This window comes from Leuresthes tenuis, unplaced genomic scaffold (assembly GCF_036924035.1).
Source record: "Leuresthes tenuis unplaced genomic scaffold, fLeuTen1.0.hap1 SCAF_1, whole genome shotgun sequence".
Taxonomy (NCBI): domain Eukaryota; kingdom Metazoa; phylum Chordata; class Actinopteri; order Atheriniformes; family Atherinopsidae; genus Leuresthes; species Leuresthes tenuis.
The window spans coordinates 4073844-4204451 of record NW_027325355.1 but is presented as its reverse complement, the minus strand read 5'-3'; the positions used below and the strand labels follow the sequence as shown (position 1 = coordinate 4204451).

At 43.7% G+C, this 130608-nt stretch overlaps 3 protein-coding genes, 1 long non-coding RNA gene, 51 other non-coding genes and 85 pseudogenes across 55 annotated transcripts in view; 4 read left to right on the top strand and 136 right to left on the bottom strand.

Moving 5' to 3' along the window:
• The window catches only part of LOC140313857 (uncharacterized), a 75522-nt gene extending 60853 nt beyond the window's left edge, over positions 1-14669 (top strand). The window contains exon 3 of the mRNA XM_072392212.1: positions 13249-14669. Coding sequence (XP_072248313.1) covers positions 13249-14502 — 1254 coding nt within the window. The 3' untranslated portion in view covers positions 14503-14669. The remainder of the gene's footprint in view (positions 1-13248) is intronic.
• A 10900-nt stretch (positions 14670-25569) lies between these two features.
• Positions 25570-25641, top strand: trnaq-uug (transfer RNA glutamine (anticodon UUG)). Its single transcript has one exon. It is a non-coding gene; the product is annotated as a tRNA-Gln (tRNA).
• A 4125-nt stretch (positions 25642-29766) lies between these two features.
• On the bottom strand, positions 29767-29885 carry LOC140299326 (5S ribosomal RNA). Its single transcript, XR_011914721.1, has one exon. It is a non-coding gene; the product is annotated as a 5S ribosomal RNA (ribosomal RNA).
• Positions 29886-30616: 731 nt separating this feature from the next.
• LOC140300884 (5S ribosomal RNA) lies at positions 30617-30735 on the top strand (annotated as a pseudogene).
• A 3347-nt stretch (positions 30736-34082) lies between these two features.
• Positions 34083-34201, bottom strand: LOC140294874 (5S ribosomal RNA). The gene has a single exon (XR_011912816.1). It is a non-coding gene; the product is annotated as a 5S ribosomal RNA (ribosomal RNA).
• A 269-nt stretch (positions 34202-34470) lies between these two features.
• On the bottom strand, positions 34471-34589 carry LOC140301143 (5S ribosomal RNA). The gene has a single exon (XR_011914902.1). It is a non-coding gene; the product is annotated as a 5S ribosomal RNA (ribosomal RNA).
• Positions 34590-34858: 269 nt separating this feature from the next.
• On the bottom strand, positions 34859-34977 carry LOC140299703 (5S ribosomal RNA; annotated as a pseudogene).
• Positions 34978-35246: 269 nt separating this feature from the next.
• On the bottom strand, positions 35247-35355 carry LOC140299779 (5S ribosomal RNA; annotated as a pseudogene).
• Positions 35356-35624: 269 nt separating this feature from the next.
• Positions 35625-35743, bottom strand: LOC140296228 (5S ribosomal RNA; annotated as a pseudogene).
• Positions 35744-36012: 269 nt separating this feature from the next.
• On the bottom strand, positions 36013-36131 carry LOC140296412 (5S ribosomal RNA; annotated as a pseudogene).
• Positions 36132-36400: 269 nt separating this feature from the next.
• LOC140302979 (5S ribosomal RNA) lies at positions 36401-36519 on the bottom strand (annotated as a pseudogene).
• A 269-nt stretch (positions 36520-36788) lies between these two features.
• Positions 36789-36908, bottom strand: LOC140281546 (5S ribosomal RNA; annotated as a pseudogene).
• A 269-nt stretch (positions 36909-37177) lies between these two features.
• LOC140295802 (5S ribosomal RNA) lies at positions 37178-37296 on the bottom strand (annotated as a pseudogene).
• A 269-nt stretch (positions 37297-37565) lies between these two features.
• LOC140295545 (5S ribosomal RNA) lies at positions 37566-37684 on the bottom strand (annotated as a pseudogene).
• Positions 37685-37953: 269 nt separating this feature from the next.
• On the bottom strand, positions 37954-38072 carry LOC140271354 (5S ribosomal RNA; annotated as a pseudogene).
• Positions 38073-38341: 269 nt separating this feature from the next.
• LOC140299520 (5S ribosomal RNA) lies at positions 38342-38460 on the bottom strand (annotated as a pseudogene).
• A 269-nt stretch (positions 38461-38729) lies between these two features.
• Positions 38730-38848, bottom strand: LOC140298720 (5S ribosomal RNA). The gene has a single exon (XR_011914341.1). It is a non-coding gene; the product is annotated as a 5S ribosomal RNA (ribosomal RNA).
• A 269-nt stretch (positions 38849-39117) lies between these two features.
• Positions 39118-39236, bottom strand: LOC140290037 (5S ribosomal RNA). Its single transcript, XR_011912314.1, has one exon. It is a non-coding gene; the product is annotated as a 5S ribosomal RNA (ribosomal RNA).
• Positions 39237-39505: 269 nt separating this feature from the next.
• LOC140309769 (5S ribosomal RNA) lies at positions 39506-39624 on the bottom strand. The gene has a single exon (XR_011916399.1). It is a non-coding gene; the product is annotated as a 5S ribosomal RNA (ribosomal RNA).
• Positions 39625-39893: 269 nt separating this feature from the next.
• On the bottom strand, positions 39894-40012 carry LOC140298332 (5S ribosomal RNA). The gene has a single exon (XR_011913990.1). It is a non-coding gene; the product is annotated as a 5S ribosomal RNA (ribosomal RNA).
• A 269-nt stretch (positions 40013-40281) lies between these two features.
• On the bottom strand, positions 40282-40401 carry LOC140303221 (5S ribosomal RNA; annotated as a pseudogene).
• A 272-nt stretch (positions 40402-40673) lies between these two features.
• LOC140299518 (5S ribosomal RNA) lies at positions 40674-40792 on the bottom strand (annotated as a pseudogene).
• Positions 40793-41061: 269 nt separating this feature from the next.
• Positions 41062-41180, bottom strand: LOC140286718 (5S ribosomal RNA; annotated as a pseudogene).
• Positions 41181-41449: 269 nt separating this feature from the next.
• Positions 41450-41568, bottom strand: LOC140291055 (5S ribosomal RNA; annotated as a pseudogene).
• A 269-nt stretch (positions 41569-41837) lies between these two features.
• LOC140279651 (5S ribosomal RNA) lies at positions 41838-41955 on the bottom strand (annotated as a pseudogene).
• A 269-nt stretch (positions 41956-42224) lies between these two features.
• On the bottom strand, positions 42225-42343 carry LOC140293477 (5S ribosomal RNA). The gene has a single exon (XR_011912675.1). It is a non-coding gene; the product is annotated as a 5S ribosomal RNA (ribosomal RNA).
• A 269-nt stretch (positions 42344-42612) lies between these two features.
• Positions 42613-42731, bottom strand: LOC140271366 (5S ribosomal RNA). Its single transcript, XR_011907845.1, has one exon. It is a non-coding gene; the product is annotated as a 5S ribosomal RNA (ribosomal RNA).
• Positions 42732-43000: 269 nt separating this feature from the next.
• Positions 43001-43119, bottom strand: LOC140300739 (5S ribosomal RNA). The gene has a single exon (XR_011914861.1). It is a non-coding gene; the product is annotated as a 5S ribosomal RNA (ribosomal RNA).
• A 269-nt stretch (positions 43120-43388) lies between these two features.
• On the bottom strand, positions 43389-43507 carry LOC140301191 (5S ribosomal RNA). Its single transcript, XR_011914907.1, has one exon. It is a non-coding gene; the product is annotated as a 5S ribosomal RNA (ribosomal RNA).
• Positions 43508-43776: 269 nt separating this feature from the next.
• LOC140298165 (5S ribosomal RNA) lies at positions 43777-43895 on the bottom strand. Its single transcript, XR_011913837.1, has one exon. It is a non-coding gene; the product is annotated as a 5S ribosomal RNA (ribosomal RNA).
• A 269-nt stretch (positions 43896-44164) lies between these two features.
• On the bottom strand, positions 44165-44283 carry LOC140297608 (5S ribosomal RNA). Its single transcript, XR_011913328.1, has one exon. It is a non-coding gene; the product is annotated as a 5S ribosomal RNA (ribosomal RNA).
• A 269-nt stretch (positions 44284-44552) lies between these two features.
• Positions 44553-44671, bottom strand: LOC140314779 (5S ribosomal RNA; annotated as a pseudogene).
• A 269-nt stretch (positions 44672-44940) lies between these two features.
• On the bottom strand, positions 44941-45059 carry LOC140288991 (5S ribosomal RNA; annotated as a pseudogene).
• A 269-nt stretch (positions 45060-45328) lies between these two features.
• On the bottom strand, positions 45329-45447 carry LOC140290635 (5S ribosomal RNA; annotated as a pseudogene).
• Positions 45448-45716: 269 nt separating this feature from the next.
• Positions 45717-45835, bottom strand: LOC140300435 (5S ribosomal RNA; annotated as a pseudogene).
• Positions 45836-46104: 269 nt separating this feature from the next.
• On the bottom strand, positions 46105-46223 carry LOC140269102 (5S ribosomal RNA; annotated as a pseudogene).
• Positions 46224-46492: 269 nt separating this feature from the next.
• Positions 46493-46611, bottom strand: LOC140298729 (5S ribosomal RNA). The gene has a single exon (XR_011914349.1). It is a non-coding gene; the product is annotated as a 5S ribosomal RNA (ribosomal RNA).
• A 269-nt stretch (positions 46612-46880) lies between these two features.
• On the bottom strand, positions 46881-46999 carry LOC140297183 (5S ribosomal RNA; annotated as a pseudogene).
• A 269-nt stretch (positions 47000-47268) lies between these two features.
• LOC140294035 (5S ribosomal RNA) lies at positions 47269-47387 on the bottom strand. Its single transcript, XR_011912736.1, has one exon. It is a non-coding gene; the product is annotated as a 5S ribosomal RNA (ribosomal RNA).
• A 269-nt stretch (positions 47388-47656) lies between these two features.
• On the bottom strand, positions 47657-47775 carry LOC140297351 (5S ribosomal RNA; annotated as a pseudogene).
• A 269-nt stretch (positions 47776-48044) lies between these two features.
• LOC140299562 (5S ribosomal RNA) lies at positions 48045-48163 on the bottom strand (annotated as a pseudogene).
• Positions 48164-48432: 269 nt separating this feature from the next.
• Positions 48433-48551, bottom strand: LOC140278575 (5S ribosomal RNA). The gene has a single exon (XR_011909206.1). It is a non-coding gene; the product is annotated as a 5S ribosomal RNA (ribosomal RNA).
• Positions 48552-48820: 269 nt separating this feature from the next.
• Positions 48821-48939, bottom strand: LOC140293621 (5S ribosomal RNA; annotated as a pseudogene).
• A 269-nt stretch (positions 48940-49208) lies between these two features.
• On the bottom strand, positions 49209-49327 carry LOC140298248 (5S ribosomal RNA). Its single transcript, XR_011913912.1, has one exon. It is a non-coding gene; the product is annotated as a 5S ribosomal RNA (ribosomal RNA).
• Positions 49328-49596: 269 nt separating this feature from the next.
• Positions 49597-49715, bottom strand: LOC140300883 (5S ribosomal RNA; annotated as a pseudogene).
• A 269-nt stretch (positions 49716-49984) lies between these two features.
• Positions 49985-50103, bottom strand: LOC140317127 (5S ribosomal RNA; annotated as a pseudogene).
• Positions 50104-50372: 269 nt separating this feature from the next.
• Positions 50373-50491, bottom strand: LOC140294452 (5S ribosomal RNA; annotated as a pseudogene).
• Positions 50492-50760: 269 nt separating this feature from the next.
• On the bottom strand, positions 50761-50879 carry LOC140305732 (5S ribosomal RNA; annotated as a pseudogene).
• A 269-nt stretch (positions 50880-51148) lies between these two features.
• On the bottom strand, positions 51149-51267 carry LOC140314255 (5S ribosomal RNA). The gene has a single exon (XR_011917131.1). It is a non-coding gene; the product is annotated as a 5S ribosomal RNA (ribosomal RNA).
• A 269-nt stretch (positions 51268-51536) lies between these two features.
• On the bottom strand, positions 51537-51655 carry LOC140300807 (5S ribosomal RNA; annotated as a pseudogene).
• Positions 51656-51924: 269 nt separating this feature from the next.
• LOC140285190 (5S ribosomal RNA) lies at positions 51925-52043 on the bottom strand (annotated as a pseudogene).
• A 269-nt stretch (positions 52044-52312) lies between these two features.
• LOC140296230 (5S ribosomal RNA) lies at positions 52313-52431 on the bottom strand (annotated as a pseudogene).
• A 269-nt stretch (positions 52432-52700) lies between these two features.
• Positions 52701-52819, bottom strand: LOC140304333 (5S ribosomal RNA; annotated as a pseudogene).
• Positions 52820-53088: 269 nt separating this feature from the next.
• Positions 53089-53207, bottom strand: LOC140297287 (5S ribosomal RNA). The gene has a single exon (XR_011913048.1). It is a non-coding gene; the product is annotated as a 5S ribosomal RNA (ribosomal RNA).
• A 269-nt stretch (positions 53208-53476) lies between these two features.
• LOC140294451 (5S ribosomal RNA) lies at positions 53477-53595 on the bottom strand (annotated as a pseudogene).
• A 269-nt stretch (positions 53596-53864) lies between these two features.
• On the bottom strand, positions 53865-53983 carry LOC140305726 (5S ribosomal RNA; annotated as a pseudogene).
• A 269-nt stretch (positions 53984-54252) lies between these two features.
• LOC140314195 (5S ribosomal RNA) lies at positions 54253-54371 on the bottom strand. The gene has a single exon (XR_011917125.1). It is a non-coding gene; the product is annotated as a 5S ribosomal RNA (ribosomal RNA).
• Positions 54372-54640: 269 nt separating this feature from the next.
• LOC140300806 (5S ribosomal RNA) lies at positions 54641-54759 on the bottom strand (annotated as a pseudogene).
• A 269-nt stretch (positions 54760-55028) lies between these two features.
• LOC140300805 (5S ribosomal RNA) lies at positions 55029-55147 on the bottom strand (annotated as a pseudogene).
• Positions 55148-55416: 269 nt separating this feature from the next.
• On the bottom strand, positions 55417-55535 carry LOC140294450 (5S ribosomal RNA; annotated as a pseudogene).
• A 269-nt stretch (positions 55536-55804) lies between these two features.
• Positions 55805-55923, bottom strand: LOC140270027 (5S ribosomal RNA; annotated as a pseudogene).
• Positions 55924-56192: 269 nt separating this feature from the next.
• On the bottom strand, positions 56193-56311 carry LOC140314143 (5S ribosomal RNA). Its single transcript, XR_011917120.1, has one exon. It is a non-coding gene; the product is annotated as a 5S ribosomal RNA (ribosomal RNA).
• Positions 56312-56580: 269 nt separating this feature from the next.
• LOC140300795 (5S ribosomal RNA) lies at positions 56581-56699 on the bottom strand (annotated as a pseudogene).
• A 269-nt stretch (positions 56700-56968) lies between these two features.
• Positions 56969-57087, bottom strand: LOC140300398 (5S ribosomal RNA; annotated as a pseudogene).
• A 269-nt stretch (positions 57088-57356) lies between these two features.
• On the bottom strand, positions 57357-57475 carry LOC140294120 (5S ribosomal RNA; annotated as a pseudogene).
• A 269-nt stretch (positions 57476-57744) lies between these two features.
• Positions 57745-57863, bottom strand: LOC140269860 (5S ribosomal RNA; annotated as a pseudogene).
• Positions 57864-58132: 269 nt separating this feature from the next.
• Positions 58133-58251, bottom strand: LOC140280297 (5S ribosomal RNA; annotated as a pseudogene).
• Positions 58252-58520: 269 nt separating this feature from the next.
• On the bottom strand, positions 58521-58639 carry LOC140314127 (5S ribosomal RNA; annotated as a pseudogene).
• A 269-nt stretch (positions 58640-58908) lies between these two features.
• LOC140297275 (5S ribosomal RNA) lies at positions 58909-59027 on the bottom strand. Its single transcript, XR_011913046.1, has one exon. It is a non-coding gene; the product is annotated as a 5S ribosomal RNA (ribosomal RNA).
• Positions 59028-59296: 269 nt separating this feature from the next.
• On the bottom strand, positions 59297-59415 carry LOC140294448 (5S ribosomal RNA; annotated as a pseudogene).
• Positions 59416-59684: 269 nt separating this feature from the next.
• Positions 59685-59803, bottom strand: LOC140269892 (5S ribosomal RNA; annotated as a pseudogene).
• Positions 59804-60072: 269 nt separating this feature from the next.
• On the bottom strand, positions 60073-60191 carry LOC140314082 (5S ribosomal RNA). Its single transcript, XR_011917113.1, has one exon. It is a non-coding gene; the product is annotated as a 5S ribosomal RNA (ribosomal RNA).
• A 269-nt stretch (positions 60192-60460) lies between these two features.
• Positions 60461-60579, bottom strand: LOC140312223 (5S ribosomal RNA; annotated as a pseudogene).
• A 269-nt stretch (positions 60580-60848) lies between these two features.
• On the bottom strand, positions 60849-60967 carry LOC140300804 (5S ribosomal RNA; annotated as a pseudogene).
• Positions 60968-61236: 269 nt separating this feature from the next.
• LOC140294810 (5S ribosomal RNA) lies at positions 61237-61355 on the bottom strand (annotated as a pseudogene).
• A 269-nt stretch (positions 61356-61624) lies between these two features.
• Positions 61625-61743, bottom strand: LOC140304322 (5S ribosomal RNA; annotated as a pseudogene).
• Positions 61744-62012: 269 nt separating this feature from the next.
• Positions 62013-62131, bottom strand: LOC140296111 (5S ribosomal RNA; annotated as a pseudogene).
• Positions 62132-62400: 269 nt separating this feature from the next.
• Positions 62401-62519, bottom strand: LOC140297940 (5S ribosomal RNA). Its single transcript, XR_011913630.1, has one exon. It is a non-coding gene; the product is annotated as a 5S ribosomal RNA (ribosomal RNA).
• A 269-nt stretch (positions 62520-62788) lies between these two features.
• Positions 62789-62907, bottom strand: LOC140280291 (5S ribosomal RNA; annotated as a pseudogene).
• Positions 62908-63177: 270 nt separating this feature from the next.
• On the bottom strand, positions 63178-63296 carry LOC140270459 (5S ribosomal RNA; annotated as a pseudogene).
• Positions 63297-63565: 269 nt separating this feature from the next.
• Positions 63566-63684, bottom strand: LOC140299325 (5S ribosomal RNA; annotated as a pseudogene).
• Positions 63685-63953: 269 nt separating this feature from the next.
• On the bottom strand, positions 63954-64072 carry LOC140298454 (5S ribosomal RNA). The gene has a single exon (XR_011914100.1). It is a non-coding gene; the product is annotated as a 5S ribosomal RNA (ribosomal RNA).
• A 269-nt stretch (positions 64073-64341) lies between these two features.
• LOC140294507 (5S ribosomal RNA) lies at positions 64342-64460 on the bottom strand (annotated as a pseudogene).
• Positions 64461-64729: 269 nt separating this feature from the next.
• Positions 64730-64848, bottom strand: LOC140272896 (5S ribosomal RNA; annotated as a pseudogene).
• Positions 64849-65117: 269 nt separating this feature from the next.
• On the bottom strand, positions 65118-65236 carry LOC140293822 (5S ribosomal RNA). Its single transcript, XR_011912713.1, has one exon. It is a non-coding gene; the product is annotated as a 5S ribosomal RNA (ribosomal RNA).
• Positions 65237-65505: 269 nt separating this feature from the next.
• On the bottom strand, positions 65506-65624 carry LOC140298438 (5S ribosomal RNA). Its single transcript, XR_011914085.1, has one exon. It is a non-coding gene; the product is annotated as a 5S ribosomal RNA (ribosomal RNA).
• Positions 65625-65893: 269 nt separating this feature from the next.
• LOC140280284 (5S ribosomal RNA) lies at positions 65894-66012 on the bottom strand (annotated as a pseudogene).
• Positions 66013-66282: 270 nt separating this feature from the next.
• LOC140270457 (5S ribosomal RNA) lies at positions 66283-66401 on the bottom strand (annotated as a pseudogene).
• Positions 66402-66670: 269 nt separating this feature from the next.
• On the bottom strand, positions 66671-66789 carry LOC140297829 (5S ribosomal RNA). Its single transcript, XR_011913529.1, has one exon. It is a non-coding gene; the product is annotated as a 5S ribosomal RNA (ribosomal RNA).
• A 269-nt stretch (positions 66790-67058) lies between these two features.
• LOC140297585 (5S ribosomal RNA) lies at positions 67059-67177 on the bottom strand. Its single transcript, XR_011913307.1, has one exon. It is a non-coding gene; the product is annotated as a 5S ribosomal RNA (ribosomal RNA).
• Positions 67178-67446: 269 nt separating this feature from the next.
• LOC140294505 (5S ribosomal RNA) lies at positions 67447-67565 on the bottom strand (annotated as a pseudogene).
• Positions 67566-67834: 269 nt separating this feature from the next.
• On the bottom strand, positions 67835-67953 carry LOC140292694 (5S ribosomal RNA; annotated as a pseudogene).
• A 269-nt stretch (positions 67954-68222) lies between these two features.
• LOC140273131 (5S ribosomal RNA) lies at positions 68223-68341 on the bottom strand (annotated as a pseudogene).
• A 269-nt stretch (positions 68342-68610) lies between these two features.
• Positions 68611-68729, bottom strand: LOC140295622 (5S ribosomal RNA; annotated as a pseudogene).
• A 269-nt stretch (positions 68730-68998) lies between these two features.
• On the bottom strand, positions 68999-69117 carry LOC140289081 (5S ribosomal RNA; annotated as a pseudogene).
• A 269-nt stretch (positions 69118-69386) lies between these two features.
• Positions 69387-69505, bottom strand: LOC140299532 (5S ribosomal RNA; annotated as a pseudogene).
• Positions 69506-69774: 269 nt separating this feature from the next.
• On the bottom strand, positions 69775-69893 carry LOC140297231 (5S ribosomal RNA; annotated as a pseudogene).
• Positions 69894-70162: 269 nt separating this feature from the next.
• LOC140297775 (5S ribosomal RNA) lies at positions 70163-70281 on the bottom strand. The gene has a single exon (XR_011913480.1). It is a non-coding gene; the product is annotated as a 5S ribosomal RNA (ribosomal RNA).
• Positions 70282-70547: 266 nt separating this feature from the next.
• Positions 70548-70666, bottom strand: LOC140306852 (5S ribosomal RNA). The gene has a single exon (XR_011915788.1). It is a non-coding gene; the product is annotated as a 5S ribosomal RNA (ribosomal RNA).
• A 269-nt stretch (positions 70667-70935) lies between these two features.
• Positions 70936-71054, bottom strand: LOC140298903 (5S ribosomal RNA). The gene has a single exon (XR_011914500.1). It is a non-coding gene; the product is annotated as a 5S ribosomal RNA (ribosomal RNA).
• A 224-nt stretch (positions 71055-71278) lies between these two features.
• Positions 71279-71397, bottom strand: LOC140296339 (5S ribosomal RNA). The gene has a single exon (XR_011912954.1). It is a non-coding gene; the product is annotated as a 5S ribosomal RNA (ribosomal RNA).
• A 269-nt stretch (positions 71398-71666) lies between these two features.
• On the bottom strand, positions 71667-71785 carry LOC140297230 (5S ribosomal RNA; annotated as a pseudogene).
• Positions 71786-72054: 269 nt separating this feature from the next.
• LOC140297774 (5S ribosomal RNA) lies at positions 72055-72173 on the bottom strand. Its single transcript, XR_011913479.1, has one exon. It is a non-coding gene; the product is annotated as a 5S ribosomal RNA (ribosomal RNA).
• A 266-nt stretch (positions 72174-72439) lies between these two features.
• LOC140306787 (5S ribosomal RNA) lies at positions 72440-72558 on the bottom strand. Its single transcript, XR_011915787.1, has one exon. It is a non-coding gene; the product is annotated as a 5S ribosomal RNA (ribosomal RNA).
• Positions 72559-72827: 269 nt separating this feature from the next.
• LOC140296770 (5S ribosomal RNA) lies at positions 72828-72946 on the bottom strand. The gene has a single exon (XR_011912996.1). It is a non-coding gene; the product is annotated as a 5S ribosomal RNA (ribosomal RNA).
• Positions 72947-73215: 269 nt separating this feature from the next.
• Positions 73216-73334, bottom strand: LOC140292342 (5S ribosomal RNA). The gene has a single exon (XR_011912538.1). It is a non-coding gene; the product is annotated as a 5S ribosomal RNA (ribosomal RNA).
• A 269-nt stretch (positions 73335-73603) lies between these two features.
• Positions 73604-73722, bottom strand: LOC140290026 (5S ribosomal RNA). Its single transcript, XR_011912313.1, has one exon. It is a non-coding gene; the product is annotated as a 5S ribosomal RNA (ribosomal RNA).
• A 269-nt stretch (positions 73723-73991) lies between these two features.
• On the bottom strand, positions 73992-74110 carry LOC140291883 (5S ribosomal RNA; annotated as a pseudogene).
• Positions 74111-74379: 269 nt separating this feature from the next.
• On the bottom strand, positions 74380-74498 carry LOC140292325 (5S ribosomal RNA). Its single transcript, XR_011912536.1, has one exon. It is a non-coding gene; the product is annotated as a 5S ribosomal RNA (ribosomal RNA).
• A 269-nt stretch (positions 74499-74767) lies between these two features.
• Positions 74768-74886, bottom strand: LOC140300654 (5S ribosomal RNA). The gene has a single exon (XR_011914854.1). It is a non-coding gene; the product is annotated as a 5S ribosomal RNA (ribosomal RNA).
• A 269-nt stretch (positions 74887-75155) lies between these two features.
• On the bottom strand, positions 75156-75274 carry LOC140300826 (5S ribosomal RNA; annotated as a pseudogene).
• Positions 75275-75543: 269 nt separating this feature from the next.
• LOC140303753 (5S ribosomal RNA) lies at positions 75544-75662 on the bottom strand (annotated as a pseudogene).
• Positions 75663-75931: 269 nt separating this feature from the next.
• LOC140299441 (5S ribosomal RNA) lies at positions 75932-76050 on the bottom strand (annotated as a pseudogene).
• A 269-nt stretch (positions 76051-76319) lies between these two features.
• LOC140279483 (5S ribosomal RNA) lies at positions 76320-76438 on the bottom strand (annotated as a pseudogene).
• A 269-nt stretch (positions 76439-76707) lies between these two features.
• LOC140270450 (5S ribosomal RNA) lies at positions 76708-76826 on the bottom strand (annotated as a pseudogene).
• A 269-nt stretch (positions 76827-77095) lies between these two features.
• LOC140301546 (5S ribosomal RNA) lies at positions 77096-77214 on the bottom strand (annotated as a pseudogene).
• Positions 77215-77483: 269 nt separating this feature from the next.
• LOC140270443 (5S ribosomal RNA) lies at positions 77484-77602 on the bottom strand (annotated as a pseudogene).
• Positions 77603-77871: 269 nt separating this feature from the next.
• On the bottom strand, positions 77872-77990 carry LOC140297737 (5S ribosomal RNA). Its single transcript, XR_011913447.1, has one exon. It is a non-coding gene; the product is annotated as a 5S ribosomal RNA (ribosomal RNA).
• Positions 77991-78260: 270 nt separating this feature from the next.
• Positions 78261-78379, bottom strand: LOC140296952 (5S ribosomal RNA; annotated as a pseudogene).
• Positions 78380-78648: 269 nt separating this feature from the next.
• LOC140297736 (5S ribosomal RNA) lies at positions 78649-78767 on the bottom strand. Its single transcript, XR_011913446.1, has one exon. It is a non-coding gene; the product is annotated as a 5S ribosomal RNA (ribosomal RNA).
• A 269-nt stretch (positions 78768-79036) lies between these two features.
• On the bottom strand, positions 79037-79155 carry LOC140300773 (5S ribosomal RNA; annotated as a pseudogene).
• A 269-nt stretch (positions 79156-79424) lies between these two features.
• Positions 79425-79543, bottom strand: LOC140299897 (5S ribosomal RNA; annotated as a pseudogene).
• Positions 79544-79812: 269 nt separating this feature from the next.
• LOC140292494 (5S ribosomal RNA) lies at positions 79813-79931 on the bottom strand. Its single transcript, XR_011912553.1, has one exon. It is a non-coding gene; the product is annotated as a 5S ribosomal RNA (ribosomal RNA).
• A 269-nt stretch (positions 79932-80200) lies between these two features.
• On the bottom strand, positions 80201-80319 carry LOC140297978 (5S ribosomal RNA). The gene has a single exon (XR_011913666.1). It is a non-coding gene; the product is annotated as a 5S ribosomal RNA (ribosomal RNA).
• A 269-nt stretch (positions 80320-80588) lies between these two features.
• Positions 80589-80707, bottom strand: LOC140288908 (5S ribosomal RNA). The gene has a single exon (XR_011912204.1). It is a non-coding gene; the product is annotated as a 5S ribosomal RNA (ribosomal RNA).
• Positions 80708-80976: 269 nt separating this feature from the next.
• On the bottom strand, positions 80977-81095 carry LOC140269274 (5S ribosomal RNA; annotated as a pseudogene).
• Positions 81096-81364: 269 nt separating this feature from the next.
• Positions 81365-81483, bottom strand: LOC140282546 (5S ribosomal RNA; annotated as a pseudogene).
• A 269-nt stretch (positions 81484-81752) lies between these two features.
• Positions 81753-81871, bottom strand: LOC140298104 (5S ribosomal RNA). The gene has a single exon (XR_011913781.1). It is a non-coding gene; the product is annotated as a 5S ribosomal RNA (ribosomal RNA).
• Positions 81872-82432: 561 nt separating this feature from the next.
• On the bottom strand, positions 82433-82551 carry LOC140270436 (5S ribosomal RNA; annotated as a pseudogene).
• A 269-nt stretch (positions 82552-82820) lies between these two features.
• LOC140297735 (5S ribosomal RNA) lies at positions 82821-82939 on the bottom strand. The gene has a single exon (XR_011913445.1). It is a non-coding gene; the product is annotated as a 5S ribosomal RNA (ribosomal RNA).
• A 269-nt stretch (positions 82940-83208) lies between these two features.
• On the bottom strand, positions 83209-83327 carry LOC140293241 (5S ribosomal RNA). Its single transcript, XR_011912653.1, has one exon. It is a non-coding gene; the product is annotated as a 5S ribosomal RNA (ribosomal RNA).
• Positions 83328-83596: 269 nt separating this feature from the next.
• Positions 83597-83715, bottom strand: LOC140299895 (5S ribosomal RNA; annotated as a pseudogene).
• Positions 83716-83984: 269 nt separating this feature from the next.
• On the bottom strand, positions 83985-84103 carry LOC140298784 (5S ribosomal RNA). Its single transcript, XR_011914393.1, has one exon. It is a non-coding gene; the product is annotated as a 5S ribosomal RNA (ribosomal RNA).
• A 269-nt stretch (positions 84104-84372) lies between these two features.
• LOC140298220 (5S ribosomal RNA) lies at positions 84373-84491 on the bottom strand. The gene has a single exon (XR_011913887.1). It is a non-coding gene; the product is annotated as a 5S ribosomal RNA (ribosomal RNA).
• A 269-nt stretch (positions 84492-84760) lies between these two features.
• LOC140269042 (5S ribosomal RNA) lies at positions 84761-84879 on the bottom strand (annotated as a pseudogene).
• A 269-nt stretch (positions 84880-85148) lies between these two features.
• LOC140314229 (5S ribosomal RNA) lies at positions 85149-85267 on the bottom strand (annotated as a pseudogene).
• A 604-nt stretch (positions 85268-85871) lies between these two features.
• On the top strand, positions 85872-85990 carry LOC140299539 (5S ribosomal RNA; annotated as a pseudogene).
• A 13860-nt stretch (positions 85991-99850) lies between these two features.
• On the bottom strand, positions 99851-105802 carry LOC140294497 (uncharacterized). The gene is made up of 2 exons (XM_072379593.1): positions 105725-105802; positions 99851-101401 (listed from the first exon to the last, which is right to left on the bottom strand). The coding sequence occupies exons 1-2, from the start codon at positions 105800-105802 to the stop codon at positions 99851-99853; spliced, it is 1629 nt and encodes a 542-aa protein (XP_072235694.1).
• Positions 105803-107928: 2126 nt separating this feature from the next.
• Positions 107929-123494, bottom strand: LOC140294481 (NLR family CARD domain-containing protein 3-like; the record flags this gene model as incomplete). The annotated part of the gene is made up of 6 exons (XM_072379592.1): positions 107929-109091; positions 110129-110175; positions 113713-113874; positions 118773-118946; positions 121621-121996; positions 122105-123494. Coding segments are annotated over 6 exons (2691 nt in total), but the record flags the coding sequence as incomplete, so codon positions are not given.
• A 2497-nt stretch (positions 123495-125991) lies between these two features.
• LOC140319134 (uncharacterized) lies at positions 125992-126459 on the bottom strand. The gene is made up of 3 exons (XR_011917956.1): positions 126350-126459; positions 126173-126265; positions 125992-126091 (listed from the first exon to the last, which is right to left on the bottom strand). It is a non-coding gene; the product is annotated as an uncharacterized lncRNA (long non-coding RNA).
• Positions 126460-130608: the final 4149 nt, after the last annotated feature.

Sequence of the window (130608 nt, the reverse complement as noted above, 5' to 3'; positions counted from 1 at the left end):
ACATGAAACATGAGCTCTCATACGGCTGTTGGACTTCAGAAGAGGTAAAAACCTGCAGAGTTGAGCTGCCTGAAAACTAAAGCTGACCCCTAACCTGCAAGCTTTCTGTACTCCTGTCTGGCTGGAACAGAGTCCAGAGAAGAGTCCAATATTAGCTCTTAACTCACATGTAGATATTACCGATTAAAGGTTTCTTAAGACTGCATCAGACATGTTTGATCATAATCTATCTATCGAGCTCTGTATGCTGACTGGTGTCTTCAGGCTGAGCCTGATAGAAACCCTCTTTGCCTCTTTGTCTCTGTGTAGAAAAGAAGCTGCATCTTAAGATGGAGTTCCTGTGGTGTTTTGTCCACTCTTGTCCACACTGAAAACACAAACAGCATAAAACAGCAGAATGACTTCTTTTTCAGCCTTTTTCAGTTGGCAGGAAACAACAAAATGCTTCACAGCAAACATCTGTTCAGAAGTGAGAAAACCCAGCTGAGCAGATTAGTGTGATCAGAGATTTCTGTGTTGCTCAGATAACACTTCATGTACTTTATGTTTCTGCGTCACGTCGACAGTATTGGGTGTGACGCCGTCATTGAGCATTCAAAGTTGTGCATTGAGGGACCGTGTTTCTCTGCAATTCACCATGCTGTGTGTGGCTGTGTTTGTGTGGTTTCAGGGGTTATAGCCGAATCCTTGCTTTTTCTTCCGGTCACAGTTAACAACAGTAAACTACGGCAATAGAGGTGGAGCAGCTGTATTTGTAGTTGGAGCTCATCAATACTGAATAACAAATGCTTGTATCGCAAATGTTGAAGCGCAGGCGACAGAAAAGACGTTTGCGGAGGTGGTCTGTACGACCACTAAACTGGTCAAGGCTGGGAACGAGTGAATTTACAACACTGGTTCACCCACTGAGGGACCTGAACAAGTGCACTTTTGATACTTTCGAATATCAACGGGCCGATTTGACGAGCTTCTTCGCCGTGTACGAAGATCCCCTCCCCTCTGCAAAAATTGTGTAATCCTCTCAAGGTGCTAACTGTCTCCATTGTATTGTGATTAGCCACTCCACCCCCACTGAGGTTGCTGTGAGGTTAATGACAAAGGCCAAACTGCTGTTTGAATGAACTCTGATCAGCCCAACATACGGTGTGTTGAGTTATGTCTGTTGTACACAGACTGTACAAAGACAGACCCTTTTTCATATTTATATTTAATTTAGCCAACTAACAGATGTTCACATTCACCTTATTTTGTGAGATGATTTCTATTTGTCATAACACTTGTTTTAATAATGGTCTGTTATTTTAGGAAGGGACATACTAAATCATTCATGAACGGTAATTTGGTTGTAGGTAAACCTCAATTTCAATGACAATTTACTCTGCCAAGCTCACAATGTGAGAGGACAGAGGACTGGAATTAGTGCCCCAAAAAACACAATTTCAGCTTGGAAAAACTACAAACAGACTATATAACTTCAGGAAGAATAAATGTTTATTTCACACTAAGAAAAGTAGGCTCACTACATATGAAGGCTATACAAAGCACAGAAATGTAGCATACAGTTGTCCCATCTAGCAGTTTCCACATTCCCATGGTGAGTCTTTCCTACATTTGCCACAGGTGTATCTGCGGCAGCGTACACAAAGTTCGGTGCTTCTGTTATTATTGCAGAGTATGTGCACCTGGCACTGTGTCTTTTTCTTCTGAGAAACTCCCATCTCGCGAAGCTGCTGTTTGTGTTCTTCCCCTTGTGCCTTTTCCTGCAAAAGCCTGTTTTGAAGTTCCTCTGCAAGCTCCAGCATGAACAGTTGGCGACTTTCTTTGGATCCTGTACATGCTGTGTACAAGACCTGTGCATTTGTGACAGCCATGTCAAGCAGATTGTAAAACACAGCCATGGGCCATCTCTGTGTTCCTGCACGCACAGAGTGGTTGCGTGATTTCTGGCCCATGATATCAACGCCTTTGAAATGGGTGTAATCAACAAAAGTGTTTGTTTTTTGTTTTTGGGTGTCCACAATTTCCACTTTCTGATGCATGGTGCTCAAAAGACAAACAGATTTTTTGTTGCAAACACCGTCAGCAAAGCACTTCCAGATGTGAACACCTGTGTGGAGTACAACTGGCGCCCCAAGGTTTCCTTTGCAGTTGCTGGTAACTCCCAACGATTTTTGTTGATGGTGCCAAGCAGAGTTGTTTTTCGTTGAAGAAGCCTGTTAGCCAAAGACAGAGAGGTAAAGAAATTGTCCATAGTTACAGTCCTTCCCTGGTCCATAAATGGTTCCATCAATTTCAAAACAACATTCTCTGACAGCCTCTCTCCCGTCGGACGAGTGGGATCTTTCCCTAAGTAAGGGATGGCATTACACATGTATTTTGTGTCCAGATCTATTACAATCCAAAACTTGAATCCAAACTTGTCAGGCTTTGATGCAGTGTACTGCAGAAAGGGACAACGAACCTTTGAAGGAAATAACTGCTCATCCACGGTAACATGCTGCCCTGGACCGTAGGACGACACACATTTCTGAACAAACCGCTGCCAGATGTCTGAAATTGCTGCAAATTTGTCCGTTTGTATGCACTCCTTGCGGGTGTCCTTGTTGTCGAAGCGAAGGTACCGCTTTCTTGAAATAAAGCGGTTACGGGGCATTATGGCTTTGACATCTGGGTTTCTGAATCTACTGGACCACATGAGTCGCATGGCACCAATGTAGCCCTTGGCAGCCCTGTGAAAAAGGATTGCGAGGAACGCCATCAGCTCGAAGACACTCATCTGCCAGCTGGGATTTGTTCTACGGCCCTCCTGGATTGTGCAGTCTCTGATGGTCAACAACATGCTGATATCCAACAAACACAGGAAGCTTTGAAGGCGACTCGTGATTTTGTTTGTTGCAAACTCTGTTGGCCCTCCAGATCCATCAAATTCCATCTGTGAAGTTTCATGAGCAGAAAAGTCTCCAACTTTGCGGTGGAACCACATAGTGCCATCTTTCGCCTTTTCTGTGGATCCAGGTGTTATGCCCACATCTGCAACTTTTTGTTTTTTATTACAAGGGGGATTTACATGCCACGTGTCTTCCTCCTCATCTGACATGGCCTCTGTGTCTGGACTGTCCTGCTCAATCACATAATTGATCACCCGTCTCCTGGTGTGTCTTTGGAGGGGAGGATTTATTGGTGCAAGAGAAGTCGCATCCTCATCACTTGACGAATCTGTGACAACGTTTTCATTCTGAAATGCAAAGTCCACATCTCCACCATTAGATTCACAGTCCGACGTGCTCTGTAGAATTGCTAAAGCCTGCTGAGCACTGATCCCTCTTGGTTGCCTTGGTTGTGACATCATGAAGTCTGGGTCTGTGTGCCAGGCATTCCCTATTTATGATTGTTTCTCGCCCACAACATTCACACCTTTTACGACACTCCCTTCCTCTCCCTTCCTTCATCGAATCTAAATTGTATGAAGCCCATTGAGTCTTACAAAAGGGCACATCAACTATAATCAAACCCACATAGTCAACTTGAAAGAGGCTATTTCTCAGATAACACAATTTGTCTTATGCCTTTGTCAAATGCCAGCACAGATTTTGTTACAAATGTTATTGTGGAAAAATAGCAAATGTGCCTTTTATGGCCAGTGATTCTTACAGAAGGGCACATCAGAGTTGCTGGCCTGCAGAATTTCCTTTGTGTGGGGGTGGGGTGCTGGCAGGGACACAGCTCAAAAATTAGGCTTCTTTACACAACAATGGGAGGCAGATAGTGGTATGTTAGACTTTTTTTGGGGGGATTCATACTTTGGGTACACTTTTGTAAACTTAAGAATGTTCAAGTTTAGTCTGAAGAAGTATTGAGTCAGTATACTTTCTAGTTCACTACAAGTACATGGTCCATAGTATACTTGCTATACTTATACTAATAACATACTTAATTAAATAAACTTCAGCTATACTACATTTTGCAAAGGGATGTCTTTAAGGTACATAAATGTAATGCAATTGAGCACACATATAATTTACTGTAAACTTTTAAACTCCAGTGCTATATGATTAGTATTCTGCTAAATTAAAAGTAAGCATGAGCGAATGACTTGACATTATTCCATACTTGGATCAAGATAAACTAACTATTAGTACTTTGTGGCAGAAAGAAGTAGAATGTATGCTAAGATACAAGTGTAAGCTTTAGTATTAAAATAGAAGTGTAAGTCTTAGTATTAATGTAATGACCATGTTAATACCTTCGTTTTCCTATAGTTGCAAGTATCATTTACTCATAAAATGCACTTAGTAAGGAAAAGTGTGAAATTAAACAAAAGAATGGAAGAGGAAACAAGGAAACCACAGCTGCTCTTGAAAGTGATGAAAAAGAGGTAAGCTGAATGTTATGCAACAGTTGTTCTAAGTGCCTGATTGTTTCAGCTCTCATATGAATAGGCTATTTCATTCCTCATTCATGTGGTCGGTAGTTCCAGACGACCAACAGGATGGTCTATGTGTCAGTGATACAACTGGGACAATGACTGTTATAATATCTACAGTATGAATGTTAAAAACAACAGCTTCTAAGCCTTGAACGCCCCACGTGTGGATTTAGCATTTGAACAGCTCATTCAGAAGAAAGCTGAAATATCTTCCAAAAGCAAGTTGTCAATTACTTTCTATTCAAGCACCCAAGATTGCAATGACTGAGGACGGAATACACCGTAACCGGGTACAATGAGTGTTCACACAAAGACAGTAAAGTATCTCATCTCATGAAAAACAACAGCACATCGTCAGGATGCCGGCTTCATGTAACTTGTCTTTCTGTGAAAAGCAAAAAATATTGGAACTCATGAAGTAGATAGTTGCTTATGCATCACTGCAGTTTTATCCATGGATGTATATATGGAGCCACATGTGAAGAAATGTACACTTAAGTTGTTTGCAAAGGGTATTTAATTAAAAGTTTGATCTACTTTAAAATTGCGATTATCATTGTCAGACATCACTTTAGGATCCATTCAGTCGTGTTATGTTTGTGGTTTTACAATCTTTTTAAAAATGTAGAGATGGATGTGGATGTGACACTGATGTTTTCCAGTCAGGGAAAGTGGAATAATGTTTAATGTCCTGTATTTGTGTCACTTACAGGATAGTGATGAGTCAGTCTATGGGGATGACAAAGTATTTATTAGTGGTCACATGTAAAGTATATTGCAGCGCTGGACTCGGAGTGACAGAGCTCTCGCAGGAAATCCATCAGGCCGAGCCCCGATATCAAGAAGCATTCCATATTTATATTCAGCTTTATCTCACAGAGGTTGTACTGTCCTCCTCGTGTTCTTTGGATGTGATAAATAATGTGTCTTAGTGCTGTTTTAGGCGTGTATCTAATGTACCAGACCTATCTACTCCAATAGAGATGTTTTGTCTGACCGAGTTGTTTCGTCTTGCTATGTCATCCTAAGGTCTTGGACTATCTAAGGTCATCGATTGTGTAGTATGAGCAGAGTGTAAAAGTACCAGCTAGGAACATAGGTTATTTAGTAAAATACAGAATATGAATACATAATGTCTAAGAACAAAGGCAATTATAACAATATCCAATACTAGGATTTGCTATAGATGTGTACATAGAGGGTATCCTAGGATATGTTACAGATTAGATCTTCCCGTATATCCCCGGAAACATTTTGGATATGTGGCAGATGTGTAAACTTGTATACTGTTGGATCTCACTGGATATTAGATGTTTAAGAGCAGAGTTAAGTAACAGGCAGTCACATGTTTTACCCTTAACTCTCTCGAGGCAAAAGCAATACAATACACTACTTTCAACTGCTGTGTGGTTCCTATCAATTAAATACCACTGAAGGTAATCATTCATAACTGAATGCTTTTCCTCCATTGACCCAACACGTTTAAAACACCCTGCAGTCTGCAGCATGGTGCTGCTGTGTACGGTCAGGTCCTGCAGGCTCTCCAATGACAAAGCATTCTCAATCTAAAAATGGGATCTGTTACTCATTTCAAGTAGAAAAAGGAATTATAAATAGAAATGGTATCAGAAAACTGTCATGACAGAAAGTTTGAAGTGGACCAAATTGCTGGCTTTCCCAACCTTTCACATTTTCAGAGGGGTTTTATTATTTTGGAAGTGGCATTGCCGCTCCTTCTCTTTTAAACTCCCAAAGTTGTGTAATGACTCCACTGCACATCTTACTGTGCCTCCTGAATCAAAGTATAATCAGATTTCGTCAGTCAGTAGATCAATGATGTTATAACTGGCTTTATTCTTAGACATTATGTATTCATATTCTGTATTTTTCTAAATAAGCCATGTTCCCATTTTGTACTTTTCCACTCTGCTCATACTACGTAATGTATGTCCTTGAAAAGGCCAAGACTTTAAGAGTGCATAACGGAACTAAATAACTGGGTCAGACAAAGCTTCTCTATCGTGTCAGATAGGTCTGGTACATTAGATAAATGCCTAGAAAATACACTCACACACACACACGTTGTTTATATCATCCAAAGAACATGACAAAGATGGTGGTTGGCCTGCTCATGTCACCAATAACTGGCCAATTTTACTTGGTCGCGTGTAAATCAAACCTCTGTGAGATAAATGTGAAGAAGATAAATATGAAATATTTCTGGATATCGCGGCTCAGGATTTCCTGCGAGCGCTCTGTCACTCTGAGTCCAGCGCTGCTATACTTTACCTGTGATCACTAACAATTTAAGATTTCTCCAGCTTGTTCTTGGGCTTCTAATGAAAGAATCAGGCTAACACTGTGAATGACCACACACACAAATCGTGGCACCTAATTTAGGTCACTCTGTTATATCACTTTCCAGCAGTGCTCTGCTCACAATGACATCATCAGTCGGAATTCTTCTGGATAACAAACACACAAATATTATTCTCTCACATTAGTCTGCAGACTGTCAGCAGATCTTCCTGCAGTCTCCAGATTCATCTGATCTTCTTCTTTCACTGCTGATGTTCAAGGTGCTGACCGTGGATCTGTATGGCAAGCCATTTTAACGTTTAACAGGCAGACTGAATATGTGCTAAGGGAGACTGAGAGTCCATTTTATTTCTTGTTTTATTGAGGATATTTAAACGTTCTTAAAAATTACAATGGTGTAAAACACAGAAATAAAAGTTTATTTTAATTTAAACTGTGTGCATTATTATGATATACAGTATATGTTGACAATAATATCGTTTAATCGGTAATAATTTGTGGGACAATATATCGTCAAGCAAAACTTGTTATGTCCCAGGCATATCCAAAACTACATTTATTTTTAGGACAAAGGTCACTTTTGCCATTCATGTGTATGGGGTTTGTCATTACAGATATCTACGATTCAGTTGCAGATATCCGCTATGTGAACTACGGATATCTGTAAGTGAATTAGGACAAGTCATAATTCCAGTTACAGATATCTTCCAGTTTCTACAAAGATAGCTCATATACACAGTTCTGTGGAATGTTTCTGTACAGTCATCATGGACATTAATGTCATTTCCATTTAGTCATTTAGCAGATGCTTTGATCCAAAGTGACTCACAGGTGAGGAAACAACATCCCAGTGCAGTCAGGCATACCTCTCATTTCCCTGTATTTGTGTCCATCCTCCAGACTCCTGTGGATCCTTTTTACCTCACGCTAAAAAAGCCAATATCACAGACGGAGAAAAGTTAGATCATGAGAGAGAAAAAAACTCTTGAAACTTTCTGTGAACAAAGCAAGGAGGTCAATAAATAAGTCTACACCTCATTACAGTGGTTAATATTTCTGTCTGAATACGTTTCTGTTTGCATCTGTGTGGTTGTGGACATATTTGATCGAAGGGAACTTCAGATTGAAACCTCGCCAATGAAGAACTGAATGTAGCACAACGTGTTGGTGTAAAAGACCACTCTAATGCTTAGAAGTCCATACTCCCACCAACTAGTTTAAAGCTGAATAATCCTTTCAGATGAGAGATGAAACGTCTTCAAGAACCAAGAAGAAGAAGAAGTTGCCCTTATTCAGGCTCTTACCCACAAAGTGTCACCGTGAGGAGCCCCCTTTCCAATCAGCAAACCTTCTTCTAAAAAAGTAGCCCTGAACAGCTGCCTCCAGCTCCTCTGAGGGACACACCTGCTGAACTGGTCATTGACATTAAAATAAAAAAGGCTGCAGACAGAGCAAAACTCCTGCTTTGGAGATGAACCCTCTGTGTAATGCTTCTCACAGTTCATGAAAGAATATTATAAAATAAGAATGATTTTAACCATCTGTAATTATACTGGGGCAGCTGCTTATCTGAAGTGTTGCATATGTCACTGTGATCTGTGTTATTAATGTCCAAACACATGTGAGCTGTGTTTAGATTTAGCCAAAAGCTGAAGTGGAGAAGAAGATCTTAGAATAAAGAAAGAGGAAAGGATGATGCACAGTTTTTACAGTAATGAATGACACACAGTGGTTCCAATGGTGCCCTGGAGCTGTTCACATCTGGTCTTAACGTGATCAGAAAAGTGAACTAAGTACATCTGTGAACACGTTCAACAACGATTCAGCTGCTCCTTTCTCCACCTCTCAGCCAAACTCGATAGTTCTTGTGATGAGAGATTTCAACTCATGTAACCTCTCCCAGGAACTGACGAGCTCCAAACAGCTGGTGACATGCGCCATGCAGGACAGCAACACACTGGACCACTTCTACTCCACCATAAAACCCTCATACCGCTCCATCCCCCACGCTGCCCTTGGACACTCCGACCACTGCATCATACAGATGGTCCCCACATACAGGCAGCAACTGAGAAGGGCCAAACCATCCAGGACTACAGTAAGGAGGTGGACTCCAGAGGCAAGGGACAGGCTTCAGGACTGCATGGAGTCTACTGACTGGGAGTCACTGAGGGGCCCTGAGGATGACAACGGCAGCTTTTCTGACACTGTATGTTCCTGCATCAGCTTCTGTGAGCAGGTCTGCCTCCCAACCAAAACCATCACAAGGTACAATAACCAAAAGCCCTGGTTCTCCAAGCAGCTCAGAGAGCTCAGGCGCCGGAAAGAGCAGGCGTACAGAGAGGGTGACATGGACACATTCAGACTGGCCAGACAGGACCTCAAGAAGGCCATCAAAAATGCTAAAGAGGACTATAGAGCCAGACTGGAGAGTGATTCAGGCACCAACGACCCTGGTTGGTAGAAGCCCTGTGGTCGCCCCCTCCCCCAGACTAGCTGACGATCTCAACACCTTCTACACCAGGTTTGAGAGACCCCCTGCTGCTCCATTGTCTCCAATCCCCCCCCTCTCTCGCTCACAGGCACTGAGAGCTCACCGCCACCCACTTCTCATCCCCTTATCACATATGTGTATGATGAAATAGTTTTTAACGTATTCTGTGTGTAAATTCTCCCAGAAAGGTAGCATCATATGATATGGCAGGTTGTGTGTGTTTTTCTTTCACTTTACTCAAAGAAAGTTAATGCCTTAGCATGCAGGAGGTGTTGTTATTGTACCCCAACTCCTTGGAACACAGTAAACACCTCACCTATGAATACATTAAGAAACAGTGAAAATATAGTTCTTGATCAGCAAACCTAATGCATCTGATATATGTTAGATTAAGCTTTACTTTAATAGCACATATCAAATCAAACACGGGGGAAATCTTCCTCTTCCTAAGTGGCTCCATCCTCTTACCTATCCTTCTCTCCTCACTCTCCCTAATCTCAAAACTATCTCTCTCTCACTTAACTCCCCAAACTATCTCCAAATTACATTAACGCTATCCAAACTCGAGTATCCTGAACCTGAACTGACCGCAACTCTCCATAAAAAAACACATCTTAAATGGAGACTGAGGGGTTTATATGCTTGTCAATACTCGGGCATATAAATCTGACAAAATCTGAAGCCCTTCCGGAAGCAGTCACGTGGTTGGGACAGGTAGTGAGATTGCGGACGTCATAATTTATGGCTCCTCCCCTAAATGAAGTAAACCGTCTCCTCCATTACTCGAAACACGCTTCGAAGACTCAGCACATTTCGGAACATCACTACAGGAAGCTGCATGCAGGTGAGTCCAGAAAAGAATAAATGTGGCGGTCAAACATTTGCAGAAATGTCTTCAAAGTGCTTTGTGTCATGGGTTTGATTCCTGCACCTGGACACGGGCAGTCAGAACATGTACTAAAGAGTAAAAAAGTTCAAATAACCTGGCTGCTCTTCACAGTTAGCATGTCCTGCTAATGCTAATGCTCTGCTAACCGTTGTACTCAAAGCAGAAAGCAGAAACACAACATCAACTATAGATTGCAATAAGCCGGCCAGATGGACAAATAAAATGGAGCTTTATCCTTCTACCTGTGTGTTAAACATACTTCTGGACCCTTTTCTTCCGATTTTCTCACTTTGTTGGACAGTTTTTGACCATCTTGTCACATTTTCCACTAAAGCTGCAGTTTTCTAAACTTCTTTCTGTAGTTTTGCTTAAATCCTTTGTCATTTAAAACTTGATGATCAATGTAAAATTTAGAATAGTTATTTCCAGGCTTATCTGGGTATCATTTGGCTTTTTGATAAAAATGTGGAGCAAAAACATGTGATATGATGTGTTTAATGTACACACTATGCCATATTTCATGATTAGATCTTAAAATGGGACTTAATTATGGTCAATATAAATTCTTCAATTACATTAAGAGTTTATGTTGTTTGAAGAGGAATCATAGCATTATAATATAGATTTGCCAGTGATCCAGGAAAGTATCACAGGAGCAGTAGAAATATACAGTTCAGCATCAGTGTCTGAATTCTCAGATTTACACTCAGAAGCCCATTAAAAGACAGTCTGACTGTCCTCTTCAGAAGTGTCTCATGAAAGCTTCATTTTTCAGTTTCCTTTACATATCCAATATTTTCTTTTATCCACGTATCAAAAAGGACTGACCGCATGATAAAAAGGTTGTACATGTCTTTACTCATAAAGTCCACCTGCCAACATCTGGAGTTAAAATGAAGCTAAAATGATCTTTATTAGGAGGATCTGTGCAACTTTTAGGAGCTGATACTCTGATCTGACCACAACACAAGATCACTTTTTACTCTTTAACTGGACACATATGTTTACCAGGTAAGATCATTTTATAATCAAATAAAGGAGACTGTAGGTTATTTGGGTTGAAAAACATTTCAGAGTTTCCTTCATGTCAAACTTTAGGTTTCACTAAAGTAGCTTTCTGGAATGAATCGCTGGACGAGCACTTCTGATGCCAGAAAAACACTCTTTTATATTTAAATGACAGCCTCAGAATGGTCCACTTCATGTTGTTCTTCAGACTGTCTCAGATCAGTCAGACAGCTCCTGCCGACGTGCTGTTAGCCACAAAAAACTAGATCATTCCCCCACTGAAACATCACATCTTCTCACTTTCAAGCCTCAGTCCAGACTGAAGCTCCCTGAGTGCTGAACCGTGGGCTTCAGAGTTTAACCTGTGACAAATCTGAGATTACTCTGTTACTTTTCTGGATCCCTGACAGCTTCTGGAAATGAGAACAAATTTAGAAATAGAGAATATCTGAAGTTCAGGCTTTGGGATGATATTGGAACCCTTTCCTCAAACAGTATCATTGTTTTAATGTAGTAAAATGATTTAAGTTGATCATGTTACACTGACTGAGATTCATGGGCTATTGCACACAGTGGGTGTCATTCTACAGAGTATATTATTAAATTTTGTCTGAATTTGATCAAAAAGCTCCAAATATTTTGAACTGTGACCTTAGTGGGTCTTTTAAGAACCATTTTAAAGTTCTCAGGAATTTAGATAAAAACCACAGTAATAAGTTTAATGAAATGTGACTAGATGGTTAGAAACTGTCCAGAAAGGTTATCAAGAGAAGAAGAAAAGTGGGTGTGCTTTAACATGCTGCATGCCACAGCTGGATCTTATTGTTTGTACTGACATTTGCAGACAGAGTCCATCAGTCGGACGACCAGGACCAGAATGGAGCAGCAGAACCAGGATCCAAACCCGTCCTCCAAGAACAGAGCCGGCTCATCCTCTGGTTCCACCGGGCTACAGGTCAGTGTGGAGGACATTAAAGACATGAGGACGAGTGTTGAGGCTCCGCGTATCGTCCGCTTGTTCTGCTTTTACTTCAAATGTGGAAAAAGTGTTTCCTGGTTGCATCTCCTCTCACTGATACAAATGTGCTTAGACCAGGGGTGGGAAATTCATTTTTACAAGGGGCCACATGAGAAATTGTGTCAGAGGGCCACACCAACAATAACTTGAAATTGATTCTGCTCAACTTTCTCCCACTGTAAAATGTGCAAAATTATATTATTTGAATAGCTAGTACCACTTCAAATGTGGAAATAGTGTTTCTTGGTTTCATCTCCTCTCTCTGATACAGATGTGCTTAGACTGAAAATGTGCTGCAGGCTGAATGATCTGCTGGAAGAAACTCAGTGGCCAGATTGTTGTGGTGGGACATTTTTTTGGCTCGCAGTCTTCAGATTTGAGAGGTTCAGGAGCTAATCTTCATTATTTGTGTTTAAAGTCTCTGGATTACATGAATTAAACCTGGTGGTGGTAATACTTCTGGGTCTTTAATGGTTAGATGACAGGTTTGTAGATCTCTCTACCTCAGGGTAAAGAGTTTTAGAGAGAAACAAAGGTTGAGTTAAAACTGTTTCCCTGATAGCTGTTGAGCTCAATGGCTGCAGACCTCTGGGTTGTAAGCTGGAACAAAGGGTTAGTGTCAAGAATGTCATGTATTACCACCACTGTTACTTTTATTCATTTAAACCAGTGGTCAACCTTTTTCAGTCCAACCTCTACAAGTTGTTTAATTGAACAACTTGGACAAGACTGTGCTTCCTTCTATCATTTATAAATATTGTAGCACAAGTTCCTTTTCAGAATTTCATCATGGCAAAAAATAATTAGTGAAAGATCAAAAAGCAAGAGTTTACTACTCAAAAACCTGAACGTGTGCAGAACACATCAGAGCACAGTGCTGACAGCTGAGGGCACTTCTAAACACACTCTCAGCATTCATGTTTGATCTGAGATATTGAGACCTGTGGCTCGGTCGATACACGTCCAGTTAGAATATGTTGGTTAGCTTAGAGAAATCTTTTGTGTGAACTTCAGAAGGATCTAATCCTTCTTCCTCTCTGTCATTGCAGAAACATATAGCCCAAGAGGGCTCCAGATGTCACTTCTGTAAACACTGTGGGAAAGTTTTCAAAAGATCATCACATCTAAGGTATCATCAGAGGCTTCACACTGGAAAGAAACCATATAGCTGTGGTCAGTGTGGGGCAGCTTTCACTACATCTTCCAATCTTAAGACACACCAACGTATTCACACAGGACAGAAACCTTACAGCTGTAGTCAGTGTGGAGCAGCATTCACAACATCTTCCTCTCTTAAGATACACCAACGTATTCACACAGGAGAGAAACCATACAGCTGTGGTCAGTGTGGAGCAGCTTTCACTACATCTTCCAATCTTAAGATACACCAACATATTCACACAGGAGAGAAACCATACAGCTGTGGTCAGTGTGGAGCAGCTTTCACTCAATTATCTGGTCTAAAGGCACACCAACTTATTCACACAGGAGAGAAACCATACAGCTGTAGTCAGTGTGGAGCAGCTTTCACTACATATTTCGAGCTTAAGTCACACCAACGTATTCACACAGGAGAGAAACTATACAGCTGTAGTCAGTGTGGAGCAGCATTCACAACATCTTCCTATCTTAAGATACACCAACATATTGACACAGGAGAGAAACCTTACAGCTGTGGTCAGTGTGGAGCAGGTTTTGCTCGATTATCCAGTCTAAAGACACACCAACGTATTCACACAGGAGAGAAACCTTACAGCTGTGGTCAGTGTGGAGCAGCATTCACAACATCTTCCTCTCTTAAGACACACCAACGTATTCACACAGGAGAGAAACCTTACAGCTGTGGTCAGTGTGGAGCAGCTTTCACTACTTCTTCCGATCTTAAGACACACCAACGTATTCACACAGGAGAGAAACCATACAGCTGTGGTCAGTGTGGAGCAGCTTTCACTACATCTTCCAATTTTAAGAAACACCAACGTATTCATACAGGAGAGAAACCTTACAGCTGTGGTCAGTGTGGAGCAGGTTTTGCTCGATTATCCAGTCTAAAGATACACCAACGTATTCATACAGGAGAGAAACCTTACAGCTGTGGTCAGTGTGGAGCAGGTTTTGCTCGATTATCCAGTCTAAAGACACACCAATGTATTCACACAGGAGAGAAACCTTACAACTGTGGTCAGTGTGGAGCAGCATTCACTGAATTATCTAATCTTAAGAAACACCAACGTATTCACACAGTAGAGAAACCTTACAGCTGTGGTCAGTGTGGGGCAGCTTTCACTGAATTATCTCACCTAAAGACTCACCAGCGTTTTCACACTGCAGATAAATTATTGGTTTAAATCAACAATATATTTTACGGCAGATAAGAAAACATTCACCTGGGAGCAGCAACAGGAACTACCAATCAGAAGAATTTCCCTTGTTCAGATTAAAAATCTTCTTTGTGGATTACCACCTTCTCTTGTCAGGACTTTTGTTCTGAATGTTCTGTGGGTAGCACATGTTTGAAGAATCATTGAATATGCTTTATAATTTGTTGGGATAGTTGGGAACTATGGACAGATCTCCCACCGTTCAAGATAAATATAGCATCAGTTCTGAGTTGATAGACGGAACAATATCAGTGCCTTGAGATGACATTGTTTTAATTTGGCGCTATATGAATAAAACTGAATTGAATTGAAAATGCAATCTTTTTGAAAGTAGATACACGTTTTATTGTATTATACTGAACATATATGTTTTGTTTAAAGTTAAAATTCACAAAGTAGCTGTGCACCAGCTGTGGGTATGTTTGTAAACATACAACATCTTTAGAAGCAATATATCATTTCAGTTTGATGTAAAGTCTAGCTTTACACTTGTTTGTATTTCATTGTTCTGCATTTTATTAAAGGTTAGATGTCAACATTTCTCATGCGTTTCATCTTCTTGCTACAGAGATATTTAAAAAAAAATGTGTTTGGTTCTAATCTTTGTGCTAATCTTTCCCAAAGAATTTTTAACGCAGTCTGAAAAAGGTTTGGAGTTGTTCCCTGTACTTTCCAGACAGCTGTTTGATTGTCATGACTAAAGCTGAAAGTTAAGGCTGTTCCAACACTAAAAGGGCACGAGGCTCAACTTCAAGCTGTGAAACTATGTCAAATGTTTGTTGTGTTGGTGTCAAGAAAATTCTCTTAAAATGAGGCTCAGAGTCGCTGGAGACAATTAATACCAAACATTTATTCTCACAGCAAGGAGTCTGCATGACATATCAAGAAGCTGACACAGATTTGTCTGAGTTTAAAAAAAAACAAACAATGATGCTATCGCTATTTAGTTTCCACTTTGTTTATTCTGTACATTTCTGTATATAACAGTGCTGAGCCTGAGTGAGATGGAGATTTCAATTTCCCAGAGGCAACCTCCCAAAGGGATTAATAAAGTCATCCATCCATCCTATGAGATCACTGGCCACACAAGGTTATGCGACATTCAGTCAAACAAGGATTAGACAGAAGTTGAAATAAGATAGATAAGAGGACTCTCAGTACACAGTGTCTCTTGACCCTGCAGCATCTCACACGTGGTACTTCCTTTTTGTCATAATATAACTTCATGATTTTTTTTTAACATATCTCTCCTGTTTATAATAGAATAGAAGGTGTAAATTCACAGTAGAGTCATATATACACATGCATTTTTTTGTATATCTTTTACGTCATTGTCATTGTTAAACAGTTTGTTATGTTGACCTCTGTTTGTTCTTGGCTCTCAGTCTCCATGTTGCTGATCCTGGATCTGCTGAGATGTCCCAGGTCATTGTTGGCTTTGATCCTCATACATTTATCTTTGTCCTGAGAAAGAAGAAATTCCAAAAAGTGAAACAGGGACTGCTTTTGGATTTGACATAGCCTATATCATGTCAGCGTTCATTTGGGTCTGCCGTTTTTCATTAAGTTTCAGACTTGTTATTGGATTCAAATGTTGATGAGTTTCTGTGTCAGATAGGCTCCAGTCCCCCTGAAACCATGTAAAGCAAATGGAAGGATGGATAGTTTGTGGCACCTTTATTCATTCATTCCACTTCGGTATTGAAATATTTTTGTTCCATTCATTGTAAAGTTATCCTGAAGATAACAGGCAGGATTTGAACCAGCTGTTGCACCACTGGCAAGTTATCGTTCACCTTGAGACTCTCTCTCTAAAACCTTATAATCAGGTTAGAAATATAGGGGTAATATTGAACTCAGACCTGAACTTTAACAGCCACATTAAATCAATAACATCAGCAGCTTTTTACCATCTAAAAAACATCACCAGAATCAAAGGAATAGTGTCTAAACCAGACTTAGAAAGACTAATCCATGCATTTGTCTCCAGCAGGCTGGACTACTGTAACAGCCTGCTCACTGGGCCCTAAACAGGCTGTAAGACAGCTGCAGTACATCCAGAACGCTGCTGCTCGAGTCCTGACTAGAACCAGGAAATACAACCATATTAGTCCGGTTCTCAGGTCTCTGCACTGGCTTCCTGTCGCTCAGAGAATAGACTTTAAAACTGCTCTGCTCGTGTACATCTCTGACATGTTAGAGCCATATGAACCAACTTGAACTCTGAGAACCTCAGGGAGGGGTTTCCTGCTGGTGCCCAGAATCAGGACTAAACAAGGTGAGGCTTCGTTTTAGTTTTATGCTCCTAAAATCTGGAACAGTCTTCCAGAAGATGTGAGACAGGTCTCAACTCTGACTATGTTTAAATCCAGGCTGAAAACAGTTCTATTTAGCTGTGTATATGACTCTCTTCACTTTTCATTCAATTGATTAATGATTATTTTTTGTTTTATGGAATTATTTTATTTGCCTTCTTGTGATTTTATGTAGCTGTAAAGCACTTTAAATTGCCTTGTGTACAAATTGTGCTCTACAAATAAACTTGCCTTGCCACATGAAACACAATCGATGTCATTTATTCACTTGCTACTGTACTGTTTGCTACCAACAATCAATAAAGTATAATTAATTTGATTTAAAGCATATTTGTGAGAGTGATCTTTTTTTTCAATGCCATTTATGCTTTTTACAGAACAATTGATATATTTAAGGATGGTTGAAGGCTGGTTAAAAGTAGTTAAATATTTCTGAAGCCGATTCTTATCTGTTTACATGTGCAAAATTATGTAATATTGTTTTACATGCGCTTAGTTGGAGAAAGTTGGAGAGCAAACTCCAACAAAACAACATGAGGGAGGTGTGGAGTGGTCTGAGAACCATCGGTGGCCATGAAAAAAAGAGTGGCCTGGGAATGGAAGGAGGCCACTGAGTTAAACTTGTTCTTTAACCCCTCTAACTCCTGATCCCTTACCATCTACCTCAACCTTATCTTACCTTATGTCTGCATCTGTGTTCCAAGTCTTCAACAATCACAAAAACATTGAATGATATTACAGAACTCATGCTTCATGCTTATAGCAGCAGTTTTATTGAACAAAGTGCATGAAATTGGGAACTTTAAAATAAACTACAGGGTAATACAAAGTGTCATTAAACCTGGCTAAGAATGAAAATTCAAACGTTTTATTATACTAAGCTGCTGACATCAAAGCACTACAATTTAAAACTTGATTTAAATCTTTGTGTATAAAATTCAAAAACGATTTCAATCAATTGAAGTGAACCACAACACAGCAGTAAGTCAAATAGGATATTTTACACAGCAACATGAAAAAAACCACGTTTATAAAAATATAAAACTATTTACAATTACTATGTACATATAATTTCTATATGTACAGTGAGTTATTACAGAATATTTACAGATTGTTAAGGCATATTTACATCTAAGTCCTCCAACTTGTCTACAGCAGAGGTGAAGTCTTCATAGCATAAACTCTGTTGTTCAGACCTTTTGATGAGGACATCATCTTTACGGGGCAGAATGTCTTTCTCTTGTATCTTCTGTGTCCCTGTGTTGGTTGGGCACAGAGTGTACAGACTGGAATATTTTGCACCCTTGACAATTTGGCTCCAACTTCTAATGGATGCCCCTGGTGTTTGCGCTTGTAGTGCGTAGCTCTCGCCCAGGCTAAATGAGCGCTAGTGCTGGGCAACGTGCCGGTGGTGTGTGTAGCAGGCGGTGTGGACGCAGTTGGAGGAGCTGTTGCAGGCGTATCGGCCGGCTTAGGGATCACCTGACGGGCAGGCATTGTGGTCTGTGTGGAGGGGCCTGCAATCGCAGAGGGAGCTGCTGATACAGAAGGGCAGGGCAAAGGGCTGGTGATAGCACAGGTGATGGGAAGGACTGATGTAGAGGGACCAGCTATCACAGGGGTCACCAGAATGGCAGGTGATATGGGTCGTAAAGAGCGTCCTGCAGTCTTAAGGGCTGCTGTAGATGCAGACAGGAACGGTACAGGCCTGGTGATGGTCGAGGTGGCGGGGGTTTTTCTTATTAGCTGTGGCACTTTTAGGTGCGGCCGGGAGACTGGCATCGTTATGTCCGACCTTCCCTTCAAAACCTTTGTCCCGGCAGTGCTTGGTGTGGGCACATATTTCATCAGCTGGTAGTCTGGTGGAGGGAGGACTGTAGGCTGATGAGGGGCAGGAGGAAGGTCTGTTGATGAGATGGAGGTGATCTTTGTGATGGTGGATGGTTGTATTGTTGCCTTCATGTTAACAAGCCGCTCTTGGTGTTGGATGAAGTCCCGCACGGTCTTGACGTTTATTTTAGGTAGGGGAATGCCAGCTTTGCAGAGAACAGGGTCATCCACTAAAATCCGGTGCTGGACCCGCTCGTATGCCTCCAGGATGGTCGTCTTCTCCGGACTGGTGCGTGACCCATGAGGACAATGCAGCCACAAAAGTTTCACCAGTGTGTACATTAGCCTGTTGTGCTGAGCACTTATGTTTTGTTGTGCTGGTGCGTAGCGTTTGGCCATCTTTACTTTCTGTATCACAGCAGCATCAACAAGGTCGTCTCTTTTAGTGCGGCAGTACAGAGTGTTGCCCCAGTGCGTCCTGTACAGTTGATTGAACTGCTGAGGCTGCTTGTGGTGCTCCTCCACGGCATTCCAGGCTTCCAGGATATTGTTCCTCTGCTCGGTGGTGAGTGACAGCTTGTCCTCTGTCAGGCCAATGTCCAACAGAAGAGAGCAGAACTTTTCCAGCTGCTGAAAGCCAGGAAGAGGAGTTGGACTGCAGACATCCTCCTGTGCAAACAGTGACACACAAATGTTATGCCTGTTGCAGGTGTGATTTATCTAGCCTTATTTGCTTTTCATCTGCTTCTGTCTCTTGTGACTGCAAGTTTTTTAGATTTTGTAACGTTATGTTGACTTTGCACACTACCACATTCACTTGTTAAGCTTTTTCCTTAAGATTATTTCCTTCTTCTACACAAGCTTTAAATACTTTGCTACTGTTTAACTGTTGTTTTAATGTCTAATTTAACTCCTGGCAAAGTGGCAACATTTGAAAACTCGTCTAACACTGGCTCATACGTAGCAGTTGAACGGCTTTAACTCCTGGAATAAAATGTACATCCACATCAACAAACAAACAGCTACTCACAAAGACTGGAAGGTGAGCACTAGCAATTTCATTGCTGGAGAGCCGGATGTGGGGCAGCTCAGCACTCAGCGCATTGTTACGGGTCTCCACGTCACTCTCGTAAGCCTCATCTGGCTCATCTGGATCATGCTGCCCAGGCTGAAGCACCTCCTCCTCTGGATCCGGCCCATCGTTCACGATGTCTGCGAGAGAAAAAGGGCCCGATTCTCCTGTACTCTGACTAAACAGGTATTCCAACCTGAGCAGCTCATTAGAGAGGACATCAGCGGGAGCCTGGAAGTTTTCCTCCACAGTCTCTCCGAACAGCTGCAGACAGCGGGTGTTGAGGCGGTCGATAAGCGGTGCAGAGTAGATTCTGTGGTGCCGTCCTTTTCCCCCCAAACACTGCATCAGAGCGGCGGTCAGAATTCCACCGTGCAATGCCACTTATCAGATAGACCTGATAGGGCCGGGCTGCGCAGTGGGGACCTGAACATCCCAATAAAACACATGAGATGACTCACAGTGACACGTGTGACATTTTATAAATATCCACACTACACCTGTGCACCTGGGAGCATGTTGGGCAAAGTTTTGTGGAATCCTTCCAGGCTGTTGTTGCCACGCAGACATTTGTAGTAGGGCACATCCACTTTGTTGATGGTCGTTGTACGCGCCACCCTATACATGTAGATGTTTGGAGGATCCTGGATGCACTCCAGGTGTCGCCGCTGCGCCGCCCACATCTCATCAATGGCCGCTGCAAATACAAATGACGTACAGACACACAAACCGATTGTTGTGTACACTTTTTTATGCCACACAACTAGTATTAATGTTGTAACTTTTAGTGTCAGGTCTTTATACCAGGTGTCTTGAAGAGGCTGACTCCACTCTCATCCAGCCCCGCGGGACCTTTCAGTTCCTCAATGGCCAGGTTGATGAGCCTAAACGTGTCCTGCGCCCCTTGTGTGACCCGTCGCACGTCATGTTTCAGCTGCTCCCTGGAAATAAAAAGGCGAATGACGTCCTCATCTGTCACAGCCTTCAGAGCTGTCGGGTCCTTGGCTCTGACAGCCTTGATGAGGAGCTCCATGTCTGCTCGGTTGTACGCCAGCACCGCCCCAGCAAGTGCAGACTTGAACACTGCGTACTTGGAGTGAGACTCTGTGCGGACGGCTGCATCGAAACGGTGAATCCAGTGAAAGATGTGCAGACGCACAACCATTCCACTGTCCACCCAAGACTGGAACAAAGTCTCCACAGCTGTTGGGCCCTGTGCACGGCAACACCCACGGTCCACATTCAGGATGCTGGGGACAGGTTGGTTGGCCAGTCGAAACCTCTCCATTACTCCATGGCACATAGGTCCCAGCTTCTCTGTGGACTCCTCACAGGTCAGCACAAAAGTCACTATCTGGGAGTATTCATTTCCAATGCTGGTGAACCTGAGCCGTGACCCTCACCAGACAGCTTCTTCACTACCTAAAAAACATTTGGAGTTTGCATCCCAACTTAGTTGCTTGTTCTTCTATAATTTAACAGTGCATGACAATATGTTTATAATAGGAAACATGTTCTGTATGCCACAATCTATGATTGCGTTTTGATTTACATACTTTCTTGGTGGAATCCATCTTTAGCACAGTGCCAAAAGGGGAAAGGATCTGGCTCCTGTAGTCCTGCACGTTGTCGGCCTCTGCCAGCAGGAAGGCGTGGCGCAGGAGCCGTGCAGACGGGAGATTTCTTGGAGGAGGCGGAGCCTGAAATGTGTGACCTACTGCAGAAACAATCCCTCCAGGTTTCACTAAGCTCATAAGGAGTGTGGTGTACAGGTCTTTGCACTGAAGGTGCTTCTCCGTGTGGTTTTCCTGTATCTGACGCCACACCTGGACCATAGTGTTCCCTTCGGTTCGGTCCCTCAGAAGACACACAACATTCTTGTCCACACCACGCCTGTTAGTGGAGGAAAAATTGGTAACTTTAGGTCGGTTCGAATAACTTCTTTAAAGACTGACACGTGCACACACGATGCTGAGTGAACTCAGGCAGGGAACACAGCTTGATGTGCCTCGATCAGTTGTGTTATAATAACGGGATCCCATGCAAGACACCGACCTGTTGTGCCACCTTCTCCACCCCTGGCTCTTTGTGCAAGGCTCACAGCACAGGACCTCCGTCAGCATCGTGTACCAGTTGGATACGTCACAAATGTGACGTACCTGGAGTACAGATCAGCGAACAAAATTGTTGGTACCCCTCAGTTAAAGAAGGAAAAACCCACAATTCTCACTGAAAGCACTTGAAACCTACAAAAGTAACAATAAATAAAAATTCATTGAAAATTGAATAATCAAAATCAGCCATTACTTTTGAAATGTTGATTAACATAATTATTTAAAAAAACAAACTAATGAAATAGGGCTGGACAAAAATGATGGTACCTCTATAAAAGATTGAAAACTATTTGACCAGAGTGACATGATTAACTCAGGTGTGTCCTTTAATTGACATCACAGGTGTTTCCAAACTCATAATCAGTCAGTCTGCCTATTTAAAGGGAGACAAGTAGTCACTCTGCTGTTTGGTGAAAAGGTGTGTACCACACTGAACATGGACAACAGAAAGCGGAGGAGAGAATTGTCCCAGGACATCCGAAAAAAAATGATAGACAAACATCTTAAAGGTGCAGGCTATAAGACCATCTCTAAACAGCTTGAAGTTCCTGTGACAACAGTGGCTCATATTATTCAGAAGTTCAAGACCCACGGGACAGTAGCCAACCTCCCTGGACGTGGCCGCAAGAGGAAAATTGATGACAGATTGAAGAGACAGATCGTTCGAATTGTATCCAAAGAGCCCAGGACCACCTCCAAAGAAATTAAAGGTGAACTCCAAGGCCAAGGTACATCAGTGTCAGATCGCACCATTCGACGTTGTTTGAACCAAAGTGGACTTCATGGGAGACGACCAAGGAGGACACCACTGCTGAAAAAAATCATAAAAAAGCGAGACTGGAATTTGCAAAAATGCATGTTGACAAGCCACAAAGCTTCTGGGATGAATGTCCTTTGGACAGATGAGACCAAACTGGAGCTTTTTGGTAAGGCACATCAAGTCTATGTTCATAGACTCAAAAACCAAGCATACGAAGAAAAGAACACTGTCCCTACGGTAAAACATGGAGGAGGCTCAGCAATGTTTTGGGGCTGCTTTGCTGCATCTGCTACAGGGTGTCTTGAATGTGTGCAAGGTAAAATGAAATCTGACGACTATCAAGGCATTCTGGAGAGAAATGTGCTGCCTAGTGTCAGAAAGCTTGGTCTCAGCCGCAGGTCATGGGTCTTCCAACAGGACAACGATCCAAAACACACAGCCAAAAACACCCAAGAATGGCTGAGAGAAAAGCGTTGGACTATTCTAAAGTGGCCTTCCATGAGCCCAGATCTGAATCCCATTGAACATCTGTGGAAGGAGCTGAAACATGCCATTTGGAGAAGACACCCATCAAACCTGAGACAACTGGAGCAGTTTGCTCATGAGGAGTGGGCCAAAATACCTGTTGATAGCTGCAGAACGCTCTTTGACAAATACAGAAATCGTTTAATTGCAGTGATTGCAACAGGTTGTGCAACAAAATATTAAGTCATGGGTACCATCATTTTTGTCCAGCCCTATTTCATTAGTTTTTTTTTTTTTTAATAATTATGTTAATCAACGATTCAAAAGTAATGGCTGATTTTGATTATTTAATTTTCAATAAATTTTACTTTATTGTTACTTTTGTAGGTTTCAAGTGCTTTCAGTGAGAATTGTGGGTTTTTCCTTCTTTAACTGAGGCGTACCAACAATTTTGTCCACGTGTGTATATAATAACAATAATGATTATAACATATAACAATATATAATAAAATCAAGATGATTTTCAAGGAACTTTTCCTTTTACATGTTTAGATACATTGTAATCATTATTCAGCCATGATGCTTTTACTCTAACACAGCTGAATTGAGTTATACCCGGTGGTGGTAGCCAGACTTGTACAGGTACACATTACGACCCTTTCCAACACACTCATCGCCACGAGGACACTTCAGGGAAGATCTCCAGACTCCTACAGGGCGCCACGCAAAGACACGGCTGCGGAAAAAACAGGTGTGGTACAGGCAGAGCACCTCCGACGAAGCCTGGAGGTTCTGGAGGGGAAAACCACATGCGGTCTGACTTCATCACCCTTCGCCTCTTGAGCACACCAGTGATGTCCTTTTAGATTTGAACGGCAGTGAAGAGACCTCTCTCTGTGTCCTCCTTTAGCCATGAGATGTCAGCTGCTGGAATGCCATTTGGGTTTTCCCAAAGACGTACCCAGCCCTCTAACTCCACCTGTAACACGCACAACACGTACAAAGCAAAGTTGTTTTTATTATTTGTAACATGAAATGATACACATGGAGCACAGTTTAAAGAAGCGTCTCACACTTATGTTTGCATTCACTGTAAATGTTACTTACAGGTGAGTCACTTAGAGGTGGTTTCAGTGGATAATCCTGGCCTTGGGATGCGGACGGGGCTTCAGTTGGCTGTGCAGCAGATTCTGGCTGATTGGGCGGGATCCTGGATATGTGCTTCTTGTGTGGCAGCTTGGGTGGTGCGGTGGACTCTGGCAGCTTGGGTGGTGCGGTGGACTCTGGCAGCTTGGGTGGTGCGGTGGACTCTGGCTGCTTGGGTGGTGCGGTGGACTCTGGCAGCTTGGGTGGTGTGGTGGACTCAGGCAGCAAAAAGCCTTTGGGAAACACTGTAGTCTGGGAGCTTTACCTTGTCTCTGGGACCAGAATCTTCAGTCTTAGACTCCTGGGACTGGGTAGAGTCTAAAAATGTATACATTTTTTTTATCTTATATTATGACTTATTTACATAAAACTACTTCATATAAATTGACTGATGTGTCTTACTTACGTTCCACAGCCTCGCATGCAGCTACGCTACCATCTCAGCTTCATCACCGGGCCATAATGACGGACTATACTTAGAGGTGCTTTCCTGCAGTTGCTGGACAATAATGCAGTGTAACAATCAGAATGTATGATATACCACGTTTACCACGTAAACACAAACAAGCATACTTACAACACTAAACACTCAATACTTAGTTGATGAAATACCACCTATTTGAGTATTTGTTATTTTCTGTGTAATTCTAACCTTTCTCTTTCTGAACACTTACTTTCTCCTTCTCATAAATATACTTTCTGAACCTCTTCATCGTCACACTTGTGATGTGGGTCACCGGTGTGTTCAACCACCTCCTCACTGAGCTGTAGGCCTTCTGTGCTCTGTCTCTCTCGCTGTCAGTGAACTGCTCTGGCTTCTTCTTTAATCTTCCATGCTGACTGTAGAGCTCCCACATCTCCTGAAAGCTGCTGTCCTCGAAGCCTTTCTGACCATAGATGCACCTGTCGATGTTTGCCTCAAGGACAATGGAGACTTGTGGGAAGCTCTCTGCATACTCAGCGAGGAAGTCTTTCACCCACTGGTTCACTGCCTCTCCTCTCTTTTGTCTGACTGACTGACTGTGCTTGTCAATTATGCTGGAATGATATATATTACCTTAATTCAAACAAGCATCATTTATATCATCTGACTGTGACAAACAGATTAGTAATTGAACCAAGAATGAAACAGATGTGTAAACATGCCACCAAATTTGGCATATTATATATATATATATATATATCCTGAGCGTGCCTGTGGCGACTGTGGAAAGGAACCTCTTGCAGAACCAGACTCAGGAAGGGTGGCCAAAAAAAAAAACCCCACTTTGCTTTAAACCTTTAAATTGTCAAGCATTTGCATGACTAAGAGCGTAGTTTGCCTGTGGAAGGGGTTCCATGGTGTAAAGGTCAGCACTCTGGACTTTGAATCCAGTGATCTGAGTTCAAATCTCAGTGGAACCTTCAGGTGTTTGCTGTCATGTTTGTGTTCTGGAAAGAAGATGAGTGGATGAGGTTAGTCAGTTGTCAAGTCACGCCAGAGTGTGTGATTGACCAATTCCAAAGAGAGGGCTTAACTTGGTTAATGTTGAAAAAGTGAAACATTCAGCTGAGAGGGTCTGTGCTATTTGCCTTCTCACCTCTGGGTGTCACTAATTGAATCTATTTGGTTTCTTCTTCCATATTAATTTGCAATGCATATATTTTTCCATGCTCTCCATTTGGAATTTGGACACAGAAGCCAAAGGAGAAGAAAACAGGAAAAACAATCCCATGGTAACAATCAGCGACAAGGAGAACTACTCAAAAGCCTGCACAATTAACCCGGTGCCCACCCATGGGCCAAACAATCATCCAATCAAGGAGCAGCAATTTCTGCCTGCCGGGATCTGAGCGTCAACTCCATGCGGTGCGCACAAGTTGGTACTGATTTAGGAAAAAGAGGATTGTACAATTTTACTCCTTGGTATGGATACTCTTTCAAAAAAGTCCAAAAAATGAAATATGTGGTTGATAAAACTGTGTGACTCAGTCCTTCAACACAAAAGGCAGGCAAAGGAGAATCAGCTGTCCTCTCCATCTAATCATGGGAGGATGGCCTGACTACGATCAGGGACCTGAGCAGCAAAGAATAGATAGACATGATAAATAGTTATATATATATACACACTAGTCTCCAATACTACTATGATAAAAAGAGATCCAATGCACAGGTCCAAGTTGTACAGGAATGTGTTGTAGAAATTTGTTCTATATTTTTGTTGTAAATCCACAACAGGTTTCATCATCTGCTAATCCTGGAGGAGACAAGTTGTAAAGGAATTTATCAATACATAAAGATGCTTATATTATAAGACTGAAACATCCTTGAACAGCAGATCACTGTAAAGACATACATATAATATTGTGATTATGTCAGTGGAAATGTAAAGTCAACAATATTGTTGACTTTACATTTCTTTTAACATCTTGTAAAAATATAACAATGTAAACATAAAAACAGCAACCTCAAAACAAAACATAGCATGTTACCTGGATGGAAAACCATGCGTCTCTACAGCCTGAAGGAAGAAATCTTGGGCTGTTGATGCCTTGTTGTTATTGGCAGCGTGTCGGTACATGATCTTTGTGAGCATTTGGAAAACATAAAAACCACAGAAACACATTAAACATTAACTACAATACTATAAGAATAATAAATGAATGAAATATTGTTCCATGTGTGATGTTAGACTTAAAGCTATACTTACCTTTCTGGCATGTAGCACAGCACTTAGTAAAAATTTAAACATGAACAACTCCCCCTCCCTCCAAAGTCTCACCCTCTTCCCCCTGCCTGACCCGTGACGCTCCCCTCCTCCCTGACGTGTGAGGTGAGAAAGTGATGGTGCGTTCCATCTCCCCCGGATGTCGGAGCGGAGAATGTTGTCAAGTTATCAGCGGTCCAGTTACCACGTCCATCAAGGCTATTCTTGTGCTTGCCGTGTCCGAATATAAACAACTTGTGATCTACCAGGCTAATGTTAGCATGGCCTGCGTTGTAGTTCGCGTGTAGTTTCAACACCTGGTGGCTTGCTTTTACATTTTAGTGCGCCATAAGCTTATTAGGAGCATTTAAGATGACAAAAGAAAAGTGTAGAATTGCCTGAAAGAAAAGTATAGCTTTAACAAAATTAAGTTGAATATTATATCACACACTATAATCTCCATGGGGACACTGACCTTTCTTGAAGAGACATCTATTCCAAACATTACCACACCATATCTGTGAAATAAAAATGTATCAATTGTTTAATGCAGCTACATCGTGGTCCATTACACCAGATTCCAGAACTCTGCAGAATGTATGCCATAGACCATTTTTTAAATCAATATATAAATATATAATGTCCATGTGATGTCCTTTGCTGTCAGCTTACCTGATCAACTTGTGGTTGGTATCTTTATGTACGAGTGACAGAGGAGCTGCGACATTGTAGGTCCTTCTCACAACACATCCGAGGCTTGTCATTCTCTGTAGTATTCCTAGACTATCAACCCGGTGCATCGAATCCCACACTCTGTCCACTGAACTCTGTGGCCTAAAGCCCTAAGACGACCTTTTACCATTCTGTGACCTGTAGGAAAAGAAGTGAAAACCACTTTTATTTAAGATATATTGATTGATAATCATGTGAACAAACAATTTAGGCATTTAACTTTTTCTCAGGTATACATGCTATGATGATCGTTGTTATGATAATGTCCAGGACTCTCCACTAAGGCACAGACTAGCCAGCCATATCAAATAACTAGCCAGCCGGGCGCAGCTGCTGGTGGTTAGGTTACGCCACAGCCACGATCATGTACACTGAAGAAATGAATGAATGAAAATACACTCTAATGTGTTGCAGGTGCTGCTAATTGAACGCTTGAAGAGAAGACTGGATTACCAACGCTGGGATAAACGATGCTTTTTAATACGTACTGATTACACTGAAATTTTGCAGTGGATAGCCTGAGTAACACACACACACACACACACACACACCACATGTCGAAGGAGTGATCAGCGTAATCTGTGGTTATTATCAGTACAAGCAGAGCAAATCGAAACTTTAATGAGTGCGGTTCAGTTTGACATCATTGTCAGTCTGTTAGAAAAACATTTAATTGTATCAAAATTGAAAAAAATAATATTGATAGCCTTTAGGCTATAAAAATAGCAGTCATTAAAGTAGCCGGCCCTCAGCTAGACTTAGTTGTGGAGGCTATATGGCCGGCAGCCGGTGCCTGTGGAAAGCCCTGTCATTTCAAATGTTACTTTTATGGCACAAATCTTTTTATAATGCTATGGACAAGTGCAAGATATAATTCAAAGAAAAACTTTCTGGAAAAAGCACCAACCCAAATTCTGGGAGTTGCTTGATGGCAGAGACCAAGCTGTCAAGTTCATCATCTGTCATTTTACTGTAGCCTTCCCTTTTTGAGAGGCCCCACTGTCGCATTCTGCGTTTCAGTGTTCTCACTGATACACCAGCAGTGTGGAAATACAGGGGGCAGAGAGGTCAATTTCAATCAAATGCTGGACGTGGTCTTTGGAAAAAAACATATGCCGGCTTGTTCACAGATACGACACTTGTGTTCTTTTCACTGATTTTTACTGTGGTCTTCATCGTCGGCTTTCACCACAAGTACACCGTAGAATTTATAAAACACAAATGATGCACAACTATTACATTACACATGCCTCAACTAAAAGAAAATATATTATTTACAAACATAAACTTACATACCACTTCGGCCTGCAAGTGGACAAACCGGTAAACTTAAAACCGCTTATGGTTAAACTAAACTTAACTTAAACTAAACTTATCAAGTTTTAACTTTTAACTTTTACCACCAAATGTTATTAACTATATCCTTTAAACATTGCTAAACAATAAACATAAACATCAAAACACTTAAAACAAACGTGTTATACGGACTTCCTCTATGGCCATAAAATCATAGCTGCATCTAGTGGCGAAACATAAATATAACTGCCGTTAAATTGCCTATTTGACAGTTTAAAGTGGCTGCACGTGCACTTTTTCTATCTGGCCTCAGTACATTTCTGAAATGTATTCATTTGTGTTTGTAAAACATTGGAAACTTTATTTCTGAGCCCACATCAGTGGGTTCTGGTTGTTAACACATAGATGAGGAGACAGTTCAGTGTGTGAGGATAAAAGCAGAGGAGAACCTGGGACATCTGAGCAGATCTGGGATCAGCACCTTGGATATCAGCAGGGATTCTTAGGAAGGAAGGAAATGGGATGAATCTGCAGACTGCAGGAAGATCTGTTAACAGTCTGCAGACTAACGTGAGACAATAATATTTGTGTGTGTTTGGTATCCAGAAGAATTGAGACAGATGAAGTCACTGTGAGCTGAGCAGTGCTGGAAGATGATATGACAGAGTGACCTAAATGAGGTTTATGTGTGCGCTCATTTCCAGTCTTTGACAAAGATTGAAAAGTGAATTTATTTGAGTGATTTCCTTCCCAATGTGAAGTATGTCATGAAGCTGTTCGTGTTGAGTGAGCAACACCTCCTACAGGTGTAAAAAGCTTACAGCACCTGGTATTCCCAGGCAGTCTCCCATCCAAGTACTAACCAGGCCCGACCCTGCTTAGCTTCCGAGATCAGACAAGGTCGGGCGTGTTCAGGGTGGTATGGCCGTAAGCGAGAGAATCAGTGACAAATCAGCTTTTTATAGATGCTGAAACAACATCTATCACTGTGTTCTGACTTCTAAAATATAATGTAACTGTTTAAAAATGAGATATTTGTGATGATTTCATCTAACTAAGCAGCCTCGGTCTCTCTGTGTGACGCTGAACACAAAACTACACACAGGGAACAGAAGAGGTCGACAGACACTAAGTTATCTGAGAGTCTCACTTTCAGCTGCAGAGAACCAACACGAGAGAGAAGAACATGTGCAGGATCAGCATCAGCCTCTCAAGCCAATTATGTGAAAAACTAGAACAAACATATGGTTCCAGCAGCTATATAATATATATTTGTCACGGTGACTTTTGCTTACAGTCAAACCACCCTGAACACGCCCGATCTCGAAAGCTAAGCAGGGTGCCTGGTTAGTATTTGGATGGGAGACCGCCTGGGAATACCAGGTGCTGTAAGCTTTTTCTCTTCTCTCTACCACCTGCATGTCTTTTGTTGCAACGTCTGATCACCCTGTGACACATGAGGAAGTTGGTCATCTTCAGCTGCTGCTGCTTTGTTGGCAGACACGAAGTGATCTGAGAGTCTCAGTTTCAACTGCAGGTAATAATCACATCAAGGATGAAGATATGCCCACTACATATCAGCCTTTCTCGCCAATTATCTGGTTACATAGAGGAACTGTATGATTCCAGTACCTATATAATGCACATTTGTCACAGATATTGTTGCTTATGGCCACACCACCCTGAATATACCCGACCTCATCTGATCTCGGAAGCCAAGCAGGGTTGGACCTGGTTAGTACTTGGATGGGAGCCTGCTAAGGAATACCAGGTGCTGTAAGCTTTTTCTCTTCTCTCTACCACCTGCAATTCTTTTGTTGAAACGTCTGATCACCCTGTGACACATGAGGAAGTTGGTCATCTTCAGCTGCTGCTCTGCTCTTTGGCTCTGGTTCTGGTTCTGGCAGTAAAACATCCACTTCAGTGACTGTCAGTGAGCTGTTTGTCCATTTCTCTCTCAGAATGTCCTGTAGTTTCTCTCTGAGCTCTGACGCAGCTGCTGTCACATCCTCAAAGTACCTCAGAGGACGGGTATTGATGCTGGATGAGTGTGTGGACTCTCTGAGTGCTGACACTGAGGGGTAGTTGTGTAGAAACTGGTTGTGATCGTCTGTGTGTGAGAGCTGCTTCAGCTCAGCATCTTTCCTCTTCAGCTCAGTGATCTCCTGCTCCAGCTTCTCCTGAAGCTCTTTGACTCGACTCACTTCAGTTTGCTGCTGGGATCTGAGCTGCTGCTTCACATCAGAGCTTCTTTTGTGGATGAGACGGATCAGCTCGGTGAAGATGTTCTCACTGTCCTCCACTGTTTTATCAGCAGACTGATTGATGGCCTCCACCTCCTGTTGAAGCAGCTTCACATCTTTCTCTCTGTCCTGGATTCTCTGCTGGATTTGTTGTCGACTCCCCTCCAGCTCTCTCTGCCTCTCAGTCCTTTCTGCTGCAGCTGACACTGTGTCGTGGCCTTTATGATCATCCACAGGGCAGAGATAACAGATAGACTTCTGATCAGTACGGCAGAACATCTTCATCACCTCATCATGACGACAGCAGATGTTCTCCTGGAGGCTCTTGGAGGGCTCCACCAGCTTGTGTTTCTTGAATGGAGTCACATCATAATGAGGCTGAAGGTGTTTCTCACAGTAAGAGGCCAGACAGAATAAACAGGACTTGATGGCTTTCAGTTTTCTTCCAGAGCAGAAATCACAGGCCACATCTTCAGGTCCAGCATGGCAGAGATCAGCAGGAGCAGCTTGGAGTCCAGTCTTCTTCAGCTGCTCCACTAAATCAGCTAACATGGTGCTTTTCTCCAGGACAGGCCTCGGTGTGAAAGTTTTCCTGCAATGAGGGCATCTGTGAATTCCCTTCTTATTCTTTCCATTCCAGTAGCCTTTAATACAGTTCATGCAGTAGCTGTGTCCACAGGGAATAGTCACCGGATCCTTCAGTAGATCCAGACAGATCGAACAAGAGAAGGTTTCCAGGTCCAGTTTAACACTTTTCTGAGCCATTTCCTCCATTTGGTAGAGCAGTGTGTGACTCTCAGAGCAGAAACACCGTCTGTGCTGTGACACAAAACTAATTCCACCTCCTTTTGTTGCAGCTGATCAGCTGATCTTCACTTAAGAGCTCCTCTACTATCACACAATGGTTTCACACATCCTCCCACCTTCAGATCAGTTTGGGGAGGGAACAAGGGAACAGTGCTGGTTTCACCTCAATCCAGGCAGGATTGTTCAAGGGGTTGTTGAATTCTTATTTGTTCTCTGTTGAAGGGAAAGATAAATTCATTAACCTTCCACTGAAAGTTCAACATGAAGAAAATTGGTTTCTATCAGATCAACATTGTCCGATACTTTTAGCAGGCAGCTGTACAGGAAATGTAAATGTTGCTGTTTCTTAGTATTTTCATGCTTTTCATTTATATTTGTATAATCAGCCCTGCTCTGCAGCAGCTTGAAATTCATAAATCATGATCTTCTGCTGAAATGCTCACCTGAATCTTCAGACTGATGCATTCAAGTGCGTGACATGAAACATGAGCTCTCATACGGCTGTTGGACTTCAGAAGAGGTAAAAACCTGCAGAGCTGACCCCTAACCTGCAAACTGACTGCATCAGACATGTTTGATCATAATCTATCTATCGAGCTCTGTATGCTGACTGGTGTCTTCAGGCTGAGCCTGATAGAAACCCTCTTTGTCTCTTTGTCTCTGTGTATAAAATAAGCTGCATCTTAAGATGGAGTTCCTGTGGTGTTTTGTCCACTCTTGTCCACACTGAAAACACAAACAGCATAAAACAGCAGAATGACTTCTTTTCCAGCCTTTTTCAGTTGGCAGGAAACAACAAAACGCTTCACAGCAAACATCTGTTCAGAAGTGAGAAAACCCAGCTGAGCAGATCAGTGATTTCTGTGCGGCTCAGATAACATTTCATGTTAGGCTGCAGTCTGAGGTGCTGATAAAGGCTTTATTTTATGATCATGCTGTTATGCAGCTAAGTCTATATACATCCTGGTCAGTGAGGGGATTTAAACTGAGGAGGCAGGATTACTTTTACCTCTGATGAGCTCTGTTATTAAGCGGAGAAAAGCATCATTTTTATCTGGACAGAGGGATGAACGTGAGAGAAAAAGTGGCTTTAATATATTAACCTGAAATAACGTGACTGTACTCTGACAACATCACGGTCCATCTGATGCCCCCAAAACCCTGAACTCTAAACCACTGCAGGGATTTCTGTACATCTATAATGGAGGAGTGGGAGATCCTGTCAGAACTTCTATCTGTGATGAGCATCTGAAGCAGAAGATGTTTCACAGCTCAGATGGTTGAGGTCTGAAATGTAACCTGTGTAGGGACAGGCAAAGGTGTAGAAGACAAAAAGTGGAGGCTCCAGATGGTGATAGAAGATAACGACTCTGTTTCTTTCAACTGAGGCTTCAGACAGATCCCAAACTGACCTCTGACCTCAAGACTCCTGCATGATAATAACATCCATGCAATCAAAGACCTGAAGAAGTTGCACTGATCTGAAAGACAAAAGGACGGTGATGTTACCATCCATCCCCCATGATTTCAGACATTAACTCAACCACAAACTTGGACAAACTCCTTCACCACAGTAATGACTCTACATCCTGATGAGGGACATTAAAAACAATCGTTTCTAACAATTTCTATCTAAACTATAAATGATTGGAGGGATTTTTCAACAGTGACAGTTAAGGAGTGTCATCAGGTGAATGAGATCAGCTCAGTAATGAAAACACAGTTTACACTAAATACAGTCTGTGGTTTACACAAGCCTCAGTGAAAATAAATACAATTATTATTCAGAATATCTTGGTGGTTTACATTGTTGCACATATTTTCAACACAGTCATCATGTGCTATGAAAAGCTGAATGTCAGAAATAAACTGAAATGATGGAGAGTATTCATAAGAGCAACTTGACTTCTTTTTTGATCTTGAAGACGTTGAATTTTGATGGGACAGCAGCTTCCTCTTTGGTTTTTGTAGAGAAGTACAGTAGAACAACCGAGTACTAACCAGGCCCGACCCTGCTTAACTTCACAGGGTGATCAGACGTTGCAACAAAAGACATGCAGGTGGTAGAGAGAAGAGAAAAAGCTTAAAGCACCTGGTATTCCCAAGCGGTCTCCCATCCAAGTACTAACCAGGTCCAACCCTGTTTGGCTTCCGAGATCAGATGAGGTCGGGTATTTTCAGGGTGGTGTGGCCGTAAGCAACAATGTCACTGACAAATGTGCATTATATAGTTACTGGAATCATACAGTTCCTCTATGTAACCAGATAATTGCAGAGAAAGGCTAACTTGTAGTGGGCACATCTTCTTCCCTAACGTGATAATTCTCTCCAGCTGAAACTGAGACTCTCAGATCACTTCGTGTCTGCCAACAAAGCAGCAGCAGCTGAAGATGACCAACTTCCTCATGTGTCACAGGGTGATCAGACGTTGCAACAAAAGACATGCAGTTTGTAGAGAGAAGAGAAAAAGCTTACAGCACCTGGTATTCCCAAGAGGTCTCCCATTCAAGTACTAACCAGGCCCAACCGTGCTTGGCTTCCGAGATCAGATGAGATCAGGCATATTCAGGGTGGTGTGGCCGTAAGCAACAATGGCTGTCACCAATGTGCATTATATAGGTACTGGAATCATACGGTTACTCTTTGTAACCAGATAATTGCCGAGAAAGGCTGATATGTAGTAGGCACATCTTCTTCCTTGTCGTGATTATTCTCTCCAGCGGAAACTGAGACTCTCAGATCACTTCGTGTCTGCCAACAAAGCAGCAGCAGCTGAAGATGACCAACTTCCTCATGTGTCACAGGGTGATCAGACGTTGCAACAAAAGACATGCAGTTTGTAGAGAGAAGAGAAAAAGCTTACAGTACCTGGTATTCCCAAGTGGTCTCCCATCCAAGTACTAACCAGGCCCAACCCTGCTTGGCTTCCGGGATCAGACGAGGTCAGGCATATTCAGGGTGGTGTGGCCGTAAGCAACAATATCTGTGAACAATGTGCATTATATAGGTACTGGAATCATACGGTTCCTCTATGTAACCAGATAATTGCCGAGAAAGGCTGATAAGTAGAGGGCACATCTTCTTCCTTGTCGTGATTATTCTCTCCAGCGGAAACTGAGACTCTCAGATCACTTCGTGTCTGCCAACAAAGCAGCAGCAGCTGAAGATGACCAACTTCCTCATGTGTCACAGGGTGATCAGACGTTGCAACAAAAGACATGCAGGTGGTAGAGAGAAGAGAAAAAGCTTACAGCACCTGGTATTCCCAAGCGGTCTCCCATCCAAGTACTAACCAGGCCCAACCCTGCTTGGCTTCCGAGATCGGGTATATTCAGGGTGGTGTGGCCGTAAGCAACAATATCTGTGAACAATGTGCATTATATAGGTACTGGAATCATACAGTTCCTCTATGTAACCAGATAATTGCCGAGAAAGGCTGATGCGTATTTGGCACATCTTCTTCCCTGTCGTGATTATTCTCTCCAGCGGAAACTGAGACTCTCAGATCACTTCGTGTCTGCCAACATAGCAGCAGCAGCTGAAGATGACCAACGTCCTCATGTGTCACAGGGTGATCAGACGTTGCAACAAAAGACATGCAGGTGGTAGAGAGAAGAGAAAGAGCTTACAGAACCTGGTATTCCCATCCTGTCTCCCATCCAAGTACTAACCAGGCCCAACCCTGCTTGGTATTCGCGATCAGACGAGGTCGGGTATTTTCAGGGTGGTGTGGCCATAAGTAACAATGTCAGTGACAAATGTGCATTATATAGGTACTGGAATCATACAGTTCCTCGATGTAACCAGATAATTGCCGAGAAAGGCTAAATTGTAGTGGGCACATCTTCATCCTTGATGTGATTATTATCTGTAGTTAAAACTGAGACTTTCAGATCACTTCGTGTCTGCCAACAAAGCAGCAGCAGCTGAAGATGACCAACTTCCTCATGTGTCACAGGGTGATCAGACGTTGCAACAAAAGACATGCAGGTGGCGGAGAGAAGAGAAAAAGCTTACAATACCTGGTATTCCCAAGCAGTCTCCCATTCAAGTACTAAAAAGGCCCAACCCTGCTTGGTATTCGCGATCAGACGAGGTCGGGTATGTTCAGGGTGGTGTGGCCGTAAGCAACAATGTCTGTGACAAATGTGCATTATATAGGTACTGGAATCATACAGTTCCTCTATGTAACCAGATAATTGCAGAGAAAGGCTGATATTTAGTGGGCACATCTTCATCCCTGATGTGATTATTACCTGCAGTGGAAACTGAGACTCTCAGATCACTTCGTGTCTGCCAACAAAGCAGCAGCAGCTGAAGATGACCAACTTCCTCATGTGTCACAGGATGATCAGACGTTGCAACAAAAGACATGCAGGTGCTAGAGAGAAGAGAAAAAGCTTACAGCACCTGGTATTCCCAAGCGGTCTCCCATACAAGTACTAACCAGGCCCAACCCTGCTTGTCTTCTGAGATCAGACAAGGTCGGGCATGTTCAGGGTGGTGTGGCCGTAAGCAACAATGTCTGTGACAAATGTGCATTATATAGGTACTGGAATCATACAGTTCCTCTATGTAACCAGATAATTGCCGAGAAAGGCTGACTTGTAGTGGGCACATCTTCTTCCCTGACGTGATTATTATCTGTAGTTGAAACTGAGACTCTCAGATCACTTCGTGTCTGCCAACAATGCAGCAGCAGCTGAAGATGACCAACTTCCTCATGTGTCACAGGGTGATCAGACGTTGCAACAAAAGACATGGAAGTGGTAGAGAGAAGAGAAATAGCTTACAGCACCTGGTATTCCCAAGCAATCTCCCATCCAAGTACTAACCAGGCCCAACCCTGCTTGGCTTCCAGGGATCAGACGAGGTCGGGTATTTTCAGGGTGGTGTGGCCGTAAGCAACAGTATCTGTGAACAATGTGCATTATATAGGTACTGGAATCATACGGTTACTCTATGTAACCAGATAATTGCCGAGAAAGGCTGATATGTAGGGGGCACATTTTCATCCCTGATGTGATTATTACCAGCAGTTGAAACTGAGACTCTCAGATCACTTCGTGTCTGCCAACAAAGCAGCAGCAGCTGAAGATGACCAACTTCCTCATGTGTCACAGGGTGATCAGACGTTGCAACAAAAGACATGGAAGTGGTAGAGAGAAGAGAAAAAGCTTACAGGACCTGGTATTCCCAAGCAGTCTCCCATTCAAGTACTAACCAGGCCAGACCCTTCTTGGCTTCCGAGATCAGACTAGGTCGGGCATGTTCAGGGTGGTGTGGCCGTAAGCAACAATATATGTGAACAATGTGCATTATATAGGTACTGGAATCATACGGTTACTCTTTGTAACCAGATAATTGCCGAGAAAGGCTGATATGTAGTGGGCAGATCTTCATTCCTGATGTGATTATTACCTGCAGTTGAAACTGAGACTCTCAGATCACTTCGTGTCTGCCAACAAAGCAGCAGCAGCTGAAGATGACCAACTTACTCATGTGTCACAGGGTGATCAGACGTTGCAACAAAAGACATGCAGGTGGTAGAGAGAAGAGAAAGGGCTTACAGCACCTGGTATTCCCAAATAGTCTCCCATCCAAGTACTAACCAGGCCGAACCCTGCTTGGCTTCCGAGATAAGACGAGGTCTGGTACATTCAGTGTGATGTGGCCGTAAGCAACAATATGTGTGAACAATGTGCATTATATAGGTACTGGAATCATACGGTTATACTATGTAACCAGATAATTGCCGAGAAAGGCTGATATGTAGTGGGCACATCTTAATCCCTGATGTGATTATTACCTGCAGTTGAAACTGAGACTCTCAGATCACTTCGTGTCTGCCAACAAAGCAGCAGCAGCTGAAGATGACCAACTTCCTCATGTGTCACAGGGTGATCAGACGTTGCAACAAAAGACATGCAGGGGGTAGAGAGAAGAGAAAAAGCTTACAGCACCTGGTATCCCCAAGCTGTCTCCCATCCAAGTACTAACCAGGCCCAACCCTGCTTTGCTTCCGAGATCAGACGAGGTCGTGCATATTCAGGGTGGTGTGGCCGTAAGCAACAATGTCTGTGAAAAATGTGCATTATATAGGTGCTGGAATCATGCAGTTCCTCGATGTAACCAGATAATTGCCGAGAAAGGCTAACTTGTAGTGGGCACATCTTCATCCCTGATGTGATTATTATCTGCAGTTGAAACTTATAATCTCAGATTACTTCGTGTCTTCCAACAAAGCAGCAGCAGCTGAAGATGACCAACTTCCTCATGTGTCACAGGGTGATCAGACGTTGCAACAAAAGACATGCAGGGGGTAGAGAGAAGAGAAAAAGCTTACTGCACCTGGTATTCTCAGGCAGTCTCCCATCCAAGTACTAACCAGGCCCAACCCTGCTTGGCTTCCGAGATCAGACGAGGTCAGGCATATTCAGGGTGGTGTGGCCGTAAGCAACAATGTCTGTCACAAATGTATATTATATAGGTACTGGAATCATACGGTTACTCTATGTAACCAGATAATTGCCGAGAAAGGCTGATGCGTATTGGGCACATCTTCTTCCCTGTCGTGATTATTCTCTCCAGCGGAAACTGAGACTCTCAGATCACTTCGTCTCTGCCAACAAAGCAGCAGCAGCTGAAGATGACCAACTTCCTCGTTTGTCACATGGTGATCAGACGTTGCAACAAAAGACATGCAGGGGGTAGAGAGAAGAGAAAAAGCTTACAGCTCCTGGTATTCCCAAGCAGTCTCCCATCCAAGTACTAACCAGGCCCAACCCTGCTTGGCTTCCGAGATCAGACGAGGTCAGGCATATTCAGGGTGGTGTGGCCGTAAGCAACAATATCTGTGAACAATGTGCATTATATAGGTACTGGAATCATACGGTTACTCTATGTAACCAGATAATTGCAGAGAAAGGCTGATATGTAGTGGGCACATCTTAATCCCTGATGTGATTATTACCTGCAGTTGAAACTGAGACTCTCAGATCACTTCGTGTCTGCCAACAAAGCAGCAGCAGCTGAAGATGACCAACTTCCTCGTGTGTCACAGGGTGATCAGACGTTTCAACAAAAGACATGCAGGTGGTAGAGAGAAGAGAAAAAGCTTACAGCACCTGGTATTCCCAAACAGTCTCCCATCCAAGTACTAACCAGGCCCAACCCTGCTTGGCTTCCGAGATCAGACGAGGTCGGGCATATTCAGGGTGGTGTGGCCGTAAGCAACAATATCTGTGAACAATGTGCATTATATAGGTACTGGAATCATACGGTTACTCTATGTAACCAGATAATTGCAGAGAAAGGCTGATATGTAGTGGGCACATCTTAATCCCTGATGTGATTATTACCTGCAGTTGAAACTGAGACTCTCAGATCACTTCGTGTCTGCCAACAAAGCAGCAGCAGCTGAAGATGACCAACTTCCTCATGTGTCACAGGGTGATCAGACGTTGCAACAAAAGACATGCATGTGGTAGAGAGAAGAGAAAAAGCTTACAGCACCTGGTATTCCCAAGCAGTCTCCCATCCAAGTACTAACCAGGCCCAACCCTGCTTGGCTTCCGAGATCAGACGAGGTCGGGCATATTCAGGGTGGTGTGGCCGTAAGCAACAATGTCTGTCACAAATGTTCATTATATAGGTACTGGAATCATACAGTTCCTCTTTGTAACCAGATAATTGCAGAGAAAGGCTAACTTGTAGTGGGCACATCTTCTTCCCTGTCGTGATTATTATCTGTAGTTGAAACTGAGAATCTCAGATCACTTCGTGTCTGCCAACAAAGCAGCAGCAGCTGAAGATGACCAACTTCCTCATGTGTCACAGGGTGATCAGACGTTGCAACAAAAGACATGCAGGTGGTAGAGAGAAGAGAAAAAGCTTACAGCACCTGGTATTCCCAAGCAGTCTCCTATGCAAGTACTAACCAGGCCCAACCCTGCTTGGCTTCCGAGATCAGACGAGGTCGGGCACATTCAGGGTGGTGTGGTTGTAAGCAACAATGTCTGTCACAAATGTGCATTATATAGGTACTGGAATCATACGGTTACTCTATGTAACCAGATATTTGCCGAGAAAGGCTGATATGTAGTGGGAACATCTTCATCCCTGATGTGATTATTACCTGCAGTTGAAACTGAGACTCTCAGATCACTTCGTGTCTGCCAACAAAGCAGCAGCAGCTGAAGATGACCAACTTCCTCGTGTGTCACAGGGTGATCAGACGTTTCAACAAAATACATGTAGGTGGTAGAGAGAAGAGAAAAAGCTTACAGCACCTGGTATTCCCAAGCAGTCTCCCATCCAAGTACTAACCAGGCCCAACCCTGCTTGGCTTCCAGAGATCAGACGAGGTCAGGCATATTCAGGGTGGTGTGGCCGTAAGCAACTATATCTGTGAAATATGTGCATTATATAGGTACTGGAATCATACGGTTACTCTATGTAACCAGATAATTGCAGAGAAAGGCTGATATGTAGTGGGCACATCTTAATCCCTGATGTGATTATTACCTGCAGTTGCAACTGAGACTCTCAGATCACTTCGTGTCTGCCAACAAAGCAGCAGCAGCAGCTGAAGATGACCAACTTCCTCATGTGTCACAGGGTGATCAGACGTTGCAACAAAAGACATGCATGTGGTAGAGAGAAGAGAAAAAGCTTACAGCTCCTGGTATTCCCAAGCAGTCTCCCATCCAAGTACTAACCAGGCCCAAACCTGCTTGGCTTCCGAGATCAGATGAGGTCGGGCATGTTCAGGGTGGTGTGGCCGTAAGCAACAATGTCTGTCACAAATGTGCATTATATAGGTACTGGAATCATACAGTTCCTCTTTGTAACCAGATAATTGCCGAGAAAGGCTAACTTGTAGTGGGCACATCTTCTTCCCTGTCGTGATTATTATCTGCAGTTGAAACTGAGAATCTCAGATCACTTCGTGTCTGCCAACAAAGCAGCAGCAGCTGAAGATGACCAACTTCCTCATGTGTCACAGGGTGATCAGACGTTGCAACAAAAGACATGCAGGTGGTAGAGAGAAGAGAAAAAGCTTAGAGCACCTGGTATTCCAAAGCAGTCTCCCATTCAAGTACTAACCAGGCCCAACCCTGCTTGGCTTCCGAGATCAGACAAGGTCGGGCATATTCAGGGTGGTGTGGCCGTAAGCAACAGTATCTGTGAACAATGTGCATTATATAGGCACTGGAATCATACGGTTACTCTATGTAACCAGATAATTGCAGAGAAAGGCTGATATGTAGTGGGCACATCTTAATCCCTGATGTGATTATTACCTGCAGTTGAAACTGAGACTCTCAGATCACTTCGTGTCTGCCAACAAAGCAGCAGCAGCTGAAGATGACCAACTTCCTCATGTGTCACAGGGTGATCAGACATTGCAACAAAAGACATGCAGGTGGTAGAGAGAAGAGAAAAAGCTTAGAGCACCTGGTATTCCCAAGCAGTCTCCCATCCAAGTACTAACCAAGCTCAACCCTGCTTTGCTTCCGAGATCAGACGAGGTCGGACATGTTCAGGGTGGTGTGGCCGTAAGCAACAATGTCTGTCACAAATGTGCATTATATAGGTACTGGAATCATACAGTTCCTCTTTGTAACCAGATAATTGCCGAGAAAGGCTAACTTGTAGTGGGCACATCTTCTTCCCTGTCGTGATTATTATCTGCAGTTGAAACTGAGAATCTCAGATCACTTCGTGTCTGCCAACAAAGCAGCAGCAGCTGAAGATGACCAACTTCCTCATGTGTCACAGGGTGATCAGACGTTGCAACAAAAGACATGCAGGTGCTAGAGAGAAGAGAAAAAGCTTACAGTACCTGGTATTCCCAAGCGGTCTCCCATTCAAGTACTAACCAGGGCCAACCCTGCTTGGCTTCCGAGATCAGACGAGGTCGGCATGTTCAGGGTGGTGTGGCCGTAAGCAACAATCTCTGTGACAAATGTGCATTATATAGGTACTGGAATCATACAGTTCCTCTATGTAACCAGATGATTGCCGAGAAAGGCTAACTTGTAGTGGGCACATCTTCTTCCCTGTCGTTATTATTATCTGCAGTTGAAACTGAGAATCTCAGATCACTTCGTGTCTGCCAACAAAGCAGCAGCAGCTGAAGATGACCAACTTCCTCATGTGTCACAGGGTGATCAGACGTTGCAACAAAAGACATGCAGGTTGTAGAGAGAAGAGAAAAATCTTACAGCACCTGGTATTCCCAAGCAGTCTCCCATCCAAGTACTAACCAGGCCCAACCCTGCTTGGCTTCCGAGATCAGACGAGGTCGGGTATATTCAGGGTGGTTTGGCCGTAAGCAACAATATCTGTGAACAATGTGCATTATATAGGTACTGGAATCATACGCTTACTCTATGCAACCAGATAATTGCAGAGAAAGGCTGATATGGAGTGGGCACATCTTCATCCCTGATGTGATTATTACCTGCAGTTGAAACTGAGACTCTCAGATCACTTCGTGTCTGCCAAAAAAGCAGCAGCAGCTGAAGATGACCAACTTCCTCATGTGTCACAGGGTGATCAGACGTTGCAACAAAAGACATGCATGTGGTAGAGAGAAGAGAAAAAGCTTACAGCACCTGGTATTCCCAAGCGGTCTCCCATCCAAGTACTAACCAGGCCCAACCCTGCTTGGCTTTCGAGATCAGACGAGGTCGGGCATATTCAGGGTGGTGTGGCTGTAAGCAACAATGTCTGTCACAAATGTGCATTATATAGGTACTGGAATCATATGATTACTCAATGTAAACAGATAATTGCAGAGAAAGAATGATATGTAGTGGGCACATCTTAATCCCTGATGTGATTATTACCTGCAGTTGAAACTGAGACTCTCAGATCACTTCGTGTCTGCCAACAAAGCAGCAGCAGCTGAAGATGACCAACTTCCTCATGTGTCACAGGGTGATCAGACGTTGCAACAAAAGACATGCAGGTGGTAGAGAGAAGAGAAAAAGCTTACAGCATCTGGTATTCCCAAGCGGTCTCCCATCCAAGTACTAACCAGACCCAACCCTGCTTGGCTTCCGAGATCAGACGAGGTCGGGCATGTTCAGGGTGGTGTGGCCGTAAGCAACAATGTGTGTGACAAATGTGCATTATATCGGTAATGGAATCATACAGTTCCTCTATGTAACCAGATAATTGCCGAGAAAGGCTAACTTGTAGTGGGCACATCTTCTTCCCTGACGTGATTATTATCCGCAGTTGAAACAGAGAATCGCAGAGCACTTCGTGTCTGCCAACAAAGCAGCAGCAGCTGAAGATGACCAACTTCCTCATGTGTCACAGGGTGATCAGACGTTGCAACAAAAGACATGCACGTGGTAGAGAGAAGAGAAAAAGCTTACAGCATCTGGTATTCCCAAGCGGTCTCCCATCCAAGTACTAACCAGACCCAACCCTGCTTGGCTTCCGAGATCAGACGAGGTCGGGCATGTTCAGGGTGGTGTGGCTGTAAGCAACAATGTCTGTCACAAATGTGCATTATATAGGTACTGGAATCATATGATTACTCAATGTAAACAGATAATTGCAGAGAAAGAATGATATGTAGTGGGCACATCTTAATCCCTGATGTGATTATTACCTGCAGTTGAAACTGAGACTCTCAGATCACTTCGTGTCTGCCAACAAAGCAGCAGCAGCTGAAGATGACCAACTTCCTCATGTGTCACAGGGTGATCAGACGTTGCAACAAAAGACATGCAGGTGGTAGAGAGAAGAGAAAAAGCTTACAGCATCTGGTATTCCCAAGCGGTCTCCCATCCAAGTACTAACCAGACCCAACCCTGCTTGGCTTCCGAGATCAGACGAGGTCGGGCATGTTCAGGGTGTTGTGGCCGTAAGCAACAATGTGTGTGACAAATGTGCATTATATCGGTAATGGAATCATACAGTTCCTCTATGTAACCAGATAATTGCCGAGAAAGGCTAACTTGTAGTGGGCACATCTTCTTCCCTGACGTGATTATTATCTGCAGTTGAAACTTAGAATCTCAGATCACTTCGTGTCTGCCAACAAAGCAGCAGCAGCTGAAGATGACCAACTTCCTCATGTGTCACAGGGTGATCAGACGTTGCAACAAAAGACATGCAGGTGGTAGAGAGAAGAGAAATAGCTTACAGCACCTGGTATTCCCAAGTAGTCTCCCATCCAAGTACTAACCAGGCCCAACCCTGCTTGGCTTCCGAGATCAGACGAGGTCGGACATGTTCAGGGTGGTGTGGCCGTAAGCAACAATGTGTGTGACAAATGTGCATTATATCGGTAATGGAATCATACAGTTCCTCTATGTAACCAGATAATTGCCGAGAAAGGCTAACTTGTAGTGGGCACATCTTCTTCCCTGACGTGATTATTATCTGCAGTTGAAACTTAGAATCTCAGATCACTTCGTGTCTGCCAACAAAGCAGCAGCAGCTGAAGATGACCAACTTCCTCATGTGTCACAGGGTGATCAGACGTTGCAACAAAAGACATGCAGGTGGTAGAGAGAAGAGAAATAGCTTAGAGCACCTGGTATTCCCAAGTAGTCTCCCATCCAAGTACTAACCAGGCCCAACCCTGCTTGGCTTCCGAGATCAGACGAGGTTGGGCATGTTCAGGGTGGTGTGGCCGTAAGCAGCAATATCTGTGAACAATGTGCATTATATAGGTACTGGAATCATACGGTTCCTCTATGTAACCAGATAATTGCCGAGAAAGGCTGATGCGTATTAGGCACATCTTCTTCCCTGTCATGATTATTCTCTCAAGCGGAAACTGAGACTCTCAGATCACTTCGTGTCTGCCAACAAAGCAGCAGCAGCTGAAGATGACCAACTTCCTCATGTGTCACAGGGTGATCAGACGTTGCAACAAAAGACATGCAGGTGGTAGAGAGAAGAGAAAAAGCTTACAGCACCTGGTATTCCCAAGCTGTCTCCCATCCAAGTACTAACCAGGTCCAACCTTGCTTGGCTTCCAAGATCAGACGAGGTAGGGCATGTTCAGGGTGGTGTGGCCGTAAGCGACAATGTCTGTGACAAATGTGCATTATAACGGTACTGGAATCATACAGTTCCTCCATGTAACCAGATAATTGCCGAGAAAGGCTAACTTGTAGTGGGCACATCTTCATCCCTGATGTGATTATTACCAGCAGTTGAAACTGAGACTCTCAGATCACTTCGTGTCTGCCAACAAAGCAGCAGCAGCTGAAGATGACCAAGTTCTTCATGTGTCACAGGGTGATCAGACGTTGCAACAAAAGACATGCATGTGGTAGAGAGAAGAGAAAAAGCTTACAGCACCTGGTATTCCCAAGCAGTCTCCCATCCAAGTACTAACCAGGCTCAACCTTGCTTGGCTTCCGAGATCAGACGATGTCGGGGATATTCAGGGTGGTGTGGCTGTAAGCAACAATGTCTGTCACAAATGTGCATTATATAGGTACTGGAATCATACGGTTACTCTATGTAACCAGATAATTGCCAAGAAAGGCTGATATGTAGTGGGCACATCTTCATCCCTGATGTGATTATTACCTGCAGTTGAAACTGAGACTCTCAGATCACTTTGTGTCTGCCAACAAAGCAGCAGCAGCTGAAGATGACCAACTTCCTCATGTGTCACAGGGTGATCAGACGTTGCAACAAAAGACATGCAGGTGGTAGAGAGAAGAGAAAAAGCTTACAGCACCTGGCATTCCCAAGCAGTCTCCCATCCAAGTACTAATCAGGCCCAACCCTGCTTGGGTTCCGAGATCAGACGAGGTCGGGCATATTCAGGGTGGTGTTGCCGTAAGCAACAATATCTGTGAACAATGTGCATTATATAGGTACTGGAATCATACGGTTACTCTGTGTAACCAGATAATTGCCGAGAAAGGCTGATATGTAGTGGGCACATCTTAATCCCTGATGTGATTATTACCTGCAGTTGAAACTGAGACTCTCAGATCACTTTGTGTCTGCCGACAAAGCAGCAGAAGCTGAAGATGACCAACTTCCTCATGTGTCACAGGGTGATCAGACGTTGCAACAAAAGACATGCATGTGGTAGAGAGAAGAGAAAAAGCTTACAGCACCTGGTATTCCCAAGCGGTCTCCCATCCAAGTACTAACCAGGCTCAACCTTGCTTGGCTTCCGAGATCAGACGAGGTCGGTCATATTCAGGATGGTGTGGCTGTAAGCAACAATGTCTGTCACAAATGTGCATTATATAGGTACTGGAATCATACAGTTACTCTATGTAACCAGATAATTGCCGAGAAAGGCTGATATGTAGTGGGCACATCTTCATCCCTGATGTGATTATTACCTGCAGTTGAAACTGAGACTCTCAGATCACTTCGTGTCTGCCAACAAAGCAGCAGCAGCTGAAGATGACCAACTTCCTCATGTGTCACAGGGTGATCAGACGTTGCAACAAAAGACATGCAGGTGGTAGAGAGAAGAGAAAAAGCTTACAGCACCTGGCATTCCCAAGCAGTCTCCCATCCAAGTACTAATCAGGCCCAACCCTGCTTCGGTTCCGAGATCAGACGAGGTCGGGCATATTCAGGGTGGTGTGGCCGTAAGCAACAATATCTGTGAACAATGTGCATTATATAGGTACTGGAATCATATGGTTACTCTATGTAACCAGATAATTGCAGAGAAAGAATGATATGTAGTGGGCACATCTTAATCCCTGATGTGATTATTACCTGCAGTTGAAACTGAGACTCTCAGATCACTTCGTGTCTGCCAACAAAGCAGCAGCAGCTGAAGATGACCAACTTCCTCATGTGTCACAAGGTAATCAGACGTTGCAACAAAAGACATGCAGGTGGTAGAGAGAAGAGAAAAAGCTTACAGAACCTGGTATTCCCAAGCGGTCTCCCAACCAAGTAATAACCATGCCCAACCCTGCTTGGCTTCCGATATCAGACGATGTCGGGGATATTCAGGGTGGTGTGGCAGTAAGCAACAATGTCTGTCACAAATGTGCATTATATAGGTACTGGAATCATACAGTTCCTCGATGTAACCAGATAATTGCAGAGAAAGGCTAACTTGTAGTGGGCACATCTTCATCCCTGATGTGATTATTATCTGTAGTTGAAACTGAGACTCTCAGATCACTTTGTGTCTGCCAATAATCAAGCAGCAGGTGAAGATGACCAACTTCCTCATGTGTCACAGGGTGATCAGACGTTGCAACAAAAGACATGCAGGTGCTAGAGAAAAGAGAAAAAGCTTACAGCACCTGGTATTCCCAAGTAGTCTCCCATCCAAGTACTAACCAAGCCCAACCCTGCTTGGCTTCCGAGATCAGACGAGGTCGGGTATGTGCAGGGTGGTTTGGCCGTAAGCGACAATGTCTGTGACAAATGTGCATTATATAGGTACTGGAATCATACAGTTCCTCTATGTAACCAGATAATTGCCAAGAACAGCTGATATGTAGTGGGCATATCTTCATCCTTGATGTGATTAATACCTGTAGTTGAAACTGAGACTCTCAGATCACTTCGTGTCTGCCAACAAAGCAGCAGCAGCTGAAGATGACCAACTTCCTCATGTGTCACATGGTGATCAGACGTTGCAACAAAAGACATGCAGGTGGTAGAGAGAAGAGAAAAAGCTTACAGCACCTGGTATTCCAAAGCAGTCTCCCATCCAAGTACTAACAAGGCCCAACCCTGCTTGGCTTCCGAGATCAGACGAGGTCGGGCATGTTCAGGGTGGTGTGGCCGTAAGCAAAAATGTCTGTGACAAATGTGCATTATATAGGTACTGGAATCATACAGTTCCTCTATGTAACCAGATAATTGCCAAGAACAGCTGATATGTAGTGGGCACATCTTCATCCCTGATGTGATTATTACCTGCAGTGGAAACTGAGACTCTCAGATCACTTCGTGTCTGCCAACAAAGCAGTAGCAGCTGAAGATGACCAACTTCCTCATGTGTCACAGGGTGATCAGACGTTGCAACAAAAGACATGCAGGTGCTAGAGAAAAGAGAAAAAGCTTACAGCACCTGGTATTCCCAAGTAGTCTCCCATCCAGGTACTAACCAGGCCCAACCCTGCTTGGCTTCCGAGATCAGACGAGGTCGGGTATGTGCAGGGTGGTGTGGCAGTAATCAACAATGTCTGTCACAAATGTGCATTATATAGGTACTGGAATCATACAGTTCCTCGATGTAACCAGATAATTAAGGAGAAAGGCTAACTTGTAGTGGGCACATCTTCATCCCTGATGTGATTATTATCTGTAGTTGAAACTGAGACTCTCAGATCACTTTGTGTCTGCCAACAATCAAGCAGCAGGTGAATATGACCAACTTCCTCATGTGTCACAGGGTGATCAGACGTTGCAACAAAAGACATGCAGGTGCTCGAGAAAAGAGAAAAAGCTTACAGCACCTGGTATTCCCAAGTAGTCTCCCATCCAGGTACTAACCAGGCCCAACCCTGCTTGGCTTCCGAGATCAGACGAGGTCGGGTATGTGCAGGGTGGTTTGGCCGTAAGCGACAATGTCTGTGACAAATGTGCATTATATAGGTACTGGAATCATACAGTTCCTCTATGTAACCAGATAATTGCCAAGAACAGCTGATATGTAGTGGGCACATCTTCATCCCTGATGTGATTATTACCTGCAGTGGAAACTGAGACTCTCAGATCACTTCGTGTCTGCCAACAAAGCAGTAGCAGCTGAAGATGACCAACTTCCTCATGTGTCACAGGGTGATCAGACGTTGCAACAAAAGACATGCAGGTGGTAGAGAGAAGAGAAAAAGCTTACAGCACCTGGTATTCCCAAGCGGTCTCCCATCCAAGTACTAACCAGGCCCAAACCTGCTTGGCTTCCGATATCAGACGATGTCGGGGATATTCAGGGTGGTGTGGCAGTAATCAACAATGTCTGTCACAAATGTGCATTATATAGGTACTGGAATCATACAGTTCCTCGATGTAACCAGATAATTAAGGAGAAAGGCTAACTTGTAGTGGGCACATCTTCATCCCTGATGTGATTATTATCTGTAGTTGAAACTGAGACTCTCAGATCACTTTGTGTCTGCCAACAATCAAGCAGCAGGTGAATATGACCAACTTCCTCATGTGTCACAGGGTGATCAGACGTTGCAACAAAAGACATGCAGGTGCTAGAGAAAAGAGAAAAAGCTTACAGCACCTGGTATTCCCAAGTAGTCTCCCATCCAGGTACTAACCAGGCCCAACCCTGCTTGGCTTCCGAGATCAGACAAGGTCGGGTATGTGCAGGGTGGTTTGGCCGTAAGCGACAATGTCTGTGACAAATGTGCATTATATAGGTACTTGAATCATACAGTTCCTCTATGTAACCAGATAATTGCCGAGAAAGGCTGATATGTAGTGGGCATATCTTCATCCTTGATGTGATTAATACCTGTAGTTGAAACTGAGACTCTCAGATCACTTCGTGTCTGCCAACAAAGCAGCAGCAGCTGAAGATGACCTACTTCCTCATGTGTCACAGGGTGATCAGACGTTGCAACAAAAGACATGTAGATGGTTGAGAGAAGAAAAAAAGCTTACAGCACCTGGTATTCCCAAGTAGTCTCACATCCAAGTACTAACCAGGCCCAACCCTGCTTGGCTTCCGAGATCAGACGAGGTCGGGCATGTTCAGGGTAGTGTGGCCGTAAGCAAAAATGTCTGTGACAAATGTGCATTATATCGGTACTGGAATCATACAGTTCCTCTATGTAACCAGATAATTGCCGAGAAAGGCTAACTTGTAGTGGGCACATCTTCTTCCCTGACGTGATTATTATCTGCAGTTGAAACTTAGAATCTCAGATCACTTCGTGTCTGCCAACAAAGCAGAAGCAGCTGAAGATGACCAACTTCCTCATGTGTCACAGGGTGATCAGACGTTGCAACAAAAGACATGCAGGTGGTAGAGAGAAGAGAAAAAGCTTACAGCACCTGGTATTCCAAAGCAGTCTCCCATCCAAGTACTAACAAGGCCCAACCCTGCTTGGCTCCCGAGATCAGACGAGGTCGGGCATGTTCAGGGTGGTGTGGCCGTAAGCAACAATGTCTGTGACAAATGTGCATTATATAGGTACTGGAATCATACGGTTACTCTATGTAACCAGATGATTGCCGAGAAAGACTGATATGTAGTGGGCACATCTTCATCCCTGATGTGATTATTACCTGCAGTTGAAACTGAGACTCTCAGATCACTTCGTGTCTGCCAACAAAGCAGCAGCAGCTGAAGATGACCAACTTCCTCATGTGTCACAGGGTGATCAGACGTTGCAACAAAAGACATGCAGGTGGTAGAGAGAAGAGAAAAAGCTTAAAACACCTGGTATTCCCAAGCGGTCTCCCATCCAAGTACTAACCAGGCCCAAACCTGCTTGGCTTCCGAGATCAGACGATGTCGGGGATATTCAGGGTGGTGTGGAAGTAAGCAACAATGTCTGTCACAAATGTGCATTATATAGGTACTGGAATCATACAGTTCCTCGATGTAACCAGATAATTGCCGAGAAAGGCTAACTTGTAGTTGGCACATCTTCATCCCTGATGTGATTATTATCTGTAGTTGAAACTGAGACTCTCAGATCACTTCGTGTCTGCCAACAAAGCAGCAGCAGCTGAAGATGACCAACTTCCTCATGTGTCACAGGGTGATCAGACGTTGCAACAAAAGACATGCAGGGGGTCGAGAGAAGATAAACAGCTTACAGTACCTGGTATTCCCAAGCAGTCTCCCATCCAAGTACTAACCAGGCCCAACCCTGCTTGGCTTCCGAGATCACACGAGGTCGGACATTTTAAGGGTGGTGTGGCCGTAAGCAACAATGTCTTTGACAAATGTGCATTATATAGGTACTGGAATCATACAGTTCCTCTATGTAACCAGATAATTGCCGAGAAAGGCTGATATGTAGTGGGCACATCTTCTTCCCTGATGTGATTATTATCTGTAGTTGAAACTGAGACTCTCAGATCACTTCGTGTCTGCCAACAAAGCAGCAGCAGCTGAAGATGACCAACTTCCTCATGTGTCACAGGGTGATCAGACGTTGCAACAAAAGACATGCAGGTGGTAGAGAGAAGAGAAAAAGCTTACAGCACCTGGTATTCCCAAGCGGTCTCCCATCCAAGTACTAACCAGGCCCAACCCTGCTTGGCTTCCGAGATCAGACGAGGTCGGGCATGTTCAGGGTGGTGTGGCCGTAAGTAACAATGTCTATCACAAATGTACATTATATAGGTACTGGAATCATACGGTTACTCTATGTAACCAGATAATTGCTGAGAAAGGCTGATATGTAGTGGGCACATCTTCATCCCTGATGTGATTATTACCTGCAGTTGAAACTGAGACTCTAAGATAACTTCGTGTCTGCCAACAAAGCAGCAGCAGCTGAAGATGACCAACTTCCTCATGTGTCACAGGGTGATCAGACGTTGCAACAAAAGACATGCAGGTGGTAGAGAGAAGAGAAAAAGCTTAAAGCCCCTGGTATTCCCAAGGGGTCTCCCATCCAAGTACTAACCAGGCCCAACCCTGCTTGGCTTCCGAGATCAGACGAGGTCGGGCATGTTCAGGGTAGTGTGGCCGTAAGCAACAATGTCTGTGACAAATGTGCATTATATCGGTACTGGAATCATACAGTTCCTCTATGTAACCAGATAATTGCCGAGAAAGGCTAACTTGTAGTGGGCACATCTTCTTCCCTGACGTGATTATTATCTGCAGTTGAAACTTAGAATCTCAGATCACTTCGTGTCTGCCAACAAAGCAGCAGCAGCTGAAGATGACCAACTTCCTCATGTGTCACATGGTGATCAGACGTTGCAACAAAAGACATGCAGGTGGTAGAGAGAAGAGAAAAAGCTTACAGCACCTGGTATTCCAAAGCAGTCTCCCATCCAAGTACTAACAAGCCCCAACCCTGCTTGGCTTCCGAGATCGGACGAGGTCGGGCATGTTCAGGGCGGTGTGGCCGTAAGCAACAATGTCTGTGACAAATGTGCATTATATAGGTACTGGAATCATACGGTTACTCTATGTAACCAGATGATTGCCGAGAAAGACTGATATGTAGTGGGCACATCTTCATCCCTGATGTGATTATTACCTGCAGTTGAAACTGAGACTCTCAGATCACTTCGTGTCTGCCAACAAAACAGCAGCAGCTGAAGATGACCAACTTCCTCATGTGTCACAGGGTGATCAGACGTTGCAACAAAAGACATGCAGGTGGTAGAGAGAAGAGAAAAAGTTTAAAACACCTGGTATTCCCAAGCGGTCTCCCATCCAAGTACTAACCAGGCCCAAACCTGCTTGGCTTCCGAGATCAGACGATGTCGGGGATATTCAGGGTGGTGTGGAAGTAAGCAACAATGTCTGTCACAAATGTGCATTATATAGGTACTGGAATCATACAGTTCCTCGATGTAACCAGATAATTGCCGAGAAAGGCTAACTTGTAGTTGGCACATCTTCATCCCTGATGTGATTATTATCTGTAGTTGAAACTGAGACTCTCAGATCACTTCGTGTCTGCCAACAAAGCAGCAGCAGCTGAAGATGACCAACTTCCTCATATGTCACAGGGTGATCAGACGTTGCAACAAAAGACATGCAGGTGGTCGAGAGAAGATAAACAGCTTACAGTACCTGGTATTCCCAAGTAGTCTCCCATCCAAGTACTAACCAGGCCCAACCCTGCTTGGCTTCCGAGATCACACGAGGTCGGACATTTTAAGGGTGGTGTGGCCGTAAGCAACAATGTCTTTGACAAATGTGCATTATATAGGTACTGGAATCATACAGTTCCTCTATGTAACCAGATAATTGCCGAGAAAGGCTGATATGTAGTGGGCACATCTTCTTCCCTGATTTGATTATTATCTGTAGTTGAAACTGAGACTCTCAGATCACTTCGTGTCTGCCAACAAAGCAGCAGCAGCTGAAGATGACCAACTTACTCATGTGTCACAGGGTGATCAGACGTTGCAACAAAAAACATGCAGGGGGTAGTGAGAAGAGAAAAGGCTTACAGCACCTGGTATTCCCAAGCAATCTCCCATCCAAGTACTAACCAGGCCCAACCCTGCTTGGCTTCCGAGATCAGACGAGGTCGGGCATGTTCAGGGTGGTGTGGCCGTAAGCAACAATGTCTGTGACAAATGTGCATTATATAGGTACTGGAATCATACGGTTACTCTATGTAACCAGATGATTGCCGAGAAAGACTGATATGTAGTGGGCACATCTTCATCCCTGATGTGATTATTACCTGCATTTGAAACTGAGACTCTCAGATCACTTCGTGTCTGCCAACAAAGCAGCAGCAGCTGAAGATGACCAACTTCCTCATGTGTCACAGGGTGATCAGACGTTGCAACAAAAGACATGCAGGTGGTAGAGAGAAGAGAAAAAGCTTAAAACACCTGGTATTCCCAAGCGGTCTCCCATCCAAGTACTAACCAGGCCCAAACCTGCTTGGCTTCCGAGATCAGACGATGTCGGGGATATTCAGGGTGGTGTGGAAGTAAGCAACAATGTCTGTCACAAATGTGCATTATATAGGTACTGGAATCATACAGTTCCTCGATGTAACCAGATAATTGCCGAGAAAGGCTAACTTGTAGTTGGCACATCTTCATCCCTGATGTGATTATTATCTGTAGTTGAAACTGAGACTCTCAGATCACTTCGTGTCTGCCAACAAAGCAGCAGCAGCTGAAGATGACCAACTTCCTCATGTGTCACAGGGTGATCAGACGTTGCAACAAAAGACATGCAGGGGGTCGAGAGAAGATAAACAGCTTACAGTACCTGGTATTCCCAAGCAGTCTCCCATCCAAGTACTAACCAGGCCCAACCCTGCTTGGCTTCCGAGATCACACGAGGTCGGACATTTTAAGGGTGGTGTGGCCGTAAGCAACAATGTCTTTGACAAATGTGCATTATATAGGTACTGGAATCATACAGTTCCTCTATGTAACCAGATAATTGCCGAGAAAGGCTGATATGTAGTGGGCACATCTTCTTCCCTGATGTGATTATTATCTGTAGTTGAAACTGAGACTCTCAGATCACTTCGTGTCTGCCAACAAAGCAGCAGCAGCTGAAGATGACCAACTTCCTCATGTGTCACAGGGTGATCAGACGTTGCAACAAAAGACATGCAGGTGGTAGAGAGAAGAGAAAAAGCTTACAGCACCTGGTATTCCCAAGCGGTCTCCCATCCAAGTACTAACCAGGCCCAACCCTGCTTGGCTTCCGAGATCAGACGAGGTCGGGCATGTTCAGGGTGGTGTGGCCGTAAGTAACAATGTCTATCACAAATGTACATTATATAGGTACTGGAATCATACGGTTACTCTATGTAACCAGATAATTGCTGAGAAAGGCTGATATGTAGTGGGCACATCTTCATCCCTGATGTGATTATTACCTGCAGTTGAAACTGAGACTCTAAGATAACTTCGTGTCTGCCAACAAAGCAGCAGCAGCTGAAGATGACCAACTTCCTCATGTGTCACAGGGTGATCAGACGTTGCAACAAAAGACATGCAGGTGGTAGAGAGAAGAGAAAAAGCTTAAAGCCCCTGGTATTCCCAAGGGGTCTCCCATCCAAGTACTAACCAGGCCCAACCCTGCTTGGCTTCCGAGATCAGACGAGGTCGGGCATGTTCAGGGTAGTGTGGCCGTAAGCAACAATGTCTGTGACAAATGTGCATTATATCGGTGCTGGAATCATACAGTTCCTCTATGTAACCAGATAATTGCCGAGAAAGGCTAACTTGTAGTGGGCACATCTTCTTCCCTGACGTGATTATTATCTGCAGTTGAAACTTAGAATCTCAGATCACTTCGTGTCTGCCAACAAAGCAGCAGCAGCTGAAGATGACCAACTTCCTCATGTGTCACATGGTGATCAGACGTTGCAACAAAAGACATGCAGGTGGTAGAGAGAAGAGAAAAAGCTTACAGCACCTGGTATTCCAAAGCAGTCTCCCATCCAAGTACTAACAAGGCCCAACCCTGCTTGGCTTCCGAGATCGGACGAGGTCGGGCATGTTCAGGGCGGTGTGGCCGTAAGCAACAATGTCTGTGACAAATGTGCATTATATAGGTACTGGAATCATACGGTTACTCTATGTAACCAGATGATTGCCGAGAAAGACTGATATGTAGTGGGCACATCTTCATCCCTGATGTGATTATTACCTGCAGTTGAAACTGAGACTCTCAGATCACTTCGTGTCTGCCAACAAAACAGCAGCAGCTGAAGATGACCAACTTCCTCATGTGTCACAGGGTGATCAGACGTTGCAACAAAAGACATGCAGGTGGTAGAGAGAAGAGAAAAAGCTTAAAACACCTGGTATTCCCAAGCGGTCTCCCATCCAAGTACTAACCAGGCCCAAACCTGCTTGGCTTCCGAGATCAGACGATGTCGGGGATATTCAGGGTGGTGTGGAAGTAAGCAACAATGTCTGTCACAAATGTGCATTATATAGGTACTGGAATCATACAGTTCCTCGATGTAACCAGATAATTGCCGAGAAAGGCTAACTTGTAGTTGGCACATCTTCATCCCTGATGTGATTATTATCTGTAGTTGAAACTGAGACTCTCAGATCACTTCGTGTCTGCCAACAAAGCAGCAGCAGCTGAAGATGACCAACTTCCTCATATGTCACAGGGTGATCAGACGTTGCAACAAAAGACATGCAGGTGGTCGAGAGAAGATAAACAGCTTACAGTACCTGGTATTCCCAAGTAGTCTCCCATCCAAGTACTAACCAGGCCCAACCCTGCTTGGCTTCCGAGATCACACGAAGTCGGACATTTTAAGGGTGGTGTGGCCGTAAGCAACAATGTCTTTGACAAATGTGCATTATATAGGTACTGGAATCATACAGTTCCTCTATGTAACCAGATAATTGCCGAGAAAGGCTGATATGTAGTGGGCACATCTTCTTCCCTGATTTGATTATTATCTGTAGTTGAAACTGAGACTCTCAGATCACTTCGTGTCTGCCAACAAAGCAGCAGCAGCTGAAGATGACCAACTTCCTCATGTGTCACAGGGTGATCAGACGTTGCAACAAAAGACATGCAGGTGGTAGAGAGAAGAGAAAAAGCTTACAGCACCTGGTATTCCCAAGCGGTCTCCCATCCAAGTACTAACCAGGCCCAACCCTGCTTGGCTTCCGAGATCAGACGAGGTCGGGCATGTTCAGGGTGGTGTGGCCGTAAGTAACAATGTCTATCACAAATGTACATTATATAGGTACTGGAATCATACGGTTACTCTATGTAACCAGACAATTGCTGAGAAAGGCTGATATGTAGTGGGCACATCTTCATCCCTGATGTGATTATTACCTGCAGTTGAAACTGAGACTCTAAGATAACTTCGTGTCTGCCAACAAAGCAGCAGCAGCTGAAGATGACCAACTTCCTCATATGTCACAGGGTGATCAGACGTTGCAACAAAAGACATGCAGGTGGTAGAGAGAAGAGAAAAAGCTTAAAGCCCCTGGTATTCCCAAGCGGTCTCCCATCCAAGTACTAACCAGGCCCAACCCTGCTTGGCTTCCGAGATCAGACGAGGTCGGGCATGTTCAGGGTAGTGTGGCCGTAAGCAACAATGTCCGTGACAAATGTGCATTATATCGGTACTGGAATCATACAGTTCCTCTATGTAACCAGATAATTGCCGAGAAAGGCTAACTTGTAGTGGGCACATCTTCTTCCCTGACGTGATTATTATCTGCAGTTGAAACTTAGAATCTCAGATCACTTCGTGTCTGCCAACAAAGCAGCAGCAGCTGAAGATGACCAACTTCCTCATGTGTCACATGGACATCAGACGTTGCAACAAAAGACATGCAGGTGGTAGAGAGAAGAGAAAAAGCTTACAGCACCTGGTATTCCAAAGCAGTCTCCCATCCAAGTACTAACAAGGCCCAACCCTGCTTGGCTTCCGAGATCGGACGAGGTCGGGCATGTTCAGGGTGGTGTGGCCGTAAGCAACAATGTCTGGGACAAATGTGCATTATATAGGTACTGGAATCATACAGTTCCTCTATGTAACCAGATAATTGCCGAGAAAGGCTGATATGTAGTGGGCACATCTTCATCCCTGATGTGATTATTACCTGCAGTGGAAACTGAGACTCTCAGATCACTTCGTGTCTGCCAACAAAGCAGTAGCAGCTGAAGATGACCAACTTCCTCATGTGTCACAGGGTGATCAGACGTTGCAACAAAAGACATGCAGGTGGTAGAGAGAAGAGAAAAAGCTTACAGCACCTGGTATTCCCAAGCGGTCTCCCATCCAAGTACTAACCAGGCCCAAACCTGCTTGGCTTCCAATATCAGACGATGTCGGGGATATTCAGGGTGGTGTGGCAGTAAGCAACACTGTCTGTCACAAATGTGCATTATATAGGTACTGGAATCATACAGTTCCTCGATGTAACCAGATAATTGCCGAGAAAGGCTAACTTGTAGTGGGCACATCTTCATCCCTGATGTGATTATTATCTGTAGTTGAAACTGAGACTCTCAGATCACTTCGTGTCTGCCAACAATCAAGCAGCAGGTGAATATGACCAACTTCCTCATGTGTCACAGGGTGATCAGACGTTGCAACAAAAGACATGCAGGGGGTAGAGAGAAGAGAAAAAGCTTACAGCACCTGGTATCCCCAAGCTGTCTCCCATCCAAGTACTAACCAGGCCCAACCCTGCTTGGCTTCCGAGATCAGACAAGGTCGGGTATGTGCAGGGTGGTTTGGCCGTAAGCGACAATGTCTTTGACAAATGTGCATTATATCGGTACTGGAATCATACAGTTCCTCTATGTAACCAGATAATTGCCAAGAACAGCTGATATGTAGTGGGCATATCTTCATCCTTGATGTGATTAATACCTGTAGTTGAAACTGAGACTCTCAGATCACTTCGTGTCTGCCAACAAAGCAGCAGAAGCTGAAGATGACCAACTTCCTCATGTGTCACAGGGTGATCAGACGTTGCAACAAAAGACATGTAGATGGTTGAGAGAAGAAAAAAAGCTTACAGCACCTGGTATTCCCAAGTAGTCTCACATCCAAGTACTAACCAGGCCCAACCCTGCTTGGCTTCCGAGATCAGACGAGGTTGGGCATGTTCAGGGTAGTGTGGCCGTAAGCAACAATGTCTGTGACAAATGTGCATTATATCGGTACTGGAATCATACAGTTCCTCTATGTAACCAGATAATTGCAGAGAAAGGCTCATATGTAGTGGGCACATCTTCATCCCTGATGTGATTATTACCTGCAGTGGAAACTGAGACTCTCAGATCACTTCGTGTCTGCCAACAAAGCAGTAGCTGCTGAAGATGACCAACTTCCTCATGTGTCACATGGTGATCAGACGTTGCAACAAAAGACATGCAGGTGGTAGAGAGAAGAGAAAAAGCTTACAGCACCTGGTATTCCCAAGCGGTCTCCCATCCAAGTACTAACCAGGCCCAAACCTGCTTGGCTTCCGAGATCAGACAAGGTCAGGCATATTCAGGGTGGTGTGGCCGTAATCAACAATGTCTGTCACAAATGCGCATTATATCGGTACTGGAATCATACAGTTCCTCTATGTAACCAGATAATTGCCGAGAAAGGCTGATATGTAGTGGGCACATCTTCATCCCTGATGTGATTATTACCTGCATTTGAAACTGAGACTCTCAGATCACTTCGTGTCTGCCAACAAAGCAGCAGCAGCTGAAGATGACCAACTTACTCATGTGTCACAGGGTGATCAGACGTTGCAACAAAAAACATGCAGGGGGTAGTGAGAAGAGAAAAGGCTTACAGCACCTGGTATTCCCAAGCAATCTCCCATCCAAGTACTAACCAGGCCCAACCCTGCTTGGCTTCCGAGATCAGACGAGGTCGGGCATGTTCAGGGTGGTGTGGCCGTAAGCAACAATGTCTGTGACAAATGTGCATTATATAGGTACTGGAATCATACGGTTACTCTATGTAACCAGATGATTGCCGAGAAAGACTGATATGTAGTGGGCACATCTTCATCCCTGATGTGATTATTACCTGCAGTTGAAACTGAGACTCTCAGATCACTTCGTGTCTGCCAACAAAGCAGCAGCAGCTGAAGATGACCAACTTCCTCATGTGTCACAGGGTGATCAGACGTTGCAACAAAAGACATGCAGGTGGTAGAGAGAAGAGAAAAAGCTTAAAACACCTGGTATTCCCAAGCGGTCTCCCATCCAAGTACTAACCAGGCCCAAACCTGCTTGGCTTCCGAGATCAGACGATGTCGGGGATATTCAGGGTGGTGTGGAAGTAAGCAACAATGTCTGTCACAAATGTGCATTATATAGGTACTGGAATCATACAGTTCCTCGATGTAACCAGATAATTGCCGAGAAAGGCTAACTTGTAGTTGGCACATCTTCATCCCTGATGTGATTATTATCTGTAGTTGAAACTGAGACTCTCAGATCACTTCGTGTCTGCCAACAAAGCAGCAGCAGCTGAAGATGACCAACTTCCTCATGTGTCACAGGGTGATCAGACGTTGCAACAAAAGACATGCAGGGGGTCGAGAGAAGATAAACAGCTTACAGTACCTGGTATTCCCAAGCAGTCTCCCATCCAAGTACTAAACAGGCCCAACCCTGCTTGGCTTCCGAGATCACACGAGGTCGGACATTTTAAGGGTGGTGTGGCCGTAAGCAACAATGTCTTTGACAAATGTGCATTATATAGGTACTGGAATCATACAGTTCCTCTATGTAACCAGATAATTGCCGAGAAAGGCTGATATGTAGTGGGCACATCTTCTTCCCTGATGTGATTATTATCTGTAGTTGAAACTGAGACTCTCAGATCACTTCGTGTCTGCCAACAAAGCAGCAGCAGCTGAAGATGACCAACTTCCTCATGTGTCACAGGGTGATCAGACGTTGCAACAAAAGACATGCAGGTGGTAGAGAGAAGAGAAAAAGCTTACAGCACCTGGTATTCCCAAGCGGTCTCCCATCCAAGTACTAACCAGGCCCAACCCTGCTTGGCTTCCGAGATCAGACGAGGTCGGGCATGTTCAGGGTGGTGTGGCCGTAAGTAACAATGTCTATCACAAATGTACATTATATAGGTACTGGAATCATACGGTTACTCTATGTAACCAGATAATTGCTGAGAAAGGCTGATATGTAGTAGGCACATCTTTATCCCTGATGTGATTATTACCTGCAGTTGAAACTGACACTCTAAGATAACTTCGTGTCTGCCAACAAAGCAGCAGCAGCTGAAGATGACCAACTTCCTCATGTGTCACAGGGTGATCAGACGTTGCAACAAAAGACATGCAGGTGGTAGAGAGAAGAGAAAAAGCTTAAAGCCCCTGGTATTCCCAAGCGGTCTCCCATCCAAGTACTAACCAGGCCCAACCCTGCTTGGCTTCCGAGATCAGACGAGGTCAGGCATGTTCAGGGTAGTGTGGCCGTAAGCAACAATGTCTGTGACAAATGTGCATTATATCGGTACTGGAATCATACAGTTCCTCTATGTAACCAGATAATTGCCGAGAAAGGCTAACTTGTAGTGGGCACATCTTCTTCCCTGACGTGATTATTATCTGCAGTTGAAACTTAGAATCTCAGATCACTTCGTGTCTGCCAACAAAGCAGCAGCAGCTGAAGATGACCAACTTCCTCATGTGTCACATGGTGATCAGACGTTGCAACAAAAGACATGCAGGTGGTAGAGAGAAGAGAAAAAGCTTACAGCACCTGGTATTCCAAAGCAGTCTCCCATCCAAGTACTAACAAGGCCCAACCCTGCTTGGCTTCCGAGATCGGACGAGGTCGGGCATGTTCAGGGCGGTGTGGCCGTAAGCAACAATGTCTGTGACAAATGTGCATTATATAGGTACTGGAATCATACGGTTACTCTATGTAACCAGATGATTGCCGAGAAAGACTGATATGTAGTGGGCACATCTTCATCCCTGATGTGATTATTACCTGCAGTTGAAACTGAGACTCTCAGATCACTTCGTGTCTGCCAACAAAACAGCAGCAGCTGAAGATGACCAACTTCCTCATGTGTCACAGGGTGATCAGACGTTGCAACAAAAGACATGCAGGTGGTAGAGAGAAGAGAAAAAGCTTAAAACACCTGGTGTTCCCAAGCGGTCTCCCATCCAAGTACTAACCAGGCCCAAACCTGCTTGGCTTCCGAGATCAGACGATGTCGGGGATATTCAGGGTGGTGTGGAAGTAAGCAACAATGTCTGTCACAAATGTGCATTATATAGGTACTGGAATCATACAGTTCCTCGATGTAACCAGATAATTGCCTAGAAAGGCTAACTTGTAGTTGGCACATCTTCATCCCTGATGTGATTATTATCTGTAGTTGAAACTGAGACTCTCAGATCACTTCGTGTCTGCCAACAAAGCAGCAGCAGCTGAAGATGACCAACTTCCTCATGTGTCACAGGGTGATCAGACGTTGCAACAAAAGACATGCAGGTGGTCGAGAGAAGATAAACAGCTTACAGTACCTGGTATTCCCAAGTAGTCTCCCATCCAAGTACTAACCAGGCCCAACCCTGCTTGGCTTCCGAGATCACACGAGGTCGGACATTTTAAGGGTGGTGTGGCCGTAAGCAACAATGTCTTTGACAAATGTGCATTATATAGGTACTGGAATCATACAGTTCCTCTATGTAACCAGATAATTGCCGAGAAAGGCTGACATGTAGTGGGCACATCTTCATCCCTGATGTGATTATTACCTGCAGTGGAAACTGAGACTCTCAGATCACTTCGTGTCTGCCAACAAAGCAGTAGCAGCTGAAGATGACCAACTTCCTCATGTGTCACAGGGTGATCAGACGTTGCAACAAAAGACATGCAGGTGGTAGAGAGAAGAGAAAAAGCTTACAGCACCTGGTATTCCCAAGCGGTCTCCCATCCAAGTACTAACCAGGCCCAAACCTGCTTGGCTTCCAATATCAGACGATGTCGGGGATATTCAGGGTGGTGTGGCAGTAGGCAACAATGTCTGTCACAAATGTGCATTATATAGGTACTGGAATCATACAGTTCCTTGATGTAACCAGATAATTGCCGAGAAAGGCTAACTTGTAGTGGGCACATCTTCATCCCTGATGTGATTATTATCTGTAGTTGAAACTGAGACTCTCAGATCACTTCGTGTCTGCCAACAATCAAGCAGCAGGTGAATATGACCAACTTCCTCATGTGTCACAGGGTGATCAGACGTTGCAACAAAAGACATGCAGGTGCTAGAGAAAAGAGAAAAAGCTTACAGCACCTGGTATTCCCAAGTAGTCTCCCATCCAAGTACTAACCAGGCCCAACCCTGCTTGGCTTCCGAGATCAGACAAGGTCGGGTATGTGCAGGGTGGTTTGGCCGTAAGCGACAATGTCTTTGACAAATGTGCATTATATAGGTACTGGAATCATACAGTTCCTCTATGTAACCAGATAATTGCCAAGAACGGCTGATATGTAGTGGGCATATCTTCATCCTTGATGTGATTAATACCTGTAGTTGAAACTGAGACTCTCAGATCACTTCGTGTCTGCCAACAAAGCAGCAGCAGCTGAAGATGACCAACTTCCTCATGTGTCACAGGGTGATCAGACGTTGCAACAAAAGACATGTAGATGGTTGAGAGAAGAAAAAAAGCTTACAGCACCTGGTATTCCCAAGTAGTCTCACATCCAAGTACTAACCAGGCCCAACCCTGCTTGGCTTCCGAGATCAGACGAGGTTGGGCATGTTCAGGGTAGTGTGGCCGTAAGCAACAATGTCTGTGACAAATGTGCATTATATCGGTACTGGAATCATACAGTTCCTCTATGTAACCAGATAATTGCCGAGAAAGGCTCATATGTAGTGGGCACATCTTCATCCCTGATGTGATTATTACCTGCAGTGGAAACTGAGACTCTCAGATCACTTCGTGTCTGCCAACAAAGCAGTAGCTGCTGAAGATGACCAACTTCCTCATGTGTAAACATGGTGATCAGACGTTGCAACAAAAGACATGCAGGTGGTAGAGAGAAGAGAAAAAGCTTACAGCACCTGGTATTCCCAAGCGGTCTCCCATCCAAGTACTAACCAGGCCCAAACCTGCTTGGCTTCCGAGATCAGACGATGTCGGGGATATTCAGGGTGGTGTGGCAGTAAGCGACAATGTCTTTGACAAATGTGCATTATATAGGTACTGGAATCATACAGTTCCTCGATGTAACCAGATAATTGCCGAGAAAGGCTAAATTGTAGTGGGCACATCTTCATCCCTGATTTGATTATTACCTGCAGTTGAAACTGAGACTCTCAGATCACTTCGTGTCTGCCAACAAAGCAGCAGCAGCTGAAGATGACCAACTTCCTCATGTGTCACAGGGTGATCAGACGTTGCAACAAAAGACATGCAGGTGCTAGAGAGAAGAGAAAAAGCTCACAGTACCTGGTATTCCCAAGCGGTCTCCCATCCAAGTACTAATCAGGCCCAACCCTGCTTGGCTTCCGAGATCAGACAAGGTCGGGCATATTCAGGGTGGTGTGGCCGTAAGCAACAATGTCTGTCACAAATGCGCATTATATAGGTACTGGAATCATACAGTTCCTCTATGTAACCAGATAATTTCCGAGAAAGGCTGATATGTAGTGGGCACATCTTCATCCCTGATGTGATTATTACCTGCAGTTGAAACTGAGACTCTCAGATCACTTCGTGTCTGCCAACAAAGCAGCAGCAGCTGAAGATGACCAACTTACTCATGTGTCACAGGGTGATCAGACGTTGCAACAAAAAACATGCAGGGGGTAGTGAGAAGAGAAGAGGCTTACAGCACCTGGTATTCCCAAGCAGTCTCCCATCCAAGTACTAACCAGGCCCAACCCTGCTTGGCTTCCGAGATCAGACGAGGTTGGGCATGTTCAGGGTGGTGTGGCCGTAAGCAGCAATGTCTGTGACAAATGTGCATTATATAGGTACTGGAATCATACGGTTACTCTATGTAACCAGATGATTGCCGAGAAAGACTGATATGTAGTGGGCACATCTTCATCCCTGATGTGATTATTACCTGCAGTTGAAACTGAGACTCTCAGATCACTTCGTGTCTGCCAACAAAGCAGCAGCAGCTGAAGATGACCAACTTCCTCATGTGTCACAGGGTGATCAGACGTTGCAACAAAAGACATGCAGGTGGTAGAGAGAAGAGAAAAAGCTTAAAACACCTGGTATTCCCAAGCGGTCTCCCATCCAAGTACTAACCAGGCCCAAACCTGCTTGGCTTCCGAGATCAGACGATGTCGGGGATATTCAGGGTGGTTTGGAAGTAAGCAACAATGTCTGTCACAAATGTGCATTATATAGGTACTAGAATCATACAGTTCCTCGATGTAACCAGATAATTGCAGAGAAAGGCTAACTTGTAGTTGGCACATCTTCATCCCTGATGTGATTATTATCTGTAGTTGAAACTGAGACTCTCAGATAACTTCGTGTCTGCCAACAAAGCAGCAGCAGCTGAAGATGACCAACTTCCTCATGTGTCACAGGGTGATCAGACGTTGCAACAAAAGACATGCAGGTGGTCGAGAGAAGATAAACAGCTTACAGCACCTGGTATTCCCAAGCAGTCTCCCATCCAAGTACTAACCAGGCCCAACCCTGCTTGGCTTCCGAGATCACACAAGTTCAGACATTTTAAGGGTGGTGTGGCCGTAAGCAACAACGTCTTTGACAAATGTGCATTATATAGGTACTGGAATCATACAGTTCCTCTATGTAACCAGATAATTGCCGAGAAAGGCTGATATGTAGTGGGCACATCTTCTTCCCTGATTTGATTATTATCTGTAGTTGAAACTGAGACTCTCAGATCACTTCGTGTCTGCCAACAAAGCAGCAGCAGCTGAAGATGACCAACTTCCTCATGTGTCACAGGGTGATCAGACGTTGCAACAAAAGACATGCAGGTGGTAGAGAGAAGAGAAAAAGCTTACAGCACCTGGTATTCCCAAGCGGTCTCCCATCCAAGTACTAACCAGGCCCAACCCTGCTTGGCTTCCGAGATCACACGAGGTCGGACATTTTCAGGGTGGTGTGGCCGTAAGCAACAATGTCTTTGACAAATGTGCATTATATAGGTACTGGAATCATACAGTTCCTCTATGTAACCAGATAATTGCCGAGAAAGGCTGATATGTAGTGGGCACATCTTCTTCCCTGATTTGATTATTATCTGTAGTTGAAACTGAGACTCTCAGATCACTTCGTGTCTGCAAACAAAGCAGCAGCAGCTGAAGATGACCAACTTCCTCATGTGTCACAGGGTGATCAGACGTTGCAACAAAAGACATGCAGGTGGTAGAGAGAAGAGGAAAAGCTTACAGCACCTGGTATTCCCAAGCAGTCTCCCATCCAAGTACTAACCAGGCCCAAACCTGCTTGGCTTCCGAGATCAGACGAGGTCGGGCATATTCAGGGTGGTGTGGCTGTAAGCAACAATGTCTGTCACAAATGTGCATTATATAGGTACTGGAATCATACAGTTCCTCGATGTAACCAGATAATTGCCGAGAAAGGCTTATATGTAGTGGGCACATCTTCATCCCTGATGTGATTATTACCTGCAGTGGAAACTGAGACTCTCAGATCACTTCGTGTCTGCCAACAAAGCAGTAGCAGCTGAAGATGACCAACTTCCTCATGTGTCACAGGGTGATCAGACGTTGCAACAAAAGACATGTAGATGGTTGAGAGAAGAAAAAAAGCTTACAGCACCTGGTATTCCCAAGTAGTCTCACATCCAAGTACTAACCAGGCCCAACCCTGCTTGGCTTCCGAGATCAGACGAGGTTGGGCATGTTCAGGGTAGTGTGGCCGTAAGCAACAATGTCTGTGACAAATGTGCATTATATCGGTACTGGAATCATACAGTTCCTCTATGTAACCAGATAATTGCCGAGAAAGGCTCATATGTAGTGGGCACATCTTCATCCCTGATGTGATTATTACCTGCAGTGGAAACTGAGACTCTCAGATCACTTCGTGTCTGCCAACAAAGCAGTAGCTGCTGAAGATGACCAACTTCTTCATGTGTAAACATGGTGATCAGACGTTGCAACAAAAGACATGCAGGTGGTAGAGAGAAGAGAAAAAGCTTACAGCACCTGGTATTCCCAAGCGGTCTCCCATCCAAGTACTAACCAGGCCCAAACCTGCTTGGCTTCCGAGATCAGACGATGTCGGGGATATTCAGGGTGGTGTGGCAGTAAGCGACAATGTCTTTGACAAATGTGCATTATATAGGTACTGGAATCATACAGTTCCTCGATGTAACCAGATAATTGCCGAGAAAGGCTAAATTGTAGTGGGCACATCTTCATCCCTGATTTGATTATTACCTGCAGTTGAAACTGAGACTCTCAGATCACTTCGTGTCTGCCAACAAAGCAGCAGCAGCTGAAGATGACCAACTTCCTCATGTGTCACAGGGTGATCAGACGTTGCAACAAAAGACATGCAGGTGCTAGAGAGAAGAGAAAAAGCTCACAGCACCTGGTATTCCCAAGCGGTCTCCCATCCAAGTACTAATCAGGCCCAACCCTGCTTGGCTTCCGAGATCAGACAAGGTCGGGCATATTCAGGGTGGTGTGGCCGTAAGCAACAATGTCTGTCACAAATGCGCATTATATAGGTACTGGAATCATACAGTTCCTCTATGTAACCAGATAATTGCCGAGAAAGGCTGATATGTAGTGGGCACATCTTCATCCCTGATGTGATTATTACCTGCAGTTGAAACTGAGACTCTCAGATCACTTCGTGTCTGCCAACAAAGCAGCAGCAGCTGAAGATGACCAACTTACTCATGTGTCACAGGGTGATCAGACGTTGCAACAAAAAACATGCAGGGGGTAGTGAGAAGAGAAGAGGCTTACAGCACCTGGTATTCCCAAGCAGTCTCCCATCCAAGTACTAACCAGGCCCAACCCTGCTTGGCTTCCGAGATCAGACGAGGTTGGGTATGTTCAGGGTGGTGTGGCCGTAAGCAGCAATGTCTGTGACAAATGTGCATTATATAGGTACTGGAATCATACGGTTACTCTATGTAACCAGATGATTGCCGAGAAAGACTGATATGTAGTGGGCACATCTTCATCCCTGATGTGATTATTACCTGCAGTTGAAACTGAGACTCTCAGATCACTTCGTGTCTGCCAACAAAGCAGCAGCAGCTGAAGATGACCAACTTCCTCATGTGTCACAGGGTGATCAGACGTTGCAACAAAAGACATGCAGGTGGTAGAGAGAAGAGAAAAAGCTTAAAACACCTGGTATTCCCAAGCGGTCTCCCATCCAAGTACTAACCAGGCCCAAACCTGCTTGGCTTCCGAGATCAGACGATGTCGGGGATATTCAGGGTGGTTTGGAAGTAAGCAACAATGTCTGTCACAAATGTGCATTATATAGGTACTAGAATCATACAGTTCCTCGATGTAACCAGATAATTGCAGAGAAAGGCTAACTTGTAGTTGGCACATCTTCATCCCTGATGTGATTATTATCTGTAGTTGAAACTGAGACTCTCAGATAACTTCGTGTCTGCCAACAAAGCAGCAGCAGCTGAAGATGACCAACTTCCTCATGTGTCACAGGGGTATCAGACGTTGCAACAAAAGACATGCAGGTGGTCGAGAGAAGAGAAAAAGCTTACAGCACCTGGTATTCCCAAGCAGTCTCACATCCAAGTACTAACCAGGCCCAACCCTGCTTGGCTTCCGAGATCACACAAGTTCAGACATTTTAAGGGTGGTGTGGCCGTAAGCAACAACGTCTTTGACAAATGTGCATTATATAGGTACTGGAATCATACAGTTCCTCTATGTAACCAGATAATTGCCGAGAAAGGCTGATATGTAGTGGGCACATCTTCTTCCCTGATTTGATTATTATCTGTAGTTGAAACTGAGACTCTAAGATAACTTCGTGTGTGCCAACAAAGCAGCAGCAGCTGAAGATGACCAACTTCCTCATGTGTCACAGGGTGATCAGACGTTGCAACAAAAGACATGCAGGTGGTAGAGAGAAGAGAAAAAGCTTAAAGCCCCTGGTATTCCCAAGCGGTCTCCCACCCAAGTACTAACCAGGCCCAACCCTGCTTTGATTCCGAGATCAGACGAGGTCGGGCATATTCAGGGTGGTGTGTCCGTAAGCAACAATGTCTTTGACAAATGTGCATTATATAGGTACTGGAATCATACAGTTCCTCTATGTAACCAGATAATTGCCGAGAAAGGCTGATATGTAGTGGGCACATCTTCATCCCTGATGTGATTATTACCTGCAGTGGAAACTGAGACTCTCAGATCACTTCGTGTCTGCCAACAAAGCAGTAGCTGCTGAAGATGACCAACTTCCTCATGTGTCACAGGGTGATCAGACGTTGCAACAAAAGACATGCAGGTGGTAGAGAGAAGAGAAAAAGCTTACAGCACCTGGCATTCCCAAGCTGTCTCCCATCCAAGTACTAACCAGGCCCAAACCTGCTTGGCTTCTGAGATCAGACGATGTCGGGGATATTCAGGGTGGTATGGCAGTAAGCGACAATGTCTGTGACAAATGTGCATTATATAGGTACTGGAATCATACAGTTCCTCTATGTAACCAGATAATTGCCGAGAAAGGCTTATATGTAGTGGGCACATCTTCATCCCTGATGTGATTATTACCTGCAGTGGAAACTGAGACTCTCAGATCACTTCGTGTCTGCCAACAAAGCAGTAGCAGCTGAAGATGACCAACTTCCTCATGTGTCACAGGGTGATCAGACGTTGCAACAAAAGACATGCAGGTGGTAGAGAGAAGAGAAAAAGCTTACAGCACCTGGTATTCCCAAGCAGTCTCCCATCCAAGTACTAACCAGGCCCAAACCTGCTTGGCTTCCGAGATCAGACGATGTCGGGGATATTCAGGGTGGTGTGGCAGTAAGCGACAATGTCTTTGACAAATGTGCATTATATAGGTACTGGAATCATACAGTTCCTCGATGTAACCAGATAATTGCCGAGAAAGGCTAAATTGTAGTGGGCACATCTTCATCCCTGATTTGATTATTACCTGCAGTTGAAACTGAGACTCTCAGATCACTTCGTGTCTGCCAACAAAGCAGCAGCAGCTGAAGATGACCAACTTCCTCATGTGTCACAGGGTGATCAGACGTTGCAACAAAAGACATGCAGGTGCTAGAGAGAAGAGAAAAAGCTTACAGCACCTGGTATTCCCAAGCGGTCTCCCATCCAAGTACTAACAAGGCCCAACCCTGCTTGGCTTCCGAGATCAGACAAGGTCGGGCATGTTCAGGGTGGTGTGGCCGTAAGCAACAATGTCTGTCACAAATGCGCATTATATAGGTACTGGAATCATACAGTTCCTCTATGTAACCAGATAATTGCCGAGAAAGGCTGATATGTAGTGGGCACATCTTCATCCCTGATGTGATTATTACCTGCAGTTGAAACTGAGACTCTCAGATCACTTTGTGTCTGCCAACAAAGCAGCAGCAGCTGAAGATGACCAACTTCCTCATGTGTCACAGGGTGATCAGACGTTGCAACAAAAGACATGCAGGTGGTAGAGAGAAGAGAAAAAGCTTAAAACACCTGGTATTCCCAAGCAGTCTCCCATCCAAGTACTAACCAGGCCCAAACCTGCTTGGCTTCCGAGATCAGACGATGTCTGGGATATTCAGGGTGGTGTGGAAGTAAGCAACAATGTCTGTCACAAATGTGCATTATATAGGTACTGGAATCATACAGTTCCTCGATGTAACCAGATAATTGCCGAGAAAGGCTAACTTGTAGTGGGCACATCTTCATCCCTGATGTGATTATTATCTGTAGTTGAAACTGAGACTCTCAGATCACTTCGTGTCTGCCAACAAAGCAGCAGCAGCTGAAGATGACCAACTTCCTCATGTGTCACAGGGTGATCAGACGTTGCAACAAAAGACATGCAGGTGGTAGAGAGAAGAGAAAAAGCTTAAAGCCCCTGGTATTCCCAAGCGGTCTCCCATCCAAGTACTAACCAGGCCCAGCCCTGCTTGGCTTCCGAGATCAGACGAGGTCGGGTATTTTCAGGGTGGTGTGGCCGTAAGCAACAATGTCTTTGACAAATGTGCATTATATAGGTACTGGAATCATACGGTTACTCTTTGTAACCAGATAATTGCCGAGAAAGGCTGATATGTAGTGGGCACATCTTCATCCCTGATGTGATTATTACCTGCAGTTGAAACTGAGACTCTCAGATCACTTCGTGTCTGCCAACAAAGCAGCAGCTGAAGATGACCAACTTCCTCATGTGTCAAAGGGTGATCAGACGTTGCAACAAAAGACATGCAGGTGGTAGAGAGAAGAGAAAAAGCTTACAGCACCTGGTATTCCCAAGCGGTCTCCCATCCAACTACTAACCAGGCCCAACCCTGCTTGGCTTCCGAGATCAGACGAGGTCGGGTATATTCAGGGTGGTGTGGCCGTAAACTACAATATCTCTGAACAATGTGCATTATATAGGTACTGGAATCATACGGTTCCTCTATGTAACCAGATAATTGCCGAGAAAGGCTGATATGTAGTGGGCACATCTTCATCCCTGATGTGATTATTACCTGCAGTTGAAACTGAGACTCTCAGATCACTTCGTGTCTGCCAACAAAGCAGCAGCAGCTGAAGATGACCAACTTCCTCATGTGTCACAGGGTGATCAGACGTTGCAACAAAAGACATGCAGGTGGTAGAGAGAAGAGAAAAAGCTTACAGCACCAGGTATTCCCAAGCGGTCTCCCATCCAAGTACTAACCAGGCCCGACGCTGCTTGGCTTCCGAGATCAGACGAGGTCGGGCATATTCAGGGTGGTGCGGCCGTAAGCAACAATGTCTGTCACAAATGTGCATTATATAGGTACTGGAATATTACAGTTTCTTGATGTAACCAGATAATTGCCGAGAAAGGCTAAATTGTAGTGGGCACATCTATATCCCTGATGTGATTATTATCTGTAGTTGAAACTGAGACTCTCAGATCACTTCGTGTCTGCCAACAAAGCAGCAGCAGCTGAAGATGACCAACTTCCTCATGAGTCACAGGGTGATCAGCTTACAGCACCTGGTATTCCCAAGCAGTCTCCCATCCAAGTACTAATCAGGCCCAACCCTGCTTGGCTTCTGAGATCAGATGAGGTCGGGTATGTTCAGGGTGGTGTGGCCGTAAGCAACAATGCTTGTGACAAATGTGCATCATATAGGTACTGGAATCATACGGTTACTCTATTTAACCAGATAATTGCCGAGAAAGGCTGATATGTAGTGGGCACATCTTCATCCCTGATGTGATTATTACCTGCAGTTGAAACTGAGACTCTCAGATCACTTTGTGTCTGCCAACAAAGCAGCAGCAGCTGAAGATGACCAACTTCCTCTTGTGTCACAGGGTGATCAGACGTTGCAACAAAAGACATGCAGGTGGTAGAGAGAAGAGAAAAAGCTTAAAACACCTGGTATTCCCAAGCAGTCTCCCATCCAAGTACTAACCAGGCCCAAACCTGCTTGGCTTCCGAGATCAGACGATGTCTGGGATATTCAGGGTGGTGTGGAAGTAAGCAACAATGTCTGTCACAAATGTGCATTATATAGGTACTGGAATCATACAGTTCCTCGATGTAACCAGATAATTGCCGAGAAAGGCTAACTTGTAGTGGGCACATCTTCATCCCTGATGTGATTATTATCTGTAGTTGAAACTGAGACTCTCAGATCACTTCGTGTCTGCCAACAAAGCAGCAGCAGCTGAAGATGACCAACTTCCTCATGTGTCACAGGGTGATCAGACGTTGCAACAAAAGACATGCAGGTGGTAGAGAGAAGAGAAAAAGCTTAAAGCCCCTGGTATTCCCAAGCGGTCTCCCATCCAAGTACTAACCAGGCCCAGCCCTGCTTGGCTTCCGAGATCAGACGAGGTCGGGTATTTTCAGGGTGGTGTGGCCGTAAGCAACAATGTCTTTGACAAATGTGCATTATATAGGTACTGGAATCATACGGTTACTCTTTGTAACCAGATAATTGCCGAGAAAGGCTGATATGTAGTGGGCACATCTTCATCCCTGATGTGATTATTACCTGCAGTTGAAACTGAGACTCTCAGATCACTTCGTGTCTGCCAACAAAGCAGCAGCTGAAGATGACCAACTTCCTCATGTGTCAAAGGGTGATCAGACGTTGCAACAAAAGACATGCAGGTGGTAGAGAGAAGAGAAAAAGCTTACAGCACCTGGTATTCCCAAGCGGTCTCCCATCCAACTACTAACCAGGCCCAACCCTGCTTGGCTTCCGAGATCAGACGAGGTCGGGTATATTCAGGGTGGTGTGGCCGTAAACTACAATATCTCTGAACAATGTGCATTATATAGGTACTGGAATCATACGGTTCCTCTATGTAACCAGATAATTGCCGAGAAAGGCTGATATGTAGTGGGCACATCTTCATCCCTGATGTGATTATTACCTGCAGTTGAAACTGAGACTCTCAGATCACTTCGTGTCTGCCAACAAAGCAGCAGCAGCTGAAGATGACCAACTTCCTCATGTGTCACAGGGTGATCAGACGTTGCAACAAAAGACATGCAGGTGGTAGAGAGAAGAGAAAAAGCTTACAGCACCAGGTATTCCCAAGCGGTCTCCCATCCAAGTACTAACCAGGCCCGACGCTGCTTGGCTTCCGAGATCAGACGAGGTCGGGCATATTCAGGGTGGTGTGGCCGTAAGCAACAATGTCTGTCACAAATGTGCATTATATAGGTACTGGAATATTACAGTTTCTTGATGTAACCAGATAATTGCCGAGAAAGGCTAAATTGTAGTGGGCACATCTATATCCCTGATGTGATTATTATCTGTAGTTGAAACTGAGACTCTCAGATCACTTCGTGTCTGCCAACAAAGCAGCAGCAGCTGAAGATGACCAACTTCCTCATGAGTCACAGGGTGATCAGACGTTGCAACAAAAGACATGCAGGTGGTCGAGAGAAGATAAACAGCTTACAGCACCTGGTATTCCCAAGCAGTCTCCCATCCAAGTACTAACCAGGCCCAACCCTGCTTGGCTTCTGAGATCAGATGAGGTCGGGTATGTTCAGGGTGGTGTGGCCGTAAGCAACAATGCTTGTGACAAATGTGCATCATATAGGTACTGGAATCATACGGTTACTCTATTTAACCAGATAATTGCCGAGAAAGACTGATGCGTATTGGGCACATCTTCTTCCCTGTCGTGATTATTCTCTCCAGCGGAAACTGAGACTCTCAGATCACTTCGTCTCTGCCAACAAAGCAGCAGCAGCTGAAGATGACCAACTTCCTCATGTGTCACATGGTGATCAGACGTTGCAACAAAAGACATGCAGGTGGTAGAGAGAAGAGAAAAAGCTTACAGCACCTAGTATTCCCAAGCAGTCTCCCATCCAAGTACTAACTAGGCCCAACCCTGCTTGGCTTCCGAGATCAGACGAGGTCGGGCATGTTCAGGGTGGTGTGGCCGTAAGCAACATTGTCTGTGACAAATGTGCATTATATAGGTACTGGAATCATACAGTTCCTCTATGTAACCAGATAATTGCCGAGAAAGGCTGATATGTAGTGGGCACATCTTCATCCCTGATGTGATTATTACCTGCAGTGGAAACTGAGACTCTCAGATCACTTCGTGTCTGCCAACAAAGCAGTAGCTGCTGAAGATGACCAACTTCCTCATGTGTCACAGGGTGATCAGACGTTGCAACAAAAGACATGCAGGTGGTAGAGAGAAGAGAAAAAGCTTACAGCACCTAGTATTCCCAAGCGGTCTCCCATCCAAGTACTAACCAGGCCCAAACCTGCTTGGCTTCCGAGATCAGACGATGTCGGGGATATTCAGGGTGGTGTGGCAGTAAGTGACAATGTCTTTGACAAATGTGCATTATATAGGTACTGGAATCCTACAGTTCCTCGATGTAACCAGATAATTGCCGAGAAAGGCTAAATTGTAGTGGGCACATCTTCATCCCTGATTTGATTATTACCTGCAGTTGAAACTGAGACTCTCAGATCACTTCGTGTCTGCCAACAAAGCAGCAGCAGCTGAAGATGACCAACTTCCTCATGTGTCACAGGGTGATCAAACGTTGCAACAAAAGACATGCAGGTGCTAGAGAGAAAAGAAAAAGCTTACAGCACCTGGTATTCCCAAGCGGTCTCCCATCCAAGTACTAACCAGGCCCAACCCTGCTTGGCTTCCGAGATCAGACGAGGTCGGGCATATTCAGGGTGGTGTGGCCGTAAGCAACAATGTCTTTGACAAATGTGCATTATATAGGTACTGGAATCATACAGTTCCTCTATGTAACCAGATATTTGCCGAGAAAGGCTAAATTGTAGTGGGCACATCTTCTTCCCTGATGTGATTATTATCTGTAGTTGAAACTGAGACTCTCAGATCACTTCGTGTCTGCCAACAAAGCAGCAGCAGCTGAAGAGGACCAACTTCCTCATGTGTCACAGGGTGATCAGACGTTGCAACAAAAGACATGCAGGTGGTAGAGAGAAGAGAAAAAGCTTACAGCACCTGGTATTCCCAAGCAGTCTCCCATCCAAGTACTAACCAGGCCCAACCCTGCTTGGCTTCCGAGATCAGATGAGGTCGGGCATATTCAGGGTGGTGTGGCCGTAAGCAACAATGGCAATCACCAATGTGCATTATATAGGTACTGGAATCATACGGTTACTCTTTGTAACCAGATAATTGCCGAGAAAGGCTGATATGTAGTGGGCACATCTTCATCCCTGATGTGATTATTACCTGCAGTTGAAACTGAGACTCTCAGATCACTTCGTGTCTGCCAACAAAGCAGCAGCAGCTGAAGATGACCAACTTCCTCTTGTGTCACAGGGTGATCAGACGTTGCAACAAAAGACATGCAGGTGGTAGAGAGAAGAGAAAAAGCTTACAGCACCTGGTATTCCCAAGCGTTCTCCCATCCAAGTACTAATCAGGCCCAACGCTGCTTGGCTTCCGAGATCAGACGAGGTCGGGCATATTCAGGGTGGTGTGGCCGTAAGCATCAATGTCTGTGACAAATGTGCATTATATAGGTACTGGGATCATACAGTTCCTCGATGTAACCAGATATTTGCCGAGAAAGGCTAAATTGTAGTGGGCACATCTTCATCCCTGTCGTGATTATTCTCTCCAGCGGAAACTGAGTCTCTCAGATCACTTCGTGTCTGCCAACATAGCAGCAGCAGCTGAAGATGACCAACTTCCTCTTGTGTCACAGGGTGATCAGACGTTGCAACAAAAGACATGCAGGTGGTAGAGAGAAGAGAAAAAGCTTACAGCACCTGGTATTCCCAAACGTTCTCCCATCCAAGTACTAATCAGGCCCAACGCTGCTTGGCTTCCGAGATCAGACGAGGTCGGGCATATTCAGGGTGGTGTGGCCGTAAGCATCAATGTCTGTGACAAATGTGCATTATATAGGTACTGGGATCATACAGTTCCTCTATGTAACCAGATAATTGCCGAGAAAGGCTGATCCGTATTGGGCACATCTTCTTCCCTGTCGTGATTATTACCTGCAGTTGAAACTGAGACTCTCAGATCACTTCGTGTCTGCCAACAAAGCAGCAGCAGCTGAAGATGACCAACTTCCTCTTGTGTCACAGGGTGATCAGACGTTGCAACAAAAGACATGCAGGTGGTAGAGAGAAGAGAAAAAGCTTACAGCACCTGGTATTCCCAATCGGTCTCCCATCCAAGTACTAACCAGGCCCAACGCTGCTTGGATTCCGAGATCAGACGAGGTCGGGCATGTTCAGGGTGGTGTGGCCGTAAGCAACAATGTCTGTCACAAATGTGCATTATATAGGTACTGGAATCATACAGTTCCTCGATGTAACCAGATAATTGCCGAGAAAGGCTGATATGTAGTGGGCACATCTTCATCCCTGATGTGATTATTATCTGTAGTTGAAACTGAGACTCTCAGATCACTTCGTGTCTGCCAACAAAGCAGCAGCAGCTGAAGATGACCAACTTCCTCATGTGTCACAGGGTGATCAGACGTTGCAAAAAAAGACATGCAGGTGGTAGAGAGAAGAGAAAAAGCTTACTGCACCTGGTATTCCCAAGCGGTCTCCCATCCAAGTACTAACCAGGCCTAAACCTGCTTGGCTTCCAAGATCAGACGAGGTCGGGCATATTCAGGGTGGTGTGGCCGTAAGCAACAGTGGCTGTCACCAATGTGCATTATATAGGTACTGGAATCATACGGTTACTCTTTGTAACCAGATAATTGCCGAGAAAGGCTGATATGTAGTGGGCACATCTTCATCCCTGATGTGATTATTACCTGCAGTTGAAACTGAGACTCTCAGATCACTTCGTGTCTGCCAACAAAGCAGCAACAGCTGAAGATGACCAACTTCCTCATGTGTCACAGGGTGATCAGACGTTGCAACAAAAGACATGCAGGTGCTAGAGAGAAGAGAACAAGCTTACAGCACCTGGTATTCCCAAGCGGTCTCCCATCCAAGTACTAACCAGGCCCAAACCTGCTTGGCTTCCGAGATCAGACGATGTCGGGGATATTCAGGGTGGTGTGGCAGTAAGCAACAATATCTGTGAACAATGTGCATTATATAGGTACTGGAATCATACAGTTCCTCGATGTAACCAGATAATTGCCGAGAAAGGCTAACTTGTAGTGGGCACATCTTCATCCCTGATGTGATTATTATATGTAGTTGAAACTGAGACTCTCAGATCACTTTGTGTCTGCCAACAATCCAGCAGCAGCTGAAGATGACCAAATTCCTCATGTGTCACAGGGTGATCAGACGTTGCAACAAAAGACATGCAGGTGGTAGAGAGAAGAGAAAAAGCTTACAGCACCTGGTATTCCCAAGCTGTCTCCCATCCAAGTACTAACCAGGCCCAACCCTGCTTGGCTTCCGAGATCAGACGAGGTCAGGCATGTTCAGGGTGGTGTGGCCGTAAGTAACAATGTCGATCACAAATGTACATTATATAGGTACTGGAATCATACGGTTACTCTATGTAACCACATAATTGCTGAGAAAGGCTGATATGTAGTGGGCACATCTTCATCCCTGAAGTGATTATTACCTGCAGTTGAAACTGAGACTCTCAGATCACTTTGTGTCTGCCAACAAAGCAGCAGCAGCTGAAGATGACCAACGTCCTCATGTGTCACAGGGTGATCAGACGTTGCAACAAAAGACATGCAGGTGGTAGAGAGAAGAGAAAAAGCTTACAGCACCTGGTATTCCCAAGCGGTCTCCCATCCAAGTACTAACCAGGCCCAAACCTGCTTGGCTTCCGAGATCAGACGATGTCGGGGATATTCAGGGTGGTGTGGCAGTAAGCGACAATGTCTTTGACAAATGTGCATTATATAGGTACTGGAATCATACAGTTCCTCGATGTAACCAGATAATTGCCGAGAAAGGCTAAATTGTAGTGGGCACATCTTCATCCCTGATTTGATTATTACCTGCAGTTGAAACTGAGACTCTCAGATCACTTCGTGTCTGCCAACAAAGCAGCACCAGCTGAAGATGACCAACTTCCTCATGTGTCACAGGGTGATCAGACGTTGCAACAAAAGACATGCAGGTGGTAGAGAGAAGAGAAAAAGCTTACAGCACCTGGTATTCCCAAGCGGTCTCCCATCCAAGTACTAACCAAGCCCAACCCTGCTTGGCTTCCGAGATCAGACAAGGTCGGGCATGTTCAGGGTGGTGTGGCCGTAAGCAACAATGGCTGTCACATATGTGCATTATATAGGTACTCGAATCATACGGTTACTCTTTGTAACCAGATAATTGCCGATAAAAGGCTGATATGTAGTGGGCACATCTTCATCCCTGATGTGATTATTACCTGCAGTGGAAACTGAGACTCTCAGATCACTTTGTGTCTAACAACAAAGCAGTAGCTGCTGAAGATGACCAACGTCCTCATGTGTCACAGGGTGATCAGACGTTGCAACAAAAGACATGCAGGTGGTAGAGAGAAGAGAAAAAGCTTACAGCACCTGGTATTCCCAAGCGGTCTCCCATCCAAGTACTAACCAGGCCCAAACCTGCTTGGCTTCCGAGATCAGACGATATCGGGGATATTCAGGGTGGTGTGGCAGTAAGCGACAATGTCTTTGACAAATGTGCATTATATAGGTACTGGAATCATACAGTTCCTCGATGTAACCAGATAATTGCCGAGAAAGGCTAAATTGTAGTGGGCACATCTTCATCCCTGATTTGATTATTACCTGCAGTTGAAACTGAGACTCTCAGATCACTTCGTGTCTGCCAACAAAGCAGCAGCAGCTGAAGATGACCAACTTCCTCATGTGTCACAGGGTGATCAGACGTTGCAACAAAAGACATGCAGGTGCTAGAGAGAAGAGAAAAAGCTTACAGCACCTGGTATTCCCAAGCGGTCTCCCATCCAAGTACTAACCAAGCCCAACCCTGCTTGGCTTCCGAGATCAGACAAGGTCGGGCATGTTCAGGGTGGTGTGGCCGTAAGCAACAATATCTCTGAACAATGTGCATTATATAGGTACTGGAATCATACGGTTACTCTATGTAACCAGATAATTGCCGAGAAAGGCTGATATGTAGTGGGCACATCTTCATCCCTGATGTGATTATTACCTGCAGTTGAAACTGAGACTCTCAGATCACTTCGTGTCTGCCAACAAAGCAGCAGCAGCTGAAGATGACCAACTTCCTTATGTGTCACAGGGTGATCAGACGTTGCAACAAAAGACATGCAGGTGGCAGAGAGAAGAGAAAAAGCTTACAGCACCTAGTATCCCCAAGCGGTCTCCCATCCAAGTACTAACCAGGCCCAACCCTGCTTGGCTTCCAAGATCAGACGAGGTCGGGCATATTCAGGGTGGTGTGGCTGTAAGCAACAATGTCTTTGACAAATGTGCATTATATAGGTACTGGAATCATACAGTTCCTCTATGTAACCAGATAATTGCCGAGAAAGGCTAAATTGTAGTGGGCACATCTATATCCCTGATGTGATTATTATCTGTAGTTGAAACTGAGACTCTCAGATCACTTCGTGTCTGCCAACAAAGCAGCAGCAGCTGAAGATGACCAACTTCCTCATGAGTCACAGGGTGATCAGACGTTGCAACAAAAGACATGCAGGTGGTCGAGAGAAGATAAACAGCTTACAGCACCTGGTATTCCCAAGCAGTCTCCCATCCAAGTACTAACCAGGCCCAACGCTGCTTGGATTCCGAGATCAGACGAGGTCGGGCATGTTCAGGGTGGTGTGGCCGTAAGCAACAATGTCTGTCACAAATGTGCATTATATAGGTACTGGAATCATACAGTTCCTCTATGTAACCACATAATTGCCGAGAAAGGCTGATGCGTATTGGGCACATCTTCTTCCCTGTCGTGATTATTCTCTCCAGCGGAAACTGAGACTCTCAGATCACTTCGTGTCTGCCAACATAGCAGCAGCAGCTGAAGATGACCAACTTACTCATGTGTCACAGGGTGATCAGACGTTGCAACAAAAGACATGCAGGTGGTAGTGAGAAGAGAAAAAGCTTACAGCACCTGGTATTCCCAAGCAGTCTCCCATCCAAGTACTAACCAGGCCCAACCCTGCTTGGCTTCCGAGATCAGACGAGGTCGGGTATTTTCAGGGTGGTGTGTCCGTAAGCAACGATGTATTTGACAAATGTGCATTATATAGGTACTGGAATCATACAGTTCCTCGATGTAACCAGATAATTGCCGAGAAAGGCTGATATGTAGTGGGCACATCTTCATCCCTGATGTGATTATTATCTGTAGTTGAAACTGAGACTCTCAGATCACTTCGTGTCTGCCAACCAAGCAGCAGCAGCTGAAGATGACCAACTTCCTCATGTGTCACAGGGTGATCAGACGTTGCAACAAAAGACATGCAGGTGGTAGAGAGAAGAGAAAAGGCTTACTGCACCTGGTATTCCCAAGCGGTCTCCCATCCAAGTACTAACCAGGCCCAAACCTGCTTGGCTTCCAAGATCAGACGAGGTCGGGCATATTCAGGTTGGTGTGGCCGTAAGCAACAGTGGCTGTCACCAATGTGCATTATATAGGTACTGGAATCATACGGTTACTCTTTGTAACCAGATAATTGCCGAGAAAGGCTGATATGTAGTGGGCACATCTTCATCCCTGATGTGATTATTACCTGCAGTTGAAACTGAGACTCTCAGATCACTTCGTGTCTGCCAACAAAGCAGCAACAGCTGAAGATGACCAACTTCCTCATGTGTCACAGGGTGATCAGACGTTGCAACAAAAGACATGCAGGTGGTAGAGAGAAGAGAAAAAGCTTACAGCACCTGGTATTCCCAAGCGGTCTCCCATCCAAGTACTAACCAGGCCCAACCCTGCTTGGCTTCCGAGATCAGACGAGGTCGGGTATATTCAGGGTTGTGTGGCCGTAAGCAACAATGGCTGTCACATATGTGCATTATATAGGTACTCGAATCATACGGTTACTCTTTGTAACCAGATAATTGCCGAGAAAGGCTGATATGTAGTAGACACATCTTCATCCCTGTCGTGATTATTACCTGCAGTTGAAACTGAGACTCTCTGATCACTTCGTGTCTGCCAACAAAGCAGCAGCAGCTGAAGATGACCAACTTCCTCATGTGTCACAGGGTGATCAGACGTTGCAACAAAAGACATGCAGGTGGTAGAGAGAAGAGAAAAAGCTAACAGCACCTGGTATTCCCAAGCGGTCTCCCATCCAAGTACTAACCAGGCCCAACGCTGCTTGGCTTCCAAGATCAGACGAGGTCGGGCATATTCAGGTTGGTGTGGCCGTAAGCAACAATGTCTGTCACAAATGTGCATTATATAGGTACTGGAATCATACAGTTCCTCTATGTAACCAGAAAATTGCCGAGAAAGGTTGATGCGTATTGGGCACATCTTCTTCCCTGTCGTGATTATTCTCTCCAGCGGAAACTGAGACTCTCAGATCACTTCGTGTCTGCCAACATAGCAGCAGCAGCTGAAGATGACCAACTTACTCATGTGTCACAGGGTGATCAGACGTTGCAACAAAAAACATGCAGGGGGTAGTGAGAAGAGAAAAAGCGTACAGCACCTGGTATTCCCAAGCGTTCTCCCATCCAAGTACTAATCAGGCCCAACGCTGCTTGGCTTCCGAGATCAGACGAGGTCGGGCATACTCAGGGTGGTGTGGCCGTAAGCAATAATGTCTGTGACAAATGTGCATTATATAGGTACTGGAATCATACAGTTCCTCTATGTAACCAGATAATTGCCGAGAAAGGCTGATGCATATTGGGCACATCTTCTTCCCTGTCGTGATTATTACCTGCAGTTGAAACTGAGACTCTCAGATCACTTCGTGTCTGCCAACAAAGCAGCAGCAGCTGAAGATGACCAACTTCCTCGTGTGTCACAGGGTGATCAGACGTTGCAACAAAAGACATGCAGGTGGTAGAGAGAAGAGAAAAAGCTTACAGCACCTGGTATTCCCAAGCGGTCTCCCATCCAAGTACTAACCAGGCCCAACGCTGCTTGGATTCCGAGATCAGACGAGGTCGGGCATGTTCAGGGTGGTGTGGCCGTAAGCAACAATGTCTGTCACAAATGTGCATTATATAGGTACTGGAATCATACAGTTCCTCTATGTAACCACATAATTGCCGAGAAAGGCTGATGCGTATTGGGCACATCTTCTTCCCTGTCGTGATTATTCTCTCCAGCGGAAACTGAGACTCTCAGATCACTTCGTGTCTGCCAACATAGCAGCAGCAGCTGAAGATGACCAACTTACTCCCATCCAAGTACTAACCAGGCCCAACCCTGCTTGGCTTCCGAGATCAGACGAGGTCGGGTATTTTCAGGGTGGTGTGGCCGTAAGCAACAATGTATCTGACAAATGTGCATTATATAGGTATTGGAATCATACAGTTCCTCTATGTAACCAGATAAATGCCGAGAAAGGCTGATATGTAGTGGGCACATCTTCATCCCTGAAGTGATTATTACCTGCAGTTGAAACTGAGACTCTCAGATCACTTCGTGTCTGCCAACAAAGCAGCACCAGCTGAAGATGACCAACGTCCTCATGTGTCACAGGGTGATCAGACGTTGCAACAAAAGACATGCAGGTGGTAGAGAGAAGAGAAAAAGCTTACAGCACCTGGTATTCCCAAGCGGTCTCCCATCCAAGTACTAACCAGGCCCAAACCTGCTTGGCTTCCGAGATCAGACGATGTCGGGGATATTCAGGGTGGTGTGGCAGTAAGCGACAATGTCTTTGACAAATGTGCATTATATAGGTACTGGAATCATACAGTTCCTCGATGTAACCAGATAATTGCCGAGAAAGGCTAAATTGTAGTGGGCACATCTTCATCCCTGATTTGATTATTACCTGCAGTTGAAACTGAGACTCTCAGATCACTTCGTGTCTGCCAACAAAGCAGCACCAGCTGAAGATGACCAACTTCCTCATGTGTCACAGGGTGATCAGACGTTGCAACAAAAGACATGCAGGTGGTAGAGAGAAGAGAAAAAGCTTACAGCACCTGGTATTCCCAAGCGGTCTCCCATCCAAGTACTAACCAAGCCCAACCCTGCTTGGCTTCCGAGATCAGACAAGGTCGGGCATGTTCAGGGTGGTGTGGCCGTAAGCAACAATATCTCTGAACAATGTGCATTATATAGGTACTGGAATCATACGGTTACTCTATGTAACCAGATAATTGCCGAGAAAGGCTGATATGTAGTGGGCACATCTTCATCCCTGATGTGATTATTACCTGCAGTTGAAACTGAGACTCTCAGATCACTTCGTGTCTGCCAACAAAGCAGCAGCAGCTGAAGATGACCAACTTCCTTATGTGTCACAGGGTGATCAGACGTTGCAACAAAAGACATGCAGGTGGCAGAGAGAAGAGAAAAAGCTTACAGCACCTGGTATCCCCAAGCGGTCTCCCATCCAAGTACTAACCAGGCCCAACCCTGCTTGGCTTCCGAGATCAGACGAGGTCGGGCATATTCAGGGTGGTGTGGCTGTAAGCAACAATGTCTTTGACAAATGTGCATTATATAGGTACTGGAATCATACAGTTCCTCTATGTAACCAGATAATTGCCGAGAAAGGCTAAATTGTAGTGGGCACATCTATATCCCTGATGTGATTATTATCTGTAGTTGAAACTGAGACTCTCAGATCACTTCGTGTCTGCCAACAAAGCAGCAGCAGCTGAAGATGACCAACTTCCTCATGAGTCACAGGGTGATCAGACGTTGCAACAAAAGACATGCAGGTGGTCGAGAGAAGATAAACAGCTTACAGCACCTGGTATTCCCAAGCAGTCTCCCATCCAAGTACTAACCAGGCCCAACGCTGCTTGGATTCCGAGATCAGACGAGGTCGGGCATGTTCAGGGTGGTGTGGCCGTAAGCAACAATGTCTGTCACAAATGTGCATTATATAGGTACTGGAATCATACAGTTCCTCTATGTAACCACATAATTGCCGAGAAAGGCTGATGCGTATTGGGCACATCTTCTTCCCTGTCGTGATTATTCTCTCCAGCGGAAACTGAGACTCTCAGATCACTTCGTGTCTGCCAACATAGCAGCAGCAGCTGAAGATGACCAACTTACTCATGTGTCACAGGGTGATCAGACGTTGCAACAAAAGACATGCAGGTGGTAGTGAGAAGAGAAAAAGCTTACAGCACCTGGTATTCCCAAGCAGTCTCCCATCCAAGTACTAACCAGGCCCAACCCTGCTTGGCTTCCGAGATCAGACGAGGTCGGGTATTTTCAGGGTGGTGTGGCCGTAAGCAACAGTGGCTGTCACCAATGTGCATTATATAGGTACTGGAATCATACAGTTCCTCGATGTAACCAGATAATTGCCGAGAAAGGCTGATATGTAGTGGGCACATCTTCATCCCTGATGTGATTATTATCTGTAGTTGAAACTGAGACTCTCAGATCACTTCGTGTCTGCCAACAAAGCAGCAGCAGCTGAAGATGACCAACTTCCTCATGTGTCACAGGGTGATCAGACGTTGCAACAAAAGACATGCAGGTGGTAGAGAGAAGAGAAAAAGCTTACTGCACCTGGTATTCCCAAGCGGTCTCCCATCCAAGTACTAACCAGGCCCAAACCTGCTTGGCTTCCAAGATCAGACGAGGTCGGGCATATTCAGGTTGGTGTGGCCGTAAGCAACAGTGGCTGTCACCAATGTGCATTATATAGGTACTGGAATCATACAGTTCCTCGCTGTAACCAGATAATTGCAGAGACAGGCTAAATTGTAGTGGGCACATCTTCATCCCTGATGTGATTATTATCTGTAGTTGAAACTGAGACTCTCAGATCACTTCGTCTCTGCCAACAAAGCAGCAGCAGCTGAAGATGACCAACTTCCTCATGTGTCACAGGGTGATCAGACGTTGCAACAAAAGACATGCAGGTGGTAGAGAGAAGAGAAAAAGCTTACAGCACCTGGTTTTCCCAAGCGGTCTCCCATCCAAGTACTAACCAGGTCCAACCCTGCTTGGATTCCTAGATCAGACGAGGTCAGGGATGTTCAGGGTGGTGTGGCCGTAAGCAACAATGTCTGTGACAAATGTGCATTATATAGGTACTGGAATCATACAGTTCCTCTATGTAACCAGATCATTGCCGAGAAAGGCTAACTTGTATTGGGCACATCTTCTTCCCTGTCGTGATTATTATCTGTAGTTGAAACTGAGACTCTCAGATCACTTCGTGTCTGCCAACAAAGCAGCAGCAGCTGAAGATGACCAATTTCCTCATGTGTCACAGGGTGATCAGACGTTGCAACAAAAGACATGCAGGGGGTAGAAGGAAGAGAAAAAGCTTACAGCACCTGGTATTCCCAAGCGGTCTCCCATCCAAGTACTAACGAGGCGCAATCCTGCTTGGCTTCCGAGATCAGACGAGGTCGGGTATTTCCAGGGTGGTGTGGCCGTAAGCAACAATGTCTGTGACAAATGTGCATTATATAGGTACTGGAATCATACAGTTCCTCTATGTAACCAGATAATTGCCGAGAAAGGCTGACTTGTAGTGGGCACATCTTCTTCCCTGAAGTAATTATTCTCTGCAGCTGAAACTGAGACTCTCAGATCACTTCATGTCTGCCAACAAAGCAGCAGCAGCTGAAGATGACCAACTTCTTCATGTGTCCAAGATCGGACGTGTTCAGGGTGGTTTGTCTGTAAGCAAAAGTCACCGTGACAAATATATATTATATAGCTGCTGGAACCATATGTTTCTTCTAGTTTTTCACATAATTGGCTTGAGAGGCTGATGTTGATCCTGCACATGTTCTTCTCTTGTGTTGGTTCTCTGCAGCTGAAAGTGAGACTCTCAGATAACTTTGTGTCTGTCGACCTCTTCTGTTCCCTGTGTGTAGTTTTGTGTTCAGCGTCACACAGAGAGACCGAGGCTGCTTAGTTAGATGAAATCTTCACAAATTGCTCATTTTTAAACAGTTACATTATATTTTAGAAGTCAGAACACAGTAATAGATGTTATTTCAGCATCTATAAAAAGCTGATTTGTGACTGATTATCTCGCTTACGGCCATACCACCCTGAACACGCCCGATCTCGTCCGATCTCGGAAGCTAAGCAAGGTTGGGCCTGGTTAGTATTTGCATGGGAGACCGCCTGGGAATAAGAGGTACTGTAAGTTTTCTACACCTGCAGGAGGCGCTGCTGCTCACTCAACACAGACAGCTTCTTGACATACATCACATTGGGAAGGAATCAGTCAAATAAATTCACTTTTCAATCTTTGTCAAAGACTGGAAATGAGCGCACACATAAACCTCATTTAGGTCACTCTGTCATATCATCTTCCAGCACTGCTCAGCTCACAGTGACTTCATCTGTCTGAATTCTTCTGGATACCAAACACACACAAATATTATTGTCTCACGTTAGTCTGCAGACTGTTAACAGATCTTCCTGCAGTCTGCAGATTCATCCCATTTCCTTCCTTCCTAAGAATCCCTGCTGATATCCAAGGTGCTGATCCCAGATCTGCTCAGATGTCCCAGGTTCTCCTCTTCTTTTATCCTCACACACTGAACTGTCTCCTCATCTATGTGTTAACAACCAGAACCCACTGATGTGGGCTCAGAAATAAAGTTTCCAATGTTTTCCAAACACAAATGAATACATTTCAGAAATGTACTGAGGCCAGATAGAAAAAGTGCACGTGCAGCCACTTTAAACTGTCAAATAGGCAATTTAACGGCAGTTATATTTATGTTTCGCCACTAGATGCAGCTATGATTTTATGGCCATAGAGGAAGTCCGTATAACACGTTTGTTTTAAGTGTTTTGATGTTTATATTTATTGTTTAGCAATGTTTAAATGATATAGTTAATAACATTTGGTGTTAGGTAAAAGTTAAAAGTTAAAACTTGATAAGTTTAGTTTAAGGTGACCGTGATGTCACTTCCGGTTTTAAAAAGCGGTCCGGTAAACTGGTATCATTGATATGGATCCAATTAAGAAAGCAATCAACGAAGACCATATGCGGTTTTAAGTTTACCGGTTTGTCCACTTGCAGGCCGAAGTGGTATATAAGTTTATGTTTGTAAATAATATATTTTCTTTTAGTTGAGGCATGTGTAATGTAATATTTGTACATCATTTGTGTTTTATCAGTTCTACGGTGTACTTGTGGTGAAAGCCGACGATGAAGACCACAGTAAAAATCAGTGAAAAGAACACAAGTCTCGTATCTGTGAACAAGCCGGCATATGTTTTTTTCCAAAGACCACGTCCAGCATTTGATTGAAATTGACCTCTCTGCCCCCTGTATTTCCACACTGCTGGTGTATCAGTGAGAACACTGAAACGCAGAATGCGACAGTGGGGCCTCTCAAAAAGGGAAGGCTACAGTAAAATGACAGATGATGAACTTGACAGCTTGGTCTCTGCCATCAAGCAAGACTCCCAGAATTTGGGTTGGTGCTTTTTACAGAAAGTTCTTTGCATTATATCATGCACTTGTCCATAGCATTATAAAAAGATTTGTGCCATAAAAGTAACATTTGAAATGACAGGGCTTTCCACAGGCACCGGCTGCCGGCCATATAGCCTCCACAACTAAGTCTAGCTGAGGGCCGGCTACTTTAATGACTGCTATTTTTATAGCCTAAAGGCTATCAATATTATTTTTTCAATTTTCTAGTCTGTGCCTTAGTGGAGAGTCCTGGACATTATCATAACAACGGTCATCATAGCATGTATACCTGAGAAAAAGTGAAATGCCTAAATTGTTTGTTCACATGATTATCAATCAATATATCTTAAATAAAAGTGGTTTTCACTTCTTTTCCTACAGGTCACAGAATGGTAAAAGGTCGTCTTAGGGCTTTAGGCCACAGAGTTCAGTGGACAGAGTGTGGGATTCGATGCACCGGGTTGATAGTCTAGGAATACTACAGAGAATGACAAGCCTCGGATGTGTTGTGAGAAGGACCTACAATGTCGCAGCTCCTCTGTCACTCGTACATATAGATACCAACCACAAGTTGATCAGGTAAGCTGACAGCAAAGGACATCACATGGACATTATATATTTATATATTGATTTAAAAAATGGTCTATGGCATACATTCTGCAGATTTCTGGAATCTGGTGTAATGGACCACGATGTAGCTGCATTAAACAATTGATACATTTTTATTTCACAGATATGGTGTGGTAATGTTTGGAATAGATGTTTCTTTAAGAAAGGTCAGTGTCCCCATGGAGATTATAGTGTGGGATATAATATTCAACTTAATTTTGTTAAAGCTATACTTTTCTTTCAGGCAATTCTACACTTTTCTTTTGTCATCTTAAATTTATGGCGCACTAAAATGTAAAAGCAAGCCACCAGGTGTTGAAACTACATGCGAACTACAACGCAGGCCGTGCTAACATTAGCCTCGTAGATCACAAGTTGTTTATATTCGGACACGGCAAGCACAAGAATAGCCTTGATGGACGTGGTAACTGGACCGCTGATAACTTGACAACATTCTCCGCTCCGACATCCGGGGGAGATGGAACACACCATCACTTTCTCACCTCACACGTCAGGGAGGAGGGGAGCGTCACAGGTCAGGCAGGGGGAAGAGGGGGAGACTTTGGAGGGAGGGGGAGTTGTTCATGTTTAAATTTTTACTAAGTGCTGTGCTACATGCCAGAAAGGTAAGTATAGCTTTAAGTCTAACATCACACATGGAACAATAGTTCATTCATTTATTATTCTTATATTATTGTAGTTAATGTTTAATGTGTTTCTGTGGGGTTTATGTTTTCCAAATGCTCACAAAAAACATGTACCGACAAGCTGCAAATAACAACAGGCTGTAGAGACGCATGGTTTTCCATCCAGGTAACATGCTATGTCTTGTTTTGAGGTTGATGTTTTTATGTTTACATTGTTATATTTTTACAAGATTTTAAAAGAAATATAAAGTTGCCTTTACAAAATTGTTGACCCACTGACATAATCACAATATTATATGTATGTCTTTACAGTGATCTGCTGTTCAAGGATGTTTCAGTCTTTTAATATAAGCATCTTTATGTATTGATAAATTCCTTTACAACTAGTGTCTCCTCCAGGATTAGCAGATGATGAAACCTGTTGTGGATTTACAACAAAAATATAGAACAAATTTCTACAACACATTCCTGTACAACTTGGACTTGTACATTGGATCTCTTTTTATCATAGTAGTATTGGAGACTAGTGTGTACATATATATAACTATTTATCATGTCTATCTATTCTTTGCTGCTCAGGTCCCTGATCGTAGTCAGGCCATCCTCCCATGATTAGATAGAGAGGACAGCTGATTTTCCTTTGCCTGCCTTTTGTGTTGAAGGACTGAGTCACACAGTTTTGTCAACCACATATTTTATTTTTTGGACTTTTTTGAAAGAGTATCCATACCAAGGAGTAAAATTGTACAATCCTCTTTTTCCTAAATCAGTACCAACTTGTGCGCACCGCATGGAGTTGGCGCTCAGATCCCGGCAGGCAGAAATTGCTGCTCCTTGATTGGATGATTGGTTGGCCCATGGGTGGGCACCGGGTTAATTATGCAGGCTTTTGAGTAGTTCTCCTTGTCGCTGATTGTTACCATGGGATTGTTTTTCCTGTTTCCTTCTCCTTTGGCTTCTGTGTCCAAATTCCAAATGGAGAGCATGGAAAAATATATGCATTGCAAATTAATATGGAAGAAGAAACCAAATAGATTCAATTAGTGACACACAGAGGTGAGAAGGCAAATAGCACAGACCCTCTCAGCTGAATGTTTCACTTTTTCAACATTAACCAATTTAAGCCCTCTCTTTGGAATTGGTCAATCACACACTCTGGTGTGACTGGATAACTGACTAAACTCATCCACTAATCTTCTTTCCAGAACATAAACATGACAGCACACCTGAAGGTTCCACCGAGATTTGAACTTGGATCACTGGATTCAAAGTCCAGAGTGCTGACCTTTACACCAAAAATGGGGCAAAAGGGACTGCCCGAAAGGGGGGAAAAGGAAAAAAAGAGGAAGGAGGGGGGGAAAGAGAGAAAAAGAAAAGGAGAAAAAAAGGAGGAAAACGTACACTATATCCACTTTTCTCTATTCTCTTATCTTCTCAACATTGTTTACACACACCTCTGCACTTATTGCAAGGTTTATCATCCGTTTAATTTTCATGTTTCTTGTGGGATTCGAACCTGTATTGTGGCAACACCCCAACATACCACAGTGCTTTGGACGTTACTAAAGCCTACTGTATGGGGCAGCACACAAAATGTGTATAACTGTAAATGTAAATAAGTCTCCCATCATTTTTCCCCTCTTTTTTTGGTACACTCAATTATTTGAGAGACTAGTGTTATAATTGGCTTTGATCTTAGACATTATAAATTCATATTCTGTATTTTCCTAAATGTTCCTAGCTGGTACTTTTCCACTCTGCTCATACTGCACAATCGATGACCTTAAAAGGGTCCAAGACTTTAGAATGACATAAACAACTGGGTCAGACAAAACATCTCTATTAGGGCAGATAGGTCTGGTACATTAGATCCACGCCTAAAACAGCACTCACACATACACACACATTGTTTCTCACATCCAAAGAACACAACAAGGACAGCAACTGGCCTGATCATGCCACTAAAAACTGGCCAATTATACTCTGACAAGTGTGAAAACAACTTCTGTGAGATAAAGCTGAATATAAATATGACATGTTTCCGGATATCGGGGCTCGGCCTGACGGATTTCCTGCGGGAGCTCTGGCACTCCGAGTCCAGCGCTGCAATATACTTTACTATGTGACCACTGATAAATACTTTTTTAATAAACGATTTCTCCAGCTTGTTCTTGGGCTTCCAATGAAAAAATCGGGCTAACACAAGCTATCTATCTGTATCACTATTTGTGCAACACAAGTGAATGAAACAAATTCCAAATTGAGCAAAGAAAGTATTTTTAAAAAATCTTTGGTTGAGACAAAGAGTGTTGGGTTTTATTAATAAATGTAAAATAATTCTCCAAGTAATTCTGGCTTCACTTTTGACAATTGCATTAAATGGATGTCACTCACACTCATTGTCGTCCTGTTTTGCAAATGGAAATTAAATAAAAATGTGAAGGCTGTTCTTGGTTCAAGTAAAATGATCAAACTTTATTAACATTGTAACAATAATCACACAGTAACAGACGAGCAATCATCTGCGAACAGACAGACAGACAGACAGACAGACACTTAACGTAAACTTAACGCCGCAGTTAAAACGTCGCATGAAATGGAAGCTGTCCAAGCGCACTGCAGACCTCCATGGGTGGAAGAGTTTGACCACTGAAGACACACCTGTGAAAAACAAAGTCAGCCGCTGCCCAATTGCCAGTACCCCTCCTCCCACAAGTGGAGTGGTAACAGTGTGTGTGTGTGTGGCACACAGTTTTTCAAATGTATATTTGATAAAGAATTTTATCATTTTCACCCACCTGACTGGCTGCAGCAGTCCCGGTCAACATAGATGACCTCAGGTTCAGCTTGGCCCGCATTCTTGTATCGAGTGACGATGCCATGGCACAACTCTTCCAACCCTGCACCTTCACCCGTCGTCAGAACAGAGTTCAGAACCTGGCCAAGCTCGTTGCCGATGTTTGTCATCCATGCAGCACTGTCCCCAATAGCGCCAGCCAGCTTCTTGGTGATCTGTAAAACAAACACTACTTTCAAACTGTTTGTTGTAATTATACACGTGTGCGTGTGTCAAACCGACATTCACGCACTTGCACCTGTTATCATATTCCTCTTTTTTTGGGGGGGGGGCAATAAATATAGCTTTCCCAGTGATAACTACTAATACAACCGATTCTCCGCAACAACCAAAAGATTCATCGCACACAAGGCCTTGAAATTGATTTTGGTCAAGACAGACACATTTGATGACAATGTGGGGGAGGAGGTTTCAGAATATGAAGATCAAATTCAGAGTCTGACAGTGACTTTTAGAAGAGGATGACATTAATCATCAGCTATCTCCTAAATGAGAATGAACCACAGCTAGACAGCAGCAGGCCCCAGGACCAAGTGGTCAGCAGCCAAGCTGAGATTGAGATCTTACTTATGTTTTGTAAATGTTCAAAGTTGTAAAAAAGTTGTAAATGAATAATACATGATAGTTATACCAAAAAACCTTGTTTATATTGCTTGAAATTGGGATGAAGTAAACATCTGTAGAGTATTTTAACATAAAATTGTTTGATTGTGTTGAATTAAAAACCCCAAAAATGCAGCGGGTCCACCAGACCAACAAACATTGCTTGAGTAACAAAAATATGACCAGAAAACAAGGGTTAATACATCTGGACACATCTGTCAGCTCTGCTCAAACACATAACCAGGCTCCGTTACCAGAGTGGAGAAAACGCCACAGATAGCCGATTAATTACTATTGCACTGACGGACAAAAATGCAAAAAAAGATAGTTCAAATTTTAAGGCTTTCCCCGAGGAATCGGCAGAGTTTATAAGGCAAATAAACAAAAAAATCAGTTACTATTTGTCTTCTGATTCTGTCATATCACTAACATCCCCACCGTCGCCACACAATGCTGGTATGAACAGCGACGCTATTACAGGCAGAACTTCCATTGGCAAAATGGCTACGTTACAAGGAAGTTGAAATACAACTTGGATAAAGTGCCGAGAGGACGGAAGATTAAATTGCATATTGTTTGTCCCACGGTTTAACATTCGGCTTATACATGGCGTTACTTTTATGAGTATTAATCAAGTTTACAAACCTTGTTCCCGTGCTTGTCACAAGTGTATGCGAAGAAAAATGGCCGACACTCAAAAGCGTTAACCGCGCCCCCTCCGACGTCACGTCACGTGTCCCTTTTGCCCCATTTTTGGCTGTGTTCGGACCTGTGTTCGGACCTTGTTCGGACCTTGTTCGGACCTCGTTAGGAACTCTTTGATGTCGTTAGGAAAGTGTTCGGACCTTGTTCGGACCTGACAGAATGTGTTCGGAAGTGTTAGGACCTCTGAGGCACGGCCAAAAAACCCCTTCCACGGCCAAGGAACCCCTTCCACAGGCAAACTATGCTCTTAGTCATGCAAATGCTTGACAATATAAAGGTTTAAAGCAAAGTGGGTTTTTTTGGTCAATTTTTCAGCGGTGCTCTTACAGCTTGTATTCTTAATATTGGCACGAAATTGAAGCAACACATTCTGTATATTTGCTGGTCAAAGGTTAGAATCCACCTGTCACGCGGAGGAATGGGGTTCGATTCCCTGACAGGGAGGGTGCCATTTTCACTGAGCAGCTGGTGGTTCACCAAAGTCCGTTTCACACCTCAGCATTGGAGAATCTCTTGAAAACCTGCAAAAAATGACTTTACGACAGAGATTATCTGCTGGAAATGCATTCTCACAGAGCTCCAGAGTGGTGCCTGGGGACAGCTCATAGGACGCAGGGCGGGATCCGCTTTGTCCGATGCAGAACATTTGCTGTTTTCTTTCCAGCATGTCAAGAATAGCAGACGAGGCTCCCTCCTATCCATAATTATGAATATGTTGATGTTGCCATCAGAAACGTGCAGTCATACATCTACACACAAGAATGAAATAAAGACCTTCCGCGTGTGAGGCGAACGTGATAACCGCTACACTACGGAAACTGTTACCGTGCCTACTGTTGAGAATTCCAACAGACAAATAATAGATAGATTTAGCCATTATCACTTTTTAATTTATGTTAATCATCAAAAAGTCCATTTTAATCATTCTTTGGGAAAGTAGTGTTTCTACCACGTTTGAGAGAAAATGGCCTTTGGAAACAAACAGATTGTGCCGTCTGGTCCCCTGCCCTCACCTCCGCCAACCCGGAGAGCGTAAGTGCACCCGCACAGTGGAAAAAAAACTAATGCCGTCAGTGCCACCTGCCGCGCATAAAAGAAAATGGTCATGGGCAGTATTATGGGAATATATACTGTCCCAAAAATAACAGAATGTCTCTGGAAGAATGGATGCAGGAGATGAGGAGAAAGAGGGAGGAAGAAAAAAATGTTTCAGATCATTCTTTACATGTCAATATGCATGTAAATAGTTTTAAAAGAAAAAAATGTCTTAATTTACTGTTCTAATTAGTTTCTTCTTTTGTTCATTTATTGTATTTATTTTGTTTTGTTTTATTTATCTTTTTATTCTATTTTATATTGTTTCTTGTTCTAAATTACTTAATAAATAAAGAAATTAATAACTTTAAACATTTTTTGTGTATTTATTGTATGTATTTTATTTTGGTATTTATCATTTATTTATTCATTTTATTTTATTATTATTATTGTACTCTTGTTGCTCTTGTTGTAATGTTTCCTAAATTTAATTATTTTCTATATTTGTTCATTTATTGCTTTTACTTTATTTGTTATTTGTCATTTATTTTTTCTATTTTGAATTTAATTTATTCCTGTTTTTATTGCTTCAGGTTTAATTTCACACGTGTTTCTGAGTGTTTGTGTGTGTGTAAAATTAGTAATAAATTTGTTACATTTCAGTGAGTGTCTTCAGTTTTTTCAACTCATTCATAGAAGACGACTACATTGTTGCAGTACTCAATTCATAAATGTAAAAATTAATATAAAAGTACATTTAGTTACATTTGATAACACTTGGTAAAAGTTTGTCTCATGTCCAATGGTTTACTTGAAATGGACAGCAGAAACACAAATAACTACAAGTTCCTTCCATTTTTTTCCACTCATTTTCTCAAAATGTCTTCTTTTTCTTCATTTTTCTCCTTCCCCCTTTTCCCTCTTCTTCTGCCTCAAATACAGACTATTGCTTCCCTGCTTCAGACATCTAATTTGAGGATCCAGGGTTCAAGTCCTTGTTCAGGTGTATAAATATAATCTGCCACTTAAACTGTGCTTCCCTCTATGCCTGCACTCCATTTCTACACTGTCACCTCTGACAGAGCCTGGCTAATGGTGTTCCTTCTATGTAGCTTATTGTTAGCTTTGCTGTTAGCTGCATCGTTATATCCTCATTTGTAAGTTGCTTTGGATAAAAGCTAAATGCATGAACATAAAGTCATAAAGTCGACAGTTGAACACATTTTAAAAACATACGTGAAGAACTAATTCGCACAATAGTCTCATCTTTCAACTCCACTTTCCTCTGGTTCAGCTTGTATATGAACAGTTCTGCAGTTAAAAGCTAAAATCCCAAAGCAGAGTGGAGCTTCTGTGTTACCTGAGGACTAACTGATCTCTGCAGTGAATTCATCTCTTCCCAGGATGCTGTTTCCACTGGAGCTTTTCCATGCTCCAGTCTCCCCAACAATTAATATTTGTTGTGATCTGATGCCATTAAAAGTAAAAACAAGTTGAATTCAGTAAAAAAAACAAGTAAAGAATCAAGATTGAACCGATGTAAACTGATGTGAAAAACTGCTCAAAGTAACTGTAACTACATTAAGCTCTCAGAATTGATATTTTTCTTCAAACAAGTTTCTCAGGGGATAGCGCGAACGCAGTCCCCCACTACCACAAATTATGCAGCTGAGATTCCCACATTTGGGGAGAGCGACCGTAGAAAACCAATTGAATCGCTCTGTTCACCGACCAATCAGGTGGCCCACTGACCTTTGACCGTAGACTACCAATAGCTTCGCCGGACTCACCAGGCAGGCAGCCGATCACATGTCAGAGAAAGCGAAGAGACGGTGCGAGCGAAATTTGGACATTGTTTTTGCCAACAACTTCGACGGTTTATCTGTTAAAGAAGTTAAAAACAACACACCGACTAACACAGGGACACAGAAGATACAAGAGAAAGACATTCTGCCCCGTAAAGATGATGTCCTCATCAAAAGGTCTGAACAACAGAGTTTATGCTATAAGACTTCACCTCAGCTGTAGACTGAGATGTAAATAAGCCTTAACAATCTGTAAATATTCTGTAATAACTCACTGTACATATAGAAATGATATGTACATAGTAATTGTAAATAGTTTTATATTTTTATAAATGTGATTTTTTCATGTTCAAAACAACTTTACTGCTGTGTAAAATATCCTATTTGACTTACTGCTGTGTTGTGGTTCACTTCAGTTGATTGAAATCGTTTTTAAATTTTATACAAAGATTTGAATCAAGTTTTAAATTGTCGTGCTTTGATGTCAGCAGCTTAGTATAATAAAACGTTTGAATTTTCATTCTTAGCCAGGTTTAATGACACTTTGTATTACACTGTAGTTTATTTTAAAGTTCCCAATTTCATGCACTTTGTTCAATAAAACTGCTGCTATAAGCATGAAGCATGAGTTCTGTAATATCATTCACTGTTTTTGTGATTGTTGAAGATTTGGAACACAGATGCAGACATAAGGTAAGATAAGGTTGAGGTAGATGGTAAGGGATCAGGAGTTAGAGGGGTTAAAGAACAAGTTTCACTCAGTGGCCTCCTTTCATTCCCTGGCCACTCTTTTTTTCATGGCCACTGATGGTTTCTCAGACCACTCCACACCTCCCTCATGTTGTTTTGTTGGAGTTTGCTCTCCAACTTTCTCCAACTAAGCGCATGTAAAACAATATTACATCATTTTGCACATGTAAACAGATAAGAATCGGCTTCAGAAATATTTAACTACTTTTAACAAGCCTTCAACCATCCTTAAATATATCAATTGTTCTGTAAAAAGCATAAATGGCATTGAAAAAAAAGATCACTCTCACAAATATGCTTTAAATCAAATTAATTATACTTTGATTGTTGGTAGCAAACAGTACAGTAGCAAGTGAATAAATGACATCAATTGTGTTTCATGTGGCAAGGCAAGTTTATTTGTAGAGCACAATTCGTACACAAGGCAATTTAAAGTGTTTTACAGCTACATAAAATCACAAGAAGGCAAATAAAATAATTCCATAAAACAAAAAAATAATCATTAATCAATTGAATGAAAAGTGAAGAGTGCTGATAAATACTTTCAGTTGTCACAGCTAAATAGAACTGTTTTCAGCCTGGATTTAAACATAGTCAGAGTTGAGACCTGTCTCACATCTTCTGGAAGACTGTTCCAGATTTTAGGAGCATAAACAGCCTCACCTTGTTTAATCCTGACTCTGGGCACCAGCAGGAGACCTCTCCCTGAGGTTCTCAGAGTCCCAGCTGGTTCATATGGCTCTAACATGTCAGAGATGTACAGGAGTAGAGCTGTTTTAAAGTCTATTCTCTGAGCGACAGGAAGCCAGAGCAGAGACCTAAGCACTGGACTAATATGGTCGTATTTCCTGGTTCTAGTCAGGACTCGAGCAGCAGTGTTCTGGATGTCCTGCAGCTGTCTTACAGCCTGTTTAGAGCCCAGTGAGCAGGCCGTTACAGTAGTCTAACCTGCTGGAGACAAATACATGGATTAGTCTTTCTAAGTCTGGTTTAGACACTATTCCTTTGATTCTGGCCATGTTTTTTAGATGGTAAAAAGCTGCTGATGTTATTGATTTAATGTGGCTGTTAAAGTTCAGGTCTGAGTTCAATATTACCCCTATATTTCTAACCTGATTATAAGGTTTTAGAGGAGAGTCTCAAGGTGACCGATAACACTTTCTCTTTGTTTCTGTGGGCCACAGACAATGATTTCAGTTTTGTCTGGAGAAAATTGTTATGAATCCACACACTGATCTGTTCGATGCAGTGACACAATGTATCTACAGGCCCGTGTTCTTCTGCCGTCAGTGACACGTAGGTCAGAGTGTCATCTGCATAGTTGTGGTAGGACACATGATAGCTGCGTATTAGCTGGCCTGATGGGAACATGTACAGATTGAACAATAGGCGTTACAGGATCGACCACTGTGCTCATACAATCATAATTATGATACTGTCATATTCCCAGGTGGATTAAAAAGGTATCATATCAAATACCTTATTCAAAGCTGTGGAATGTAAGTTTCTGGAAGGACAGACAGTCAATATTTTCATGATTTTTTTATGAAACTCGTTAGAAAACTAATTCATTATAGAGAATTCATTGAAGTGCTGTCATATTTGTTATAGTGCGAGACTCAAAATACCCATTTTCAGTTAAACAATCAATAAATAAGGTACAATTACACATAATATTGATCATAGACAATCTGCCAATTACATTCATCAATAATTGCACTACGAACCAGCTCACCCCCTCACAGAGACCATAACTTGCCAGTGGTGCAACAGCTGGTTCAAATCCTGCCTGTTATCTTCAGGATAACTTTACAATGAATGGAACAAAAATATTTCAATACCGAAGTGGAATGAATGAATAAAGGTGCCACAAACTATCCATCCTTCCATTTGCTTTACATGGTTTCAGGGGGACTGGAGCCTATCTGTCACAGAAACTCATCAACATTTGAATCCAATAACAAGTCTGAAACTAAATGAAAAACGGCAGACCCAAATGAACGCTGACATGATATAGGCTATGTCAAATTCAAAAGCAGTCCCTGTTTCTCTTTTTGGAACTTCTTCTTTCTCAGGACAAAAATAAATGTATGAGGATCAAAGCCAACCATGACCTGGGACATCTCAGCAGATCCAGGATCAGCAACATGGAGACTGAGAGCCAAGAACAAACAGAGGTCAACATAACAAACTGTTTAACAATGACAATGACGTAGAAGATATACAAAAAAATGCATGTGTATATATGAATCTACTGTGAATTTACACCCTCTTTTCTATTATAAACAGGAGAGATATGTTAAAAAAAATCATGAAGTTATATTATGACAAAAAGGAAGTACCACGTGTGAGATGCTGCAGGGTCAAGAGACACTGTGTACTGAGAGTCCTCTTATCTATCTTATTTCAACTTCTGTCTAATCCTTGTTTGACTGAATGTCGCATAACCTTGTGTGGCCAGTGATCTCATAGGATGGATGGATGACTTTATTAATCCCTTTGGGAGGTTGGCTCTGGGAAATTGAAATCTCCATCTCACTCAGGCTCAGCACTGTTATATACAGAAATGTACAGAATAAACAAAGTGGAAACTAAATAGCGATAGTATCATTGTTTTTGTTTTTTTTAACTCAGACAAATCTGTGTCAGCTTCTTGATATGTCATGCAGACTCCTTGCTGTGAGAATAAATGTTTGGTATTGTCTCCAGCGACTCTGAGCCTCATTTTGAGAGAATTTTCATGACACCAACACAGACATTTGACATAGTTTCACAGCTTGAAGTTGAGCCTCGTGTCCTTTTAGTGTTGGAACAGCCTTAACTTTCAGCTTTAGTCATGACAATCAAACAGCTGTCTGGAAAGTACAGGGAACAACTCCAAACCTTTCTCAGACTGCGTTAAAAATTCTTTGGGAAAGATTAGCACAAAGATTAGAACCAAACACAATTTTTTTTAAATATCTCTGTAGCAAGAAGATGAAACGCATGAGAAATGTTGACATCTAACCTTTAATAAAATGCAGAACAATGAAATACAAACAAGTGTAAAGCTAGACTTTACATCAAACTGAAATGATATATTGCTTCTAAAGATGTTGTATGTTTACAAACATACCCACAGCTGGTGCACAGCTACTTTGTGAATTTTAACTTTAAACAAAACATATATGTTCAGTATAATAGCATAAAATGTGTATCTACTTTTAAAAAGATTGCATTTTCAATTCAATTCAGTTTTATTCATATAGCGCCAAATTAAAACAATGTCATCTCAAGGCACTGATATTGTTCTGTCTATCAACTCAGAACTGATGCCATATTTATCTTGAACGGTGGGAGATCCGTCCATAGTTCCCAACTATCCCAACAAATTATAAAGCACTTTCAATGACTCTTCAAACATGTGCTACCCACAGAACATTCAGAATAAAAGCCCTGACAAGAGAAGGTGGTAATCCAAAAAGAAGATTTTTAATCTGAACAAGGGAAATTCTTCTGATTGGTAGTTCCTGTTGCTGCTCCCAGGTGAATGCTTTCTTATCTGCCGTAAAATATATTGTTGATTTAAACCAATAATTTATCCACAGTGTGAGTATGTTGGTGTGTCTTTAGACTGGATAATTGAGCAAAACCTGCTCTACACTGACCACAGCTGTAAGGTTTCTCTCCTGTGTGAATACGTTGATGTGTCTTAAGATGGGAAGATGTAGCGAAAGCTGCCCCACACTGACCACAGCTGTAAGGTTGCTCTCCTGTGTGAATACGTTGGTGTGTCTTTAGACCAGATAATTGAGTGAAAGCTGATCCACACTGACTACAGCTGTATGGTTTCTCTCCTGTGTGAATACGTTGGTGTGTCTTTAGACCAGATAATTGAGTGAAAGCTGCTCCACACTGACCACAGCTGTATGGTTTCTCTCCTGTGTGAATACGTTGGTGTGTCTTAAGATGGGAAGATGTAGCGAAAGCTGCCCCACACTGACCACAGCTGTAAGGTTTCTCTCCTGTGTGAATACGTTGGTGTGTCTTTAGACCAGATAATTGAGTGAAAGCTGATCCACACTGACTACAGCTGTATGGTTTCTCTCCTGTGTGAATACGTTGGTGTGTCTTTAGACCAGATAATTGAGTGAAAGCTGCTCCACACTGACCACAGCTGTATGGTTTCTCTCCTGTGTGAATACGTTGGTGTGTCTTTAGACCAGATAATTGAGTGAAAGCTGCTCCACACTGACTACAGCTGTATGGTTTCTCTCCTGTGTGAATACGTTGGTGTGTCTTTAGACCTGATAATTGAGTGAAAGCTGCCCCACACTGACCACAGCTGTATGGTTTCTCTGCTGTGTGAATACGTTGGTGTTTCTTAAGATAGGAAGATGTTGTGAATGCTGCTCCACACTGACTACAGCTGTATGGTTTCTCTCCTGTGTGAATATGTTGGTGTATCTTAAGATAGGAAGATGTTGTGAATGCTGCTCCACACTGACTACAGTTGTAAGGTTTCTCTCCTGTGTGAATACGTTGGTGTGTCTTTAGACCAGATAATTGAGTGAAAGCTGCTCCACACTGACCACAGCTGTATGGTTTCTCTCCTGTGTGAATACGTTGGTGTGTCTTTAGACCAGATAATTGAGTGAAAGCTGCCCCACACTGACCACAGCTGTATGGTTTCTCTCCTGTGTGAATACGTTGGTGTGTCTTTAGACCAGATAATTGAGTGAAAGCTGCCCCACACTGACCACAGCTGTATGGTTTCTCTCCTGTGTGAATACGTTGGTGTATCTTAAAATCGGAAGATGTAGTGAAAGCTGCTCCACACTGACCACAGCTGTATGGTTTCTCTCCTGTGTGAATACGTTGGTGTATCTTAAAATCGGAAGATGTAGTGAAAGCTGCTCCACACTGACCACAGCTGTATGGTTTCTCTCCTGTGTGAATACGTTGGTGTATCTTAAAATCGGAAGATGTAGTGAAAGCTGCCCCACACTGACCACAGCTATATGGTTTCTTTACAGTGTGAAGCCTCTGATGATACCTCAGATGTGATGATCTTTTGAAAACTTTCCCACAGTATTTACAGGAGTGACATCTGGAGCCCTCTTGGGCTATATGTTTCTGCAATGACAGAGAGGAAGAAGGATTAGATCCTTTTGAAGTTCACAGAAAAGATTTCTCTAAGCTAACCAACATATTCTAACTGGACGTGTATAGACTGAGCCACAGGTCTCAATATCTCAGATCAAACGTGCTGAGATGCTGAGAGTGTGTTTATAAGTGCCCTCAGCTGTCAACACTGTGCTCTGATGTGTTCTACACACGTTCAGGTTTTTAAGCAGTAAACTCTTGCTTTTTGCTCTTTCACTAATTATTTTTTATCATGATGAAATTCTGAAAAGGAACTTGTGCTACAATATTTCTAAATGATAGAAGGAAGCACAGTCTTGTCCAAGTTGTTCAATTAAACAACTTGTAGAGGTTGGACTGAAAAAGGTTGATGACCACTGGTTTAAATGAATAAAAGTAACAGTGGTGGTAATACATGACATTCATTACACTAACGCTTTGTTCCAGCTTACAACCCAGAGGTCTGCAGCCATTGAGCTCAACAGCTATCAGGGAAACAGTTTTAACTCAACTTTTGTTTCGCTCTAAAACAACTCTTTACCCTGAGGTAGAGAGATCTACAAACCTGTCATCTAACCATTAAAGACCCAGAAGTATTACTACCACCAGGTTTAATTCATGTAATCCAGAGACTTTAAACACAAACAATGAATATAAGCTCCTGAACCTCTCAAATCTGAAGACTGAGAGCCAGAAAATGTCCCACCACAACAATCTGGCCACTGAGTTTCTTCCAGCAGATCATTCAGCCTGCAGCATATTTTCAGTCTAAGCACATCTGTATCAGAGAGGGTAGATGAAACCAGGAAATACTTTGCTGACACTTTTTCCACATTTGAAGTAAAAGCAGAACAAGCGGACGATACACGGAGCCTCGACACTCGTCCTCGTGTCTTTAATGTCCTCCACACTGACCTGTAGCCCGGTGGAACCAGAGGATGAACCGGCTCTGTTCTTAGTGGAGGTGTTTGGATCCTGGTTCTGCTGCTCCATTCTGGTCCTTGTCCTCCGACTGATGGACTCTGTCTGAAACTGTCAGTACATACAATAAGATCCAGCTGTGGCGTGCAGCATGTTAAATCACATCCACTTTTCTTCTTCTCTTGAAAACCTTTGTGGACAATTTTTAACCATCTAGTCACATTTAATTAAACTTATTGCCGTGGTTTTAATTTAAATTCCTGTGAACTTTAAACTGGTTCTTTAAAGACCCATAGTTCAAAATATTTGGAGCTTTTTGATCAAATTCAGAAAAAAAAATTATAATATAATATATGTATAATATACTCTGTAGAACGACACCCACTGTGTGCAATAGCCCATGAATCTCATCTGAGTCAGTGTAACATGATCAACTTAAATCATTTTACTACATTAAGACAATGATACTGTTTGAGGAAAGGGTCCCAATATCATCCCAAAGACTGAAGTGCAGATTTTCTCCGTTTCTAAATTTGTTCTCGTTTCCAGAAGCTGTCATGGATCCAGAAAAGTAAGAGAGTAATCTCAGATTTGTCACAGGTTAAACTCTGAAGCCCACGGTTCAGCACTCTGGCCTGAGGCTTGAAACTGAGAAGATGTGATGGTTCAGTGGGGAATGATCTAGTTCTGTGTGGCTAACAGCATGTCAGCAGGAGCTGTCTGACTGATCTGAGACAGTCTGAAGAACAACATGAAGTGGACCATTCTGAGGCCATCATTTAAATATAAAGGAGTGTTTTAATAACCTACAATCTCCTTTATATTGATTCTGAAATTATCTTACCTGGTAAACTTATGTGTCCAGTTAAAGAGTAAAAAGTGATCTTGTGTTGTGGTCAGATCAGACTATCAGCTCCTAATAAAGATAATTTTAGCTCCATTTTAACTCCAGATGTGGGCAGCTGGACTTTATGAGTAAAGACATGTACAACCTTTTTATCATGCGGTCAGTCCTTTTTGATTTGTGTATAAAAGAAAATATTGGATATGTAAAGGAAACTGAATAATGAAGCTTTCATGAGACACTTCTGAAGAGGACAGTCAGACTGTCTGTTAATGGGCTTCTGAGTGTAAATCTGAGAAATCAGACACTGATACTGAACTGTATATTTCTACTGCTCCTGTGATACTTTCCTGGATCACTGACAAATCTATATTATCATGCTATGACTCCTCTTCAAACAACATAAACTCTTAATGTAATTGAAGCATTTATATTGACCGTAATTAAATCCCATTTTAAGATTTTAAACACTAAAACACATATCAAATGTTTTCACTCCACAGTTTTATCAAAAAGCCAAATGATACCCAGATAAGCCCGGAAAGAACTATTCTAAATTTTACATTGATTATCAAATGTTTTAAAACTACAGAAAAAAGTTAAGAAAACTGCAGCTTTAGTGGAAAATGTGTTTAACACACAGCTAAAAGGATAAAGCTCCATTTTATTTGTCCATCTGACCGGCTTATTGAAATCTATAGTTGATGTTGTGTTTCTGCTTTCTGCTTTGAGTACAACGGTTTGCGGATTAGCATTAGCATTAGCATTAGCAGGACATGCTAACTGTGTATAGCAGCCAGGTTATTTGAACTTTTTTACTCTTTATAGTACATGTTCTGACTGCCCGTGTCCAGGTGCAGGAATCAAACCAATGACACAAAGCACTTTGAAGACATTTCTGCAAATGTTTGACCGCTACATGTATTCTTTTCTGGACTCACCTGCATGCAGCTTCCTGTAGTGATGTTCCGAAATGTGCCCAGATTTCGAAGCGTGTGTGGAGTAATGGAGGAGACGGTTTACTTAATTTAGGGGAGGGGCCGAAAATGATGATGTCTGTAACCTCACTACCCGTCCCAACCACGTGACTGCTTCCGGAAGTGCTTCAGATTTATATGCCTGTGTATTGACAAGCATATAAACCCCTCAGTCTACATTTAAAAGTGGGGTTTTTTTTATGGAGAGTTGCAGTCAGTTCACTTTTTGAGTTTTGATAGTTTGGATACTCGAGTTTGGATAGCGTTAATGTAATTTGGAGATAGTTTGGGGAGTTAAGTGAGAGAGAGATAGTTTTGAGATTAGGGAGAGTGAGGAGAGAAGGATAGGTAAGAGGATGGAGCCAGCTAGGAAGAGGAAGATTTCCCCCGTGTGAGAATATTTTGATTTGATATGTCCTATTAAGGTAAAGCTTAATCTAACATATATCAGATGCATTAGGTTTGCTGATCAAGAACTGTATTTTCACTGTTTCTTAATGTCTTCATAGGTGAGGTGTTTACTGTGTTCCAAGGAGTTGGGGTACAATAAGAACACCTCATGCATGCTAAGGCCTTAACTTTCTTTGAGTAAAGTGACAGAAAAACACACACAACCTGCCATATCATATGATACTACCTTTCTGGGAGAATTTACACACAGAATACGTTAAAAACTATTTCATCATACACATATGTGATAAGGGGATGAGAAATGGGTGACGGTGAGCTCTCAGTGCCTGTGAGAGAGAGAGAGAGAGAAGGGGGGGGGTTGGAGACAATAAAGCAGCAGGGGGTCTCTCAAACCTGGTGTAGAAGGTGTTGAGATCGTCAGCTTGTCCGGGGGAGGGGGTGACCACAGGGCTTCTACCTTTGTAGTGTCTGATGGTTCTGAGGGGGCTCCAACAACTGCAGGGTCGTTGGTGCCTGAATCACGCTCCAGTCTGGCTCTATAGTCCTCTTTAGCATTTTTGATGGCCTTCTTGAGGTCCTGTCTGGCCAGTCTGAATGTGTCCATGTCACCCTCTCTGTACGCCTGCTCTTTCTGGCGCCTGAGCTCTCTGAGCTGCTTGGAGAACCAGGGCTTTTGGTTATTGTGCCTTGTGATGGTTTTGGTTGGGAGGCAGACCTGCTCACAGAAGCTGATGCAGGAACATACAGTGTCAGAAAAGCTGCCGTTGTCATCCTCAGGGCCCCTCAGTGACTCCCAGTCAGTAGACTCCATGCAGTCCTGAAGCATGTCCCTTGCCTCTGGAGTCCACCTCCTTACTGTAGTCCTGGATGGTTTGGCCCTTCTCAGTTGCTGCCTGTATGTGGGGACCATCTGTATGATGCAGTGGTCGGAGTGTCCAAGGGCAGCGTGGGGGATGGAGCGGTATGAGGGTTTTATGGTGGAGTAGAAGTGGTCCAGTGTGTTGCTGTCCTGCATGGCGCATGTCACCAGCTGTTTGGAGCTCGTCAGTTCCTGGGAGAGGTTACATGAGTTGAAATCTCTCATCACAAGAACTATCGAGTTTGGCCGAGAGGTGGAGAAAGGAGCTGCTGAATCGTTGTTGAACGTGTTCAAAGATGTACTTTGTTCACTTTTCTGATCATCACGTTAAGACCAGATGTGAACAGCTCCAGGGCGCCGTTGGAACCACTGTGTGTCATTCATTACTGTAAAAACTGTGCATCATCCTTTCCTCTTTCTTTATTCCAAGATCTTCTTCTCCACTTCAGCTTTTGGCTAAATCTAAACACAGCTCACATGTCTTTGGACATTAATAACATAGATCACAGTGACATATGCAACACTTCAGATAAGCAGCTGCCCCAGTATAATTACAGATGGTTAAAATCATTGTTATTTTATAATATTCTTTCATGAACTGTGAGAAGCATTACACAGAGGGTTCATCTCCAAAGCAGGAGTTTTGCTCTGTCTGCAGCCTTTTTATTTTCGTGTCAATGACCAGTTCAGCAGGTGTGTCCCTCAGAGGAGCTGGAGGCAGCTGTTCAGGGCTACTTTTTTAGAAGAAGGTTTACTGATTGGAAAGGGGGCTCCTCACGGTGACACTTTGTGGGTAAGAGCCTGAATAAGGGCAACTTCTTCTTCTTCTTGGTTCTTGAAGACGTTTCATCTCTCATCTGAAAGGATTATTCAGTTTTAAACTAGTTGGTGGGAGTATGGACTTCTAAGCATCAGAGTGGTCTTTTACACCAACACGTTGTGCTATATTCAGTTCTTCACTGGCGAGGTTTCAATCTGAAGTTCCCTTCAAGTCAAAGTAGGTTTCACTCTCCACTTTAAACTTCTAGAAAGATATAGCAGTGTAGAAGTTTGCATTTTGGGGATTTTATGTTACTTTTGCCTTGTTTTTTTAACCTGTTAGTATTAATGTATCTGTATGTGTGATACTGTTTTTTTTTAAAGTGAGTGAAATTTCTCTATTTGGTGCAGCTAACATGAACACATGACAGATTGGCAGTAAAACTCCTTTTACAACATTAAATAAGAGGCGTCTGTGAGGTGAATATGGAGCTCCTGGCTGCATCAGGCAGGTCTCTGTCTCCTCTGTGAGGCAGTTTAGAGTTTTTCTGTGTGAAAGCAGCTGAAACTCTAAATGATGAAGATGTTTGATGTGTCTCACCTGCAGGAATCGTGAGCAGCATGAAGACGTTCAGCAGGACAAAGACGGTCAGAGTACACTTCGTCATGGTTCACCTGGAGACAAACAGACAGATGTTAACATGTGGCATCAGAGCAGCAGCTAAATCAGCATGATGATCAGCTGTCATTTCACATCTTTATGGTCCCACCAGAGGACAACAAAGCGTGAACCGTCTGTACTTAAACTGTAATCTGATCTTAAAGACTCTTTGTATTTCTTAGTTCCACATTTTAACCTAATCAGTGTAAAATGAAAACATTTTAACATTGTGGGTCCTGGTCCTGGCTGTGGCTCTGTGGTTGGGTGCTTTCAGCTCTCAGTCTGGTGTGCTTGAAGGTTTCTGCCCAGTTTTCCCTCCTCATGCCTGATCTGAGCTCTCAGCTGCTGTTTTTCACAGCAGGACGACACTCGACTTCATGAGGTTGCTAAAACAGCAGCTTCATTGTTTTAGTGACGTTTCCAGTCCAGTTGGTCGCGGGACAGACATCAGACCGCTCAGAAAAACACAACCGCTGTGAGAGGAAGATTTTCACCTTTGCAACATTTTGCTTTGAACCTCTTAAAAACTAATGTGTTGAATGTTTACAGCAGGAAAACCAAGAATTTTGTAAACTTTTGATCATCACACGTGCGCGACCTTCCAGCTGTTTTTCAGCTTCCAGGAAGTCTGGTCTGTGATGGATCCTGATCGAAAAGCATGACTCAGTTATTTCAGAATAAAACTCTCTGCAGAAACAAGTTTTGTTTTAACGGACAGGTGGAAGATTTACACATTTAATGGGGTAAATAAGTCCAGTCAGATATCAATATATGATCCAAATCTTCAACAATCAAACAAACAACAATGTAGTAACATCTCTGTGAAACATCAGCATCAGATTCATTGAATCATTTACGCTTTAAGGAAGCACGGCTGCATTTAGGTTGAAGTTCAGCTTTATTATTGTGAATAATTAGCAGAGAAGACAGACAGGAAACAGAACAGATAGAAGGAAAACAATATTTAGAATAGATAACACCATATTAACACAAACACTCAGTTCTGCTGCTTTCTTTATATGATCCATGTTTTTTTAAAAGCTTTTGAAACAAACTAAAACACATTTGAATAGAAAGACACATCTGCCTCCCCCCCCCCAACAATTTGACCCAATTTTCTGAGGTCTTAGTAAGATGTATGAGACAGGCTTTGGTCAAACTCTCTGCTGATGTCATCACAGAGTCATCACACCTATGACAAGTTAACCAGGAAGAAAGTTTTCGAACAGAACTCGACTGTCTCTGACAGAACTGAGTAATTCTATCAGTTTAAACCAGAGTCCCTAAACATTGGAGCAGAATCAGTGAAGATCTGTCAGCAGGTTGGAAATTCATCTTGGCTGATTGCAGCTCAGTGATTCCTCTCTGATATCACAGTTTGTCACATGTGCAGCAAACTAACTGCAGCTGACATGAACTGAATGGTCTCAGTTGAAGTGAGCTGCAGAGAAACACAACATACTGATATTCAGTGTGAAGCTTTGACTGGAAACACACAGAAAAACAACATCCTGGAAGAATGGCAGCTTCCATCTTTAAAGGACTGGAAGAGGAAGAAGTTTCCAAGGAATCATTTAGAAGAGTATCAAACAGAAACTGATTGAATCCATGAATCTGAAAAGGTGTTTCTGAGTGAAAGAGACAGACATGTACAGACTGAACGATCTGTTCAACAGTGATTCTCTGACAGGAGGAAACTCTTTATACTCAACTCAGAGACACTGAGGAACCAGGATACCAGACTGTAAATCCAGGATGCAGAGGTTCTTCAGTGAATGTGGTGTTGAAGGTGTGGAGGTGGATCAGTGTGTCAGAGGAGACTCTGTAGAAGGACAGAGTGCCAGCAGGACGGTCCACATACACTGCTGCTCTGTGAGAGACAGAGGAGGAGGAGGAGGAGGAGGAGGGGATGGGTGTTTCTCGGTTATTGTGCCTGACAGAGTAACCAAAATAATCAGAGCAGCTCAGATGCCAGGACTGATCATTGTATCCAAACATACAGTCTCTGTCTCCTCTCCTTCTGATTCCTCTGTAACTCACTGATATATAAACTCCTCCTCTCCACTCGACCTCCCAGTAACAGCGATCAGTCAGAACATTTCTACACAGCAGCTGACACCACTCATCAAATCTGTCTGGATGATCAGGATATGACTGAACCTCCTCCACATGTGTCACCTTCCTGTTGTTGTCAGACAGTTTCAGTCTCCTGTTCACTGTGTTTGTGTCGATTGTGAGTTGACAGGAATCTGATGGAGAGAACAAACACAATCCAGCTGCAGTTATTGATCTATCATCTGTTCACTTTGATCAATGAGTGATGTGACTACGGCTGGGTATATAACTTCGGTTCTTTTAAGGCACCGACCAAAATGCTTCGGTAGTACCGCTTATCAAAACATGCCTCGTCTTTCGGTGCCAAGTTTTGGTACCCAGAGATTGATCAATGTGATAAAGAACTGATCATGCTACCCTCGATTGGCTGTATTAACGTTACACTTTGCAACATGCAGGAAAAAATGGTTACACCCACAGACGGGATTCACGTGTATCTGCGTCAGGAACTGTAGTTGTGTGCATGTTGTCAAACCGGTTAAACAATGCCACCGAGGTCAAAAGCGTGGCTCCATTTCACCAAGATTGACGCCAATAGTGCGCTATGCAACATATGCCAAAAAGTATTTGTTGCTAAGGAAAGCAACACGACTAATTTAATTAATTATTTTACCGTGCACAAAATCAATTTAGGAGCAGAAAGTTGCTCCGTGTTTTACTGCAAGAAGGTCTGACTGCAATCATCCTCCTCTCAGCATTCAGCACAGATCCTGCTTCATCTAAGAGTACAGAGGACGGCGCAGTGTGTGGCATTTTAACAGGTAAATTAACGTTCAGCGAAATCTGGCAGTAATCTTAATGTTACTGCAACTTTCATACGTGCAGAAAGCAGACATGTTGACTTTTCTGGAAAGTATCCTCAGTATGTAGGATTAGACGTAGTATTAGACACCAATCTGTCACTTGTTTGCAACTGTTTTGCACTGGAAATTATTTGTTGTTAATTTTTTCCATAAGAAAACTGCTTGGATTGGAAAAATACTGAGCTGAAAAATAAAACTGAAGATTTGTACTGTTATGTGGAATGTAATTTCCTGTTTGTTAGAATTGATATAATAAAATTGGTATCGGTATTGGTACCGGAATCGAAATTTTTTTATTGATACCCAGCCCTAGATGTGACAGTGTGAAGATGGTTGGATGTCATGAATCAGATGAAGAACACACTTACACTTCCTCAGACCTGGTGTCAACCATCGTTCTCCAGCAGGCTCCACCCTGAAAGAAGGAAGGGGTCAGAGGTCAGAAAAATGAGGAAAGAAAATAAAGTGATGAAAGAAAAGAACAATGGGCCTCATGCAAGAACATTTTTGTATTTTTATTCTAAATTTCTCTCACTTTTTTCGGAAAAAGGTCTCGTACGAACACGCCATGTCAGATTCAACAAACGCTCTTAACTTTGGAAAAAGTGTGTACACGACCTGCGTAAATAGGCGCATTCGGACACAGAGTTCTAGGAACGCAGTTCTATGAACTGTCCACCTCGAATTTAGTCATTTCAGTTTCATTTTGCATTTGCACATAAGTCGGGGACCTTGGTCGGGACTGATGTGACGTAACCGTCTGCGACAGTGACGTGTTACTGTAGCGCCACTCAACAACAAAACAAAACCCACGAAAAGTAAGGAGAGAAGAAAACAAAACAACACCACCAAGAAGCTAACATGTAGAGCGAGGAATCCACCGTGTTCATGGTCTGCATGACGGTGATATTAATCATGGACGATCACATCAGGCGTCTCAGATGGAGGCTGGAAGAGCACACAGCGAGAGTCAGGAGACGAAGAATCGAGCAGCAGGCGATACTTCTTTGTTTCATGAAGGAAAGAAGGAGAGCAGAGCGCCGCAGACAAAGGAGACGACATGCAAGTTTAACTTATTAAACATGCGTCGTTTGTTACATGTCATATGAATAAATATTTCAGACAAGTGGCATAGCTACCAACCACCAAACACCTACGTCATGTGTTTCTATGGAACCCAGAAAGGACCCTGCCTCGGAGAAGGAGCTAAAATGGTTCTAGGAACTGAGGGCCGTGGTCCCGAGTTCCTGTATGTCCGATTGCGCGAAAAAACAGCCCTATTCCTGAAAAGGTTATAGGAACTGCAAAATGTTCCTACAGTGGGAATGCACCTATTGATGAATGTGCACGTGCACGAGGATAGTATATTTGCATATTCCATGCCCAGCATAATACCATATAAGGCTACGTTTCCGTTCTCCTGTGTCAGGAAGTGTTGAGTCGTGAGAATGACATTAAGGCGCAAATAGAACAACTTTACGGGCTCTTTGATTGAAGTTCTGCTTTCAGAGATCCAAAAAGGAAAATCTGTAATTTTTAGCAGTGTCACCAGTGGAATTATGGGACCTGCTAAAGCGAAGAAAGTAATTACGACTGCTGTTAATTCCGTGTCACCTGTAGTTCGTAATGTCACAGAAAAAAAAGAAAAAATGGCTTGATATGAAAATGGCTTAAAAATAATTAAAAATGTCTCGCCATGGGCAAGCGCTTGATGACTGCAGCTAAAGCCGTGAAATCATTTGTTGCCTCATCATGATGGCACTTTGATGGGGCGGTCCATGAGGGAGGTCTTCTGGAACCACACCTTCTGGTCTGCCTGGGCTGGTTCAGGTAGTGGGAGAAACTTGTTCATGGCAATATTGCGCCAAAAGCAGCATGCCTTCCATAGAGCAGCCCTCCCCCCTCCCCGCTGTATCACGACACACCAGGCCTTCAGCTCACAAGTGCGCTCCACAACAGCAAAGGTGCTTTGACACGTCTATTTGTGCAGTCTATTGCTCCGACTATGTTTGGCAGTCCAGTCAAGGCCCTGGCCTTGTTATATACAGAGTCAAATTAACCTTCAATTAGTGCATTATTTAATTAGTACATTATTAAGCGGACTACATAACTCCTACGACAGGTCTGGATCACTCGTAAATTCTGGTCGTACCTGAAAGAAAACTTAAAATACGAAAACATTGGTGAATGTGCAGATTCTCTTAAATAACTCATACGCACGACTTAAGAACAAATCTGTTTATACAACAGTTCTTGTATGAGGCCCAATGGATGCAAGGAAATCTGTCTGAGCTCCTGCTGAAGTTGAGAAGCACCAAATGTTGTCTGCAGTCAGATTATGGAGATGAAGTTTCTGTCTCTGAATTCAATTCTTCAAGTTTGGAAGAATTTTCACTTTGATTTTTCACTCATTTCTGAATCCAAATATGAGCTTTAAAACTTCTAATAAAATCACTTCAGTTTCTGACATCATGGTCTCTCCTGGTGTTCACATTGTTTCTGCTGACTCCTCCTCTCAGTATGTTCCAGGGCAGCCAAACATCCAGATCCTTTCTCAGACCCATTGGTCCATCTGAATGCTGCACAGCCAGCCAGGGGAAGACATTCATCTAGAAAAGTTAGACTAGAAACACTCCCCTCATTCCACCCTCCATACTGAACATTAAAGGCTCACAATAAGATCAGAGGAGAATCTATAGTCATTGGAAGTATATCAGCTGCCAGGTGTTGTGATTTTATTGATGAGAATCAGAATAATTTATTTCAGCCTGATCACTTTACAGGAATCTGAAACAGACCAAAAAGCCTCCAGCCTCTTCCTCTCCTTCCCCCAGTGTCCCTCTCTTCCTGTTTCTCTGGAATTCCCTGGATAGTGTTTATTGGATTGTCTGCAACATTTTCTTTTTTTTTCTTCATCCCAGCCAGAGATGGGATGAAGAACAACCAAACACAGTTCCAGTTCAACTTTGGTCTACTTGGTTCTCATCTGGAAGGACGGTCAGAACCACAGAAGGGCAGAACTCTTTGGACCTGGTGTGCTCTCTGAGAAAGCTCATCTGCTTCCACAGTCTGACTGCTACACACTACACTAACACAATGACATCAGCCACTGGGACACACAAACACAGTCAGATGTAGAGCTATCTGGCCTTAAGACGAGCATCAGCTGTGGAGGAACACCTGAGCACAGAGACTGAACAGCAACACAGAACCACGTTAACAGAGGACACACTCAGTGCACACACACTGGCCACTGAGACGGGCCTCTATCAGAGATCATGGCTCCCTGTGGAGCAGAGAGGATGTACACAGTCCAACAGCAACACTGTGGAGACACAGCTACACTTTCTAACACAATGTGACTCATTCTAACTGCTGCCTGAAAAGGATCTGAAGAAATGTCCCTTCATATACCCACAGTTCTCCTTCTGCCCAGCACGGACAAACTGCCCGTTCTGTTAGGAGAAATGAAGCAGAGCTGGACCAGGCTTTGTCTCTGCTGTGGATGGCTTCAGAGAGCTGTGTGGAGAACCAAGGACTGGATCCGGTTCTGATTCTGTGCTTTTATAAGGGCCACATCTGTCAGCAGGAACATTCAAACACTGTGAAAAGTCTTCCAGAGTCACGGCAGGATCAGTAACAGAGAATATATGATCAGAGTCATTTCAAACATCCTGAAGATTCAAATGCTTCTCATTTCCTGTACTGACCATTAGAGACTGATTTTAGTGTCTCTGATACAGGTGATTGTGAAGATCCACAAATATCTGCTGTTTCTGTTCAGCCAGTGTTTCTGCTGTGAGCAAAGGAAAAAGGCTCCTACATGTGTGATTGTTCATGTAACACTCAGCAGGAAGCAAAAACACAGGGCTGAGTGCAGGACAGAGAACATGTTTCCAGCTCTTCCTCCTCTATCAGACATTGTGTGTGGCTGCAGCAGGCCTCTCCATACCCGAGTTTGTGTGGATCCTTCAGTGCAGCCCTCAGCAGCTTCACTCCTGAGTCTCCTGGATGGTTGTAGCTCAGGTCCAGCTCTCTCAGATGGGAGGGGTTGGAGGTCACAGCTTCAGCCAGAGAAGCACAGCCTTCCTCTGTGATCAGACAGCCTGACAGGCTGCAGACACACAAAACAACACAGAAACTCTGAGAGAACTGCTCTGAAACTGAAGCTGAATATCATTAAATGTTCAGAGAAACTGGAACTCTCTCACATTACTGACTTTGTGTCTTCATAAATCTAAGTTAGAATCAAACTACACACACATGGATGAACCTGATTTCCTATTTTAGCCAGAAATACATGCAGACACTCCCCTACTGAGTCCTTTTCAGATAAAATATGGTCTGCACCACAGTGAGAGCAGCAGTAAAGAAGAAGCTGATTTAACAAATGTGAAACTGAGACGCTCATCAGTGAAGCAGAGAAAATTAAATCTGTTTTATTTGCTGATCTTAGTTCTGGAAACAGAAGAAAAGCTGCTGGATGGAAAAAAGAAACAGACGAATCAACTCTATAAAGTCTGAACAAAGGACCCTGCAGAGGTAAAAAAAGAAATGGTGGCATCATAAACGAGTCAACACATCAGTTGGCAGAAGGACAATATCGGGGCGATGGGCTGAGGACCGGTGTTGTTCCAAAAAGTGATGGTCCACCAGAAACTGGTCTGATTCTGTGGGAGCGTGTGCAGGCTGTTGGCACTGTATCGCTCCATGTATTTACCTCTGCTGCTTCAGTGCTTTGGATCAAACTGTTACAGCGTTCAAACACACATCATTTTATGTCTGGGCTTATAATAAAGGGATGTCTTTGTGAAACTTTGAACTTTGCTTCCAATTAAGCTGATTTTTGGTGGCAGAGTTTCAGAGTTGATTAGAACCAGGTCTACATTAAAGCTTAATGTGATTGGAGCTGTATTAAGACATTGTTTCCAATGTTCTGGCTGTGTGTATGTCTTATCCTTAATGTTTACAACGTGTACTGTAACTGAATTGTACTGTGTTGAATAGAATTAACAGATTGAATGTACATGGTATTAAACATATATTGTTAATGGGAGTTTCCTTTCAGTCGATTCAACACATGTAGGATGGGATATCATGCCCTGGCAGAAGACACCTCGAGTCACGCCTTCAGGCAAATGACGTGTGAGTCAGCCCCACCTGCACTGTATATACAGTCATCAGGAATGACTCCTCAGTTCTTAGGCTCTTCACTTCGCTAAGAACGCCTCTGTTGATTTCAGACTCCCTAGTTTCTGCTAGTTAGCCTTGTTCTCCCTTAAGGCTACAGCGAACTCTGAATTACCACTCTTGTTGGTGTTAGTCACTGCTTCAGCTGGTTTCAGGTTGTCATTTTGGTGACAAGCTTACTGTCTCGCTATGAGCACCAAGTTAAAACACGTGAAACAAAACTCCTCTATTCGCCCCTGTCCTCAGGGGTGCAGCTTATTGCTTAATGAGAAGGACCAGCATGAAGCGTGCCCCGTCTGTCTGGGGATCGTCCACGCTAGGAAAGCGTTGATGGAGCCTGAGGCTTGTGCGTTCTGTCGCCAGCTTCCGTGCTCAACCCATCGAGACTCATTTTCAGTTGGAAGCAGAATGACAGTGATTAGTAACATTATTCCCTTAAATTCTTACAGCATGATGAAAACTGCTTTAAAGACATAAACACAACAAATATTTCATGATTTCATTCTCACGGTACATGCAATACATAAAATCTTGATGAGTCACAAAATACTAGAAATGATGGTAAATGGACATTTCTAGTCTAACAGACCACTCAAAGCACTTCACTACATGCCGCATTCACCCCACTCACACACACTCATACAGCACGTCTTACGATACATAACTACGTGCTTTTTCTAATCATTCATACACACATTCATACCCCAATACACTGGGAGGCAACGTGGGGTTCAATGTCTTGCCACTTGCCAAGGACGCTTCGACAAGCAACGGAAGCCGGAGTCAAACCACCGACCTTCCGATTGGTGGGCGACTGCTCTTCCTCCTGAGCTACAGCCGCCCCTTATTTAAGTATGAATCTTATTGACAAGCATACCTCACAACACTCAACAAGGAATGCACACAATAGATATGATGGTCCTTTTAGTCATTAAATGTGCAAAATGGAAAATCCGATAGTTTCTTCAATCATCAAACATATAACAACGGGTACAAATATGAAAGCCTTTATTGTGCAAATTAAGTGCTATATGGAGATAATAGTGCGACAAGCATTGTTCACCTGCCAGCTGTCTTGAAGGCTGTGCCAAAATACTTATGGAGCTAATGAATGGGAAAAACTTAATTTGTACAGGTGTGTAGGGTTTCCACGTCACATACGGTTCACATTACAAACCTCAAATTATTTAAGATGTTACAGAATAAAATAAACTTTATGTTCATAATCCATCCCATGTTATCAATTTTATAAAAAAAAAAAAAATAGCAGCACAAACAGAAATCTTAATGTGGTCCTTAGCAGTTTGCCAGATGACAACTACGACGTATTGTCTCAGGTCAATGTACCGCCACCACTGCTGCGCCAGCAAGCCAAGATGACACATCATTCATCTTGCTGTATCGTTGTCCCCTCCTCCTGCTCAAAAAGCTCTGAAGCAGAGATACATCAGCTGGATACATGGACAATCACTCGTTGCCATAGAGCCAAAGTTTGATCTGAGGAAGAAGCAGACCGAAGTGCTGCGTAGTGTTATTACCAGACGCGATGTGAGACCCACAACAGTGAGTGCTCACAAACCTGCAGTACCGCCGCCTCCCGTGAAGAGGGCAGCATTCTCCGTGGGTACAGGGTCCCAGTCAATGAAGCCGCAAAACCCTGGTAAAATTTCCCTCCAGTCAGCCTGCAGTAAAGGTCCACCACTACGCCTGCAGAGAGACTTGACTCCTTGCGAGAAGAACCCACAGACCTCCCAGCTGTGGAACTGCACGGACAGGAGCTTCAGCTGCAGGGAGACGTGGCTACCACACAACTGCTGCCACCCAAGAGGCGCCATCTTTGTTCAGTTCTTGGACCGTGTCCCAAAAGACATTGTGTTCCCCTGACACAGTGTCTCAAGCACGATTTCCCCTCTCACACAAGTGCACTTATGTTGCCTCAGGTTGCCCTCAGTTCGGGTGTATTAATTGTTTCTCAGGGACTCATAGCAAAAGTTACCTATGCTTGTGTAAACGTTCCAGATGTTTCAATAAAGAGTGCAATTTGTATTGAAAAAGTCTGTGCGTGACCGAGAGGGTAGTCAGCCAATGTTGTCCACACAAAGATCACCTCTAACAGTTCTACAGGTCAGTTGCTTGGCAGCCTGCCTGCTTCTCTGGTGCACATTTGCGCCCACTCCGTGGATAGCAAGAACCGTTGCTATGGGTTACCGGCTACATTTCCGACATGAAACCAGCGCATTACATTTGGGTTGTAAATTAATGTTTTGTAGGAAACTGAGCAGTGGGAGTTCTGGGAGAGGAAATAAACTCTCTGTTGGAAAAGAAAACAATACAAGTTGTTCCCACCTTGGAGGCAAACAAAGGCTGCTACAGCCGTTATTTCGTTGTTCCAAAGAAAGGAGGGGGGCTCCGCCCTATTTTAGACTTGCGAGTGTTGAACAAATACAGAGGAACGTACAAGTTCAGGCAGCTGCTGAACGCAGTCGGCCCGGGAGATTGGTTTGCATCAATCGATCTCAAAGACGTTTACTTTCCCATAGTAATTAATCCAGACTACAGACAGTTTCTGAGGTTTGTGTTCGAGGGCATTGTCCTATGGATCCCTGGTGGGGCCCTTCGGTCTGTCGCTCGCTCCCTGCACCTTTACGAAGTGTGTTGAAGCAGCGCTAGCTCTCCAAAGAGGGGTATCGGCATCCTAGCATATCTGGACAATTGGGCTTTCACAGAGAGTTCCAGAGAGCAAGTTGCAGCACACCTGTCGCTTGTTTGGTCTCACATCCAGACGATGGGGTTTTCTGTGAATTTTCAGAAAAACTCACTGATCCCAAGTCAGCAGCACAGAGAGTGCATCTGTTTTGCACTCAGTTTCCATTAGATTGCTCTAAGGTGACTTTATGCCCAAATGCAGCTTTCTTACCTCAAGTTATTCCATCTGACTACAGCTTCATTATGATGGAGCTCTACACCCCTCCTTTTGAAACTGAAGAGCAGAGGTGGTAACATTCCCTGTGCCCAGTGCATTCGTTGCATGCTGACATTGACCGCACACAGATTGTGTGTTTATGTGACCTGTTGTTTGTATGTTTTGTCCATCCAGCCAGGGGCAAAGCTCTGTCTCGACAGAGACTGTCTCATTGGATTGTAGGGTAAGGCTACTTCTCTACCTTACAGCAGCAGGGGTCTCCCTCCACCTCATGGTGTCAGAGCTCATTCAACCAGGGTCGTGGCAGCATCATGGCCCTGTTTATACGAGTTTCTGTGGGTGATGTCTGTGCTGCAGCCAGTTGGTCATCACCACACACTTTTGTTCAGTTCTACTGCTTGGATACGACAAGCCCTTCGGTGGCTCACTCTGTTCTTTCTGCTGGGTCTGAACTGCACTCGGGTGCTAGTTCTGACTCAGGTTTGACGGCTGCTTTGCGGGGCGTGTATATGTGTCCCAGACTATATGGGTTGTACCGAGTGAATCGACTGAAAGGGAACGTAATGTCATGCATATAAGGTAAGTTAGAAGGAACGAGGTACAACACTTGTTGACAACTTGTTTGCCCCGCCCATCAGTTGGGCTCAGGAGGACAACTCACTCAAATAACTTTGCCTGAATCTTCACTCTAAATTATTTATTGGATGAAAACGCAGCCCAAAGGAAACTGACCAAATGACCCAAAAAAGACATTCTTCCAGGTTCAGGTTGTGGGCCAGGTTAAAGATTCAGGCAAATCCCTGTGGTGTCAGAGGCCTAAAGCTGCTGTAACAATCATACAAAGACCATCCACAGGTGTTCTGTTAGCTGTTCATAAAAACAGTTTGATTAATCCTGACCTGAGTGTTTCCAGTCTGCAGTTTGGATTCTTCAGTCCAGCAGACACCTGCTTCACCCCTGAATCCTGCAGGTTGTTGTTACTCAGGTCCAGTTCTGTCAGACTGGAGGACTGGGAGCTGAGAGCTGAGGACAGAGCTGCACATCCTTCATCTGAGAGGTTACAGACACTCAGCCTGAAGAGACAATTACAGAGAAAAAGAACAGTTGGGATCAGAATCAATCACCTCTAATGCTGAATGTGGACTGAAAGACCACTTATAGGGAACATCAGGTTTATAAGCCTGTGATCATGTCCATGCGGTGGTTTTTAATGCTCAAAGACACATCAAGAGTGAAACATGGAGTCCACATGGTGGCTGAGCCTGATCACCTTGGAACTGCAGCTTATCAGAGACAACCTCAGAATCTGATTCAAACAGCAGAGGGTTTCATTGGGAACAAACCTTAGGAACTAATCCCATCAGATTGATGGTGGGGCTGACTTCAGAGCTGCCAACCAGGAACAAAGTCTAACATTTATCAGCACATCATTCCCTTTGTGATAATGCAATCATCTCCGTGATGTAATCTCAATGTTATTATTTCACAAATCATCTGAGAGGAGAGACAGGTGAAGGGGAGATTATTGTACTGGAGCTGACAACAGCTCATTTTATTGTCTGGACAATAACAGCTTCACAAATGTGTTAATCTGTCTAAATACTTTGTCTCGTCATTTCCTGTTTTATTTTGAAAAATCACTAACTTTCCCCTCTCCTTTCAGGTATCTTGCCCTTCCTCCCGTGTCAAGTGTCTGATTGTCTTCCCTGATTCCCAAGTGTTTCCACCTGTTCCCCTTGGTCCCTCATGTGTTCAAATAGTCTGTGTTTCCCTTGTCTTGTGCCAGTATGTTGCCTCTTGCCACGAGCCTCAATCTAGCCTTCTTGTCACAGTCTTGCCTCAAGCCTGCAGTCGAGCGACTCTCCTGCAGAGCATATTTATTTGTCAATTATTCACAGTCATAGCTAATGTATTTATTAAATCCATGGTAAGTGTTTCATAGCCTGTTTTGTTCCTCCCGTTTGGAGAGATTTTTGGTTTGATAATATTTAATAGAAACCTCTGCTAGCGGAGCCACTTATTTATTGTTCTTGAAAGGTTTTGTGCCGCCATTAAAGGCGAGTTTAAGATTACAGCTAATGTTTCATAATGCCTCTGTTTTTTCGGGTCGGGTCGTGGGGGCAGCAGCTTGAGCAGAGAAACCAGACGTCCCTGTATCCTAACCAGATGCCCGAGCCACCTCATCTGTCTCCTCTCGATGCGGAGGAGCAGCGGTTTTACTCCGAGCCCCTCCCGGATGACTGAGCTTCTCACCCTATCTCTAAGGAAGAGCCCAGACACCCTGCGGAGGAAACCCATTTCAGCCGCTTGTATTCGCAATCTCGTTCTTTCGGTCACTACCCACAACTCGTGACCATAGGTGAGGATGGGAACGTAGATTCACCAGTCAATCGAGAGCTTTGCCTTCTGGCTCAGCTCCTTCTTCACAACGACGGGTCGGTCATACAACCGGTGCAGCGTCCGCAGTGTTGCGGGCTCTGCACCAACCCACCCGTCAATCTCACACTCCATTCGTCCCTCACTCGTGAACAAGATCCCGAGATACTTGAACTCCTCCACTTGGGGAAGGATCTCATTCCTGACCCGGAGAGAGCATTCCACCATTTTCTGGCTGAGGACCATGGTCTCGGATTTGGAGGTGCTGCTAAATGCTAAATCATTTCCTGTAATTCATGAGTTCATGTGTGTGTGCTGTGCAGACTAGATCAGAGGACAGTCACACAGATCTGGAGACTTTTACATTGTGGATTTTTCAGATTATTGCTTCATAGAGACTGTATGAAGCTGAAACAGCAGATAAACCTGACCTGAGAGTTTCCAGGTTACAGTGTGGACTCTGCAGTCCATCAGACAGCTGCTTCACTCCTGAGTCACAGATACTCAGGTCCAGTTCTGTCAGACTGGAGGACTGGGAGCTGAGAGCTGAGGACACAGCTGCACATCCTTCATCTGAGAGGGTACAGCTACTCAGTCTGAGGAGAAAATAATTAAATCAGTAGTAATCTGTGACTTTCTCTCCTATAAAAATAACAGCAGTATATTCATACACATCCCTCTATATCTGTACTTACACAGTCCTGGCAGCATGGGCGGGCATTGGGGAGCCATGCCCGCCCATGGAGTCAGCTGTGCCCTGGACTAAAAGCAAAATTTTCAGTTTATTTTATTTGTTTTTTTTTTCGTAGGAGTAGCCTTCTTTTAAATCTATCTATATTGATTTGTCAATCATACAATCCGACCAATGAATTAAGGCAACGTGTTAGCCAATTACAAAGCTTATGGTCTGGTCGTCAGAGCAGTAAATTGCCATTTATTACTGCAAGTAATAAACATGGATATACAAAATTATTTACACAAAAATACAAGGACAACTGACATTAGAGATAACAATCATGCTGAGAGGGTTAGCTATGGCAGCTAGGGAGGACGAGTAGCAGCGCCAAGCAGCGTGACTCATCCGAATGTAATAAATGTGAGTGACGACAACAACCAAGGTTCATGACAAAATTACAGCTACGATGAACAGCAACAGGCCATTGCAGCCCAGTGACCTTGGCACAAAAAAGCCCCAAAGACCATTCATGCAGAACCTTTCACATGGAAATAATAAATTAGAAAATTCTGCTGGATAATTACCTGTTTTTGTTTCGGAATGAGTGGAAGGGCAGGGTTTTAAGGTTTCACACAGTCAACTAACGTCACCTGGCTGCCACTACTAGAAGTGGTTTAAACCAGGTATGTACTTACAGAGCTTTGTTGGATTCTTTGACCACTGGTAGCAGCCTCAGAAGAGCCTCCTCTGAAGCAGAGTATTTCTGCAGGTCAAACACATCCAGATCTTTCCCTGATGACAGTAAGATGAAGACCAGAGCTGACCACTGAGCAGGAGACAGTTTATCTGTGGAGAGACTTCCTGAACTCAGGGACTGTTGGATCTGCTCCACTAGAGAACGATCATTCAGTTCATTCAGACAGTGGAACAGATTGATGCTTCTCTCTGCAGACAGATTCTCACTGAACTTCTTCTTGATGTAATCAACTGTTTCCTGATTGGTCTGTGAGCTACTTCCTGTCTGTGTCAGCAGGCCTCGTAGGAGACTCTGATTGGTCTGTGAGCTACTTCCTGTCTGTGTCAGCAGGCCTCGTAGGAGACTCTGATTGGTCTGTGAGCTACTTCCTGTCTGTGTCAGCAGGTCTCGTAGGAGACTCTGATTGGTCTGCAGTGAAAGACCCAGGAGGAAGCGGAGGAACAGGTCCAGGTGTCCATTTGGACTCTGTAAGGCCTTGTTCACAGCACTCTGGTAGAAGAGGTTCAAAGTTTCAGACTTCTGAGACTTTGATTGTTCTTCCATCAGGTTGACTTCAGAGTTGATGAAGGCCAGATGGACATGAAGAGCAGCCAGAAACTCCTGAACACTCAGATGGATGAAGCAGAACACCTTCTCCTGGTACAGCCCTCTCTCCTCTTTAAAGATCTGTGTGAACACTCCTGAGTTCACTGAGGCTGCTGAGATATCGATGCCACACTCTGTCAGGTCTGATTCATAGAAGATCAGCTTTCCTTTCTGCAGCTGCTCAAAAGCCAGTTTTCCCAGAGACTCAATCATCTTCCTGCTCTCTGGACTCCAGTGTGGATCTGTCTCAGCTCCTCCATCATACTTGACCTTCTTCACTTTGGCCTGAACCACCAGGAAGTGGATGTACATCTCAGTCAGGGTCTTGGGCAGCTCTCCTCCCTCTCTGGTTTTCAACACATCCTCCAGAACTGTAGCAGTGATCCAGCAGAAGACTGGGATGTGGCACATGATGTGGAGGCTTCGTGATGTCTGGATGTGGGAGATGATCCTGCTGGCCTGCTTCTTATCTCTGAATCTCTTCCAGAAGTACTCCTCCTTCTGTGGGTCAGTGAACCCTCTGACCTCTGTCACCATGTCAACACAGTCAGGAGGGATCTGATTGGCTGCTGCAGGTCGTGTGGTTATCCAGAGGCGAGCAGAGGGAAGCAGTTTCCCCCTGATGAGGTTTGTCAGCAGCACATCCACTGAGGTGGACTCTGTAACATCAGTCAGGGGCTCCTTGTTGTGGAAGTCCAGAGGAAGTCGACACTCATCCAGACCGTCAAAGATGAACACAACCTGGAACTCTTCAAAGCTGCAGATTTCTTTGGTTTCATTAAAGAAGTGATGAACAAGTTCCACCAAGCTGAACTTTTTCTCTTTCAGCACATTCAGCTCTCTGAAAGTGAATGGAAACATGAACTGGATGTCCTGGTTGGCTTTGCCTTCAGCCCAGTCCAGAGTGAACTTCTGTGTTAAGACTGTTTTCCCAATGCCAGCCACTCCCTTTGTCATCACTGTTCTGATTGGTTCATCTCTTCCAGGTGGGAGTTTAAAGATGTCTTCTTGTCTGATGGTTGTTTCTGCTCTGTCTGCTTTCCTGGATGCTGTTTCAATCTGTCTGACCTCATGTTCATCATTGACCTCTCCAGTCCCTCCCTCTGTGATGTAGAGCTCTGTGTAGATCTGATTCAGAAGGGTTGGGTTTCCTGCTTTAGAAATCCCCTCAAACACACACTGAAACTTCTTCTTCAGAGCAGATTTATGTCGGAAAACTGGGTCAAAAAGATCTAAATAAACACGACAAATAAGATCAGTCAATACAATACACAGAAAATCTTCAAACCTTTAATTTATCTGAGTATGAGTATTTGAACATGTGTTGTTCTGTGTGTTGAGACATCAGTAAATGTGTCATTTATCCAGAAGGTTAAATCTTTAGAGAAATCCTCTTACTGCTCTGCAGACGGTCAGCCAGCTCCTCCTGCTTCATTCTCCTCAGGAAGTGAACTGTGATCTTCACTAATGCCTCTCTGCTGCTCCTCTGCTCTTCATCCTCATCCTCCCTCTGACGCTCTAAGCATTCTGGGTAATCTGGATTCAGAACCTTCTGGATCTTCTTCAGCTCCTCCTTCACAAAAGTGACCATGTTGTCCTCCAGCAGCTGGAACAGAATACTATATGAATGAGCCAATCAGACTGAAGTCATGGAGCCAAACATCAGATCCATGTTGGACACACTGACAATCCACTGGTCTACAAAGTGCAGCATGGAGATGACTGTGAACAGAATAGATGGAAAAGTAGTTGTTGTACATGTACAGACCATAAATATGGAGTCCAGATGTGTTTGATGCTGCTGGGCAGACTGACCACTGGGAACCTCTGAGCTCTGCTGGTCCACTCTGTGGAGGAATCATGAAGAATGAGCTCACATTCTGTCTGTCCACACAGAGACAAACACAAGGTAAAGCTCCATGAAGTGATGTGTGGATGTGAACAGTGAATCAGAGGACTCCCTGCAGTGGGAAAGCTTTACTAGTCCTGCTGATCCCACTGAGAATCAACAGCTCAGTCTGCAGCTGCTTGGAGCTTTCAGCTCACTTTGGTTGGGTCCAACAGCTCTCAGCAACCCCTTCAGAAAGCTTTCCCTCCCTGCTGAAGTGCCCTGGAGCAAGGCAGCCAGAGCCAGTGTGTGCTTGGATCAGACTGGTTGTCCTGGGCAGCTCCCAGTGTGAAGGCCTCAGACGATGACTGTGCAACATCATCTGATGATTATTTCCCAAAGACAGGGGACAAACTTTCATTGCAGCTTCCAAAAGCTCTGTTTAGTTAACTGGAAGAAGCAGAGTTACTGTCTGTTTACCAAGTTTAATTTCAGTCTTTCAGGACAAACTTTTGTTCTGTTGCTTACTAATTTGAACTTCTCAAAGCTTTAAGCAGCTAACCAGCACCCTGGTGACTGATCCTCTCCTGAACCTGGAACACATCACACCTCCATCAGCTTGATGTGGTTCAGACGCACAGGTTTTTAATTCTAAATAAATCTATCTGTCCTCCATCCAGCAACACCTGCCACCTAAGTGGAAGTTCCTACCTACACTGTGTTAGAGCCAAAGCACAAAGGTGACACCTGCTGGACCAGCTGGTGTCCTACAGACACTCAGAAACACCTCCTCCAACATTCATTCTTTCCTCTGTGACTGCTGTGTTTGTGGAAAACATCCAACACACACCGCTTCACATATGAACATAGAAATGGATGTGAAACAGAGCTGAGCTCACATTAAACACATGTTGGAATAAAAACTGTTCAAACTGAGTCTGCTGCATTTCACTCTGTTACAACATTTACACTCAGCTCACCTCTTAAAGGATGGATCTTGGTCTGATTTGAATCTGATAGGAGGATCCATTGACCGGTCACTCTTCATGGACACACAGCTGATTCCAGGTTCAGGCCTGAGTCTCTGCTGGATCCTGACAGAAAAACACTTGTTTTCTTCAAACTAAAGTATTCAGTGATAGTGTTTGAGTCTGCAGTGAGACGGCCTGTCAGAGAGTCAGTGTGGCTGCTGTGGAACAATGTTACAGCTCCCCCTTGTGGCAGCTCTGTCACTCTGCAGGCAGACGTCAGGAGGTGTGTGAAACTGGAAGCTGGATGTAATTTTACCTGAGAGAAAACAGGAAGACTGAAGCTCTGAGCTTTCAGTATGGTTCCCTGACTCATTCTTTACTGTTTGTGTGATCAGATTCATTCTGCTCTTTCAGAGACAAACTACAGCTGCACCACACTGGAAAACTGACTTTGGAATATTTAATTTTTCTGGAATATAAAGTGTCAGATTAAAAAATTAGATCTTTTCACCAGATAACATGAGCAGGTTTATTAGGAGATAATTGATAACAGATCAGTTACTAACATTACTGGGCTGATTTGGTCATTTTGTTCTTGTTTCTTCAGAAGGTCGTTTTAAACTGATGTCATTAAACACAACGTGTGAGAACGTAATATTTCTACATCAGCCGCCCTGTTCACTACATAATCAGCATCCTGTGAAAAAGCCACATCAGTGAACAGATATGCAGAAATATTCTCCCTTTGTTTTAATAAAGAGCTGCAGGACTGAACTAAAATATCACATTACACACATGATGCAGCTAATTAGTCTCATCAGAGACATCAAGAACTGATCCAAGTCTCAAGTAATTCAGCTGAAAACTGGTTATCATCTGAAACATGATGCAGCCTCCGCTGAATACTGACAGATACTCACTGTTGTTCTGATGGAACATCATGTTGGAAATTAATCAACCAATTATGTGACTGGTTGCTCTTAAAGGACACACAGCTGGGTTCAGGTTCAGGTCTCTGGTGGATCCTGATGGGAAAAAAAATGCTTTAAGCCTGCATCCATGATATACTTAATTATCTTTAAATCAAATAACTGATGTTAACTTACCTTGCTTTTGAGGCCTGTAATTTGAAAAGTGGGTGATCCTTTAGTAAGTCACTCTTTGAGGACACACACATGGATCCAGGTCTATGTCCCTTCCTGTGAATAAAGGTGGTTTGGTGATGTGAGTGCTGAGCTCTGACATGGAGAAGAGTCATGGACAGTTAGAGATGGTAATCTCACCTCTGAGCTTTGCTCTGGCTCTCATGTTCCCCACACAGAGTGGTTTTAGTGTCCTCACACTGATCCATGCTGCTGAATTCACATCAGCTCACACACTTTCTACCTTCATCTGCAGAGGAAACACAAATCCTCATTTCCATCATTTGGGCAATAAAAAGATCAGCTGTTCCTCCACTGATTGGCTCTGATTCTCTGTTTCATATCAGATCATCTTGGCATTTTTCTGCTGGTTTTCTTGGTCCTTTGGCTCCATTTAATCACTCTGCTGTTAAAAATCTGGGAATGATTTCTGACAGCTCTGACATGTTGGAGAAGCAGATCAGTGCAGTTATTAAAACCATATTTTTAAAACTTAAAGTGACAGCCGAGGTGAAGCTTTAACTCTGATTTAAAGACCTGTAAAAAACTCTCCACTTGACTCCTGGAATTCAATGTATATCAGTTTGAACCAGTCTTTTCTGCAGATTATATTGTTGCTTTATAAGTTTTAAATGGATTGGCACCTTCTTATTTCTCAGATCTTCTCAACATCCACACCCCTGTAGGAGCACTGCGGTCGACCAGTCAATTTCTATTCGATGTTCCAACATTAAAACACAGAGCTGATCGAGCTTTAGCAGCGGCTGCACATCTGTAGAACTGTTCACCTTTCCATAGAAGCAGACTGTAGATATGTTTAAATCACTGCTTCAGTCTCACCTCTTCTATGTGGATTTCTACCTGAGAAGATGATGACGTCTGAATTTGATCTTTTGTATTTTATTGTTTTCTTTCATCTCCTTTTTATTTTTATTCATTTAGCTTCTATTGTCTTGAGAGTGTCCTGAGAGTGATCAAAGTTTGTTCTGAAATAAGAAGTGAACATGTTCCCCAAACATTACAGAAACTAACAGGAAAGTTACTGAAGACAAAGTTCAAACTCACAGTTTGTTCAAACAGGCCAAAGTGTTGAAGAAGACGACGCTCCACTCGACGTTTGAACACAACAGAATGTAACACAGGTGAGTTGCTTCCTGGAATGAGTCAGAGCTCCACCTGTGATGGAGGCAGCACAGGTAGGACCTTTCTCAACGAGAAAAGAAAAGGTTTAAAATATGTTGATTTACAGTCAGGTTCTGTCCATGGCTCAGATTCAACAAACATGAGAAACAGTCCAAAGGTCACGATTGTCGCCTGTTGATGCAGGTTGAACACCATCACAGCAGCACACAGACACACTTCCTGTTCTCTGGAGTCATTTCATAATCTGTTCTCACAGATCACATATAATGGTCATGACTGCTTAATCCATGAGAACATTTCCTGACTGAGAGTTACAGTTCAGTCATTTCTTTCTCAGCTGATCGAAGTTCAGCTCTGCAGCACTCAGAGTTACAATCACTGCCAAAAGATGTTCAAACCCTTCTGAAATAAGATTCTGCCCCAGAAAAACATCGTTCACTCCTGTGGAGGCCGGGACGCTCCGTGTTCACACATTTAAAAACAAATATCCAGCCCATAACCTAACATCTGAACACATCTCATCATGTTTTCACACTTTCTGCCTTCTTCATATTCTGACTGGGATTTATTTCCCCTCCCCTGCTTCCTCCTTTCTTAACTGCGTGCTGTAACAGAGCTGTTTCCCTGCAGGATCAATAAAGTTTCTGCAGTCATTCTGATCAGCTGTTTCCTGCTGAAGCAGCAACACTCTGACAGACAAAAGAAGCTGAAACATGAAAGAGACTCACGGCAGAGTCCTGGTTTCCCTCAGAGATGGAGCAGTTGGGTGGTTGGAGCTGCAGAGCGCTGACAGACGGAGGACTTCATCCGAGCTGAGCTGGAAACACTGACGGACTCACACCCGGCCCTCCTTTAAGATGACTCTTCTCTGTTCCACCTTACCTGTAAACCTGAAGGTTCAGTTCTCTGGAACGTTGAGTTTCCTGATGGAGGAAAGATAAAACAGCTGAAGTCACACACAGAAACAGACAGACAGAGAGGCTCAGTGATGTGTGAACATCTGTTCTGCAGCAGTCCTGTCAGAGCTTTGACTGTGGGTCACTTCAACAGGTGGAAGCTTTGAACAAACTCATCAGAGTCTGTGTGAGTCTGTGCGACTCCCACCTGAACAATGAGGCTTCCTGACATTGTTGCAGGTAAACTGCTGCTGTCAGCTGGAATGTTGTCAGATTTCTGTCATCACCTCATCTACCAGCAGAGGCTCACAGCTCAGTTTCATCTGATTCATGTTGACACGTCATGTGATCCATCATGAAGGAGCTGCTTGGCTTTAAGTAAAGGAAGTCAGCTGATCAGTGCTTATTGATATTATTAATAAAGAGTTACGCCAAGATAAAAGAAAAACGTTCATGATGAACAATGATGAATTATTCAGAAGCTGCCCTGACAGCTTTTAAATCATATCTTTTAAATCTTTTTGTTTAACCCAGACAGCTTCTTATCCTTCATCAGTGTGTGCAGCCACACCTTCATCTCTCCTCTGTGAAAATATGTCGTTTGGCTGCTCACACTGAGCATTCTTATCTTTTTTTTTTAAACTCTTGTTTCTAAATAATTTCCCCTCGGGGATTAATAAAGTATTTCTGATTCTGATAACATGCATGAATTGTGTCCAGGAGCGTCTTGTTGTTCCCAGCTGCCTCTGGCCTCCACTTCAGATCCACTCATTTCTAATCCTTTATTCTGAACACACAGTGTGGACACATCATGGCTGGGACAGCAGCAGCAGCTACAAACACGTCCAAACTTTCTGTATTCAGCATATGTGGAGAGGGCTCCTCAGGAATATAGCTGATTTATCACTTTTTAAAGAAAGTCGACCAAAACTTTGGACAAAAAAGACTCCACAAAAGACAAAGAAATGTTGTTGAAAAGTCAGTTTTCATTTTATCGAGGTCTCTCTGCTCTTTGTGTAACTTGAATATTCTACATTTTAAATGATTCTTTATAAAGTATTTTAGTCTTTAGTGCCGGTCACATGATCACATCATTTATAGGATTGTCTCTCCCCGCTGCTTCACCCACCTGTGGGCATGTCTGGGGCGCTTGGCCCTCTTGGGTCGCTGTGGATTGTGTGTACACTTATACACTCATTACTAAGCACGGTAATCATGTAGGTCCTGAGTGTGTGTGTGTGCTCATAAAGGTCCACATAGTGACAATGTGTTCTGATAGTGTTGTATGAGTTTTATAAACTCTGAGGTGTCAAACAGAAGCTGTGAACATTACAAGTGTCACTGCTGCCGTTCCTCCAGAAACACACTCACTACACCGGCTTCAGGAGCCAGTAGGAACTTTGTCCGTCTCTGACGTCATCAGCAATAACCAATGGGAGAGCAGCTGAGAGTCTGGAACAAGCCCCGCCCCCTCACTGTTTGCTTCTGCCGGGGTGAAGCACAGAGATAAATCTTAAGAGGAGAACAGCCTCGTGCCTTCTGTTAAAGACACCTTTACGTCGACTAAATACAGTACACACACACACACACACACACTCAGATAAAATCAGTTTGTGAAAAACACAGCAGGCTGTGAGAGAAAGTAAACCCAACCCAATCAAGACTGAACCTGAGCGATGTATAACTGGAAGAAGACCATTTTCACTGATATTAGTATCAGATAGAATTGGAGGTGCTTCTCTTTCTCCAGCTGACCTTCACTCCTCTGTGTCTTCTCTCCAACCATCTTTGTCCCAACCATTGCATCTGTAGTGTTCAGTACATCTCCAGCATCAGGTCCACTGTGTCCGTTTTGCTCATCTTCTGCAGACGGTGCTTCTTCGTGGCTGGAACCATCCAATAAGTCAGGATTCTGCAGGAACCACTGGAAGAGTTTCACTTCCTCCTAAAGTTGAACGCTTCTGTGTTCATTAAACGAACGTCTTGCAGTTCATATATTCGCCACCAGAGGGAAACAAATCACCATCAATGCAGAGTCCCGCTCATTATTACTGACAGTACTTCAGAGCTCCTGAGAGGACACATTTAAATCAGAAACATACAAATAAATTATTTCTGTATTTGAGCCAGGCTCCCACCTCCATATAAGACACACTCTGTCCTCATACAACAAGCAGATCTCCTGTCCGAGCTTCACATCTTTACAGTTAACATATTGATGAAGATTCTCAGTAATCCAGGTCACAGTTATCCTAAGAGCTCACATCCTTTGGCCTAAAAGGCCTCTAGCACAGAGCGAGATAAGACCAGAGTCACCCATTCACGAGAGAAAGTGCCTTATAAACTGGTGAAGTTCAAGTA

Coding starts and splice junctions, on each gene's coding strand:
- LOC140294497 (XM_072379593.1), bottom strand. CDS start 105,802: ATGACACACAGTGGTTCCAACGGCGCCCTGGAGCTGTTCACATCTGGT. Junction 101,402..105,724: donor TGATCAGAAAAGTGAACAAA/GTACATCTTTGA, acceptor CTGTCATTGCAG/AAACATATAGCCCAAGAGGG.